Raw genomic sequence first — 141,634 nt, forward strand, 5'->3', positions numbered from 1 at the left:
TGGCTGGAGGGGGTCATATGCTCTTTTTTTTTTTCTTTTTTTTGAGACGGAGTCTTACTCTGTCTCCCAGGCTAGAGTGCAGTGGCTCGATCTCAGCTTACTGCAAGCTCCGCCTCCCGGGTTTACGCCATTCTCCTGCCTCAGCCTCCCGAGTAGCTGGGAAATTTTTTTGTTTGTTTGTTTTTAAGTAGAGACGGAGTTTCACCATGTTAGCCAGGATGGTCTGGATCTCCTGACCTTGTGATCTGCCCGCCTCAGCCTCCCAAAGTGCTGGGATTACAGGTGTGACTCATGCTGTTTTAAAATTATTATTATTACTGTTTTTTTTTTTTTTTTTTTTGAGATGGAGTCTCGCTCTGTTGCCCAGGCTGGAGTGCACAGGTACAGTGTTGGCTCACTGCAACGTCTACCTCCTAGGTTCAAGAGATTCTCCTGCCTCAGCCTCCCGAGTACCTGGGATCACAGGCACGCACCACCACACCCAGCTAATTTTTGTATTTTCAGTAGAGATGGAGTGTTGCCATGTTGGCCAGGCTGGTCCTGAACTCCTTTTGTGTGTGTGTGTTTGTGTGTGTGTGTGTGTGTGTGCGTGTGTGTGTGACGGAGTCTCGCTCTGCCGCCCAGGCTGGAGTGCGGTGGCGCAATCTCGGCTCACTGCAATCTCCGCCTCCTGGGTTCACGCCATTCTCCTGCCTCAACCTCCCAAATAGCTGGGTTTTGCAGGTGCCCGCCACCATGCCTGGCTAATTTTTTATATTTGTAGCAGAGATGGGGTTTCATTGTGTTAGCCAGGATGGTTTTGATCTCCTGACCTCATGATCCACCCGCCTCGACCTCCCAAAGTGCTGGGATTACAGGTGTGAGCCACCGTGCACGGCCAATTATTATTATTATTATTTAATTTTTGTGCTGAGTCTGTGTCTTGCTCTGTTGCCCGGGCTGGTCTTGAACTCTTGGGTTTAAGTGATCTTCCTGCCTCAGCCACCCAAAGTGTGGGGATTAAGGGCGTGAGAGCCACCACATCCAGCCTCAAGTGCTCTTTTAACTGGGAAGCACCCCTAAGCTGCTGGCCATGGCTGCCCACCTGACCAGTCTGGGTTCAACATTCCTAAACCACCTGGCACCTGGAAAGTCAGAATGCCCACTCAGGCCCGCCCAGCCCAGGGCAGTCGGTTGAGTCTCCGTATTCCTATTCTGAGTTCAAACAAAGCTAAACTAAACTGATTTTCAGCACCGTAAGATGGGAGACATCAAACTTTGTAATCTCACAGTTCAGTTGGGTTCCAAGCTCTGGATAGCTGGCCTCGGGCCAGGCACTGTTTCCTCTTTACAGTGAGGGTGATACTAGTCCCCCCTTCACTGTATTGGGTTATGGTAAAGACCCAATAACTACGGTAGCCCCACTATTTGTTTCGACTTCCCCAGAAAGGCTAACTCCTCACCGTTTTCAATGGACACTACACAGCGAGGGGTGGGGAATGCAAGACAATTTTGCTCTCCAAACAATAATGTCTTTAAAATCTTCCCAGTCCCAAGTGACTGCTCTGTTCGGGGAAGGGGCAGGAAAATTCCTTGGACGAGCTAGAGCCACAGGACAAGTCCTCAGAGGCTGGGACCTGTTCAGGGAGCAGCCCTGCGGATGCCAGGTGCCCGCGCCCTCAGGGTCTCGAGGTCCGAGGCCCCCGTCCCCGTGGACACCGAAACGTGCGGGGCTGAAACAGCGCTGCAGGAGGCTCCCTGGACCCCCTGGCGGCCGCCCACCCGTCCCCGCTGGGCACTTCAGAGGAACCCGGCGAGGCCTTGCTCGGGATTACTGGGACAACCCCACTCTCCGCGAAGATTTCTCCTTCTCGTAAGACCCCCGCCCCCACTCCAGCCTCCCGCGGCTGCAACCCAGGCCCTGCGCCACGCGTTTCCCAAAGACGCCTCCGGAGGGACCAGAGCTTCGGGCTGGCAACACCAAGGCGGTGACTCGGGAGAGGGCGGCGGACTAAGGGGACGAAGGGGGCGGCAGAGCGAGCGTCGGGCTTACGCGCCCCGCGCCCCGCGCCCCCGGCCTTCCATGCAGTGCTGAGTGGTCTGTGCGCCCGAGGCCGGGGGCGGGGCGGGGCGGGGCGGGGCGGGGCAGGGACAGGGGACGGCCCCACCCACCGGCGCTTTTCTCTTTTTTTCACTTTAAAGCCGTCGGTTGATTTTCTCCTCCGCACAGAAGTCGCGCTCGGGCAGCCTGCGCGCTCGCAGCAGGAACCAGGCTCCAGGCGCCGGCGCCGGGGCCGCGGGGAGGAGGCGACTTCGCTCCCTGCGGCGGGCGCGGCCCGGGCGCCCGAGCCTCCTCGGCCTTGGAGAGCAGCGGCGGCGGCGGCGGCACCCCGGGCGCGGTAGGCGGCGCGGGGCACCTGGGACCCGAAGGGTGGGCGTCCGGCCCGGGCGGGGGGCGCGGGGGCCCGGGCGGGGGCGGACGCGGGGATCGCGGCGCTGGGGGACCGAGTGGGGGGCGCGGGGCCGGGCGCGGGGGAGCGGGTGGGGTACGGGATGGGGACTCGGGGCGCGGCTCCTCCCGCGGTGGCTTCGGGGGCGCCTCCCTCTCCGCGGATCCAGGGAAAGGGGCCCGGGCCCGCTCCTCGCTGCCGCCGCTGCAGGGCAGGGGTCCCGGGGCAAGGCCCGGCGGCGGTCTCAGGGCGCGGGGACCGTCGCGACGAGTTGCGGTCCCGAGGAGGGGCCGGGGCGCTCCGGGGCCGTTGACCCGTCCCCTCCTTAACCCGGGGGCAGCGGGACCCCGCTGGGCTGAGTTAGTTTCGCTTTTCCCGCCAGTCCGAGTCGGGATTGGCGGCGCGGCCCGGTCTCCCGTCAGGGTGCCCCCACCCTCCCGCAGCACCTCCCCCAGGGAGCCTGCCGGGGACACCCGAGCGCCGCCCTCCCCGCCGCCCCGGAGCCGCCGCAGCTTCTCCCAGCAGCGGAGGGAGAGCCGGAGAGTTGTCAGGAAATCGATTAAATCAGAAAAACAAGGGCGGCCTGGGCCCGCGGGAGGACTCGCGGATGGGTCACCGTCCCCGGGCGTGTGCGGGGCTCGTGGCGTCCAGGTTCCGGTGAGGGGTGAGGACGGGACGGGACGGCCCCCAGGGGAGGGTGCGGGTCTGCAGGAAGAGCGGGTGTCTCTGAGAGTGCATCTGCGTGTGTGTTTGTGCGTGTCCTTGTGAATATGTACCTGCGTATGAGTGTATTTGTGTGTTCATGTGTGTATGTCGCTAAGTGCATCTGTGTATGTATGTGTCTTTGAGTGTGTGTCAGAGTGAGTCTTTGTGTCTGTCAATGTGTGCCTGAGACTCTGAGTGACTGTGTGTGTGTCTCTGTGTATTTGTGTGTGCCTCTGTATGTCTGTGTGTGTCTTGAGTGTGTGTGTGTGAGTTGTGTATATGTGTTTGGCTGTGTGTCTCTGCAAGTTTGTGTCTCTGAGTGTGTGTCTGTGTGTCTTTGCAAATGTGTGTCTCTGTGTCTTTGTGTGTGTGTGTCGTTGTGTGTCTTTGTGTGTGTCTCTGTGTGTCTTTGTCCGCACGTGTGTCTCTGTGAGTGTCTCTGTGTCTGTGTCTCTGAGTGTGTCTGTGTATGTGTGGGTGTCCGAGTGTGTGTCTGTGTGTCTTTGTGAGTGTGTCTGTGTGTGTGTGTGTCTCTGTGAGTGTGTGTGGGGACCATGCCGGAGGGCCTCTGGTTCCAAGGTGCTGCTTCTCGTGGTGATTTCTTTGCTTGGTTTTGGATAGCTGGGCGTGCTGGGCCACAGACACCTCACTAGGCAAGCCCTGCTGGTGCCCCCGAGGAGAGCGCAGGCTCTTCCTCCCTCCATTTCTCTGAAAATGAACTACACAGTTTGGGGGTGAGTTGGCAGGGGCTGCTTCCTGAGTGAGTAATATTTAATTAAACACTCCAGTCTGTAGCATCAGAAACTGGTCATGAGTTGAGTTTTAACAGGTGTTCATGGTAAAAGCGCCATCCCTGGTGACTAAGGTTTGGTGTCCTTGGAAGAATTTTCTTGTTGCGGGGGGCTGGGCCCACAACTTCATTTCTCATTGTGGGGTGTGAGGAAAACAGCAAGCAAGGAAGGGGATGAGGGCCTCTCCCTTCTGCCCTGCCCCCTCCTCAGACCCCCCTCCCAGTGGTGGAAAGCCCTGGGCTAAGCATGAGCGGCACAGGTGGTGGTCTCTCCCCACTGAGGAATTTTGGAGTCAGAGAAGCCTTGTCTTACTGTCTAGGCCAACCTGTCCTTTCCCAGCAGAGGCCCAGAGAGGGTGGTTCACTTACCCAGATTGCACAGCCAGGGCTATGGACCAAGACTCCCCAGTCCTGAAACTGTTGCTGTTGGTTACTGTCCCCAGCACTGAGGTCATGGGCCAGGCACTTCATGTCTCCCCAGCTGTGAAGTGATGGGCTGGATTAGATCATTTAAAGCACTCCTGCTCTCTTACAGCTGCTTTTCTTCTGCAGGGAGCACTTTACCCAGTAGATGGAGTGTGTGTGTGTATGTGTGTGTGTGTGTGTGTGTGTGTGTTTGTGGGTGGGGAGGTGTGGAGTGGACTAAGGCAATCACTTTACAAGTCTTCCTTTTCCAGCCTGGCTACCACCGTAGCAGCAGAGAAAACAAAAGCAGTAGCACATTGGCCCCAGTGGCTCAGACAGCCCCGAGCAGGGAGCAAACCCGGTGCCATGCCGGCTTCAGGGAGGCCAGGCCCTGGGAAGAATCAGTGGGTTTCAGGGCCCTTAGGAAGGAGTGGTCCTGCCTGGGGCCCCGGTGATGTCACTTTGGAGCTGGGTGAGGCCGTTTCTTGGGCTGCTCCAGTAAGGCTGGATCCGCCCTTCAGTGGGTTCCTCTGGGCTGCTGCAAAAAACTCACCCCCTTGGAATCATCACAGATGTTTAATTTCTCCACCAGAGATGGGGAATGGGGTGGGGTCCCAGTTCGTGGAAGCCAGCGTTGCCCTCCCACCCCCATGGTGTGTGCCGTGCTCCCTTCCTGCACCTGCCCCTCCTCCTGGGTGGATGGAAACTTGCCTGCAGACGCATTTTCAAATTTAGCAAAACCTCTGATTCTCATGGTGTTCATGAGTTCATCTGGGCATTTTGCATCAGTTCTTCTCAAGAAATAGGTTGTGGCTGGTGTGCATGATTCAGTTTATCTTTTTGTTCTGAAAAATTTTATCAGACGAAAGCACAAGGTCAGGTACAGGTGTGCCTCAGTCTGCCCAGGGGTGTGTTACCTTCTCCCCAACCCCCAACACTCGATCAATGAAATTCAGACTCTAAGGCACTTTGATTTTGGACTTTCAGTGAGTGCTCTGCTCTCCCCTCCCCCAGTTATCTGATAACATCTCCCCCAGTCTAAAGTTCCACTGGCAGCCAGGTGCCAGGCTCTGTGCTACAGAGTGCTTTATGGACGTGACTTTGAGTCCTAAGCATAATAATAGTGGGAAATGGTTTCATGGTTTCACAGTGCATGTGAGTGCTGGCTCTGACCTGAGTCCTTGACACGTTGACTCATGGGCTTCCTAAGGACCCTGGGAAGTGGATTCTGCCTCCATGTCCATTCTCCTGAGGCTTGGAATGGGCAGGTAACTTGTCTAAGGTCTCGCTGCAAGGGAATGGTGGAGCCAAAACTCGAATCCAGATTTGGCACCCAAGTCCTTTGCCAGTGCAGTTTGTCACTTCCACCACCTGTGCCTTTTCTTCAAGAAGTATGTGCTCATTTTTTAAATGAAATGTTTTGTTATTATGGAAAATATCAAAAATACCAAAGTTAGAAGCAGAGTATGATGAGCCCCCAGGTTTCCTCACCTTGCATGCACACACATACTCACATATGCACGTACATACTTATGCTCGCAGAAGACGCGCACATATGTACGCACACATACACAAACATATGCATGCACACTTACATATGTACACACATACATGCACACATACACACACACGCTGGATTATTTTGAAGCGCGTACAAGATGTCAGGTCATCCGTAGCTTCTTCCTAAGAAGCATTTAAAGGAAGCATCAAGTCTCAAAGAGGTTGACTGTTACTTTATGCAGGGCAAGAGTCAGGAGATGTACATCCATTCTGACTTGGACTTGAGGCTCCTTCCTTGCTTGGACAAAGGGAGGATGGCAAAACCCAACAGCTCATTGGGGGATCTGTCCTGCTGCCAGCCCCCTGGAACCTTTGGGAAGCTGCCTGTTTGCTTTGTGTTTTAAAAGTTCTGTTCATTGCCCAACGTTAAAAATAAATGAGTCCAGTGGTCATGAGACAGACCACATCAACAACAGGCTTAGGCTCTCGGGGCCTTTCTTGGAGATGGGGAAGAGAATCCGCCAAGGCACAGCCCAGCCTTGCCCGCCATTGAGGTCCAGACCTTGTGCAATGCAGGCATGGGATTTGTGGCAGGGCTGGCTGTCAGGAGATGTGACTGTGAGAATGGTTTGTCAACAACCTCTGCATCTGGTCTGAAACTGAGCCTGCCCCTCTTGAATTTACTGCGTAGGCGATGGGTGGAGGAGTCCAAGAGTCTCTGCCACCTTTGGGCGTCTCTTGGAAAACTAGGAAGGCACTGGGTGATTTGAGCGCAAGATGAAGAAAGTATTAGGATGCAAACCCCACCCTTGAGAAATGACTGCTGAGTAGGAATATAGGATTCCAGGGTTGGAAAAACCTACCTGTGACAAGGGCTTGACAGGTGCCCCAGTTGTGAACACCCCTTGCCAGACAGTCTGAGTGTGGCCGATCTGGTCACACCCTTTCCAAGGTCAGAGTGAGGAGCTGCACTCCACTCCAAGAGAACCACTTGAGTTTTCTAACTGATACAAGCAGACACCAAGGGAGCGTGTGTGGGAGTGGATATCAGGATGTGGAACCAACATAAAGTTGGATCCGGCTGAATTTATGGATATGGGCCCACTAAGCAGAGATTCTGCACTTAATGTTGTAGCTCAGGGAGTTAAGAAGAGATCCATTTGGTTGGTTGACTGGAACATGGATCAAAGGATGACCTGCTGTGAGTGAGTTCAAGTTGCTGGGTCTCCTTTGGTTTAATGTAGAGGTAGGGATTCATAGGCTTAGGTTTCATGTAGAGTTAGGGATTCAAAGGCTTAAGGACATTGGAATGCTGGAGTGGATCTGTCACTTAAAAGCTACTCGCCCACACTGGGAAGATTCAGAAGACAGATCTTTCACCAATACGTTGAGAGAGAGATTTGTGAGGGGCCCCCGCATCCCTGAAGAGCTCCGTGATCCAGCCCTTACAGTACAGTCACTCAAATGGAAAATTTAAATGCAACGGGAGTAATTGCATTTGGAGTGCAGGGGCCAAGTGGCAGTACTCAGCCATCCAAGGCAAGGTCAGTGTGGTTACCTAATGGACTGCAGAGGCAAAGCTGCAATCAGAATAGTCTGACTTGTGTGGATCTATGGCATTGGATAGTTAATCGTGGTGTTCTTAGAAGTGAAATAGACAGGAAACCTATGAAATTCTTACTTGATCTTATAAGTTACTTGATTCTTTGAAGTTTTCTATATAAGCAGAAACTTACAGATCAAATGAAAAAGAAGTCTTGGGCCGGGCGCGGTGGCTCACGCCTGTAATCCCAGCACTTTGGGAGGCCGAGACGGGCGAATCACGAGGTCAGGAGATCGAGACCATCCTGGCTAACACGGTGAAACCCCGTCTCTACTAAAAAATTCAAAAAACTAGCCGGGCAAGGTGGCAGGCGCCTGTAGTCCCAGCTACTCGGGAGGCTGAGGCAGGAGAATGGCGTGAACCGGGGAGGCGGAGCTTGCAGTGAGCCACTGCACTCCAGCCTGGGGGACAGAGCGAGACTCTGTCTCGGAAAAAAAAAAAAAAGAAAAAAGAAAAGAAGTCTTAACTTGAATAATTGAAACAGAAAAATAATTAAAACAGAAAATCACAGCCCTCAATCAGCTTCCCAGGCTTGAGCCAGTTTACACGATTAAGCCCCCATGAATGAATGAATGAATGAATGAGTGAGTGAATGAATGAATGAATGAATGAATAAATGAATGAATTGGAGGCTGGGTCCCTTTGAAGAAGGACCTCAGTACACTACAACAAGTTTATGCTATTAGTCTTCCTCCTAGCCTTCCCCCAAAGGGACCTGTGGCCTTTTACCAGGGTGAATATGCATTGAGGAAAGGGAAATAATTAGACTTTTCAGGGATAACTGGACGCTGAACTGATACTGATTCCAGGAAACCGAAAACATCACTGTGGTCTGCCAGTCAGAGAAGGGGCTTATGGAGGTCAGGTGATCAATGGAGTTTTTAGCTTCGGTCCAACTTGTGGTGGCTCCAGTGGATCCCTGAACCCATCCTGGGGTTATTTCCTGGTTCCAGGTTTGTAACTGACATACGTAGCACCTAGTAGAATCCCCACACTGGTTCCGTAACTTGTGCAGTGAGGGCTATTATGGTGGGAAAGGTCAAAGGGAAACCATGAGCGTTGCCTCTGCCTAGGAAAATAGTACATCAAAAGCAACATTGCGTCCCTAGTGGAGCTGTAGAGATTAACGCCACCATCAAGGACTTGGAGGATGAGGGGGGTGGTGACCCCCACTACACCCCCATTCAGCTCTCCAATTGGGCCGGCGCAGAAGACAGATGGACTTTGGAAACTGATAGTGGATTATCGTAAACTTAACCAAGTGGTGACTCCAAAAATTCATACATCTCTGGTCCCTGGTACTGCATGCAGCTGTTGATCTGGCAAATGCCTTTCTCTTTATACCTGTCCATAAGGCCCACCAGAAGTATTTTGCTTCCAGCTGATCAGGCCAGCAGTGCCCCTTGATGGTCTTGGCTCATGGGTATATCAGCTCTCCAGCCCTGTGTCACAGTTTACTTCACAGTCATCTTGATCACCTTTCCTTTCCACAGATATGCTAGGGCTGGACGCAGTGGCTCACTCCTGTAATCCTAGCACTTCTAGCACTTCAGGAGGCCGAGGCAGGAGGATCGCTTGAGCTCAGGAGTTTGAGACCAGCCTGGGCAACATAGTGAGACATCATCTCTATAATTTTTTAATTTTTTTTAATTTTTTATTTTAGACAGAGTCTCACTTGATCTTGGTTCACTGCATCCTCTGCCTCCTGGGCTTAAGTGATTATCTTGCTTCAGCCTCTCGAATAGCTGGGACTACAAGTATGCACCACCACTCCCAGTCAATTTTTTTTTTTTTAAAGTAGAGATGGGGTTTCACCATCCCTGCAAAAAAAACTGTTTAAAAAATTACCCAGACATGATGGTGCATGCCTGTGGTCCCAGCTACTTGGGTGGCTGAGATGGGAGGATCGCTTGAGCCTAGGAGGTCAAGACTTGCAGTGAGCAGTGATTGTGCTACTTTACTCCAACCTGGGCAACAGAGTGAGACCCTGTCTCAAAAAAAAAAAAAAAAAAAAAAAGGTATCTTGCTGGTTCATTGCATTGATGTCATTATGCTTGATTGGACCTAGTGAGCAAGAAGTAGCAACCACTCTGGACTGATTGGTAGGACATGTACATGTCAAGTGATGGGAAAGAAATTCGACAGAAAAATGGGGGCCTTCTCCCTTAGTGAAATTTCTCGGGGGCCAGTGGTGTCAGGCCTGTGAAGGTATCCCCTCTAAGGTGAAGAATAAGTTGTTACAGCTTTCCTCCTACAACCAAGAAAGAGGCACAATGCCTAGTGGGCCTATTTGGGTTTTGGAGGCAACACATTCCTCATTTGGGTGTGTTACTCCAGCCCATTTGCTAAGTCACTCTAACGTGTCTAGTTTTGAACGGGGCCCGTCGCAGAAGACTGCAACAGGTCCAGGCTGCTGTGCAGCCTGCTTTGCCACTTGGACCACCAGCGGATCCAGTGGTACTTGAGGTCAGTGGCAGACAGGGAGGCTGCTTAAAGCCTTTGGCAGGCCCCTGTAGATGAATCGCAGTACAGGCCTTGGGATTTTAGAGCAAGGCCCTGCCGTCATCTGCAAATAACTTCATGCCTTTTGAGAGACAGCTCTTGGCCTAATACTGGGCCCTAGTAGAAACTTAACGTTTGACCATCAGCCACGAAGTTGCCATGTGACCTGAGCTGCCCATCATGAAATGGGTGTTGTCTATGATCTGACCCACCAAACCGTACATTGGGCATGTACGGCAGAACGCTCCCGTCAGGTGGAAGTGGTATATATGGGATCAGGTCTCAGCAGGTCCTGAAGGCACAAGTAAGTGACATAAGTAAGTGACATAAGGAAGTGTTCCAAAGGCCCATGGTTCTTACTTTGCCCACTGCCTTCTCTCTCCAGCCTGTACCTATGGTCTCCTGGGGAGTTCCCTATGATCAGTTGACAGTGGAAGTGAAGACTCAGCCTGGTTTACAGATGGCTACAGATGACTCTTACTATTTGCAGGCACCACCCAAAAGTGGACAGCTGCAGCACTGTAGCCCCTTGCTGGGACGTCTCTGAAGGACAGGGGTGAAGGGAAATCCTCCCGGGCAGAGATTCAGGCAGTGCACCTGCTTGTACACCTTGCTTGGAAGGAGAGATGGCCAGATGAGTGATTATATACTGATTCATGGGCTGTGCCTGATGATTTGGCTGGATGGTCAGGGACTTGGGGACTTGGAAAGAATATGATTGGAAGATTGGTGACAAAGAAATCTGGGGGCCTGACATAGTGGCTTACACCTGTAATCCCAGCACTTTGGCAGGCCAAGGTGGGAGGATTGCTTGAGCCCAAGGAATTCGAGACCAGCCTGGACAACATAGTGAGACTCCCCGTCCCCCATCTCTAAAAAAAATTTAAAAATTAACTGGGCATGGTAGCTCATGCCTGCAGTCCCAGCTACTTGGGAGGCTGAGGTGGGAGGATCACTTGAGCCTAGGAGGTTGAGGCTGCAGTGAGCTGTGATTGCTCCAGCCTAGGCAACAGAATGAGACCCTGTATCGAAAAACCCAACCAAACAAAAAAGAAATTGGGGGAATATGTATGTGGATAGACCTCCTGAGTGGGCAGAGGACATGAGGTATGTGGGTAGGATGACCTAAGTGGATTCTAGTCAACCTCTTTCCTTAGCCACCCCTGTCATCGCCTGATGGGCTCAGGGACAAAGTGGTCATGGTGGCAGAGATGGAGGTGATGCGTGGGCTCAGCAACATGGACTGCCCACTCACCAAAGCCGACCTGGCTGTGGCTACCACTGGGTGCCAGTCTGCCAGCAGCGGAGACTAACACTGAGCTCCAATATGGCTCCATTCGCCAGGATGATCACTGCACCTGGTCGAAGGCACATTGGACCACTTCTATTTTGGAAGGGGCAGCATTTTGTCCTTACTGGAACAGGCACTTATTCTGGATACAGATTCGTCTTCCCTGCACATAGTGCTTCTGCCAAAGTCACCATCCATTGATCCACAGAACACCATACCCACTGTCATGCTGTCCACATAGCACTGTTTCCAAGGAACTCACTTCACAACCAAAGAAGTGTGGCAGTGGGCTCATGTGCATGGAATTGGCGGGTGAGCACGAGCCCACTGGTTTCACCTATCACGCTAAGTGGAACTATGACCTTGTTATTGCCTTTATTTGGAAATTAAGTATGACTTAAGATGCCAGTGGGTGCCTATGGGTGCCAGTTGATAAGGGGTAGACCTGTGATGATTGATTTTGGATGTCAACTTGACTAGATTAAGGAACACCCAGATAGATGGTAAAGCATTGATTATTCTCTATGCTTCAGTACACACTGAGCCTGTCCCTTTTCTGCTGACAGGGAAACCCAGTGGTTTGACATTATGTAGAATGATCGGGCTGCCCCAGATGTGTCTGTGAGGGTTTTTTTGGAGGACACTGGCAATTAAGTCACTCAACTGGGTGGAGAGGATCTGCCCTCCATGTGGGCAGGCACCATCCAGTCAGCAGGGGGCCTGGATGAAACAAAAGGCTGGAGGAAGGGCGAATCCCGGCTCTCTGTCCCAGAGCTGGGACGCTCTCCTGCGCTTGGATGTCAGAACTCCAGGTTTTCTGGCCTAGACTCTGGGACTTGTACAGGTGGTCCCCGGAGTCTTTGACCTGGGACTGGGAATGACCGTGTTTCCCACCATCCTGAAGCAGCTGACTTGAAAGAAGGGCAGTAGAGTCTTTCGAAGTTGCAATTACAACGCCAGCTAGGTGACAGTACTTTGTAGGGCTAGGGCAGGGGTCTTCAAAAGGCTGTATGTACTCTGTATCAGCATCCAATATATGGTGCTGGTTTCTACCATAGCCAGGATTCACGGGTCCAGGAATCAAGGGGAGGAAGTGGGAGTGGCACCGTGCATCATATCCCCTAGGGACCCACTAGCGAAATTTTTACTTCCTGTTCCTGTGACTTTATGCTCTGCTGGCTTGGAGGTCTTCGTTCCAGAGGGAGGAATGCTCCTCCCAGGAGACACAACAGTGATTCCATTGAACTGGGGGTAAGGCTGCCACCTGGCCACTTTCGGCTCCATGTGCCTCTGGGTCAGCAGGCTGAGAGGGGAGTGATAGTGTTGGCTGTGGAAATTGATCTGGACTACCAAGGGGAAATTAATCTGGACCGCTCCACAATGGAGGTAAGGAAGTGTGTGTCTGGAGTACAGGATACTCCCTAGGGCATCTCTTAGTATTACCATGCCCCGTGATTAAGTCAATGGGAAATTACAAGGATACAATCCAGGCAGGACTGTGAATGACTCAGACCCTTCAGGAATGAATGTTTGGGTCACTCTGCCACTTAAAGAACCACAGCCAGCTGAGGTGCTTGTTGTAGACGAAAGGAACACAGAACAGGACAGAGGGAGGTAATTAAAATAAATACCAGCTGCAACCACGTGACCAGTTACAGAAACAAGGGCAGAATTGCCGGGAGTACTTCCTCCCTATTTTGTTCAGAATACGGTTGTATGCATTTACTTGTATATTAGGCAAATATCAGTTTTCTTTCCTCTCTTTCTCCTTATTCTTAGAACATGTGTTGAGTCTATAGCAGTATTTAGGTATTAATTTTACATCATAGTATTTAAGTTATTGAGTATCAGAGGAGAGAGGAGTGAATGGCACTCAGGACTGTACCCCCTCTCTGGAGAAGGGGTTGATGTGTCTTTGGTATGTAGCATAGTAGTGTCATGATAGGTGGAACTATGACCTTGATATTGTCCTTGGAGATTAAGTATGGTTTAAGGAGATGCCAATGGGTGCCAGTTGATAAGGGGTGAACCTGTGATGACTGATTTCCGATATCAGCTTGACTAGATTAAGGAATACCCGGATAGATGGTAAAGCATTGATTATTCTCAATGCTTCAGTATACACTGAGCCAATCCCTTTTCTGCGGAAAGGGAAACCCAGTGGTTTGGCATTGTGTAGAATGATCGGGCTGCCCCAGGTGTGTCTGTGAGGGTGTTTTCGGCATTTGAGTCACTCGGCTGGGCAGGGAGGATCTGCCCTCCATGGGGGCAGGCACCGTCCAATCAGCTGGTGGCCTGGATGGAATGAAAAGCTGGAAGAAGGGCGAATCCTGGCTCTCTGTCCCAGAGGTGGGACGTCCTTCTTCTCTTGCAGTCAGATGTCACAACCCTGGATTCTCTGGCCTTTAGACTCTGGGACTCATACCAGTGGTCCCCAGGGTCTTTGGCCTGGGGCTGAGAATGACCCCACTGGCTTCCCTGGTTCCGAGGCCTTCAGACTTGGCTGAGCCACACTCCTGGCTCCCCTGGGTCTCCAGCTTACAGATGGCCTGTAGTGGGACTCAGCCTCCATAACCGAGCAAGCCAGTTCCCCTAACCCATCCCTTCTCATCTATCTCTCCCTCTCGATCCTATGGGTTTTGTGTCTCCGGAGAATCCTGGCTAATGCAGTTATGGGCGCCTTAAGAATCTGGTGGAGAGGAGGCTGGAGCTAGAAGGCCAGAGAGATGGCGGTTCATATCCCTGACCTGCCAGTTGGGATGGACGCTGGTGGCATCTCCAAGGTGGCGTGGGTAGGCTTCGGTAACTAGTTGAATGTGGGGTGTAGAGAAGGGTGAAGAACTGCAGGTGCCTCAGGTTCCCAGCTAGTTTGGGAGTCATCGTGAGTGATGACCTACAGGCTAGGGGAGTAGGTCCATGGAGGTGCTTTGAACCTGTCCCAAGTCGAAGTGGTCCGAGTGGACATGTCTGGCAACTGGGCTCAACGCTCAAGCAATCCTCCCACCTCAGCCCCCCTAGTAGCTGGGACTATCGGAGCACACCACCACCTCCAGCTAATTTTTAAATTTCTCACAGAGACAGGATCTCTCTATGTTGTCCAGACTGGTCTCAAACTCCTGGGCTCAAGCAATCCTCCCAAAGTGCTAGGATTATGGGCATGAGCCACATGAGCTCACCCTCTGCCGCTTGGGTGCCACTGCCCTATCCTGGCTTAGAAAGCTCTGGCCATTCCCTAGGCTGCACCTGCCTCCTGCGCCCAGACCCATCTGGCATTGTCTTCCCTACAGGGGCCTCTCCCACCTCTCCCTCTCGCCCTTGTGGCCCATATGCCCCCTCAGGAGAGTCCCTCTCTGCCCTTGTAGCCTCAGTCACTGTCACCTGTATTCTGCTGACCCCGTTTCACACTCTTCATGCTGCCTGGTCCCGCCTCGGCTGGCCTGTTCCCACCGGCTGGCCCACACCCCTCTCGCTTCACTTTCTAAAACCGGGTCCCCTCACACCTCCCCTCTTCCCAAAGGTGTCCCCTTCAGCAGGTAGCCCTGCCGTCCGTGGTCCACCCTGTCACACAGACACATGCACCCTCAGCCATGCCAGGGACAGCTGCTGCTGTGGGCAGCCCAGTGACCTGTGTGCTCCAGGAGGGCAGGACCCGGCCACGTGGCCGTTGTTCACTGCTGAGTCCCCAGTAGTTAGGTCCACAGTAGCTTCTTGGATACCTGTTGGATGAAGGAGTAACGGGAAGACCGGTGGCATATTGGATCCTAGCAGGGTCTGGGAGAGCTTGATGTGGGCCCGGGGTATGGGTTCTGGGGGTGGGGACTTCCCGTCACGGAGCTGGACTGCCAGGTGTTCTGTTCTCAGACGAGACTTCCTTCCATGCCCCCGTGGGAGGTCAGGAACTCTGAACAAGCCTCCATTCTCAGGAGTGGTTAGTGGACCACTTGTCATTCTTGCTTTCGTTCAGACATTTGCCGAGCACCTACTGTATGCAGCCAGTCTGCTGGGGCCGAGGATAAAAAGAATGAGGAAGCTTTCATTGTCTAGTGGGTGAGACAGGCCCATCTCTGCTGATGATAGTGCTCAGGGCATCAGAGGACACTGGTGGCGGGGGTGGCCAGGTTGGAAAGGCAGGAAGGGTGCTGGTGTGTGGCCGAAATGAGCGCAGAGAGGCAGGAGGGCCCACAGACCTGGGGACATTTGTGCAACTGCAAGTAACGTGGGAGAGGGGTTCGTGCTTTAGGGAACGAAGACGTGTTGGGGACACAGCAGTGGTTTTTGAGAATCAGTCAGCAGGCTGGGTCCCAGCTGTGCTCCTACAGCGGGAGGGACCAAGACGTGGGGGCTCCTAGAAGGTGAGCCTTGCCCTTGATCCCTCAGGGCAGGGACTGAGGGCACCTCGGACGATTGCCTGTTGCTATCAACCACCTTCATTGTTTTGGATGTGTCGAGGGATGGCCAAGCCCGGGGCCTTCCTATTCGTGTCCTGCAGCAGTCGACTTTTTCACTCTACGGTTTCCGCCACGGAGAGCCTTTGGAGCACAGCAGAGCTGGGGTGGGAGGGATACCAGTTTTCCTTTGTGATGCCCAGCCTGGAGGAGGTGGAGACGGATGGAGTGGAGGGGGCTGTGGGAGGTACATGGGCTGGGGTCCGTCTATAGTGGGGTTAGTGACAACAACCACCAACCGGATGTGGCATATCTGAGCACGCTTCCAGGTGCTGTGCATGCATGAAGTCATTCATTCGTCATAGCGTCAGTGATACCTATAGGGTAGGTACTACCCATTTTACAGATTAAAAATCTAGGATGGCTCCGGGCCTCCCAGCCACCCAGGGGAAGAGCTGGGAGCTGAGCCCCAGCAACCTGGCTCCCAGTCTTACTCTTCACCACCATTCCCTGCCACAAAGAAGGAGCGAGGAAGAAATGAGCGATCCGAGAGACAGGTCAACAGAGCGGATGTCACTGTGGCTGGGTGAATAGGATGCAAGGGCTGCTGAGAGTCGGAGGTGGTCCCAGGTACATGGGGATGGGTGTCTGAGCTAAATGGAGAGAAAGTCGAGTCAGCTACAAGATGTCCTGGATATGCAGATGTGCTCTGTGATATTGGCTAATTAGGGTGTCTTTTTTCTTTTTCTTTCTTATTTTCTTTGAGATGGAATCTCGCCCTGTCATTCAGGCTAGGGTGCAGTGGCACAGTCTCAGCTCACTGCAGCCTCCATCTCCCGGGTTCCAGTGATTCTCCCACCCTAGCCTCCTCGGTAGCTGGGATTACAGGCATGTGCCACCACGCCTGGCTAATTTTTGTATTTTTAGTAGAGACAGGGTTTCACTGTGTTGGCCAGGCCGGCCTCGAACTCCTGAGGTGATCTGCCCACCTCGGCCTCCCAAAGTCCTGGGACTACAGGCGTGAGCCACTGTGCCCAGCCGTCTTTTTTCAGTTGAGGTGAAATTCACATCGTATAAAACGAGCCATTTTAAAGTGAACAGTTCAGTGGCGTTTCGTACATTCGCAGTGTTGTGCAACTATCCCCTCTGTCTAGTTCCAAAACATCTTCATCCCCCCAGAGGGAAACCCCATCCACATCAGGCGTCACCTCCCATCCTCCCTCCCCAGCCCCTGGGAACCGATCTGTATTCTGACTCAACGGGTTTGACTCTGTGCTGGACAGTTCATATAAACAGAACCATACATTGCGTGGCCTTCTGCATCTGACTTGTGGCTAATTAAGTTTTGCACAGAAGATTGAAGCGTTTCCTAAGTGGAAGCTGGATTTCCCGTCCTGGCTTAGTCATAGAGGCCACGTGAAGGTGGGATGGAAGAGTTGGATCCAAACAGCTTGTCTAAGAGGTTGGCTGGGAAACACGACCACCTGTCTTTTTCTCCATATCCCTCGTCACCAGAGACTCAGCCACTATCCTCTTGGCAGCCAGTGATCTTGTTACTTATTTATATTTTTCCTCATTGATCTATTAAAAATGCCACCAGTCGTCAGTTCCCTTCTGAAGCCCATCAGCCGTTCCCTTGCTCTTACGGTGAACTTGCAAATCCGTGACGTGGTCTTTGGGTTGCGTGTGGCCCCTCCTAGGCTTACCCCGCGCCACTCCCTCCTTGCCGTGGTCCACCTCAACTGTGATGCCAGAGGTATCCCCATGGGGACTGATCCTGAGGCTGGGGATCTGCAACTCATGGCGCTCCTCCTCCTGGGGGCAGGAACTGTTTCCAGGATTAGTTGCTGACAGGGTTGCAATTTGCTGCCACTTCCAAATCCTGTTAACCTGTCTGGGACCAGAACTTCAGCTTTAGCAAGTTGCTTTCTTAATTCCTTTCCTTCCGGTTTTCCAATACATATCAGGCGCCGAAGGGGGTGGACTGTTTCATTTGACAAAGAGTGTGACAGAAGTGTGCTTAGGAGCTTCCTGCCTGTGCTCTTGGGGCAGTGATGCAGTTGCGCTGACTGGTGGCACCTAGCAAGGGGGCTGTTTGCCCTGGGCCCACCCTTGGCAGGGTCATGGGCATTCCAGCAGTAGGTTCTGCATAACCAGGGCCCCCTGGAGCCACGGTGCACTGACTGTGGGTTGGGGGACAGTTTGCAGAAAGGAGACGGGTGGGGTTGCCCCAGGCACGAGAGGAAACCTAAGCTGTCATCATCTGAGGGGCCTTCGACTCCCAACAACTTGTTCCTGCCTCTTCCCTCCCATGCTGGGGCTGGCGTTTAGTTTAGGGTGTCTCAGATCCCATCTGCTGTGAGTTTGATCCTGCCGGAGATAGCCTCCACATGTGTTGATTGAATGTGTGCCATGAGCCAGGCTCTATGCTTGCCACTATAGATGGGTTTTTAACCCCTAAACAGTCCTGTGAGTTAGATGTTACCTCCCAGTTTATAGGTGAGGAAGAAGGACTTTTCTTTAGAGAGGTGTTCTGCATCGAAGGAGGTGGCATGGCTCCCCGGATGCTGGAAGGTGGGCCTGTTTTTCTACTCTGACAGTGGAACGTGCCAGTCCTGTTGACTGGGCACCTGCTATTGCCAAGCACAGCTAGGGAGGTGTGTGATGCACCTCCGGGCCCCTGAGAGCCTGTGGCCCAGCAGGTGCATGCAGGAAACATGAGCTCCCTGCCAGGAGCTGCGCTGGCACCAGGTCTGCGTGGGTACAGAGGGCCTCCTGGGACTGTCAGGAGGGTTTGTTCTAGGCTGGGGGGTTTCATGGTAGGGGACCAGGAGACTGGCTGCCATGAGGAGGACCGGGAGAAGGCTGCAGAGCTGTGTAGCAGGGAGGGCATCGAATGCCAGGCCCAGGGGTCATCAGTGGGCATGGGGTGTCCTTGCACTTCCACACCATTCACCTCCAAAGTTGTTCCTGAGATGTGCAGATAAGCTAGACTCCCCCTTCAGTTCCTTTGTGCTCCCCTGCAGAGAGAGAGAGAGAGAGAGAGAGTGTGTGTGTGTGTGTGTGTGTGTGTGTGTGTGTGTGTGTGTGTGTCAGGTTCTCTCTCTGTCACCCAGGCTGGAGTGCAGTGGTGCAGTCACAGCTTAATGAAGCCTCGAACTCCTGAGCTCCAGCAATCTTCTCACCTCAGCATCCTGAGTAGCTGGGATTATAGGTACATGTCACAATACCTGGCTAATGTTTTAAAGTTTTTGTAGAGATTGGGTCTTACCATGCTGCCCAGGCTCTCCCTTGCATTTAAAACGTGGTAATCAGGCTGGGCACAGTGGCTCACACCTGTAATCCCAGTACTGTGGGAGGCCGAGACGGGTGGATCACCCAAGGTCAGGAGTTCCAGACCAGCCTGACCAACATGGTGAAACCCCGCCTCTACTAAAAATACAAAAATTAGCTGGGCATGGTGGTGCAGGCCTGTAATCCCACTACTTGGGAGGCTGAAGCAGGAGAATTGCTTGAACCCGGGAGATAGAGGTTGCAGTGAGCCAAGATCGTGTCATTGCACTCCAGCCTGGGCAACAGAGTGAGACTCTGTCTCAAATGAATAGGATAGGATAGGATAGGATGGGATAGAATAGAAGTAACTGGGGGCCCTGGCCAGTCTCCCTTGGGAGACCCAATTGAACTTCCTGGTCCTTTTGTTTGGCTGTTCCTGGGGCTCTTATCTGTCTTCTTGGGAGTTTGGCTGTAGGTCCTGGGCTTCTGGCTGGGGTAGTTTTGCCTGCTGCCCAGAAGCTCTCCTCAGGTGGGGGATGGTGAGGGGCCTGTGATGATGCCCCTGCACCTGCCCTGGGAAGGCCGCAGAGTCTAGGCCCATCTGTGATGATGCCTCTGCACCTGCCGTGGGAAGGTCACAGAGTCTAGGGACCATCTGTGATGATGCCTCTGCTCCTGCCGTGGGAAGGTCACAGAGTCTAGGGGCCATCTGTGATGATGCCTACGCACCTGCCGTGGGAAGGCCGCAGAGTCTAGGCCCATCTGTGATGATGCCTCTGCACCTGCCCTGGGAAGGTCACAGAATCTAGGGGCCATGCTGGTGGGACTTGCCTCTTGGGTTGATCCCAGGAAGCCTCATGCAAACTCAGGATTAAGCACAGGACTCAGACAACAGTGGTTTTTGTGAGGGGCAAGGCATCTCATGTGAGTTTCTTGGGGCGCCTTCCTGGATTTCTAAGGGATGAGCTCCTGGATAGATCAAGAAGACCTGAGAAGCTGGGCACAGTAGCTCATGCCTGTAGTTCCAGCACTTTGGGAGGCTGGGGCAAGCAGATCAGTTGAGGCCAGGAGTTCATGACCAGCCTGGGCAACATGGTGAAACCCTGTCTGTACTAAAAATACAGAAAAATTAGCTGGATGTGATGGTGCATGCCTGTGATCCCAGCTACTCTGGAGGCTGAGGCAGGAGGATCACTTGAGTTTGGGAGGTCAAGGCTGCAGTGAGTTGTGATCGTACCTCTGTACTCCAGCCTGGGCAATGGGAGTCAGACCTTGTCTTAAAAAAAAAAAAAAAAAAAAAAAGATCTGGGCAGCAGAACCTTGTCATCTCCTTCCTCTGCAGATGGGGGTCGGGGGAGATGGGTGTTTCTCCTGTCTGAGGGTCTTCTCATTTGGAGATTTGAAGAAAGCACTAATGGGAAAGGTCGCCTTACATTTGTGAAGCTTGGGGACGTCATCCTAAGGGGGCCACAGCATGCTTAATTTATTCTAATTCCATAATATATAAATTATATGTAAATGTCAGGGTTCTTCTAAAAGCAGTTCGCCATCTTTGGAAAAATGGAATGTTCAAAAAGATAAATATTTTTCCCCCTTCTTCTAGTTGCATCCTATCGGGCCAACTTTGAGCTGTTCGGTGTGAACAGACCCTTTCTTCCCCCACCTCTAGCCTCCCAGGCTCCCTGAAAGCCAAGTCCTTACCCCCACACCACTCTCAGGGGTGTCTAGACAGCGCGGGATAAAGGTTTTTTTTTTTTTAAATGCCTTCATCATTCAGCTGGTATTCCCTGAATGCCCGCTCTGTCCTGGCTGTCACAGTGCCTATGCCGAGAGAGCCATGCCCAGACAGGGCCGACCCAGGAGGCTGCGTCCGAGCCGAGTCCTGACCCATGACTAGGGCTTCTTTCTCCCCCTTGATGGGTCTCAGTGCAGCTGAGGTTTTGCTTTGCTGTCCGCATTTATGGAGATTTTTAGAATGGAAAATTTCAAACACAGGGCAGAGTAGAGCGACTGGCGTCCTGAACACCCACACCACCCAGCACCAATAATGTTCACTCGTCTCTTCACCACACACAGGACATCTTCCTTCTGGAAAGACCGATTGGGCTTAGAAATAGCATCAAAGTCCTGGAAAAGGGTCAGACTTGAACCAACCCTGGAGCCAGAGCAGTCTCACTCTTATCTCTTGGCTTTTTTTTTTTTTTTTTTTTTTTTTTTTTGTGAGGCAGAGGAGCACTCTGTAGAAGATTTAACTCCGCTGCTTCTGGAAAACGGCAGGAGTAGATTCGGGTCAGCACCCAGGATGTTTCTGCCAGGGTTTGCCGAGTGGTAGACGTGAAACGCGGCTTTATCCACCACGTTTTGTGTGTTTGGGATGGGACCTCTATTTTCTCCCTGGAAAGGTGGGTTTGGTGCATCCCTAGGGAGTATGAATTTTCTTGGTGGCACTGAGCCGTGTTTCATCCTCTGCCAGATGAAATAGCTATGCTCAGACAAAGCAAGAAAATGGGACTTTTTCTCTCCTTAAGCCAGTGGCTAAGTATTGAGATACAGGAGCCTTCACGCGGATGACGTTTTTGTCTTGATGTAACCGTTGGCCCTGCCTGCCTCTTGTCGCCCAGGCTGGAGTGCAGTGGCGTGATCATAGCTCACTGCCCCTCGAACTCCTCAAGTGATCCTCCCTCCTCAGCCTCCTGAGTAGCTGGGACCACAGACACACGCCACCATGCTCGGCTAATTTTTATTTTATTTTAATTAATTAATTTTTTTTTCGGGGCAGAATCTCACTCTGTCACCCAGGCTGCAGTGCAGTGGCGTGATCTCAGCTCACTGCAACCTCCGCCTCCCAGGTTCAAGCGATTCTCCTATTTTATTTTTTAGAGCCGAGGTCTCACTGTGTTGCTCAGGTTGGTCTCGAACCCTTCCTGGACTCGAGCAGTCTTCCCAACTTGGCCTTCCAAAGCTCTGGGATTACAGGCACAAGCCACTGTGCCCGGTCTCTCTGGTTTTTTATGAGACAAAGCAGGGAGTCCCTGACCTTCCTGAATGTTGTAGGCAGTAAGCGCTAACACAAGGTTCTTTCATAACAGCCCTGTGGAGGAATTATGCACACGCCATGCAGTTCACCTGTTGTAAGTGTACACATTGATGATTATTAGTGCACACATATGGTCAGGCAGCCATGGACGCCGTCCTAGAATTCATTTCTTCTTCCTACCTCAGCATGCTCTGCGGGCGGAGACTGGGGGAGGGCCGCATTCTCCCAAGTTTCCTGAGTGCTGCTGGTAACACAGTCAGGTGCCAGCTCAGAGTTTTGCTGGACGAGCAGCTCATGAGCTGAATTTTGCAATGATCAGATGATCGTGCATGGACTCATCTCATTAAATTGGCGCGGTTTTGGTTTTCTTTGGGTTTCATTATTATTATTGTTAATTGATTTTTTCAACCTGGTCAGTCTTATGGCAAGAGGGTCGCAGTTTTGGAAGGCGCCTAGGGAAGGCTGCCTGGTTGGAGTTTGGAACTGTGTGGAAGGAGTGGAGGTGAGGTGGCCAGAGGCAGTGCGTGCCGATTGTCCAAAGCCAGGCCCAAGGCCATATGTCCCTCACAGACACACCTTTTCCCACCGGCTTTAGAACAAGACCAGTTTGCTTGATGTTTACTGAGGGCTTGCTCTGTGCCTGGCACTGGTCTGGGCACTTCCCACACATTAACTTACCGACTGCTGCACAGAACCCTGTGTAATGGGGATTACTGTGCCCATTTTACAGATAGGAAAACCAAAATTTAAAAAAGTCAAGGCTGGGCACTGTGGCTCACGCCTGTAATCCCAGCACTTTGGGAGGCTGAGGCGGGTGGATCACCTGAAGTCAGGAGTTCGGGACCAGCCTGACCAACATGATGAAACCCTGTCTCTACTAAAAAAATACAAAAATTTAGCCAGACGTAATCCCAGCTACTTGGGAGACTGAGGCAGGAGAATCGCTTGGCTCTGGGAGGCAGAGGCTGCAGTGAGCCAAGGTTGCACCACTGCACTCCAGCCTGGGCAACAAGAGCAAAACCCCATCTATAAAATAAAACAAAACAAAATGAAATAAAATAAAATAATAAAATAAAATAAAATAAACTTGCCCAGGGCTGCACAGCCAAGAACTCAAGCTGGACGTAGACCCAGGCAATCTGTGCTCCGAACCGCTGCCCACATGGCCTCTGAGTGGGAACAGGCTCCTGATCTGGGGTGGAAGGGTTCTGGGATGTAAGTTCTGGGAGGGGTGGGTCCGGGCTACTGGGGGAGAAATTTCTGATGGAGAGAAGCCTTAGCCAGGCAAAGGAGAGGGCATGGGAGGGTACCCTGGGGGAGGGGTCAAGTGAGCATAGGCAGAGAGGTAAGATTGAACATTCACAGGAAGCTGCAGCAGGGGCCAAGGCCTGGCCGGTCCAGCCTGCCCACTGTGCTTCAGTGGCCGGCCCTTAGCAGGTACTCAGTGAAGGCTGAATGAATGGAGGAGTGTTATTGGAGAGGCAAGATGGCTGGGGATCTCGAATCTCCTGCTTTTCCCTGTAGGAGTGAACAAGACAACTGGCCGAGTGCGGTGGCTCATGCCTGTAATCCCAACATTTTGGGAGGCCTAGGTGGGCGGATCACTTGAGGTCAGGAGCTTGAGACCAGCCTGGCCAACATGGTGAAATCCCTTTTCCACTAAAAATACAAAAATTAGCCAGGTGTGGTGGCGGGCACTTGTTATCCCAGCTACCTGGGAGGCTGAGGCAGGAGAATTGCTTGAACCTGGGAGGCGGAGGTTGCAGTGAACTGAGATCCCACCACTGCACTCCAACCTGGGCGACAGATTGAGACTCCATCTCAAAAAAAAAAAAAAAAAGTGAACAAGACAACTGGAAAATACCCCCAAATGCCCACCTGACATTTTCAGCGTCTCTGCTGGGCAGGGAGTAGATCTGGCCATGCCCCACTAAATCCTTCCTCCCTCCCACCCCCAAGTATACAAGGCAACTGTCTGGCTTGGAAAGCTGGAGGACTGCCTGTTCGGCAGTCATCTATCCTGGTACGTTCCTGATGGGAAGACGGGCACCGGGCTGCCTGCTTGTGGACATCTAGACCCCGACTGCCCACACACCTTCTGCAGACCCAAAGGGCTGAGATCTACACAACGAGGCCGTTCATCACCAAATGGAGAGAGAGGCAGGTTAGCGAAAGGAAGAGCAAGACCCCAAATATTTGCCTCTGCTCTTCGTCTAGTAAATCACACGAAGAATTGCAGAAAGTAGCAGCCTCATCCCTGACTTTCCCTGGGCCAGACTGGGGCATAGGTCTTTTTACATCGTCTTGTTTTTCTCCAGGAAAAATCAGCCTTGAGTGTCAGACTTGAATTACTTATTCCCAAGGGACACTTCCTGTGGCCATTTCTAGTGGCAAGTGTCTGAGATTGTGCCCCTAAATAAAAGTAGGGTTTTAAATTGGGTCACAAACTCACATGCCCCCAGGGGTCGGGAAGGAGGCACAAATGAGGGAGGCAGCCAGCAGGAGACTCCAGGGCAGGGAGAGGACTGCGGCAAAGGGGAACGGCATGTCCTGCACACAGGAGTGGCCTCTCTTACCTGGGGGAGTGGAGTCCTTGGCTCTGTAGTATCCCCTTTGAAGTCAAGAATCCAGACTTTTTAAAATGTTGGCAGATAATGCAGTGGAATTTTTGTTTGTTTGTTTTTAAAGACACAGCATTGCACTGGTTTAAAATACAACATCTGTGGGATGAATCTCCCCTCTCTGTCGAGGTGAGGAGGGCGAGGCTGAGAAGCTCAATGGTGCTGGGACAAGAGCTGTAGCTGCCAGCACCTGGCCTGGCCCTCTGCCTGCCTCCCCATGCCGCATCACGGGCAAAGCAGTAGGGCTGGGAACCAACTCAGCAGATTCCACTGTGACAAGAGACCCCATACTAGCTCCAAGGGACACAGCCCTGTGCCAGTCTCACCCGCCCACCTTTGCTCTCCCGCAGGAGGGCATCTCAGCAGCAGCCAGGACTTTGTGGCTGTCTTTTGGGTGCCAGGCACAAAGCATCTTGTGTCATTGTCTCTTGCAGTCTTTACAGCACAATACACACACCTTGTGGTTTCTGCTCTCCCCGTTTTACAGATGAGGAAACCGAGACCTGGAGAGGCCCGAGTCACATGACGGGGTGGGAGTTGAATGTGAATGTGACTCCTGAGCTACAGCTTCTAACCATCGAGTGATGCACACTCTGAGGCCCACGGGGAGATGTGCATGGCACCCTCGGCCTGATGCCAGTGACCTTGCCCTCCACCTGTGGGATGCAGCCTCGTTTCGACCCTCTACCAGGGCATCACGTGCAGCGAAGAACACTGAGTTGGGGGTTGGTGGGGGGCCTCAGGAGCACAGGCAGCCCCACCTACGGAGGGACCGCACTGCTCACAAGGTTGCTGACTAATTCTCTTTGCAAACGGTTCAGTTTCACATGCTTGAGTTTCCAGTAACTATGTGGGTGGATTTGTTTCATTTAAGGGGAAAACAAAACAAAACAAAACATGGAGTTTTCTTTCCCAAGAAGAGGGCTCGCCAATTACGGGTTTCACGCGTGCGGCTCCGGGCATCCTGGTGCAGTTCTGCAGCCAGCGGGGCCTCTTGGCAGACGGGCTCGGAGGTGGAAATTGCTTAGTCATTTGCAAGCCGGGACCAGGTGCCCAAGGTCAGGGAGGTGGTGGGGACGTAGCGGCACAGTGGTCTCCGGGTCCTGCTGAGGGAACCACGGTGGTCCTGTGTTCTTCCTGACTCAGCCTTGCCCTGGGCTGGCAGGGGGCGGCGACCTGGGCGAAGAGGAAGGTGCTAGGTCACACAGCCGGCCTCCCTGACCCTGGGGCTCCGGCACCCCCAAGAGACCTGGCCTGGGAAGGAGACCCTCCCTGTGGGCGAGTCTCCTGCTTCGGGTGAGTTGGAGATGGGGGTGTCCTTTGGCATGCTAGACTGTGCTAGGGCAGAGGTAAGAGACAGCCCCTGGGGGACAAGGGAGGGGCATGTGTGCACTTGTATTTATGTGTGTGCATATGTGCTTGTGTGTGTGTCTGTGTGTGTGTCCCCACACGGGCTCAACCAGGTGGTACCGGTACTCACCAAGCAGAGCAGACTTTGATGGGCACAAGGGCAGGGTCCTAGGGGGCTGCTGCTGGGCCAGGCATCACCCCTTGAGGTGCTAGATGGTGAGGAGGTGGGGGCTGATCAAAGCGGGTTCAGGGGCTGCCATTTACGAAAGGCTGGTAGCGTTTTGCTACCTTGGAGCCCACCTGTTCCCGCCACCTCGGGGCACAGGCGCAGGCGGTCAGCCGTGACTCCCGGATTCCTGTGGGGTGGCACGGGCCTTTGTCAGGACCGTGGCTGCTTCTCCAGAGGAGACCGCCCCAGAAGCGGCATTGGGTCTAGGTCCGGGGGCCGAAGCAGCTTCGAGCCCAGCTTGAGAGGTGGCTGGCCTTCCGCCTCGGTACTCCCTGTTCCTATTACCTGGCCGGGCCATGTGACCTCTCTGAGCTTCGGTTTCCATCTGTGAAATGGGGCTATAAGAGTGCCCCCGGGTGGAGGGAGCTGCCTTATGCTGTCTTTCTGGTCGCAGAGATCCCAGGCCTGTGGCAGGGCCCGGCCTCACCTCGGATGCACCTTCCTCCTTCCAAGTGGAAACACACTGGAATTTAGAATCCTTAACCTGGCCTGTGAGGGTTTGCTTCCTGTGCTCTTGGGAAGGAAAGAGAGAACTCTCAAATAATATATTATTCTAGGCAGAGGGTGATAAAGGTGATCAGAGGCCGGCAACGTTCTGGCCTTGGGGATCAGGGTTTACTCTCAGCAGGTGAATCTGGGAAGGCTTCCTGGAGGAGGTGATGCTGAAACTGGGCCTTAGGATGTAGAAGCACTGGAGAGGGAGGAGGAAGGGAGGAAGGGAGTAAATGTCACTGGTGGAAGGTGGCACGTGTGTGCAAAACCACTGGGAGTTTTGATGATAGCCGGTATATAGTAAGTGCTTGATAAAAGTCATCGCCAGAATCGATCCGACTCCAGGATTTGGTTTAGGTATCTGGGAGAAGGGGTGTGGGGCGTGTGGTAGAGATTTTCAGACCACCAGGTGAGAACAGACAGGTTTTTTGTTTGTTTTTGAGACAGGGTCTTGCTTTGTCACCCAGGCTGGAGACAAAGCTCACTGCAGCTTCTGCCTCCCAGGCTGGGGATCCTCACACCTCAGCCTCTTGAGTAGCTGGGACCACAGGTACGCACTACCATGTCTATATATATATATATATACACACACACACACACACGCACATATATATATATATATATTTATATTTTGTATTTTGTATTTTTTGTAGAGTTGGGGTTTCACCATGTTGCCAGGCTGGTCTCAAACTCCTGAGCTCAAGCAGTCCACCCTCCTTGGCCTCCCAAAGTGCTGGGATTACAGGTGTGAGTCACCAAGCCTGGCCAGAAAAGACAGTTTCAGAGCCTTATGTAGGTGATTTCCGGTGGTGAGGGAATCAAATTTTTTTTTTTTTTTTTTTGAGCCCCTTAGATTGGCTGGTTGCTTCGGTGGGAGTTTCTTGCTTCCTTGGCCCCCCATTCGCTCCTCAAGTTTGTTAAGGGCCCCTGTGTGCCAGGCTCAGCCCGAGCATCTGTGGAGCCAGAGGAAGCTGGGTGGACAGTCACAGGTTTGGTGACGCACCAGGTGGGGAGAGGAAGCAGCTGCGCTCATTCCCCTTTCCGGGCAGGTTGGGGAAACCTAGCGATTGTTTTGGGAAGCTGCAGCTTGGGGAGAGATGACGTTTCCTGTGGCCCAGTGAGGGTGGGGCCCTGGGGTCTGGGCTGACAGTGGGCAGTGGGGGAAGGTGGGTGTGGGCACCTGGAGGCCCATGATGCCCCCAGATCCTCCACCAGGGATGCAGCCGGCAGCAGAACAGTGACAGGTCCTCCGCCCGCTTGGGTCTCTGCCCACCCACGCCTCCCTTGCTGGTTGTCCTCTCCGGCCTCTGCTTCCTTGCTTTCTTGGCTGACAGTGTAGGCCCCTGCCTGAGGCACAGCATTTCCAGGCTGCCTTGGGGACAGACAGGGAATGGGGACAGCGTCCTGTCCTATCGCCCATGAAGCCCCCCTGCCACGTTCCTCTTTGTTCCCAAGGCCACCCTCCTTCCTCCACTCCCACGTTTCCAGCATCCAGGGAAGACCCTGAGTTTGGAATCTGGCTTCCAACCCAGATCCTGGACAAGTTACTCAGCCTCTTTGAGCCTTGGTTTCCACATCTGTAAGAACGGGCGTGAGACTTACCTTGCGGAATCGTGCAGATTGACCAAAGCTAGACTGTGTGGCCAGTGCCTCAGTGGCAGCTGTTTCCGCCATTTAGAGGATTGTTCTTCTATCCATTCAGCAATTCGGGCAGCTCACTCAGATCAGGGCCTCTGTCAGGCTCTGGACATACAGCAGGACAGGGGTCCCTGTCTCCAAGGACTCACTGCATGTAGTGGGGGACAGTCACATGAGCTGGTGATTGTAACACAGGGTGACAAAAGAGGAATCCAGCCTGGGGTGTCCTGCAGTGAGTCCTAAAGACGAGGTAGGGCCGAGTGCAGTGGCTCACACCTGTAATCCCAGTACTTTGGGAGGCTGAGGCGGGCACATCACCTGAGGTCAGGAGTTCAAGACCAGCCTGGGCAACATGGCAAAACCTGTCTTTACTAAAAATACAAAAAAATTAGCCAGGCGTGGTGGCGCACACCTGTAATCCCAGCTACTCCAGAGGCTGAGGCGGGAGAATCGCTTGAACCTGGGAGGAGGCAGAGGTTGCAGTGAGCCAAGATCATACCACTACACTCTAGCCTGGGCAACAGAGTGAGACTCCATCTCAAAAAAAAAAAAAAAAAAAAAACCAAAACAACAGCAACAACAACAAAAGAGGAGGTAGGACCTGGGAAGTGGGGGGACCAGGGGGGTGGCACAGGGAGGGCACCAAGGCAGGCAGCATTGTGGGCTGCAGGTCAGTGTGTGGACACGTGTGCGCTGCCTTGGCTGTGGCATATTACTCACCAAGGTGGGGAACACACCCAGCCCTTGAGGATCAGGTGCTTTGCTTCTCCTCCCTCCTCCGTCCTCCCTCCTCCCTCCTCCTCCCTCCTGTAGGATCTCGAAGTACAAGGGTGGGAGGAGGCCCCGAGGCCCTGCTGTCCCCGTGCCCTCCTTGTGGGACTCCTGGGCCCTGTGCTCCCTGCTGAAGTTGAGTGGAGGAGGCGGGGAGCGCTTAGGTCAGGCCCTCTGGCCTGCGTGTGCCGTGTCTCATGGTGGCTGATGTTCTGTACCAGGCTGCTATTCCGTTCTGGCTGATGCAGAGGATGCTGCGGGAGGCCAAGCCTGCTCATCTGGCCTGGCCAGATCTGCAATGCAGAGCAGCCCCCAAAGGTCCGCTCCAGTGAAGGGAGGGGCTACAGGGAAGTTGGCCTGGGGTGGCGGGTGACTGGTTCCATGAGTCTTTGAGTGAGCCCTCACATCCACACCTGCTGTTTCTGTGGCCGCTGGAGCTGCTGGCCCAGCCACTCTCCACCTGGCTTCAGGTGGGAGGCAGCCTCCCCGCCTATCCAGCCCCAGACCTCCTGGGAGGACCATAGCTGGCTCCTGAGCTGGCCACCTGCAGGCCTGATCCCCGGGGTCAGAGGCAGGACCCTCAGCTTCTCAGAGGGGTAGAGGGGAGTCTGTACTTCGAACTCACTGGGCCAGGTGTGTGTGCAGCTACACTCACCTGCTCAGGGCAGGCTGCCAGGGACCCCAGGTGCCCAGGCTTCTGCGTCTCACCGGCCCCACCACCCACTGGAGTTTCTATTTGTCGTCCTCCTAAATTTGCATGGCAGAAACTTCCTTCTACAAATATTTGCGGAGCACCCACTGTGTGCCAAGCATTGTTCTAGGCAGGGGGTTGAGGCTCGACCAAGACAGACTGGAGGGCGACCAAGACAGACTGCAGGGCGGTCATCAGCCATTATTGCCTCTTGGACCAGGACTGTCCTCTGTGTCTGTGTCACCTCCCCCACCCCAGCCAGATGGCTGAAAGCTCCTGGGGACTTTGCTTCTTTCACCTTTCCTCCCCCTGCCCTGCCCCAGGTGTGTGCAGATAGGGGGTGGCCCCATCTCCCCCATTTGATTGGGAGGCCTCTCGAGGGCTGGGAGAAGCCATTTCCCTTGGCGTTCCACAGCACGCTGCTACTGGGATGTTTTGTATATAGTGGCCTCGATCCGTGCATCTAAGTTATTCCTTGATAGACAGAGGAAGCATGCAGCCCTCTCTTCCATTTTACGAGTATTTGGAGCAATGGAGCGGGAGAAACTGACTTGCCCCAAATCTCTGATCCTTTTCTAGACGTTGCCCTATCCCGGTGACTTAGGGTCGTGACCGCACCCTGGGCTCACCTCTCTCGGCTCTGACTGGCCACGACCTTCCTTTTGAAGGTACCTGGAGGGTGGCTCCGTGTTTCTTGCTTCCTGGTGGGGGATTTTTATTTTATGTCACTGGTGGTTTGGAAGCCACAATGTCCTGTACCAGGTTTAGCAGGATGGAGTTAGAGTGAGCTCTGGCCATGAAACGCTGGCCTGATGGGGAGGGGCCAACCCCCCCCCCCCCCCCCCAGGCCCCAGTGGAAGGCCCCCCTCCCCTGCTTAAAATGCTCCTGAGTCCCTGGCTGCCACTCTTCAGGCCAAGGCAGTGGGAGTTGCTCTGCGGGGGATTCTGGCTGGAAAAGGCAGCCGTGTAATTACAGGTACTGGAAATAGTCCTGTTTCCCTTTCAGCCTTTTCCTCCTTCCCCTCCCCCAAAAAGAAAACAACAACCAAAAAATCCCCCAAAAACACAAAGCTGGAAAAAGCTCTTAAACCTTCTTAGTTTAGTCTGCAGAGGCGTCTCAGGCGGTGGGCCTTAAACATTTACATTCTTTGGGCTTAGCTGACTCTTTCAAGCGTCGAGTTTCTGGGTTGATGGCACATCCAGGATGAAGCAAGAACTCCTTACGGAGAAAGCACGTGTGTGTGGTGGAGCTCTAGACGGCCCGATGGCAGGGGGTGGGCGCCGAGCTCCAGGGCCCATTCTTGGGAGAGAGCGGATCCTGTGTGATTTTACGAAACTTGTCCTGACCTGTTATTCATCACCTTGGTGCCTGATAGAGAAGTGTCTCCGCAGTTCTGTTCTCCAGACCTTTACTGAACACTTACTCTGTGCCAGGGATTCCGCTCAGAACACGGAAGAGGGCGTGTGAGAGGCTGATGAGTCAGTGAGGGAGACAGATGCATGGGCAACTTGCTAATGCTCTATTTCATCACATCTGAGACCTGTCGACCGTGAGCTTCACCTTTAAAAAAAAAAAAGAAAATAGTGCTGATTGTCACTGTAATGTGCCCTTGACTCCAGGACCAGGCTGATGGCAGAGATCTTAAGATGTGAATCACATGACTCTGAGTCGGTGGGAGAGGAGGACTCTGAGAGGCTGGGAGACTGGCCGGGGCACTGCAGAGCTCACAGGAGAGGCTCTTCAGTGGCACAAGTATCTCGGGTGGTGCGTTATGGGCAGAGTGGGGCTGGGGAATGTGACAGCAGCAAGATTCATACCCGTAGGTGCCGTTGAGGAGTGATCCTGCTCTGGGCTCTCCAGTCACCTATAACCCTGCAGGGGACAACCACAATGTCTGTTTTACAGATGGACCACAACCATCCCCAGGTGGTGTGTACCTGGGAATCGCACTGGGCAGGTGATGTAAATATGTGTGCTCCTGAGCACCCATCCCGTAAGGGGCTTGAATAGTTCTTTATTAACGACCCACATTCCCGGGACTTAGCTCCTGGTGATCGAGGCTGGCTCCCTCTTTGTCTTGGACTCATCTCTGTGGCTTCTCTTTAATCAGCACTTAAAAATGCAGCAGGCTGAGTAGTGTACCGGCATCGTCTCCTCTAATCCCCACATCATCCCAGTGAGACAGGGCTATTAACCTCGGTTCGCAGGTGGGGAAACAGAGGTTCAGAAAGTCTCTCAGGTTATAGCTGGGTCAGGGCAGAGCTGGGGTTAGAACCCAGGGTTGTCAGCTCCAAAGTCCGTGCCTAGCTCTCATTTTTGCATGTTTCAGCAGATTCTCTTCGGTTATTCCTGTCCCGAAAGGCGCCTGCTCACCTGCACGATCTGTCACCTACTGGGCTCTTGGCCAGAGGCATTTAAAGCCCTAATCTGATGGTTAATTGAGGAGGGATGGCAATCATGATGAGGGCTCAAGGTTCGTAGCTGATGAGTTTTCTTTCAAGCCCCTGAGAAGTGGCATCGTTGCGGACAGAGGTGGGAGGTGGGCTGGGGAGAAATCTTGGGCCAGATTCTGGGGAGACCGGGACCACCTGCAGATTCCACTGTGACTGGAATATTCTGGAGGCTGAGGAGAGCCAGCACCCAAGGTGGCAGGTGTCAGAGAGGGACAGTGACTCGGAGGTTGGGTCTTGCTCTGGCAGGTCTGATGGTCAGCGGGGGCAGGCAGCCCTGACGTGGAGGGAAGCGCCGTTAGGTCACCAGACACCTCGAGCCCGCACCCACCCCACCCGCCCGGACACTCTTCTCAGCCCCTTTCTTTTGTTGTCTGGCTGCGTCAGACGTCTGGGCTCGCAAGGAGGTTCCTGAATGGGCCTTGGAAATAGGTCACTCCCTTCCCGTGCCGCCAGCACTGACCCAGATGTGACCTTCCCCACAGTGACAGTGTCTGGCTGTCACTCTTTGATGCCAGTGGTGGACAGGCCAGGCGGCCGCCCCTCCCCAGCTCCGGCCTTCGAGGACTTTGCCACCTCTGCAACCGCCTGCCGGACACTCCTTCCCGCTGCCATGTTGGAGAGGGGTATCCACAGGGCCTCTGTCCCGGCACTCAGCCTTTTCGCTCTCATGAAGTACCCTGGCTGGGCTGGTGGCTTTGAGTGTCTGGATGAAACATTCTAGTTCCCGCTCAGCCGAGGGGGGCTGTGGCTCCACTGGGCCCCTCTCTGGCCCCAGCCCCTTGGCGGGGAACTCAGCAGTGGATGTGCCCTCTGTGGAGTCGCTGGGGACTTTCCACATCTCCCCCTGGCTGGCTGTGGAGCCTCCCTCGGGGCCCGTTGGCAGAGATCTCAGGGGATCTCAGAGGGTGCTCAGCCTGGCGCTGGGTACCAAGGCTGACCTTGAAGGTCAGAAGTCAGTGGTGGACTGTGCTGCCCTCATGGAGGCCCGGAGCCCTGTCCACAGGCAGGGACTTCATTGAAGCTCAGTGTTTAATCTTTGTGGAATCCAGATGTGAACGAAGCGGAGAAGGGAGAATGGCAGACGCGCCTCCCTGCATGGAGATGGTCTCGCACACATGGCTGCCCGTGCATCTCCAGGCACCGAGAGTCCATGTTGGGCAGATTCTGGGGATTTGGCCTTTGGAGGTCCTCCAGGTGGCTGGTCCTCCAGGCCTCAGTGAGACAGTGCCATTTTGCTGCCAGTTTCCAGGGTGATGAGGAATACATTTCTTCTGCTGTTGCCCATGGACGGCAGGGGCTGCGCCATGTGGTACCTTGGAACCAGGGCCTTCTCCCATCCCTTCCTCTTGGATCCGCCCTGTGGCCCATGGGAAATTCAGGGGGTCTTTTCCTGCAGGAAGGAGAGCCAGGGTGCAGACCCAGAGGAGGTGGGCCGCTTGCGGGTGACTACCCAAAGCTCTCCTTCACAGCCCAAACTCGGGCTGCGGAACCCTCCTCAGGCCAGCCTGGTTGCTCTGAGCCTGATTGCTCCGTCATGGCCCCACCTTTTTTCCTAGGTTTTTCGGTCCGCATCTTTTTTGTGTGTGCCAAAGTGGGGAACCATATTTCTGGTAGATAATCTCTTATTTTTCTCCTCCGGCAAGTGGGCGCCTCTGACGTGGCTGGAATGGGCCCTGGCGGGAGGGACTTTGTCTTTATCACCATGTGGAGCCGGCACGTAGTGGGACTCACAGCTCTTCATGGTATGGATGAATCGTGCTCCGATTAGCCGTTGATGGTGTGCCATCTGCAGCTCTGCTCCGGTGAGTTCCGCTGCCGTCCTGTGGTTCAGCACATGGTAGGTCCTCAATGAGGCTGTGATGAGCGTGGGGACGTCTGGTGCCTGGGTGCACGTCCCTGGCTGTCCTCCATGGTGTCTGTCTGTGCCCAGCCTCTGGAGGGTCGGCTCGGAGGGCCGTGGGCCCAGGACTTGGTGTGTCTGACGAGGAAACCAGCTTGGGTGGGGAGGGGAAGTCAAGACAAAAGCCTGGTTGTGCCCTCGGCGAAAACCCAAACCTGGGTTTCCCTGAGGCTGAAACTGCCAGTGGCCGGCCTGTCTTGTTCCTATAAAGGGCACTTTGTGTGTGGCTCCTGGCAGGAGGCAGCGGCCAGCCAGCGTCTCCTGGAGCCCAGACTCTCTCTGGGAAGGAGTGCGGCCACCTCCGAGCCACGGCTCACTCTGACAAAAAAGCTTGTGGCCCTGGACTTCTTAGAGCCGCCACCGGGCCAGACAGTCGTGTTTGGGACAAGTCTGTTCGCCTGGCCGTGGAGCCAGCATGGTCTTGTCGGATCCAGACCAGACACATGCTTTCTTGGAAAACCGAGTGGAGTGGGGGAGCAGGGACACCCGGCCTGGCGGGCTGGTGGATCGGAGGCGCCTGTGAGCAGGTCTGTACTGGGTCTTGCTGCCGCTGCCTCCTGAACGGACAGCTGGTGCGGATGCAGTGGCCGCACTTGGTGGAAGCTGGGACTCCAGAGCTCAGCACGTGGAGTTGGATGAAGCTTCCTCTGCTCTCACTGCAGACCGGGCTTCCCCCAGCCGGGGCGCTGGGCATCCAAGAAGACCTGTACTCTGCCTCCATCAGTGCAGACGGAGAGCTGTCCCCGCTCCCTGGGTCCTCACCAGCCCTGCACGCTAGGGACAGTCTGGGCTGTGTAAGATTGAGCTCTTGCCACCTTTCGGGAGTGAGTTCTCAAGGAATGAGGGGCCTGGAGGGCAGACCTGGGGCAGGAGAGCTTTGGATCCATTGGGGAAGGTTCCATAGCAGGTCGGGGACAGAGAGATGGATGCCTGCCCGCCTCTTTGGGAAGGTGGTGTGGGAAACCCTAGGCCCTGCTTCTATGGGAATGGCATTTCTGCAGCGTATGGTGGTGTGGGCAGGTGGCACCGTGGAACAGTCAGTCACTCAGCAGGCATGTATTGAGCGCTTACTCTGTGCCAGGCACTGTGCCAGGCCCTGAGGCACAGTGTGAGCAAGACTGAGTTCCAGCCCCTGTGTTCTCACAGGGGGACAGGTCTTGAGCAGATAACCAAGTGAACGCCATTGTGAAGTTCCATGGGGAAGCTCAGAGCGTGGCACGGGGGCAGAGAACGTTTGCCGTTTGGGCAGGATGGCTGAGAAAGGCCTCGGTGACGTGGTGACCTCAGAGCAGAGCCATGAGGGAAGTGGGGGAACGGCCACCTGGGGCCTCAGGCCCAATGTGCCCAGAGCCAGGCAGAGGACTTGGGAAGTCAGAGATCCTGAGGCAGGAGCTTGTCAGGCGCCAGGAACAGCCAGAAGACCAGTGGGGCAGGCGGGAGAGAATGGGGAAGGAGGTGACAGAGTGTCCTGGGTCCTGGCCAGGAGGAGTGTGGGCTCCACGAGGTCACAGTGACCTGTCCCACTCCACCCCTGCATGTCCCTTAGTCCATCTGTCCCCAGGAGGGTGGCTGGGCCGGCCGCCGTGTGGGAAGGTCAGGTGGAATGCTCTCGGTGACGCTGAATTTAGTCTTCCCTGCCTTTCTTTGGTTGGGCTTTGGCGCTCGTGAGAAGACTTCTTGAAGAACAAAGAACCGTCCCCTGGGACTCTTGGAAAGCTCAGCACCACCCCGAGGCCTGGGCAGGTTACTTTTCTGATCCTCACTCTCCCTGTGCACTGGAGGCAGAGACACCCAGGGGCCACTCAGACTGGGCCCCATGGAAGCTCTTGGAGTCTCTGCAGGGGCGACAGAAAAGTCAGTGGGTGGTGTTGGAGGGGTCACCTCACACTGCCTGGGCACAGTGGCTAAAGGCGTGACCGGAGGGAATGGGGGGGCAGGAGGTTCACCTCGAGACCGCCAGGGTCACGTCTGCATGTGGCCGAATGTTCCCCCTGGTGGACTGGTCAGGGAGGGTTGGGTGGGCTCCGAGTGGGACGTGGGGTGTGAGTCTGAGAGCGCCAAGAAGCTGGGGGACCAGAGGCCTTGCTGTGGCTCCTGTGCCACCTTCCAGAAGGAAGCCACTGAGGCTGAGCCACCCTTGGTCAGCTGCCTCCAGAGAAAAACAGCAGCCTGACCATCTGCCGTCTTCCCTCCCCCTGGCCGAGCAGAAATGGCAAGCCCGCCGCTGCTGAGGGGCCTTCCTCATTCCTGCAGTTTAGTCTGTGTTGGTTTAATCGGAAAGGCTTATTGCCTCTGAGTCAAAACACAAAAATCCCCGTGGATGCAGCAGGGTGTTTGCTGCCAAGGGAGCAGCTGGCGCCTTTTTTAGGTGGAGGGGGGGACCCTAACCCCTTCTTTCCTGCTTGCCACCCTTTTCCAGTCTTCCAGATTGGAAAGGCACCTGGGTCCCGAGAACCCCAGCCTCCTTGCACCTGGGGGTCTTGGCTTAGGGGCAGGTGCTCGGGGCAGGGCATTGGGATGGTTCCTCATTCTTAGATGCGTCTGCTGTCATTTCCTGGGGAAGAGACTAGCACAACCCCCAATGCCCATGGGCAGCACGTCCTAGGGGGTCCCAGGATGGTCCTCTAAGCCCACGGCCTCCGGAGCGGCCACTCACAGGATGATCCACCCAAGTGTGGGCAGCTATTTTTATCTCATCCAGTTTCATTTCTATTTTGGGGATGTGTGTTTTGTAACGTATATAATCTATTGATACAGAAGCATGTGAGTATCATGTATGCGTGAGTATCACGTATGCATGGGTATGTATGTCTTTGGCGGGTACACACTTAAAAGTCAATCGCCAGGCAAGTGCATAACTGAAGCGGGATAGTAGCTTCTGGAAATGAGGTTCTGGGATGTAAAGGGAAGGGGGTGTCACCAGGGGCCCAGGAAAGGCTGCGCCATGGGGAATGCACCTTACGAGGCAGAGCGGGCAGACCGGGAGGGTAGGGTTGGGCATGAGCTGGGCAGATGGCAGGATCTGAGTGCTTGTCTGTGCTTGGGGAGCAGCTGGCCACCCCAGTGCACCAGGATGCAGGCACCTGAGCCAGTAGGACAGAGTCTTGGGGGAGTTTGGGGGAGAGATTTGACCCGTTTCTTCACCATTTCCTAAGGCCTCAACCAAGGGTCAGCAGAAGGGCCAGATGGTAACGATTTAGGCTTTGTAGACCATATGGTGTCTGCCGCAACTACTCAAGTCTATTTGTAGCGTGAAAGCAGCCACAGACAACACGTAAGCCCGGCCGTGTGCCAGTCAAAGCTTCACTTCCAGAAGTAGACGGTGGGCCACATTTGGCCCCTGGGCATCATTTGCCCAACTCTGGTCTAGATTTAAGAGGACGGGCCCTAACGGGGCCCAGGACCAGCCTCAGTTTCTCACCAGAGTGCAAGCCCCTGACCTGGGATTGGTGAATGGGGGGCTCCAGTCACACTTGCTCTTTGGGAGGATTTGGGAGCCGTGGCGTGGATGTTTCAGAGTTCGCTTAGCTGGAGCAGGTGATGAACAGCCCCATACCTCACACCGGAAACATCTCAGCTCTGCCGTGCACCTTCGCGCCCCCTCCTTTAGAGCCAGACAAACGTGGCTGTCTGAAGGATTCAGTACAGGGGCTGAGGGAGGAGGCAGGGCCGGCCCATCAATAGAATCTCGAAGCAGCTGAGCCCAAAGACATCCAGAGGTCCTCCAAACTGTCATCCTTCATGATGTTGTGCAAAGATGTACTCTGGGAAGAATGTCCCATTTCTTCAAGTTTGGAAACTGCTAGAGTTCAACAGAACCCTTGCGTTTCTGTGCTGCAGGACTTCTCAGGGCCTTTTAGATGCTGATGGGTTTAGGACTCTTTAGGAGGGATGTAATGTTTTCCCAGCTCAGATATGATTTCAGGTGCCTTAAGAATCCGTCAAGGCCACTTCGGGGAAGAGCTGGTTTCTTTCAGTGCTCCATTTTATAAACAGGGACTCTAAGGCCCGAGAGGTAAACGTCTCATTCGGGGTAACCCAGAGGCTGATGAGCGCGTTGGGATGAGCACCGAGCTCCAGCTCACTACCTCCCTTCTGGCCTGGGAGAGCTGTGGAGCTGACACAGGGCCACAGGTGTCGGGTCCTAGGTGGTGCTTCTGGGCATGTGAAGTTGGTTTTGTCCCAGGAATACCCTGCATCTTTTCAGCTGAAGCTTGCTCTGCATCAGGGCTTCCCAACATGGCACTGTTGACACAGGGCAGGGGAATTGTAGATGTGAGGCCTGTCGGCATTGCTGGGCGTTTAGCAACATCCCTGGCCCCCACCCACCAGACGCCACCCCAACTTGTGATCCCCACGTGTGTCTCCAGACATTGCCAAATCCCCTGGGGTACACTGGGGTAAGGGAGGCAGGGTAGTAAAATCACCCCGGTTGAAAACCACTGCTCTGCCCTAAGAGGGGCGGACCCTGCATTTGCTGGAGTTTGCCAGTAAAGGGCAGAAAGACTTGCCAGAGCTCTGGCAGATGTGTGGGAGTTCGCTTGGGGGACAGGGTGGCGGGGACGGCCTCCCAAGTGGGAGACTTGAAGATACCTAAGGGCAGTTGTATGAAGCAGCGTGAGGAGCACTGCAGGTGGTTCAGTCTGCACGGGGCCTGAGCGCAGCTGGTTGAGGGGTTTGTGGCTGGGGGGAGATGCAGCTGCAGAGGGAGGAAAGGCGAGATCCTGGATGGGTGGACGGGTGGACAGGTGGACCGGTGGACAGATGGATGGGTGGACGGGCGGACGGGTGGATGGGTGGACAGGTGGATGGGCGGACGGGTAGACAGATGGACGGGTGGACAGGTGGACGGGTGGACAGGTGGACGGGTGGACGGGTGGATTGGTGGACAGGTGGATGGGTGGACAGATGGATGGGTGGACAGATGGATGAGTGGACGGGTGGACAGGTGGATGGGTGGATGGGTGGACAGGTGGACAGGTGGATGGGTGGACGGGTGGACGGGTGGACAGGTGGATGGGTGGACGGGTGGACAGATGGATGGGTGGACGGGTGGGCGGGTGGACGGGTGGACGGGTGGATGGGTGGACGGGTGGACAGATGGATGGGTGGACGGGTGGATGGGTGGACAGGTGGATGGGGGGACGGGTGGACAGGTGGATGGGTGGACGGGTGGACAGGTGTGGGTGTCTCGCTCCAGGAACTTCATGCTGAGGGCTGGAGGGCAGTGATGGAGAGGTCAGGGGAAGTGACACACGGTGGTGGGTAGGTCAGGTGAGAGGATCGAGGAAGGGAGTAGGGGAGAGCATTTGGGAAGATGGGCTTGGCCACCCTTCAGAAGTTAGTGCTGGACAGCCTGGCCAACATGGTGAAACCCTGTCTCTACAAAAAAAAAATGCAAAACTTAGGCGTGGTGGCAGGTGCCTGTAGTCCCAGCTACTCAGGAGGTTGAGGCAGGAGAATCCCTTGAACCAGGATGGGGAGGTTGCAGTGAGCTGAGATCACACCACTGCACTCCAGCCTGGGTGACAGAGTGAGACCTCGTCCCAAAAACAACAACAACGACAACAACAAAGAGAAAAGAAAGAAAAAAAGAAAGAAAGAAGTTAGTGCTGGAGTCCAGGAGACCTCCCAGATCTCGTCGTCGGACAGATGGCGGTGGGGCCATGGGGATGGTGGGCTTGGGTGTGGAGGTAGAAGAGAACATTCTGTGGGTAGTGTGACTCTGCAGACCTTTCTTCTCAAAACTTGGATACTATGAGGCCTTTGGAATCTTTTCTGGGACTGATTCCTAGAGTCCAGGGAGAAAATTGCTGTGGATGACAGGACAGCGGGTTCAGAGTGGCCCAGGAGCAGGTGATTGCACGTTTTTGCAAAGAGGAAAAGGGAAACCTGACCATCTGCTGGGTCTCTTCCCTCCATTTTGAGGACACAAGGCGTCTCTTCTCACTGTAGTTTGTCCGAGATCAGTGGCGTAAATAATTCCTAGGTGATTGCTCATCTAGAAGAATCTGAATGACCCCGATACGTACACATAAAGGTGTACCAGTCTGGGCACAGTGGCTCACGCCTGTAATCCCAGCACTTTGGGAGAGTGAGGTGGGCAATCACCTGAGGTCAGGAGTTCGAGAGCAGCCTGGGCAACATGGTGAAACCCCGTCTCTACTAAAAATCCAAAATTAGTCGGGCATGGTGGTGAATGCCCATAATCTCTGCTACTCGGGAGGCTGAAGCAGGAGAATCGTTTGAACCCGGGAGGCGAATGTTGCAGTGAGCCAAGGTTGCGCTACTGTGCTTCAGCCTGGGCAACAAGAGTGAAACTCCATCTCAAAAAAAAAAAAAATATATATATATATATATATAATAATAAAGATTTGCCAGTCTCCTCACTCCTACCACCCCAAGGAAACCACAGTAACGTCCTGCCAGCCAACCTTGTCACGCGGACACACGTATGCCTAACTTCACCTGACACGTTCGGGGGAGTATTTTGGGTTTGCCTTTCTCTTCCCTTCCTCCCCTCCTTTCTCTCTCCCTTCCCAAACTGATGTTAGACTGGAGCATGTCCTTCTGAACTGTTTTTTTTAATCGTGGTAAACTATACAAAAACCTAAAATTTACCATCTTAACCATTTAAGACGTGCAGTTCAGTAGTGTGGAGTACATCACTGGATCGTGCAATCATCATTCTGAGTTTTTTGTATGCAGTGGCTACGCCATTTTTCATTTCCATCCATGATACACAAGGGTTCCAGTTTCTCCACATCCTTGCCAACACTTGTAATTTTCTGTGTCTTTTTTTTTACATACTTAAAAAAACCCCATAAATCTTTTATTGAAGGATGATACACCCAGAATAGTTCCATACCTCCCTGCCTGCACTGACCTGTATGTCTGTATCTTTGGGGATGCCACTGTTTTATTAGAATGGGCTCTCCTTTCATATTCTTTCATGATCTTCCTGCTGAATGCTTGTGGAAGTGTCTCCAGGCTCACTGATGTGGTTCTACCTCGTCTTTTTTATTGCTGCATAACGACAGTTCATGCTGTAGACATATCAGAGCGGCCTGCCTGAGTGACCTTTGTCAATGACCGTGCACTCGATTTGGAGTGGCAGGAAGTGGCCGCACCTCTGTCATAAACACCTGTTTATGGATCTCCTTCTGTACTGGTGCTCTTGTTTTTTTGTTTGTTTGTTTGTTTTTGTTTGTTTGTTTTTTGAGACGGAGTCTCGCTCTGTCCCCCAGGCTGGAGTGCGGTGGCGCGATCTCGGCTCACTGCAAACACTGCCTCCCAGGTTCATGCCATTCTCCTGCCTCAGCCTCCCGAGTAGCTGGGACTATAGGCACCCACCACCACGCCCGGCTAATTTTTTGTATTTTTATAGAGACGGGGTTTCACTGTGTTAGCCAGGATGGTCTCGATCTCCTGACCTTGCGATCCACCCGCCTCAGGCTCCCAAAGTGCTGGGATTACAGGCGTGAGCCACCGCACCTGGCCTTTTTTTTGTTTTTTTTTTTTTGAGACGGACTTTCGCTCTTGTTGCCCAGGCTGGAGTACAGTGGTACGATCTCGGCTCACTGCAACCTCTGCCTCCCAGGTTCAAGCGATTCTCTGGCCTGTGTCTCCCGAGTAGCTGGGATTACAGGTGTGCGCCACCATGCCTGGCTAATTTTTTGTATTTTTAGTAGAAACGGGGTTTCATCATGTTGGCCAGGCTGGTCTCGAACTCTTGACCTCAGGTGATCCACTGCCTTGGCCTCCCAAACTGCTGGGATTACAGGCGTGAGTCACCGTGGCCAACCGGCACTCTTGTTCTTATGGGTTCATGCACCAGGGGTGGAATTGTTGGATCAGTTGCCCGTTCATTTCCCCGAAGATACTGGATTCAGATCCCACCAGCCACATTGGTACTTGCTTTCCGCTTCCTGTAGACAGGAGGCACCATCTCTGTATTGACTCTGCAGCAATCTGGAGGGTGCAACATGCGATCTCATTACTGCTTTTCTTTTATGTCCCTTTGTCTCCTTGGGAGGTTGAGCTTCTTTTCCTGCAAGTTTACTTACTGTTTGCATTTACTTTTTCTCTGTATTGTCTGTTCCAGTCCTCTGGCTATTTGACTATTGTGTAATAAAAGGACCGAAAACAAATGTGCCAAACTGTTGACAGTTTGTTTTGAGTGTTGAAAATATGTGACTCTTTTGTACATCTTTGAATTACAGATTTTCAAAATTTAAAAAAGCCTTGGCCAGGCGAGGTGGCTGATGCCTATAAATCCCAGCACTTTGGGAGGCCAAGGCGGGAGGATTGCTTGAGGCCAGAAGTTTGAGAATAGCCTGGGCAACATAGTGAGACCCCATCTCTACCCGCCCCCCGCCAAAAAAAAAGTCTCAATGGGAGCGTTTTAGGAAGATCTGTTTGAGTGGGCTGAGATCTAAGGGACTTGGAGACTCTTGCAGTGGCCTTGCAAGCGATGACTTAAGCCGTGAGAGTGAAGGTGGGAGTGAGCAATTATGGGGGGAGCAATTTACAACGTTCGGTGCTAATGTGGAACGCCAAGAAGAGGAGGAATCGAGGGAGATGAGGGGTTTGAATCTGGGTGAACTGGAGGTTGATGATAGAAATTGGCAGCATTGTAGAGGCCAGGAGGGGGCCATTTGAGTCTACAGGGATGTATGAGTGGAGGCAGGGTCACCGCTATTTGGGAGCGGTATTTGGTGGACATGTCAAGTTCACAAGCAGACACTCCCTGGCGCATGAGAGCAAAGGATCCCACGGAGGGAGGCCCTGTGGAGGGACAGACCCTCCAAAACATCTGTGTGTAAATAGCAGGAAGAATAGGCAGAGGAGCTGGGACAGAACCTTAGAGAGTGACTCACATACTGTCACAAAGCTAGGAGCATTTCAGGCCAAGGGCATGGTGGTACCTTCAGATACAGTTGAGAGGTAGAGAGAGGATGCTTGTTTTTTAGGCCCATTCAATTTATTGATTAGGAGGTCATGATTTTGCAAGAGCATTTTCCCTGCAGAGTCTAGGCGTGAGGTCAACTTGCTGCTTCTGCAGCCTGAATGCATGGAGGGTGACGGAGACCACAGGAAGTGTGGTGGCAGCAGGAGAGGGCATCGGCCGCGGGTGGTCCTGGCCTGGGCCCCATCTTGGGGTCCGTGGCTGAGACTTGGTTTCAGTGCTATCCACCAACAAGTGCTGACTGAGCTCCTGCCCTCATGGGCTGCGTCAGGCACAGCAAACACCCAGGGTCCAAGAATCAGCCTCCCGGGTGCATATTCCACAGAAAAATGGCCAGAAACATGGAACCCACCTTCTTCGGTGAGAACCTTGGTCTGCCCCGTTCAGTGTCTGCTCCCAGAGGGACCAGCACAGCCATGTGTCACTTTCTGGACAGCAGCCCGTCCCCAATTCTTAGCCATCTAGGGCCTGGTCTTATATGCATTTATCTCCTTTTTCAAGTCCACTTCTACTTCCTGCCAATTCTGTCTTCTTGTCAGCTTCTTTTTTTTTTTAAGGCAGAGTCTCACTCTGTCACCCAGGCTGGAGTGCAGTGGTGTGATCTCGGCTCACTGCAACCTCCACCTCCCGGGTTTAGGCGATTCTCCTGCCTCAGCCTCCCAAGTAGCTGGGATTACAGGTGCATGCCGCCATGCCCAGCTAATTTTTATATTTTTAGTAGAGACGTGGTTTGGCCATGTTGGGTAGGCTGGTCTTGAACTCTTGACCTCAGGTGATCCGCCCACCTCTGCCTCCCAAAGTGCTGGGATTACAGGCGTGAGCCACAATACCCAGCCCTCCTTGCCAGCTTCCTGAAGTGCCTGCAGTGTGAGCCTGCTGTGAACAGCCTCATCCAGTATAGGCTGACCCCCAAAGCGGCCCGGGGAAGAGCACAGTCCTTTTTTTTTTTATTCCAACGGAAAGGAGAAGAGGTTGCCAAAGAGGCCCAAGGAGCCCATGAGCCAAATAAATAGCAACATTCTCCCTCTGCCCAGCTGGTTTTCCTTTCCAGCGTGGCTCCTGGGAAAACAGCTGAAGGTAGAGACGACCTGGCTGTTGACTGGCGTAGAGGCAGGTGGGGCCTGGCCAGGGATGCTCGGCCACATTCCTTCACACTTTTTCGCTTTTGTCCCAGTGGCATCAGGACAGAGGGACTCCTTTCATCACCTAATCTCCATATCTCAGGTTTCTGTTTATTTTTATATAAAACAAAGCATTTTTCAATTGTAGCAAATACATGTAACATAAAATTAACAGTTTATTTTATTTATTTTTTGAGACAGAGTCTGTCTCCCAGGCTGGAGTGCAGTGGTGCGATCTTGGCTCATTGCAACTTCCGCCTCCTGGGCTCAAGCAATTCTCCTGCCTCAGCCTCCCGAGTAGCTGGGATTACAGGCACCCGCCACCATGCCTGGCTAATTTTTGTATTTTTAATAGATACAGGGTTGCACCATGTTGGCCAGGCTGGTCTCGAACTCTTGACCTCAGGTGATCCGCCCACCTCAGCCTTCCAAAGTGCTGAGATTACAGGCATGAGCCACCGTGCCTGGCCAATTTTTGTAATTTTAGTAGAGACAGGGTTTCGCCTTGTTGATCAGGCTGGTCTCGAACTTCTGGCCTCAAGTGATCCACCTGTCTCAGCCTCCCAAAGTGCTGGGATTACAGGCGTGAGCCACCATGCCTGGCCAAATTTACCATTTTAAAACCATTTTTAAGAATTCAGTGGCCGGGCGCGGTGGCTCAAGCCTGTAATCCCAGCACTTTGGGAGGCCGAGATGGGCGGATCACGAGGTCAGGAGATCGAGACCATCCTGGCTAACACGGTGAAACCCCGTCTCAACTAAAAATACATGAAAATTAGCCGGGCGAGGTGGTGGGCGCCTGTAGTCCCAGCTACTTGGGAGGCTGAGGCAGGAGAATGGCGTGAACCCGGGGGGGGGGGGCGGAGCTTGCAGTGAGCCGAGATCGCGCCACTGCACTCCAGCCTGGGGCACAGAGCAAGACTCCGTCTCAAAAAAAAAAAAAAAAAAAAAGAATTCAGTGGCATTAGGTACCTTCATATTGTTGTACAACCATCAGCATTGTCCATCTCCAGAACTTTCTTATCTTCCCCAATGGAAACTCTGTGCCCATTAGTCACTGACCCCCCATTCCTGCTCCCCGGAGTCCCTGGCAACCGCCATTCAACGTTCTGTCTCTATGGATCCGCTTGTCTTAGGTACCTCGTCTAAGTGCAGTCATACAGTATTTGTCTTTTTGTGACTGGCTTACTTTACTTCCTATACCGTGTTCAGGAGTCACTCATATAGCATGTATCAAAATGTCTTTCCGTTTTAAGGCTGAGTAATATTTCATCGTGGGGATGGGCCCCATTTTGCTTTTCCGTTCATCTGTCCATGGACACAGGTCGCTTCCACCTTTCAGCCTTTGTGAACAATGCTGCTATGAAGATGGGTGTACAAATACCTGTTCAAGGCCCTGCTTTGCATTTATTTGAGTGAACACCCCGAAGTGGATTTTCTGGGTCATATGGTAATTCTATTTTGAGTTTTTTGAGGAATTGCCATATTGATTTCTACGGGGCCTGTAGAAATTACAATTATAGGCTCACGCCTGTAATCCCAGCACTTCGGGAGGCCAAGGTGGGAGGGTTACTTAGTTCAGGAGTTCAAGACCAGCCTGAGCGAGATCCCATCTCTGCAAAAACTCAAAAACTAGCTGAGCGTGGTGGTGCGTACCTGTAGTCCCAGGTACTTGGGAGGCTGAGGCGGGAAGATCGCTTGAGCCCAGAAGGTTGAGGCTGCAGTGAGCCATGATTGTGCCCCTGCACTCCAGCCTGGGCAACAGGGCAGGACCCTGTCCGTGGAAAAAACAAAGAAAGAATGTTGTCGCTCTCTAGTCCCTTGGTCAGTGGCTGGAAGATGATCTTTGGAGTTTCTACCCTCCGAATGTCATGTGCACACAATAGCCACCACCTAATCCATGAATACATATCAAGTACAAGGTACTCAGGGGTGCCCCATGCCGAGCTGTGTAAGCATCTGGCACTGTTTGAGGACCTATTGTGTGCTGGGAACTGTTAGACTCTTCGTGTCTGTTCATTTTCTTCTCTGAGGCTCTCTGCAGTCTTCCAGGGTAGGCATTTATTGTTCTCATCTCTGTAGGTGAAAAATGAGCAGCGCTCTCTCATGCTGTTGATTTGAAATGTTGTTTCTTGGGTTGTTAACTCACTTTGAATTTTCTGTTTACTGAAAACCAATTTTCTAATTTTTCCTCCTGGTTCTTTACTACTTCCCGCAAAGCAAAAGAAAGAGGAGTGGGGGATCATCTGCCTGTGTGCATTCAAGGAAGAGTCTGGGGCTGGGGCAGGGGCCGGAGGCCACTGCCTGGGTTTACCCGTAGTGCTGGGCTAGTGAGGACGCAACTCCTGGCCGGCTCAGGCAGGTCCCTCACTCTGAGACAATAAAAGGGCATCGGTTGCTGCATTCAGGGAACCACTGCCCTTCGTTGTCTTATCATTAGGTGGTGGAACTGCACTGCTCCCCGGAAAGAGGGGGACACTAGCCCTCCATCTCCATTTATACTTCTTTCTATAGTCTCTGTCCAGAGACCCAGGGGGGTGCGGGTGAGTTTGGGGAAGGAGCCTTCTGACCTGCCACCTCTCCTTCTGGTGCCTGCTGGTCCCCACTGAGGGGCTGCTCTGCAGCGCTGGGGCCTGACTCCCTATCGTGGCACTCAAGGCCCTTGGCATCTGGCTGCAGACCATGTTTCTAGCTCTCCCTGGCATCATTGCCCCAAATGCTCTGGCATTCTAAGAAACTCTTCCATCAGTTCTGCTTGTCCCAGTGGAAAGAGATGACGAGGGGCCTACACGAGAGGGGAAGGGGTGCTTTCTGGTCGTTTCCATCTGGTTATCCTAGAAACGGTCCATTTATGGTATCAGCACATCGAAGTCAGGATCTGAGCCCCTAATCCCCGGTATTAGCTCCAACTCAACGGCCTCCCCCTCTGAGGTGGCGTGGAGGGCAGGAGTTGGCTCTGAAGACCCTCTAAGAGGTCAAGGCCGGGGGCTTAGCGGGGGGAAGAGGAGAGGGCTCCTGACACTCAAGGGAGGAGTGTGGCCAGGGCGGGCACCTCACGCCTGGCCAGCCACCTGCCCACCTAGCCAGTGAGACTGTTCACTCGTTTTAACTTTAAGGCCTCCGTGGTTTGGAGACAGGAAGCCCTCTTTGGGGGGATGGGAGAACAGGGCAAGGCTGGGGGTAGGGGAGAGGTGCACCCTAATCTCACACCCCAGCCCTCTGCGGGCTTTTCTCCCCTTCAGCTGTGAGTGCTGTGCCTCCAGCCTTGCGGAGGTGGGGTCCCCACTTAGGTACCTTTCCGGGGGTGGCACCCACTCAGAGCCTCAGGCCACCCTCCTGATGGGGACACCCTGGCCACTGGGGCCCTGAGCCAACATCCGTGGAGGCTGCAGAGCCACTGGAAAGGATGAACCTCCCTTCTCCCTGCCTCCCTTCATTCTCCTCATGCTCCCCTACTCTGTCTCTGTCTCTCTCCTGGGAGGAGGCCCCATGAAGCCAGGGCAGCTGCTCTAGCCAGAGACAAGCACGGGGAAAAACGTATCTAAGAGTGCCTTTAGGGGCGGGAGGGGTAACTTAAGAGAGTGACCTGGTGTCTCTTCCTGCGCGGAAGGGCTATGGATCTGCTGCTAACACTCTGGCCAAGGTCAGCAACCTGTCTCTGAAAAAAGGCAGGGATGGAGATGCTCCCACCTCCTCAGCTGGGGTGCAGGGCAGAGAGAGCATGGCTTGAATTGGTTCCTGGAAGACATTGAGTGCTCAGATGGGGGAGGGGCCAACATCTCTCCCTGCAGGTCCCCTGTCCCCTCCCTCCTCCCACAAGACCTGGAGACAGGGAGGTTGGGAGGGGGGTATCGCTCAGCTCTCCCCTACCCCGTTTCTTCAGGCCTCTGCTCATGGAGACCTGGGACATAGCCAAGGCCCTGGCTGTGGGCTCCCTAGGACCCCTTTGTGGGGTGCCCCTGCCCAGGGGAAGACCCTGTCCCCAGGGAGGAGGTTCGTGACTGTCTGGGGGCTCTGAGTGTGCTGTGACAGGAGGCAGTTGGGGATCCATGCCCAGGCTATCCTGGCTGCACCTAAGGCCCCTCCACGACAGCACTTGTGGGGGTCACTGCACCTAAGGCCCCCCAGGACAGCACTTGCTGGGGAGGGCAGGGGGCACAGCCAGATGCTGCCCTGGCCACTCTCCTGCCAGCCCCAGCCTCTCCCAGGAGGAAGTGTACTTTCTCTTTTGCTTGTGAGTTTCTGTTCATTTCAGGACAAGTTGCCTGGGAACCAGAGAGTTGGCCACGGCTGGAAAAGGGTCTGGGAAGGGAATTGTACCGGCTTCACCTTTGAATCTGGCCCTGCAGGCAGGGCTGGGGTCTTCAGTGCTGCCTTTTGAGGTCTGAGGGGGGCGTCACTTCCCCCATGTGACTTCATGGCTGTGAAACGTGGGTGGCACGGGCCACAATTCTGCCTTCGCCCCGACTTCCTGGGGGGCACCCGCCTTGCTCTGCTGTGCTTTCCTGAATGGGATGAAGGGGTCTCCGGGTCTTGGGGAGGGTGCAGCAGCCGCAGGACAGGAGTGTGGACACCCTGGCCCCATTCTGGAGAACTCTGGAAAACCTGGCCGATTACCTTGTAATTGTTCCCAGCAGTGAGGAGCGAGTCTGGGCCCGGGAGCGGCCTCCAGTGTTTGTTTTGCCTTCTGGTTCTCCAGGCCAGTGGTAACCAAGGGCCGCTTCCCCTTGGAGACGGTGGAGCTTGCTTGGGCCAGGGCTGACCCAGCCCAGGCAAGGCAGGCCTGGGGACACAGCAGGGAGGCCCCCTACTGCGGGGGCTCCGGAGGTGCTGCCCTCACCCCTCTTCTGTCATTTTTCCCCCAGTGGTGAGGACCTGTGGGGCTTTTCTCCTGGGTCTTTTCCCAGGCACTTGCCTGGAACATTCGAGAACTCCAGATCCCCCGGTAGGTATCTGGGACACCATGAGAACGCTCACTGGCCAGCCACATGTGGGTGGTCTCGGGTGGGGCGTGGACTTCAACTAGGACTCAGGGCCGTGACTGACAGCCAGGCCAGGTTCTGGCAGGACCCAGGGTCCTGAGATAATTCCGGGGCGAGTTTGGAGCCGAAGGAGAGGTGCTCTGAGACGGCGGCAGTGGAGGCCAACCAGGGAAGGCTCCATGGAGGAGGGGGCACTGGAAGATCCCACACAGATGGGATTCCTGTCAGGTGGGGTTGTTTGAAGTGAAAAGCACGTCATTATAACTCATGTGGTTCTTAAGAACTAGCAGGGCTGGTGTGGCCACTCGTGTCTAAGGGACCGTTGGAGAAGCTGAGAGGGCCTGTCAGGGGCTTGGAGGGTGGAGAGCGGGGAGCCTGTGAGGAGGGGAGGGGCCTCCAGCAGGATTGCCCTGACCTCTGTCTTCCCAGACCCCGAGTGATTGACAGCTTCTACAGGGTCTGGGCAAGGGGATCGCAGCCTGTTTATGTGCCCCGCCCCCCATTCTTGTGGACCTGGCGGCAGGACAGGGGATGCTGCCTGCTCCTTCCGTGGCACAGGTCGGCCTCTAGATGTGGCTGGTTCAGGTCAGTTGTATTTTAGGATTGACTTGGAGAAGGATGGAAGCCCCTCCGCCTTTTGCTTCTCATGTGTGTTTCCTCCAGCCCCCCACCTCGGGAGGACCCCCACCGACAGCGCTGAACCAGCTGGGCACGCGGGTCACCCGGAGGTCTGGGGCCAGTGCCATTCAGGGGTGGTAGCCCGAGACTCTGCATTTCCAGCAAGCTCCTGGCTGACAGTCTGTGGGCTGCCCTAGGGTCCCCGGGTGCAGGGCACACAGCGTGACTGGTTCCCTCGCCCCTACAGGAACTGTTCTCAAGAAAGGAGACAGAGTCTCCTTGGGCAGGCTCTCACTCCTGTCTGGTTTTCCATTTGGGGGCCTAGAGAAGGGGTGCTGTCAATCAGCAGAGGAGGGGCCTGGTGGGGAGGGCAGGGACACTGGTGTTTGGGGACTGGCCCAAGCCCCGCGGTCTAACTTTCACACGGATTCCTGCCACCGGCCCAGCTGCCGATACAATTAAACCTCAGTGATTCACTGTAGTGCATTTCAAGGCAAGGCGTTGTGTTATGAAAACGTGGGTCCCAGCGGCTTGTTTTGTTGGCAGGTCTTGCTGCCTCAGCAGAAAAGAGGCGCTTTTGATATGGGAACGGAAACTTGGGACCATGTTAGAAATAGTTAGTGTGTTCGGCGGAGAGGACGTTGGTCCTCCTCCAGCTGTGGAAACTCCACGCCTGGCGGGAAGACGGCAACCTGTGGGGCTGGGGAGGGTCCCCACAGCACCTGGGTCTGTGGTCTGAGCCGCCTGTGCTGTGATGTGGCTGGCCTTCCCTGCCACTGAGGGGCGTGGGACGCAACCGTCCCCTGCTCGCCCCTCTGCCTGCAAAGGTAACATGCTGCTGTTTTTTATTTTATGGAAAGTCCAGCTCGCAGAGGAAATACCTTTCTCAAGGCACCCTGTCTGATGTTGCGGAGCAGCTCTGCCCAGCAAGGCAAGCACATGAAATGCACATTTGTAGTCCTCGTGTGTACCTGGCTGCGGTGCGGGGAGGCAGAGCAGGAACGGGAGAAGACTGTCTAGCTCAAAAGGCCAGTCCTGGGCTTCAGTTTCCAACACTGGGCTGACTCTGCCGGGACAAGCAAGTGCCTCTGTTCTTGTCTCTTCCTCTTCCGGCCCTGATTGCTGTCCTGGACTAGCCCATTCAATGGATATTGGGCCAATTTCCCTTTTTTCCAGTTCCCCTTTTTTCCCCTTGTGTTTTCAAAATGTGATAAATGGAATAGGCACACCCCAGATCCAAGTTACTTTTCTGAGAAACTTCCCGCAGTGCTTAGGTCCTGGCCCTCTGGCGTCAGAACAGAGAAGCAGGGCGCACAAACCCCTCCCCACCAGTACACTGCAGACCTATGCCCAAGCTGCCACCGCTTCCCAAGGGCATGGGGGAGGCACTGGGGGAGAGTTCGGAGATGCGGGCAGAACCACTGCCAGCAGCCCCTTCCCCTGAAGCTTTTGCACTCATTGTTCAAATGATTGGATGTTGCCTGCCTCCCCCCACTAGACAGTAAGCTCCCTGAGGGCAGCAAGTTCTGCCTGTTCTGTGTATCCAGTAGGTGCTTAATACTTTTGGAATGAATTCCAGCCCTGAGGCACATTATTTGGACTTGGGTGTTTTCCCACTGTTCACCAGCTGAACATTGCCAGACCATCTCTCGGGTTGGGTCACTTCTGCCGGTGACATCTTGTCCATGTTGTTTGTTCCTTCCAGTTTCCCCTTGGGGAAGATGTTTTCTAGCAGTTCAGGGGAAGGCCTCTTCTCCCTTCCTGAACACTAACCACGTTGGCCTGTGTTTTTGTTTTTGTTTTTGTTTTTGTTTGAGACAGAGTTTCCTTCTTGTTGCCCAGGCTGGAGTGCAATGGTGCAATCTCAGCTCACTGCAACCTCCACCTCCCGGGTTCAAGTGATTCTCCTGCCTCAGCCTCCCAAGTAACTGGAATTACAGGTGTCCGCCACCACGTCCAGCCAATTTTGTATTTTTAGTAGAGATGGGGTTTCTCCATGTTGGTCAGGCTGGTCTCAAACTCCCGACCTCAGGTGATCCACCCACCTCAGCCTCCCAAAGTGCTGGAATTACAGGTGTGAGCCACCGTGCCCAGCCTAGTTGGCCTGTGTTTTTGAATTGGCCACCTTGTTGAGGCACTTAGGGACTGAGAAACAAAGCAAGGTCTTGAGAAGCTCATTCTAACCTGTCTTAAGGGCTTAACAGGTATTTGTGGGATGGATGAGCAAGCAACTCAGCGCACAGGCCTCGGATGGTCGAGTTCTCAGCCGGCTTCCCATGTTCCGTGTGAGCTAGCCTGGCCAGGAGAGGATCCGTGGGCACGGCTGTGCCAGGCCTGTGAGTGATGATCCCTCCACCTGAGAATGAAGAAATGCAGCCCATGAGAAGAGGTTTGCATAGCGACAAGTCCAGAGACCCTGTGATCAGCCTGGGGCACCCCTAGCTGTGGGCAGACACTCCATGGTACAGCTGATAGTGGCGGTCAGGCTCCAGCATCATCCGTGGGAGAGCACGGAGGATCCCGGTGGCTGGGTGATTCCCTGATAGCAGAAGGTAGGGCCTTTGCCAGTTTGGAGCTGCCTCAGGGTGTCGACCTGCTCAGTGAGAAAGTAGGCGCCTAGGAATCCAAACGTTCCTCTCCTGCCTCATTCTGCCTTGTGCCCAGGGTAGGGATCACCCTGACATCGGTTCTCCCATGTCCTCATCCCCCGCCAGCCCGCAAGGTCATCCCCTCCCCAGACCACAGTTTGGGCCCAGGGGTGGAGATGCAGGCACACATCCCGAACTCCGGAGAAACTCGGTCTACAGGTGCTGTCTCGGGGCAGCAAGGGCTGCCAAACCACGGCACTGCACTTTTTCCTTTGGAGAACAGAAAGGGGAGGGGCAGAGGCCTGGCCTGCAGCAATTCTGCTCTCAAAGGCTCTTTACTCCCCACATCTGAGCGTCGTTAACGGTGTCCTTTTGTGTAACTCTGGGCTAACAAGCCCAGTCCAACCAGCCAGGTTGTGCCTCTCTCTGCCCTGCACCCCCATCCACACCCACCCCCTGTCCATGTGGATCTTGGAGAGGTGGACATTTTTCATCCATTTATTTATTTATTTATTTTTTATTGAGGTGAAATTCACCTAACATTCATCTTTTTCAGAGTATAATTCGGTGGCATTCAGTCCATTCACAATATGGTATATTACCACCTCTGTCTTGTCCCAAAACAGTCTGATCACCCCTAAAAGAGGCTCGAGTCCCAAAACAGTTTCATCACCCCTAAAAGAGACCTCTGCCACTTCCCGTCCCCCTGCTTCCTGGCCCCAGGCAAGCACCAGTCTGCTTTCTGTTTCTATGGATTTGCCTATCCTGGTCATTTCATCGAAAGGGAATCATACAATGTGTGGCCTTTTATATCTGGCTTCCTTCACATTAATCTAAAGTTTTTGGGGTTCATTCACACTGTAGCATGCACTAGTACTTTTATGGCTGAATAATATTCCACTGAATGTGTATACCACAATTTGTTTATCCATGCGTCCATCGATGGACATTCGGGCTCATCCATTTGTGTTTTTGCAACAGTAACAAAACAACAGTAAAGAAATTTAAAAGGGAGGGAACTCATAAGCTCACCACTCTAAACACAGCGACATTTTCATTTCTCCAGGCTCCTTTCTACCTCTCTCCTGAGTATGCCAATACAGTTTTTTCTAGGTTTTAGTCTCAGGGCAGATGCAGTTATGACCCTTTTTTCACTTGACATAGGAAACCTTTTCCCTTGCCCTCTTGTACAGAGATCCTTCCCATTAGCAGGTTTTTTGTTTTTTGTTTTTTTGAGACAGAGTCTCACTTTGTTGCCTAGGCTGGAGTGCAGTGGCGCAGTCTTGGCTCACTGCAGCCTCAACCTTCTGGACTCAAGCAATCCTCCTACCTCAGCCTCCCAAGTAGCTGAGACTATAGGCATGTACCACTACACCCAGCTAATTTTTGTATTTTTTGTAGAGACAAGGTTTCCCTGTGTTATCCAGGCTGGTCTTGAACTCCTGGGCTCAAGAGATCTGTCCACCCCAGCCTCCCAAAGTGCTGGGATTATAGGTGTGAGCCACCACACCCAGCCCCCATTAGCATTTTTGGTGGGTAATACTCCACTCGCTAGCTGGGGAGGCACTTCCACACTCCTTGCCTTATCCTATATGTGACGAGCTGGTGCCATGCCATTCTGGCCCCCAGGCCTTTCTACTTGCCTGGGAAGTTGAGGATGAATTTATTCACTGCCTTTGAACTTGCTGGGACCCTCCCCTCTTGAGTATTGACCCGTGTGTTCCAGGTTGATGGAATTGGAGGAGGGAGACCTCTGGCATGTAAGAGGAAGTGCCCGAAGGTTACTGTGGCCTGAAAAGTATGTTGAAGTCCTTTTTTTATTCACCACCTGCCTGGGAGGCCCCGGGATTTACCCCTCCCTTGGCATCCTGCTCAGTTCCGTGAAATCCCACACGGGAAATGGCGATTGGGTTGCACAAGGAGGCGCACAGCCTAAGTCCTTTTACAGTCCTCTCAGGTTCATTGGCCGAGATCCAGTCGAGGTCCAGTTGAGAAACCTCCAGTCCAGCTATCTCCACAGACACTCCCCACCACCCTGGGCTTGCCTCAGTCAGTTGCAAAGATCAGGAATCTGGAGGTGGGTTACTTGGACACTTGATTTTCTTCTAAAAGTAGATGGTGGGGCGGATGGTCCCGAGGTCCAAGATTTTGAGAGCGGTAAGAGGAGAGGTGGCTGTGAACTAAATTAAAAGAAGCTGCTCTAAGGCCATCCTGTTATGGAGAAATAATTAACTCCCCACACATGACCGTGATTACAGCAAACAGCCTAGATGTCCATCTAGGAGGGAATGTCACCAAAATTATAATAGCACATAATGGGATATTATGCAGCCACTAACATAAATTTCATGGAGGAGCTAATATATTACGATGGAAAAAGCAAACTGTGGATTCGTATCTGCAGTGTGATCTTTTGCTGTAAATAGACTATTCTCATATGCACCAGAATGTTCTAGAAGGACACACCTCTGTGCTTCCCTGGGCAGTGGGTGAGAGGAAACACTTTATGCTTTTTACATTTCTGTATTGAGATTTCTTATGAGAATGTCTAACATTTGAAATATTTCATATCAAGATAATTTTTTTAAATTCTGGTACAAGTGTAATCCTGATAGTTTTCATATAATAGAGATCTGAGATTCTAAACTGTTGAGGCATCATTCCTTGAAACCAGTGGTTCTCAATCTCTGGCCTCATCATAGTGCCCTGGAAGGCTCTAGAATTCAGGCCACCCCACGGAGTTTCTGATCCAGAAAGTCTAACGGGGTCAGGAATTTGCATCTCTGAGTTCCCAGGTGATGCTGACTGATGTTGCGGGTTGAGACCCCACTTTGAGAACCACTCCTGTAAAACAGGGCCTTTCCTGTTTTCCTCACTGCCAGATAGAGGGAGGCCTGTGGGTCTGGTGACGGGGCCAAGCAACTTGGGTCACGACCCCTGTGAGCTGTAGGACCAGCACCTGCCATGGCATTCCCCGGCTGAGTGCTCTCCTACACTTGGCATTCAAGATTCCAAGCTATCAGGTGTCCCCCGATAGCCTCAGGTGTTGAGAGGCGGCAAGGGGAGGGCAGGGAGCGGCATGTATGAAGCTCCTACTTTGTGCCTGGAGCTTTAGTTAGGCGATTCTGTGGTGAAATCATGAACATTGCCCTTCCTATTCCCCCAGGTGGTTTGAGGGCAGCCGCCTGGGCCTCAGGGGGGAACGCGTGGATACCCGGCCCCCTGACTCTCATGTAGGCTGGGTGATGACCCCTGAAATCTCTCTGGGTTGATGCTTCCTGAGTCCTCAGATCCTCTCCCCAGCCCCTTCCTGGTTACCCTCCTGCTTATTATCCCTGGAGGGACATGAGGGTGACCCAAGGACCACTCCCAGAGGTGACCTTTGCCAGCTGGCACATCCCACAGAGAGAGATCAGTGTGTCACCGCCTCCCATTCAGGCCTTGGCACCCTGAAAGCCTGGGTTTGGTTGGATCCCCTGTGTCCAGGAGACTGCCTTGTTGGGGGGAAGTGGCAGACTTTGGATGCACTCCAGCCTCCTCCTCTCAACCAGGCAACCCTGAGCTCTGGAGTCCCTCGGGAGGCTAGGCTGGAGCAAGGCCCTTCCAGAGAACCAGCTTCTCTGCAGAGCCTCCTCCTGGGAGTCACTGGGCCCACCGGATCTACCCTGCCTCGAGCTCCCGTCTCCTGCCTTCTGGGGAGCTGCCGGGGATCAGAGGGCGAGGAGGACCAGGTCTCTGAGCCTGTCCCGTGGGTATCCTGTTGGTGACTCTTTTCTTGGAGATGGCCGCGGGGCTGCTGTTGGCCCTGGCTTTCTGCCTCTACTCTTTGGGGCGCCCCACCGCCTGTGTGAACCAGGTGGACCCAGTGTGTGACCCCCGAGGCCAGGCAGTGTTGGTGGTCCATAGTCTCCATTTTATTCCCATTGCCGTGGGACAGCATGTCTGCTGCTATCTGGGTCACCTTTCGGGAAGGTTGCTGTCCCTGGGGTCCCTCCAAGAACTGGCTTCTCGTCTGCACCAGGCACAGTTCGTTGTCCTCGTCACCCTGCTTAGGCTACAGCTGCGATTTATTGTAATTTTCAGTCTCTATATGAATATCATGCTGGTTTCCCAGGCCGTGGCTCCACTGATTCGAGCCCTCTGAAAGTGCTGTGAGTCATCTGGGCCCTTCCATAGGCGTTTACAGCAGGTGCATTTTGGGTCTTTTGAGGTCAGCGGCTAGAGCTCTGGACCGTGTGGGATTTTCTCTCCAAAATCACTTGTCAGAACTTTCCAGAAGGATCCTGTTGATTCTAGGGGCACAGACTTATTTTTATATCCCTGTTTGAGGGGTCCCTCCTCAAGTTGGCGGTTGGTAGGGTGAGGGGTGGAGGGTGGTAACCACGTGTCACAAGCCCTGCTGGCGGTGGCCCCTTTGCCAGGGGCTCCATGGCCCAGCCAGCACGGAGCATTCCCTGAGCCCTTCCACCACCAAGAGTGTCCCTGCCACTCATGTTCAGGATGCTGGAGGGAGCACAGGAGCCCAGTGAGCAGGCAGAGCCCAGGCGGCGGCTGAGCCAGGCTGCAGAGGTTCATTCTGATAAAATAGCAGATCGCTCGGGGCATGTTTCTCTTGCAGAATCCTGGGCTGCCACCACTGGTGTGTGAGACGGGCGGCAGAGGGAGGGAAGTTACGTGATCTTCAGGTGAAAGGAGGCTTTATAAATAGGTCACCTTGTTCCACATCCTGAATTTCATTCTTTCCCCATCTTGGGGCAAAACAATGGTCTCACTGTTCTGGGGTTAGTCAGACACTGGGGGGGAACCGGGCGTAAGGAGGAGCGTGAGTGTCTGCCACTCCCTGGTGACCGACCCACCCCTGTGCATCCCTTACCTGCCCTTTCTGACCGTTTGTCCCCAGTCGCATTGGCTACATCCCCAAAAGAGGGTGTAGCCGCTCCTTCAACAGACCTCTTCCTAAACACCACCACGAACAGGTAATTTTTAGTGGAAGCGAGGCTCCGGGACAATTGATCTGAAAGCATTTTGGGGGAAGGTGGGGCCTGCAGGGTTGTGGCTTTAATTGAAATGCCACTGGGGGGTTGCAGGCAGGTGCTGTGCAGTCTGGCCTGTCTCAGCCTCTCCCAGGGTCTGCTCTCAGAGCCTCATTCCTCCTCCCCTCCCCTTCCCTGGAGTGGGTCTGGCGGGGCCGGAACAGCCACCGGTGTTTCTGATGGGGCCGCCTCACCTGGCCTTTGCCACGTGCACAGCCGCTGTGCAGCTGCCACCTGGCTGGGTATGGGGACGGACCAGCTGTTCTCTTCTTGTGTTCTGGGTCAGTAGAGAGAGATAGCTGCCCCATTTTTACTGGGCTAATCAAAATCTGTAATTTTGAAGCAGTATAACCAGAAGTCTTGGGATAGATCGCTGTAGACATAATGTCCCTCTTTGGCATGGCCTCAAAGCTTCCCCAGGATTCTCATCCTTTATTTAAATACCCTTCTGCCAGGCTGGGCATGGTGGCTCACACCTGTTATCTGAGCACTTTGGGTGGCCAAGGCAGGAGAATTGCTTGAGCCTGGTAGTTACATAGCGAGACCCTGTCTCTTTAAAAGGAAAAAAAGCATTTTAAATGCCCTTCTGCCAGTTATGGATCCTTAACACGTACCTTCATGGAAAAAACATTCAGGACAATAGTGCCTACACATTACACTGTGCTTGCTTTATAAAAGCAACACAGGTGCAGAACCTGTAGGAATTGCTTTGGGGATAACTTGTTCTTGCAAACATAGTGTGTGAAATCATTGTTTCTCAGCCTTTGATTCTCTTTTGTGTGCTTAACCATCATTTTAGTTTCAAAAGGAATACATGCATTTTAAAAAATTCAATTCAAAGCGTTTTTTTCCCTCCCACCCACCAGCATTAACCGTTGTGAAAGGTTTGATGTTTATCCTTCTAGACCTTTCTCTGTACCTACAGATAAATGTGCACAGAGAGAATCTTTTTAAATTCTGTTTTTTCAGAAATGGCATCATGATCTGCGTATTGTTCTGTGATTTGCTTTTAAAAATGTGACAGCATCGCGTTACATTTTCTGTTGCGTCACCCCTTTGGAGGGGCTGCATGGAGCTCCATGATGGGGACGAGGTGGGACTCATGCTGTCCCCAGCATCTTCATCCTCATGCCCCTGTGCAGGCCTGTAGGGTTTGGTAGACAAGAGCCATGGGTGATTGTTGGGCGTTTTGCACATGGACACCTAGAAGGCTGTCCCAGTTCAGGGTCTGTCCCCCTTCAACACACACCCATGCTGTGTAGGAATGTCCTTTCCCCACATCCTTTGCAGCCCCTGCAACTTTTTTTTTTTTTTTTTTTTTAACAGAATCTCGCTCTGTCGCCCAGGTTCAAGTGCAGTGGCACAATCTCGGCTCACTGCAACCTCCGCCTCCTGGGTTCAAGCGATTCTCCTGCCTCAGTCTCCCGAGTAGCTGGGATTACAGGCACCCACCACTATGCCCAGTTCATTTTTGTATTTTTTAGTAGAGATGGGGTTTCACCACGTTGGCCAGACTGGTCTCAAACTCCTGACCTCAGGTGATTCACCCACCTCGGCCTCCCACCGTGCTGGGATGACAGGCATGAGCCACCACGGCAACTGTTTTTAACCCTGTGCATGCCACAGCACTGTCTCGCCCCTGTCTCGGTGGTAGTGCTGTGTCTAGCAACACATTCCTCTCTGCCTTGCATAATGAAAGCAAACTGTGGCTGTATCCAGAAGGCACTCTCCGACCACAGGGGCCTGCCTTGCCTCTCCTACCACTCCAGGCTCCCTCGGCCTTCAGAGAGAATGGCTTCCCTAGATCATTAAAGGCTGAAGACAGGTGCCCTTCACCTGTCCCGGGTCTAGGACTCCCAGACAGTGCACTTCGGGGATGCTTTTGACTCCTCTCCACCTGCTGGGGATCAGCATTCATTTCCAGGCTTTCTTCCCTGTGGATCTGCAGACCTGGCTGCCCCCGCGTGGAGGAGCCCAGGAAACTGGAGGCTTTGCGAGGTTCTTTTCTTCCTTCCTACTAAGATCTGGGGCCCCCAGCAAATCCAAAGATGGCCTCTTCCCTGGACCCAGACAACCTTAAATGGCTGTTCAAAGCTGGCCAAGGGAGTAGGGGCTTTCGGAAGCTCATCTGCTTAGAGCCCAGGCTGCCACCAGGAAATCCAGTACAGACATACAACTCTGGTGGGTGTTTGGGACCCCAACCCACCCCCGTCCCATGGCTGCTCTGGAGACACTGGGTTGAGGGCTTTTGCCCTCAAAGGGTGTAAGGGACATCCCCTTTCACTCATGCAAGAATTTATGTGTGTGTGTGTGTGTGTGTGTGTGTGTGTGTGTGTGTGTAGTGGTGGGGTATTCCTCCTGCTGGGGGAAGAAGTTCACTGAAGCCAAACCCCAGGGCTTCGTGTCATCTGCTGTCCCTGCAGGTAGCCCCTCCCCCTCCTCCAGAGCTTTTAGTGGCCTTCACTGTGTTGTAGGAAAGGCAGAATCTCCTCCAGGCTGTGTATCCCTCTACAGGGGAAGCCAAGGTGACTCCAGGGCCGGTGGCTGCTCTCTGGCTCTGAGGGTCCGGGCGGTGGTTCCTGCCTCCATCCCGTTTTGCACTCCTCTCTGCTTCCCCCAGCCGAGCCCTCTCATGCATGAGACAGACGCTCCCGCCATGTGCTTGACTTTGATATTGGTGACGTGTCCTCTTCCTTTATCCCCCCATCTGCTTGTGGCACGATGGGGCCTGAGCTGTGCCGGGCCAGGACTCGGGGTAGGTGAGTGTGGGGTCAGGGGGTTGTCCCAGCTGAGCTCAACCAGCAAGGCTGAGGGACATGGAGCATGAGAGGCTGAGGCCTTGGTGCCAGCGCCATAGATGCTCGTCAGATTTGACAGCTGATCTCTGACACGAGGCGTGCAGGAGCGTGGGTGTGTGGACGGCTCGCCTGCCTTCCTCCGGAGGAAGCTCTCCACGGGACATGTCCTGAGCAAGTGTCAGGGAACTCACGTCACACACAATCCGCCACCAGCATCGGCTCTTCGACCCAGATGAGATGCAGCTGTTCTCCGTGACTCACGGCCTCTGGGCCAGTTGTGTGAGGAAGGTCCTTTCGGGAGCTCCCAAGCCACTGTTTTATGGCTGTTTTTCTCTCTTGACCCTTCTTGATCTTTACTTTAATCGGATCTTATGGGAAAATGTTGCTAGGAGTTCCTGACCCAGAGTGACTGGTGAGCTCCCTGCTGCCCATGAGGAGGAGGGTCTTGCAGTTAGAGCTCCTGCACACACAGATGTATACACACAGACACACTCCACACACGCAGACACATGAAGACACACGACATACATGTACATACACGCACACACATATACATGCATGCATGCACGCACAGCACACACATATGTACACATGAATACATACCACACACATATACACACATCCAGACACACCACACACACAGATACATACACACCTCACATATCTACACACACACATGCATACCGCACATACATGCACACACATACACATACACACTCTTTCTCCTGGTTGAAATACCCTCACGGCATTCATGCCTGTGATGAGGTAACAGCCTGGTCTTCAGGAAGCACCAGACACTGGACCCCTGCGTGCGACAGCTGACCCTTGCAGCCTGAGGGCTGCGTGCAGTGAGAACTGTCATTATTTAGAGTGAGTAGAGTTTGGTGGGGCAGGAGGGGTACAGGCCGGGAACTGGTTTGTTGTGGGGCTTGGCTGAGACAGTTGTGCAGAGGAGGAGGCAGGTGCGGTCCTGGGGACATGGTGGCTAATGCAAGAATGTGCTTTTGGGGATAAAAACTTTCACTAAGGGAGTGGAGAGCAGGCGCCGCCAGCCAGGGCACTGCCTGGACTGTGACGCCTCTGTTAGTCTCAGCTGCTGCCCTTACTGTCAGTGTGCAGGCACACAGAGTACACGTGTGTGTATGGGTGTACACACGTGTGTGCATGTAGGCATGGGTGCTTGCATGTGTGTGGGGGGTGGTGGTGGCAGCAGCAAGGCCACATCTATCCTCTGCTCTCCTGTTCCAGCCCTGCAGGGCAGTACAAGCCACGCCCTTTGTGGCTTGTACTTTGCTCCTCCTGGGTGGGGATGAAGGCTGAGTCCTCCCACCTCCTGGAAACTCACCAACTGCTCAGCAATGCCAGGCCCCGAAGCTTCTCTGGTGCTGCTGGGCCCCACAAGGCCTAGGCATCTGCATTTGCTTCTCAGAGCAGCAGTAAGTGGAGGTGTTCCCAGAGCGGGGGCCTGTACTGTTCTCCCAGCTCCTGCCTGAAGTGTGGTGCCCAGTGCTGGATGCCCTCCAGGCCCAGGGATGTCCGTCTCGGTCCAGTGTTAACAGGAGCCATCCAGGCACCTGTGAATGTCACTCGGCACCTGTGGGTGGTACACACCCCCCATCCTGAGCACCATGTCCAGGAATTATGGTGATCGTATTAGCAATTTTCCATGGGTTTACAACAGGGGTCGGCAAACTACAGCTCCTGGGCCAAATCTGGCCTGCTGTCTATTTTTGTAAATAAAGTTTTATTGAAACACACCTATGCCCATTCATTTACATATTGTCCGGAGGGCCTTAAATGGTTACTATCTGGCCCCTTATGGAAGAAGTTTGCTGACCCTTGGTTTAGAAGGGATCTTAAACTTGGTCTGCCCTAACCCAGCCTTCCAAGTCCTTGGGTCTTGGCCCAAAGGCAGCGTCCCTCTGTCGGGCCAGATGTGGTGACCAGGAAGACGGGAGAACAGTGATCTTTGTTCAGTGAATGGAGCACAGGCTAGGAAATAAATGAAAGTGGAAATGCAGTGACGCCAGCGCCCTCAGGGTGGATCTTGGTGGCTGGAGCTACTGTCTCGGCACATGAGCTTGGAATCTTCAGGAAACAGGGCTGGGGAAGCGCCCGCCGGACTGCAGTTCCGGGGGAGGTGGCGAGTCCAGCTCCTGGGGACCCACAGGAAGGGTGGATCTGTGCGGCCACATTTTAAAATAGAAGGAGGAGGACAGATGGATGGTTTCAGTGTTCCTGCACAGCAAGGAGGTGGCTAGGTGTGGACAACAGGAAGGTGGGAAGGCACTGTCATCTTTAACCATAGCCTGGACACAGGGCGGGTGACAGATGAGTCAAGAGTAGCCCCAGGGCCACCACAGTGATTGACCGCCTGGGTGGTGACTCAGATGGCAGAAGTGGCCGGGTGGGTGGGCCACATTCCCTAGGGTGCCCTTGTGAGGGAGTCACCCCACAGTGCTGCAGGCCCTTTACCTGCCTGCCCTGCCCAGGGAAAACGCCCCACCCTCTTTCCCCAGCCTCCCTCCTCCCAGGCCCTCCCTCCCACAGACCCCCACCCCTCACAGCCATGTGATCCAAGGCCTGGGCTGGGGTGAGGGGGTAGGGGGAAGGTGGGTGGAGGTGGAGGGGTGGCGGTTCGGGTTAGGTTTAGGGAGCTCAGCCCAGCATTGGTGTTGAGGACTTGCTGGGCCACCTGAGGTGATGGCATCTCAAAACTAGGAGAGCTTGTGGAACCGACCTGGACAGACAGACAGTGGATGTCCCACGTCGGGGTGAAGCCACCTTTTTCTGGTGGCTCTTTCTGGGATGAGGCTGGCCCAGCCTCCAGGGACCCCCCCCCCCCCCCGCCCCCCCCCCCCCCCACACCACCATCCGGCTAATGCCTGCCCCAGCCCCACAGGGCTATGTCTTAAGTGGAGTCGACGCAGGGCCCCGTCTTAAGCTCTGGCTGGCGGACCCCAGGCCGGCCTGTCCTTATAAATAAAGTTTTCTGGAACTCAGCCACACGCGTTTATTTATGTCCCGTCTGTGGCTGCTTTTGCGCGACAACAGCAGAGACTGTCTGGCCCTCAAAGCCAGGCATTTACTATCTCGCCCATTTCAGAAAAAACTGATCTCCGGTCTCGCTGAGACAGGCATTCTGTGTGTTCAGGCCTGGGTTTATTAGCCTGAGAGCTCCCTCCCCTCCCTCCGCTCCCTCCCCGTCCTTCCCGTCTCACCCCACTTCACCCTTTCTCCCCCTCTGAGGTGTTGCTCTCCTCACCTCTTCCCCCCTCAACCTCCCTGTTATGGTCCCTCCTAGCATTTTCAGTTACCTGCTAGAGGACCCCTCCCCGCCACCTTTCTCTCCCACTCTCCCCTCCCTCCCCCAGCCTCCTCCCCACTCTTCCCACCTGCTCCCGCACCCACGTGGAGAGAGGGCGGATCTTCCATGACAGACGAGATCCCAGGAGAAAGGTCCTCCCTGCTGCGACAGTTGAGCGGCAGGGGGGCTGTGGAGGGGCTACGCTGCAGGAAGCATGACATGAACTAGCTCTCTTAGAAAGGAATTCGCGCCCCGTCCTCCCAGAGAGCTGACCTCTGTGCCCACAAGACCCTGCGGAATTGAGAATATGGAGAGGTTCCTGGGCACCAAGCTGGAGGGGGTGTCCAGACAGAGATGGGGGTTGTCCTCTTCGCCCCTACTCCTTGCAGCTCTGACCTCCAGAGCCGCCTCGGCCCGGCCTTCCTACAGCTCAGAAAATGCTCCAGTGGAGGTTGGGGAAGAGGGGAATTCAGGGAAGGCCACACTGGCGCCACATCAGACCTAACTCTCTCCCGCTCCCGCAGCTTGAGGCGCAGGCCCCAAAGCCACGGGGTGCCCCTCTGCAGCAGCATAGAGGGAGTCCTAGAGGTTTCAGTGGCTCCCAGGAGAGGAGATGGAACTGAAAGCTTGAAAATGGGATTTTCCTGGGAGATCATGGATGTGAGGTCACAGTATTCACAGAACTTTCTGGAACCAGGGCGGCCCTCCAGGCTGCAGAGGGTACACCTCCGCTCTAATGGTTTTGCAGACACTGGACACAAGGAGTCCTACCCTGTCTCTGAAGAGATGACCGTGCCCCTGAGATCAAAACCCTCTGTCTGTGGCTGGGCGTGGTGGCTCACGCCTGTCATCCCAGCACTTTGGGAGGCCGAGGTGGGTGAATCACCTGAGCTCAGGAGTTCGAGAGCAGCCTGGACAACATGGTGAAACCTGACCTCTACTAAATAGAAAAAATTAGCTGGGTGCGGTGGTGGGCGCCTGTGATCCCAGCTACTTGGGAGGCAGAGGCAGGAGAATCACTTGAACCCAGGAAGCGGAGGTTGCAGTGAGATGAGATCGCGCCATTGCACTCCAGCCTGGGCAACAAGAGCAAAACTCCATCTCAAAAAAAAAAAAAAAGAACCCTCTGTCTCACATCAGAAAGGGGAGGGCAAGAAGCATGACCTGGCCCCTGAGATAAGGGGGTCGGGGCACCAAGGGTTCCCACATGGGAAGGTTCTGCCAGGACCAAACTTCCTGGAGGCCTGGCCGCCCCGGGGACAGGGTCTCGTGGGGCCTCTTCCCAGCTGAGAGGGAGCTGGAGGCCAGCCCCACTGCAGAGCCTGGCCTGGCTGGCCCCACACTGAACGGGGAGGTCAGCCCTTGGAGATTCCTGGATTTCCCTGTGTCTGGGAGCCCACGGCCTCCCCCACCCTGGGTTCCTTTGGATTCTCTTTGTCTCCTTTACTTGGGCACCCTAGTAACAAGCGACCCAGCATGACTCTCTCCCGGCAGCCAAGGCTCCAATGGCCTACCGCCCAGGCACCCCCTGCAGGCTCCTTTAGTACCGTTTCTTCAGCCAGGAGCCTGCCTTGCCCCTAGCCTGGTGGATCCTAGGAGCCTGACCTCAAACCAGGCTGCTCTCCCTGGCCTCTCTGGTCCCTTCCAGAGACCAAGGAGGTTCTTGATGGCAGAAAGAAACTTCTCTCTTGAACGAGGCTCAAATCTTCTGCTGCCTTCTCCTCCTTGGATAGAACTCTTCCTGACCAGCACTTTGGGAGGCCAGGCCAGGTGGACCACTTGAAGTCAGGGAGTTCAAGACCAGCCTGGCCAACATGGTGAAACCCCGTCTCTACTAAAAGTACAAAAATTAACCAGGCATGGTGGTGGGTGCCTGTAATCGTAGCTACTCCGGAGGCTGAGGCAGGAGAATCACTTGAACTCAGGAGGTGGAGGTTGCAGTGAGCCGAGATCACACCACTGCACTCCAGCCTGGGTGACAGAGCAAGACTCTGTCTCAAAAAATAAAAAGAATTCTTCCCGGGCTGCCAGTGGAGAGGATGGGGTAGATGATGCAGTGAGATCTCTCCCCCATCCCGGAGTCCCTGTTCTCCCTCCTGAAGGACCCAGGGAATGGTGAGGCCAGAGAGGGAACGAGGCATCTTAGCGTTGGACTCTCCTCCCTAGACGTGCTGTTGAGACCCAGAGGGCGAAACCCTGGCTTCTAGTTGAAGGGTGTGGGCAGGAAAAAGAGGTGGGCAGTCATCTAAGAACTCCTGGGGGTCGGGGGATGAGCCCCCCATGCTGTCTGAATCGAGGCCTGCCCTTGAGAAGAATGTTGCTGGCGGAGGAGGCTCCTGGGGCCCTTCCCGCCAAGCGTACACAGATGCCTGAGTTGAACCGTCCGACTGCACCAGAGAGCCCTTCTCTGGGGTGAATTGGTGGTGCGTCCGCTGGAGGTGGCTGTGACAGAGACAGAGACAGGGAGGAGGAGCTGGGATTGGCATCCTCACAGCCTCTGCTGCTACCTGGGGCTCCACTTCCCCTCTGAACAGCAAGGCAAGGGCCAACCACCTCCCTCTGTTTTGACCAAGCAGATGCCCACTGTCGTGGCTGAGTCCTGGTTCTGTGACACCATGGCCTGCCGTCCTGTGGAACCCTGATGAGGTATTTGGTGGGCATCAGCCGTATGCCTGCACCCAACACAGATGAGGGTGACACGCAGCCCCCAAGCCCACCTCTCCATGCAGTCTGCCGGGTGGACGGACAGCCCCTTTCCTTTGTGACAAACTAGCCAGGGAACGGGGGATTTCATTCCACGCCAAGACTCCAGCCTGTCCATGTCAGGCGTGACGGAGCCCAGGTGCAGGCTGCCGGGACGTGCTGATGTGGTCGCCTCGACCTCCGGGTTAACTTTCCCCTTCATCCCGCAGCCCCGCTCACCGGTTGTTTGTCTTTCCGTCCATTAGGCAATACTGAACGCTGTGCAGCTTGCAGAGGTCTCCTGGCAGCCCGCCTTAGGAATTCTGTCTGGCCCCAATCAGAATACTGGAGACAAGACCACGAGATTGATGAGTTTGCCTTGGGAGTCGGTGAGAAGGTGAAACCAGGGCGAACATGGGTCAGAAGGTCACTGGAGGGATCAAGACTGTAGACATGAGGGACCCCACGTACCGGCCCCTGAAGCAGGAGCTCCAGGGTCTGGATTACTGCAAGCCCACCCGGCTGGATCTGCTACTGGACATGCCCCCTGTGTCCTACGACGTCCAGCTGCTGCATTCGTGGAACAACAACGACCGGTCGCTCAACGTCTTCGTGAAGGAAGACGACAAACTCATCTTTCACCGGCATCCGGTGGCCCAGAGCACAGACGCTATCAGGGGCAAAGTCGGGTATACCCGTGGGCTGCACGTGTGGCAGATCACATGGGCTATGAGACAGCGGGGCACACACGCCGTGGTGGGGGTGGCGACGGCAGACGCCCCCCTGCACTCGGTCGGGTACACTACCCTCGTGGGGAATAATCACGAGTCCTGGGGCTGGGATTTGGGGCGCAACCGGCTCTACCATGATGGCAAGAACCAGCCAAGCAAAACATACCCAGCCTTTCTGGAACCAGATGAGACATTCATTGTCCCTGACTCCTTCCTGGTAGCCCTGGACATGGACGATGGGACGCTGAGCTTCATTGTGGATGGACAGTACATGGGAGTGGCTTTTCGGGGACTCAAGGGCAAAAAACTGTATCCTGTAGTGAGTGCCGTCTGGGGCCACTGTGAGATCCGAATGCGCTACTTGAACGGACTCGATCGTAAGTGTCCCCTCTGCTGTCAGAGGCAATGCCCTCTCTCTGTCCCCATGGTCCTGGCTGGGCTTAGGCCAAAAGTTGATACAGTCATTGGAACTAAGGTGTTTTAAAGTTGATATTCCAGTGTATTCAGACCCTCAGAGGCAACTTTTGCATCTGGTTAAGTGAGGAATTCTACCCAGAGTCTGCTAGATTACCTAACGGTGCCTCATGAATGAATGGACAGATGGATGGATGATGGATGATGAATGAATAGGTGGATGAATGATTGGTTGGATGGATGGATGATGAATGGATGGATAGATGAGTGAATAATGGATGGATGAGTGGATAATGAATTGATAGATTAACAGATTAATGTTTGGATTGATAGATAAGTGGTTGAACAAAAGGATGGACGGATGGGTGGATGGGTAGGTAGGTGGGTGGATGAGTGTTTAGATTGATGGATGGATGAGTGGATGAAAAAGTGGATGGATGAATGAGTGGATGGATAAATGAATAGATGGATGGGTGGGTGGGTGGGTGGATGGATGGATGAAATGAACAGATGGATGAGTGGGTGGATGGATGGATGGATAAGTGGGTGGATAGGGATGAGTGAGTGGATGGATGGATGGATGGATAAATGAATGGGTGGATGAGTGGGTGGATGGATGAGTGAACAGATGGATGGATGAGTGGTGGATGGATGGATGGATGGGTGGATGGATGGATGGATGGATGGATGGATGTTTGGTTGGATGGATGGATGGATGGATAAATGAATGGGTGGATGAGTGGTGGGTGGATGGATGGATGAGTGGGTGGATGGATGAGTGGGTGGATGGATGGATGGATGGATGGATGGTTGGATGGATGGATGGATAAATGAATGGGTGGATGAGTGGGTGGGTGGGTGGATGGATGGATGGATGGATGGATGGATGGTTGGATGGATGGATGGATAAATGAATGGGTGGATGAGTGGGTGGATGGATGGATGGGATAGGTGGGTGGATGGATGAGTGAACAGATGGATGGATGAGTGATGGATGGATGGATGAATGAGTGGATGGATAGATGGATGGATAAATAAATGAACAGGTGGATGGGTTGGTGGATGGATGGATGGATGAGTGAACGGATGGATGAGTGGATGGAAAGCAGATAGACTAATGAATTGATGGATAAATGGATAGATGGATGAATTAATGAGTAGGTGGTCTTTGTTTCTCTGGGTGACCTGCCTCCAGGTTTGATCCTCAGTTGACCAAATTCTAGCCCAGTTGCCAGCATATTATCAAGCTGGGGTTGGTAACCTTGGGGATACTAGGGCCTCTCCGGTAAATGAACGCTAGTGACCTCTCTCACTCATTACACAGGCTTAGAGTCTCTCAGAAGCCTGCTGGAGGCTTCTGAGTGGGCTCCTTTGAGATACAGTCCCGAGGGACTTGTTCAGTCACGAATTTGGGGAGGAGCACGCAGATCAGAAACAGGCTGAGTCAACAGCGAACTCCACCTGTCCCTTTGGGAAGGGGAGTGGACTTTCTCAGACTGTGTAAATGCAGCCCATGTGCAGGAACACGGTGCTGGTGTGGGAATGGAGGCTCCATGGCTGCCCAGCTGGGAGCCCATGGTAGCAGGAGGGCCTGGCATTGCAGAACAGCTCACCCCATGCATGGCCCTCTCTCAGAGCTCCTTGCCTGCATGAGTCCCTTCTACCGCCTGCAAGTCCCACATCGGGAAGCAAGGGGGCTGGAAAACTCCATCCGCCCATGGGCTGACTGTCCTTAAAGGGCAGTTTTGGCTCAGCACCCTGAGTTCTAACCCCACCCTGCAGGCCAGGCAAGAGGCGGAGGGGGGTGAGGCCCCCCACCAGAGGTCAGGAATACAGATGCTGACTCTGTGTTCAAGTCTCCAAGCCTGCAGTTTCTCCTGGAGAAGGAGGTCCTCCTCCTGTTCCTCCTCCCCCACCTCAACCTTTGAAAGATACTGGGGAAAGTGTTGGGGTGGTCAAGCATGTGCAAATGCTTACATATTTCTCTTTGGAAGCCTCCCCACCTCTCTTTTTCTTGGTCCTCTGCTGTGACTTTGATTGTGATGGCAGCGAGTTGACAGCCACACACGACGTCTGTGGTGCAGGCTCCCAGGGCTGCTTGGTCCTCGTCCATGCAGCCTGGTGCCCCTAGGTCATGGGACTCCTGGAAGAGGTGGGTGGCCGGGTCTGCAGCCAGCAGGTAACCTCCCTGGGGAAGTAGTCACCTCGGAACTGAATGAGGGAACCAGCAGAGTGAGTTCTGTGTTTGTCTCCCCAGATGTCAGAAATGAGTGGCACCACATCCACAGCCAATTTGCCTCAAGCTGGGATGGGTGTGGATTGGGAGCCCTGCCGAGGACCTAGGATCTTGAGGAGCCCTGGCCCTCAGCCCTGCCTCCCTCCTCCCAGCCAAGGGGTGGTCACGGAGCCAGGGAGGTTAATGTTCATTCTTTGCAGACAGACAGATGAGGAGACTGCCAGGCCTGCTCTTGTTGCCTGGCCACTGAGACCGTGGGGGATCCATGAAGATTTCCAGCCCTGTGTCTTTCAGGAAATGCCCCCGATACTGTCATGAGCTCTGGGTTTGCACAGCTTCATGGTTATATATCCCAGCTCCAATACAGTACACAGACCCCCGGAGTGGCCGGGAGGGCACTGGAGCCTATTTGAACAGAGAGTTCCGCCCACCCACTCCTGGAGGTGCAGACGCGTGTCCTGTGAATAGGTGATTTCCCGCTTAGTTAGCTCTGCGTGAGACGGAAGGTTGGATGCGTTCGTAAGTTTCCTTGTTTGGAAAATCCTAAAGGTGTTGGGTGAGCAGGGGATACAAGATTGGGAATCAGTATTTGGGAACCGCATCTGTGAACTGGAATCTGGATGGCCACTCAGAGCATCACAGCAGGGCACTATTAGTCAATGATGAGGATGTTTTTTCCTCTCCACCAGAATCAGATGCCCAGCAAGTCCTGCTCAGACATGAACGGGCCCTGGGCCACGTGGTCAGTTGACTTTAGAGGCTCCAGATTGGAAGATAGATGTGGTCGTTCTTGGGACACTGAGCAAAACGTTGGAGGGTGGGGCACTGTCACAGCTCCGCTGCAGTGTGGCGATAGCGGGAGGTGCGGGAGTTAGCGCTGCCAGCCTCAACCCGCTTAACCCAACACCTCCGGGCGCTTATTGAGGCAGCATCTTGTGTTTTAGAAGTGTCTTTCTGCGGCTGGGCCTGGTGGTTCACACCTGTAATCCCAGCAGTTTGGGAGGCCGAGGCAGGTGGATCACGAGGTCAGTAGTTTGAGAGCAGCCTGCCAACATGGTGAAACCCCGTTTCTACTAAAAATGCAAAAATTAGCCGGGTGTGGTAGTGGATGCCTGTAATCCCAGCTACTCGGGAGGCTGAGGCAGGAGAATTGCTTGAACCCAGGAGGTGGAGGTTGCAGTGAGCCAAGATTGCACCACTGCACTCCAGCCTGGGCAACAGAGCAAGACCCCATCTCTGGGGAAAAAAAGAAAAAAAGTATCATTCTGGCTGCTTTATAGAAATGGACGGCAGGGGCAAGAGTGGCCTCTGAGAGGCCAGGCCAGGGAGGAGCCAGGCTTGTCCTGGTAAGAGGTGATGGGTGCTTGGGCCAGGATGGAAGCCGCGGAGGTGGGGCAGGGCCGCCCAGTTCCGGGACTCTTTGGAATGGGCTCATCCATGGACTTGATGTGACGAGAAAGGGAAGCACCAAGGTGACTCGAGGTGTTTGGGTTGAGCAGTTGGAAGGTGGGGGCTGCTGACCCGAGATGGGAAGGCCCGAAGGAGGAGGAGATGTTACATTTGAGACGCTTCTTCGACACATCCAGGGGGCCTTGTGAGCCCAGTCTTGGAAAGCGGTCAGTGGGGGAGTTGTCTGCATATAGGCGGTTTCAGAGCTGCCACCCTGGGCGAGGTCTGGGGCTTTGCTGTCTCTGTCTTGGAGGTGGAGGTAGTTCCAACTCCCTGGGACATGTGGAGAGTCATCAGTGTCCCTGCCACACCTGGGTTCGATGTTAGCGAGGGGCAGCTGTTTGCAGGGCCGCTCAGGCAGTTACCCTGCGTGTGTGCCTGCCCGGGGATCTCCCAGCCCACTGCCCCCTGTGGCCTCTTTCCTGCATGCCAGGCAGACCCCGCCCCCCACAGCAGAGTCCCTGCTTCCACACTGAGGCCATGGCCGGGCAGAAGCAGGGGCACTGAGTTCTTGACGTTTCCCCGTGCGGTCTCCCCACTGCCCAGCCAGCTGGGGCCACAGGCCCCATGCTCTGATTCCTCCTCAAGGCTTGAGGCACAAGGCCTTGTTGTGCTGAGGATGCAGCCAGAGAGGCTGCTGTGTCATCCTCCTTCTGTTTCCTGGGGGGCAGGAGTGGAGATGGCCATTGCTAAGTGGGGAGACACAGGGCCTGGCCTGTCCCCAGGCCTGCCCGCCACCCTCCCTGTAGATGTGGAAAGGCCTGTTTGCAAGCAGCAGGCTGGCAGCAGTCCAGGGAGAGCCCCTGACCTCGCGGGTTCTCTGGCTCCACCCGCACTGCTTTGAAGACTCCCACTGAGGAGGCATCTTCCGTGCAGTTCCGCATTTTCGAATTTTCTTTAATGGCTCCCACATGGGTTTGCTGTGGTTTGTCGTGGTTGAAGGTTCAGGGAAGGTCAGCTCGTCTCCTCAAGATCAGCGCCTCCTCCCGGGTGCCTCCTTCCTGCCCTCCACTCCAGCCGGGCTCTGTGGGGAGCTACTCCTCAGGAGACTGATACCCCCGCCACCAGGGCTGGCTGGCCTGCCGGCCTGCGCGCCCGCCCTCCCTCCCTCCCTTCCTTCCATGTTGGGGAGGGGTCGTTCCAGACCCTATTCCCCACGGCCTCCAGAAGGTCTGGTCATATGAGGACCACAGGCTGTCAGAGGTCAGGGGGGATAGGGGACTGAGGGTGTCTGATCACCTAGATGAATCTCAGGCGTCCTTCCCCAGTTGACAAGGACAAAGGCTCCACGTTGTGTTTGGCTGTGCTCTTTTGTAAGAACTGCTTAGTGTAGAGGAAAACACACACACAATCTATGACGGCCACCCCACCCGTGACATTCTAGGATCCATGTCCTGGAGCATGGTCCCCACAAGCTGCTTGCAGGGCCAGCCCCAGGAGCCATGACAGCCCTCAGTGAGGACAATGCAGAAGCCGGGGCATTCTCTGATACGGAGCGTTTTTCTTTGACCTCACCGTTCCGCAGCTCATTCATTCAGCCCATGAACTGGGCACAGCGCCACACTCTTGATGCTTGAATTGGGTTGAAATCTCTCAGGGAACGGCGAGACAGTCGTGGGCTCTGGGGCTGTGCATGTTCACGTTGGCCACCAGGTAGCCGTTTCTCACAGAAATGTGGAAGCTGGTGCACCGTCTCTTCCAGTTCCTCAGCCTTCTGCTCCCAGAAATAGCTCCTGATTGACTTCCTGATTTCTTTGCTGCTCTTTCAGCATTGCACTCTCTCATTCAAAGAAACTATTTAAATGAATGAGCGCCTAAGCTTCCCGAGGATGGGCATAGCAGCCAGAGGCCCCAGGCCACAGGACAGGTGCCCACCCCCTCGGTGGATTTCAGCAGGCACCTGGGTTTGTGGCTGGAGCTGGGTGCAAAGCTGGCAGCCCCCAGTCAAGAGTGTGGAGGTTGGGGAGAACTCCCTGGTCCTGGTAGTGACCAGCTGGAATGGGGGCTGGGCATTTTTTCACGGCACGAAGCCCACGTCTGTTTCTGTGGCCGTGCATTCTTGGTCTCTGCCCAGCCTTTGGAAAGCAGTCAGACCGGGCCCTATGCGCCATCAGTTTCCTCCTGCAAGATCAAGGAGGCGTGACCTGTTTATGTACTTGAGGCCCCAGAGAATAGACCCATTCACAGGATGCCTGGGTGACTCTGGTCCTATTTTCAGCTCATAACGCATCACTGCAGCCATTCACTGTCGCTTCTGTAGCCCATCTTGGTGGATCCCATGACCTGTCCCTAACTGGTTTATTCAGTAGGATCCAGAGATGGCCAGGCTGTGGCAAGTCCTCCACCCCACACAGCTGCATTCACAGGGGATGGATTGCGCCAGCTGGAGGGCCTCATCCCTTTGGAGTCCATGGCTCTCAGACCTTGGACCCCTAACTCTCACCTCTCCAAGCCCATTTCCCCATCTGTAGGTTGGGGTCACAGTCCCCGCCAGGCACACGACTGGTACCCCACAAGCCATGACTGGGGCTGGGGCTGCAGTGTCAGCCACTCAAGGTGCTGGATGGAGCTGGGGGTTCGGGGCCTCTGCAGTTTAGAAACTTTTTTTTTTCTTTTCTTTTTTTGGAGATGGAGTCTCATTCTGTCGCCCAGGCTGTAGTGCAGTGGCGCGATCTCAGCTCACTGCAACCTGCGCCTCCCAGGTTCAAGCAATCCTCCTACCTCAAACTCCCAAGTAGCTGGGACTACAGCCTTGTACCACCATACCCGGCTAATTTTTGTATTTTTAGTAGAGATGAGGTTTTGCCACGTTGGCCAGGCTAGTCTCAAACTCCTGACCTTAGGTGATTGCCCACCTCGGCCTCCCAAAGTGCTGGGATTACAGGCATGAGCCACCGCACCCGTCCTAGAAACACCAAGGGGGTGGGCACCTGTCCTGTGGCCTGGGGCCTCTGGCTGCTATGCCCATCCCCGGGAAGCTTAGGTGCTCATTCATTTAAATAGGTTGATTCGAAACCCATTACACCAAGAGGGTAGCGACAGAACTCCCTTTCAGCCCTCACTGCTGCAGCCTGGCAGAGCTCTTGGGCCACATTCAGTGACTCTTGAAGCTTTCTCAGGTGCCTTCCAGCCACCACGGAGAACCCCTCCACCTTCCAGTGGGGGTGAGCCACATCCTCCCAGGAGGGGGCTCAGGGCAGCCCAGGCCCCTTGGCCCCGATGAAGGCCAGATGCAGGCGTGCGTCCAAGCAGAGAAGAGAACACACCTCCAAATTCCCCACTTCTCTATGGGAAGACGCACTCCCCACCGCCAAGCCAGGCCAGGCCGAGGGCTGCGATAAGCACTTCTGGCCTTCAGAATCTTGGCTGCATGGGGCTTTGGGGAGAATCTGGTCTGGATTCCATGTCTTACAGATGAGGAAACAAGTCCAGGCAGACGGAGGGATCTGCTCCAGGTCAGGGTCTGGAGTCACCAGGCTGGTGCTTCACCCGAGAGAAACCCAACCCTGTGAACCGCTGGGTGGGGGAACCCAGTCCCGCCCCATCCACAAGGGATCTGTGGGCTCCTGGACCTTAAAGGACCTGAGGTTATTTCGTTCCTCCTTTCATCTCCAAGCAGAGCTCCTCTTAATCATCCTAAGCTGGCCACGAAAGGCCCCTTTCAAAATTCTCCATTAAAAACACTGAACGTTTCAGTTCCTTGTCAGCAGCTGTGGCTGTGACCGTCCATGGAGGATGAAGAGCAGTGGTCCCTCTTCTTTTGTTTGTTTGTTTATTTTTTCAGTTTGGATTTTTGTTGGTGTTGGTGGTGGTGGTGGTGGTGGTGGTGGTGGTGGTTTTTCTGAGACGGAGTCTTGCTCTGTCACCCAGACTGGAGTGCAGTGGTATGATCTCGGGTCACTGCAACCTCTACCTCCCAGGTTCAAGCAATTCTCCTGCCTCAGCCTCCCGAGTAGCTGGGATTACAGGCCCAGGCCACCATGCCTTGCTCATTTTTATATACTAATTTTGGTAGAGACGAGGTTTCACTATGTTGGCCAGGCTGGTCTCAAACTCCTGACCTCAGGTAATCCGCTCACCTTGGCCTCCCAAAGTGCTGGGATTACAGGCGTGAGCGACCACACCTGGCCTCTTTTCATTTTTGAGACAAGGTCTCTGTTGCCCAGGCTGGAATACAGTGGCGCGATCGAAGCTTACTGTAGCCTTGACCTTCTGGGCTCAACTGATCCTCTCGCCTCAGTCTCCCAAGTCCTGGCTCATTTTTATTTTCTGTAGCGATGAGGTCTCCCTATGTTGTTCAGGCTGGTCTCAAACTCCTGGGCTCAAGCAGTCTTTCGTCCTTCGCCTCCCAAAGTGCTGGGATTACAGGTCTGAGCCGCTGTGCCTGACCTGGTCCCTCTTCTTTTAAAGCTTGGGGTTTAGTAAATGCATTATCAAGCCTAAGCTTCATTCTTTTATTTTGTAACAGCTTTACTGAGCTATAAATCACATACCGTACAATTCACCCATTAAAGTATCCAGTTCAGTGGCCTCTCGTGTGGTGAGACCTGGGAAATAATTTTAGAACATTTTCATCACCCCAGAAAGAAAGCCTGTGCCCATAGGCAGCCTCTCTCCATTCTGCCATGCCCCACCCATAGTGTTCGGTCTTCAGTAATTGATTTTCATATTTTTGAGACACATTGGTGAATACTGAAGAACTTTAATCCACTTTTTACTGGTAGGATGGAGTTTTGTGGGTTCTTTTAGTTTTGGGGGCTGACTTTATTTTGCTCACAAAGGAGTCTCAAAGTCAAGGGGAGACCCTGGATGAAGCCTCAGATCCATTGGTTTCAGGGCTTTCCATCTGCAGAACAGCATGGGCGGTCCCGTGAAGGTCCAGGTGTGCTTACTCGTACCTGGTTTCAGGAAAGAGAGCAGAGAGGAGTCTGCTCTGGCGAAGCCAGTGAGCAGGGCCGCGCAGGCTTGCGAGCTCAGGAACCTTGGAAGGCATGAGTTTCAGACTCCCGAGATCTGAAGCTGACGGCTCATCTGAGGTGCAGCTGAATGAACACAGCCTCCTTTGTAGGAAGGCAAGGCTGGGCGCCCTGGGAACGCAGGACGGAGGTGCCCAGGAGGCTGCAGCTGCAAGCGCTCTGTAACCCTGGGGCTTTAGGCAGCTCTGCCCAAGTTCCCCTGGCTGTGAGAGGGCCCCATGTGCCTGGGGCAATTGTGGGGAGAAGGCCGAGGCAGCTCTGGGGGATCAGCTGAAGCTGGGCTGGCATTTCCAGTTCCTGAGGCCTGAGCTTGGCCTGGACCCTCGGCCTCACTGTCAGACAGAAACACAGACCCCGGGGTTTCTCTGGCTCCGTGTGGCACAGAAATGATGCCTTCAGTCCATGGGGCCAGCCAGGCCTGTCACGTGTGATTCAACACAGGGTTTGCCATGTCTTCATTTGCAGCACGGTTAGTGGCTAAGGGCATGGACACTGGGCCCAGGCTGCCTGGATTCAGATCCCAGCTCTTAACCCTTGGCACACTGGGTGTCCTCTCTGTGCCTGTGTGTCCTCAGTTCTTTTTTCTTTTTTTGGACAGAGTCTCGCTCTGTCACCCAGTTTAGAGTGCAGTGGTGCGATCTCAGCCCACTGCAACCTCCGCCTCCAGGTTCAAGCGATTCTCCTGTCTCAGCCTCCTGAGTAGCTGGGGTTACAGGCGCATACCACCACGCCCAGCTAATTTTTGTATTTTCAGTAGAGACGGGGCTTCACCATATTGGCCAGGCTGGTCTCGAACTCCTGGCCTCAAGTGATCCACCCACCTCGGCCTCCCAAAGTGCTGGGATTGCAGGCATGAGCTACCATGCCCAGCTGGTCTTCAGCTTTAAAATAGAGGTGAGAACAGTATCTGAGAGCAGCTGGTAACAGAAAATGATTCCCTTCCTGAAGCCTGCGTGGGGTCCAGTGCTGGGGCTGTGTGCCGGGAAGAGCTGGCTCCCATGTGCTCCGACCCACAGGCTCCAACGGCAGCTGCTGGCCTGGACAGGCAGAGTCACCAGTGGGGAAGAGCAGGGATGGCCTGGGTTCGAAACCTAGCTCCATCTCCTGCCAGCAGGGCGACCCCTGGCAAGTCATTTAGACTGTGTCCCTCAGTTTCCTCATCTGCAAAATGGGGATGAAGGTAATGGTGTCTGTGACTATTAAGCCATTCATAAGAAACCACTGGGAGGATTAAATGAGTGTTAGCAGAGGGCTTGCCCAGGTGCCCAGCCCAGGGTGGGCTCCTGTTGGTAGCTATTCACATGCTAAATTTAAAATGAAAATCAAAGCATTACATTTTTAATTGTTTCTTTACTGATTTGAATGAATACTAATCAGTGATAATATTGCTGCCATGGTTAGCGTTGTTTGCTGAACACCCACCCAAGCTGCGCTGACCTGCAGTTTCTCTGTCTCCCTAGCCGAGCCGCTGCCGCTCATGGATTTGTGCCGCCGCTCGGTGCGCCTGGCCCTGGGGAAGGAGCGCCTGGGGGAGATCCACACGCTGCCGCTGCCGGCTTCCCTCAAGGCCTACCTCCTCTACCAGTGATGTTCGCCATCGGACCGCCAGCACGACAGCCACCTGGTGCCACCTCACTGAGCCACCCGCCGCTGGGGCCGCCATACCCTGCGCCTTGGACCGGCATCCACAGCCATGGACAGAGGTCCCTGGTCTTCCCTCATCCTCCGTGGCTGCCTCCATGGGACAAGGACCGATTCCAACACAGGCTCCTCTTTCCCCCTTCCCGACATCAGCAGAAGGCAGCGTCCCTGCATGCCGTCCATATACAACCCCTCTTTGAGAAAAGACACAGAGAATAAACTCCTACGAAAGCCCTATGTTGAGCTCCAATCTGCTCTCGGGGTGGGATGGGTGCTCCCCACATCTCTGGGAGAAGGCTGCAGCCACCTGGGGTCCCAGGGTGGTGGGGGTGGCAGGTGGTGCCACAGCTCTGAGAGCAGATACCAGGGGTACTAAGAGGTGCTTAGACAAGGGCTGGTGCCCCGCCATGGGTGCCCAGCCCAGTAGGGCCATGCCATGACAGATAAAGCTCAGGACGTCAGAAACTCACCATGGACACCAAAGCAGAAACCAAGGACCGTCCGCAGGCAAATAAGCACCCAGCATCCCTCCCGGCTGTTGGTGCCCCATACCCTGTATTTATTCTTTTAACAATAACAAAAGCCATTTATTTATTCCATCTAGAAAGGAAACCTTGTTTCAGTCCCCTCTCTCTGGCTGTTCTGTTACTTTCCTCCCACCTGTGCCCTCCCTGGGATGTGTATGCCTTGCCCGCCCTCCCTGGGCACATGTGCACACGTGCCCAGGCACAAGTGTGTCTTTGGGTCCCTTGCCCTGCAGTTTCCAGAGGGCTCTGCTCCAAGTTCCCTAGCGGGCCCTTCAGGGAGGAAGAGCCTCACGTGCAGTCTGGGTGTCTTCGGGGGCCCATCTGGAGGGGCTGCAGCAATTCCCCTGGGTCTCCAGGTAGCCAGTTAACTCTTGGGCTCAGGCATCCTTGCACATGGTTGCATTTCTTTAGTCTTCTGTGGGTCTTTTGGTGTGAGTTTGATTTTGCTTTTGCTTTTCTAGCTGAGTTTTCCCAAGTACATCCTCAGAAGCTCTGAGTGTGCCAGAGGACCCCCGGAACTAAGAAGGGAGGGCGAGTGGGTCTCCATTCCCTGAGAAGCTAGGGGCAGAGTCAAGCCTCACAGAAGCCAGCATGGGTCTCTGCTCAGCACCCCAGCTGGGGCTCCGGGCCCAGGGAAACAGCCCCAGTTCATCCCAACCCCTCTCAGAGCCTCAAGAGGGGTGGCTCGGCTGCCAGCAAGAGAGGGGTGCTCTGTCCCTGGCAACCCCTCCACGTTGCATACCCCAGCACCTGCCACCGCCTTTGCCATTTCTTTGAGCTTGAAGTTAACTCTCTTAAGAGTCTAACTTTGGTTCATTTCTGCACAGGTACAATAGATGACTTTATTTGTTTAAAATGTTTAATATATATACATACATATATATATATTTGTCTGTAAGAATTATGTTTTAAACAGCTGCTGTAGAGTACCTTTTTTTAAGTAAATCTTCCAGTGGAGTATATTTTTTAAAGCACAAAATTGGTGCCAAGACTGGGTGAGAAATGTACATTACCCCCTTATTATTTTGAGGTTTTTGGGTTTTTTTCCGGGGCAGGGGACCTTATCTGTAAGACTTTCAAAGATTTTCCTCCCTCCTGTTTCAGGTGGGTCACATTCTGGTGAATGTTTCCCTTGTACAGATACCAGCTTATGGCCTTGACTCAGCCGTCCCCACGGATGCTGGGTGACCCTCTAGCTCTCTCTGCATCTCCCACCCCCTGACGCCCTGGGACCCTCGACCCCACCCTTCTTTCCTACCAGCCCAGAGCCTTGTGGCTTGTACAGTTTTGAAACTCCCGTTCTATTTTATGATGGTTGATAATAGTCAGTAACCTAATAAAGGAACGTTTGTTAAAATATCAAACCATTTTTGAGTTCCTTGTTTGTGCCTCGGGGGAGGGGAAGAGACACGGCTGACCCCTCCTGGGTCCAGCCAGCTCCACGGCCCACAGTTTTCAGCAGATGATGGGCCGACTCCCTACCACCCCTTGGCAGAGGGTGAGATGCCAGGTGAAGCCCCAGAGAAGGAGGAGGAGAGTCCTGGAGATAGGACCCCAGAACAGCCTCATCCCCATTTCAGAAGTTCCTCAGCTTGGCAGCCCAAGCTGCGGAAACTTGCTGAGCCTAACAGAAAGTGATTCTGTGCCTTCGTGGGCACAGCAGGTTGGTTTGTGGGGCTGTAGAACTTGAGTTGACTGAGGGCTTTTTAGGAGCAGAGTGTGAGCCATTGTGGGCGTCCTCAGAGTCTAGGGTCTAGGGGAAGGAGCAGGTCCTTCATTCATCTTTGTGTCCCCTGAGGCCGAGTGCACGGTGAGGTTTGCTGAACAGTTGCAGAGTGAACTTGTTTTGCTAGCCACGTGGGCAGAGCCCCCAACAGAAAGGACAGGAAACTCTGGCTTATTTAGGGGATCAATGGCTGATAAAATGACAGTCAATAAATTTACTAAGATGTGATCCCATGTCACGGCTAGTTTCCAAAGAATTAGCAAAAGCACATTCAGCTTGCGGTGGGGACGCTTCATTCTCAAGGCGTGCTGGGTCCTGATAGTGCCGTGAAAAGTGCCTGACCTGAGGGCCTAAGATTCCTGGGCCCAAAGACCCATGTTCCTTTCTCTAAGAGCCTCCTGACCAGCTGTCTTCAGACCACACACATCAGCAGCATCTGGGAGGGGATTGAGAAAATGCAGATTCCAGGGTCCCACCTGAGATGTACCAAGTCAACACTTCTAGGGCCAGGCCCAGGAATATGCATTTCCTGAACTCCCTAGGTGACCGTGCCTAAGAGAGTTTGGACACCACTATTTGTGACAGTGTCAGCTGTTTTGCAAAGTTGCTGGGTAGAGGGAAATTATTCCATGGTGTCGGTGGGTTGGCCCAATGAGGAGCGTATGAGCTCCTGAGTCAGACCTGGATTCAAATAACTGGCTTTGTGGCCTTGGATGAGCCTCTGGAAAACAGCAGTCACTGTAGTGTTGTAGCACTATAGTGTAGTACCTGTCTCACAGGAAGATAGCAAGGGTAAGATGAGGCTCTCTGAACAGGACCTGGTGTCTTAGCAAGTGTGCAAACGAATGCTTTAAAAGCTCCTGCATTTCTGGAAAATGGCAGTTTCTGGGTTGCGACTTTGTCTTTAAGAATGGACCAGATGTTTGGGCATGGTGGCTCATGCCTGTAATCCCAGCACTTTTGGGAGGCCAAGGCGGGCGGATCATGAGGTCAAGAGATGGAGACCATCCTGGCCAACATGGTGAAACCCCGTCTCTACTAAAAATACAAAAATTAGCCGGGCGTGGTGGCGCGTGCCTGTAGTCCCAGCTGCTCAGGAGGCTAAGGCAGGAAAATGGCATGAACCCGGGAGGCGGAGGCTCCAGTGAGCCGAGATCACACCACTGCACTCCAGCCTGAGCGACACAGTGAGACTCTGTCCCCTCCAAAAAAAGAATGGACCAGACATTCCTAAACCAACTTCCTGATAATGATCTTTCTTCCCAGGTAAAGTCTCCAAAGGTCAAGGTAGGTATTGGGAAGAGGGACCCCTAGATGCGTTTCCCAGATGCGGTTGGAGGAAAGGGTGGTCTAAAATGATTTTCAGGTTGGAGTTCATGTCTGGGTTGCAGTTGGAACTCCGCTTCCTTTGAAGGGGGCGGCAGGGGAGGAGTGGGGTTGGGGTCAGGCACTGGGGGCGGGGGAGGCACAGGGAAAATCAGGGCCCTCGTGCTGCCAGGAGACTTCTCGGGGAGCAGCGTTTTGTGCCGAAGGGAGTGGGATTAATAAAACCATCTGTGCAGACTTGGCCCATGTGGTTGTAATTAATCCCCTGCCTTCAAGCAGGTAGCAGACTCTCAGGGCTTGGCCATAGATGGGAAGAGTCCTCCCGTCCCCACCCTTCAGCACGCAGCTTCCCTCCCGCCTTCTCCACTCCTCAACGAGATGAGGAATGTGGAATTTACTGAACCATAAACTATGCCGGGGGAGCTGGGGAGGGGGCCGAAGACAGAGCAATTAGTTCATGCTCCAGTCCAGACACCCAAACATGGTTGGATTCCAGCTGCAAGGAATATTTGAAATAAATGAGCTGCCCAGGGCCAGGAGTTTGCTGTGTTTTCTGTACGGGGCCATGGCAACCAGGGAGGAAATCGTGAGCTAGGGACTGGGCTCTAGAGTCAACAAATGATGTCCTGGCCCAGCAAACGCAGAGGAAGCCGCTCATGGCTCTCCTCGGGTTTCTCAGGATTCAGCTGCTGGCAGGCAGGACTCGGGCTGACCATCTCCCTGGTGCACTCAGACCGTGGTGTTCTCTCCTGGGTTCTGATTTTTTTTTTTTTTTCTGGTAAGAAAAGAGAAAACGAACTCTTCTCTGGAACCTTTCTTCCTGGGCCAGAGAACAGCTGCTGTTGTTGCTGCCGGGCTGATAATGATTTTCCTGGGTAGAGGAATATGCTCCGTGGGAAAGCTCAGGCTGAGGCAGCTAGCTAGACAGAGGTGGCACTGACCTTGTGCAGGGTTGTCTTCCCACCCCACCCCAATCGCAGCCTCTACTGGGTCTGCTTTATAGGCAGGAGAGGCAAAGGTCTCCTCCAGCTCCCTTTCCTGGTGGCGTTTGGAGGTGAACCTTGGAGCTGTCCCCAAGGATGTGTCTTACAAATGCATGTGAGTACCAGGACCTAATTGGGGATTTCACCCTGAAGTTCACAGATGCTCCCTGCATCTGAATCACCCGGGGGAACCTGGGCGGGGGGGTGGGGGGGAAGCAAAATCCTGGTAAGCTTGATATGCAGTAGGATGGGCCTGAGAATAGGCATCTTTGAACACCCATAGATGAATCAGATAACATTGCTCTGAAGGTTTCTGGGGTCCCAGCGTTACGTGCAGCGTTGCATCCATGCAGAGTTGCATGCAGAGCTGCACCTATGCAGACCTCTCTGCTGTATCCTCATGGTCCTTCAGGGTCCTGCCAGGGGCTGAGACCCACAGACGCTTGGAGACCACGGGTATAGAAGATTCTGTTCGAGTGGCCCTCCCAGCTCTCTCTGCTCTGTGTCTCAGAGCACAGGCACTCCGAGAGCTACAGATCAATGCATCAATGCCAGGCACAAAAACTTCTCACCCAGGCACAAAAGTGCTCGTCTTAGGAATGAACAAAGTAGATCCAAGGGAGAAATACTGGAGTCCAGGTAGGGAAACCTTGAGCTCTAGCCTTTAGCCTCAGTTTCCCCAAGGAAATTAGACTCTGGAAAGCTGAACCAGGAGCTTGGAGACAACATTCGGGTCTACAAGCCACGGCCCACACAAGACCCTTCCAGCAGGGCCATCCCCACGGGAACTGCTCAGGGGTATTTCCCACAACCTCAGCACAGCGTGTAGGGACAAGGGCCTCGTCAACCCACGTATGTGCCTCTCGGAGTATGTCTTCCTCTCGCTTTACAGCCTAAGAAGCAAACATTTTAATCCTGGGCCCTACTTTTCGCAAGATGTTCAGCTTTGCCAATGATTTCTGTTAAGCAAAGTGGGGCCGCCAGGGTTTCTGATGCCTACAGGTGGAATCAACTCCAGTGGAAAAGGAACCCCACCTTCCAGGCTGGCCATGTGTGGAGACTGAGTGACTGGGGAGAAGGGGCCTGGCTTCAGGACTGACGCCCGGCTTCCTCCTTCCTGCCCAGGATGCTGACTTGAAAGCCTGGAGCCTTGGCGTCTCCATCTGTGAAATGGGAACAGTACTTTCCTCCCAGCAGGGCCATTGAGACCCATATGCTTAGGGCTGGGCACATCAGGGCCTGAGCCCAGGGTATTCCTATCTCACCCTTTGATTTGTAATTAAGGTGAAATTCACATACTATCAAATTCACTGTTTTGAAGTGCGCACATCAGTGTGGCGTGTAGTACATTCGCAATGTTGCGCAACTGTCACCTCTATCTAGTTCAAAACATTATCATCACCCCCAATGGGTACCTCACACCCATTAGGCAGCCATTCCTCATTCCGCTCCCCCAGCCCCTGGCAACCACTAATCTACTTTCTGTCTCGATTTGCCTATTCTGGACATTTCTTATCAATGGTATCAAACAATAGGTGACCCTCTGGGTCTGGCGTCTTTCACTGCCAATTGGCTTTTTAAGGAGCTGCTCCCTGGCCCCTCCCCCGTGACTTCCCTGTGTCTTCGTTTCCTTATTTCATCAAATGGGAGAACATTTCCTCTTCTTAGGGTTGTGAGAATTAAGCGAGCCATGTATGTAAAGTGCTTAGAACGCTGGTCACTGGTCACAGGAAGTAATCAATAAAAATAGCTAGCATAATTACTCCTCCATCCCCAGGGCACCCAGAGACCCTTGTGTATGCTCCTAAACTCACTGAAGTCGCCTAGTCCATGAATGACCCTTTCCTAGAGTACGCCTTGCAGGGAAATCGCCTGGGCCCAGGGGCCTCAGTTTATCAGATCCGGTTTTCTAAAAACCAGTCTGGTCACCAGGGCTAGCAGAGTTGGGTGGTTAAGAGCTCTGTGGCCTCGTGCGGCTCCTCTGATCCCTAGTTTCCAAACTCTATTCATTTCCTGGGGCTGCTATAACCAAGTACCACACACTGGGTGACTTAAAACAATGCACGTTTATTCTCTCCCCACTATGGAGGCCAGAAGTCCAAAATCAAGGTGTGGGCAGGGCTGCACTCCCTCCAAAAGTTCTAGCAGGAGATCTGGCCTATGGCCGGGCACAGTGGCTCACATCTGTAATCCCAGCACTTTGGGAGGCCGAGCTGGGTGGACCACTTGAGGCCGGGAGCTCGAGACCAGCCTGGCCAACATGGCAAAACCTCGTCTCTATTAAAAATACAAAAACTTAACTAAAAATACAAAAAATTAGCTGAGTGTGGTGGTGTGCGCACACACACTGGTGTAATCCCAGCCACTCGGGAGGCTGAGGCACAAGAATCACTTGAACCTGGGAGGCAGAGGTTTCAGTGAGCTGAGATTGTGCCAGTGCATCTCAGCCTGGGCAACAGAGTGAGATTGTGTCTCAAAATAATAATAATAAACGTGATTAAAAAAGAAAAAAGGCCGGGCGCGGTGGCTCAAGCCTGTAATCCCAGCACTTTGGGAGGCCGAGACGGGTGGATCACGAGGTCAGGAGATCGAGACCATCCTGGCTAACACGGTGAAACCCCGTCTCTACTAAGAAATACAAAAAAGTAGCCGGGCGAGGTGGCGGGCGCCTGTAGTCCCAGCTACTCGGGAGGCTGAGGCCGGAGAATGGCGTGAACCCAGGAGGCGGAGCTTGCAGTGAGCTGAGATCCGGCCACTGCACTCTAGCCTGGGCGACAGAGCGAGACTCCGTCTCAAAAAAAAAAAAAAAGAAAAAAAAAAAAAGAAAAAAGAAGATCCGTCCTGGTCTCTTCCAGTTTCTGGCGGCTTTAGACTGTATGGCCTGTGGCTTGTGGCTGCATGGCTCCAATCTCTGCCTCTATCTTCTCATGGCCTCCTCCCCTCTGTGCCTCTGTCTGTCTTGTAAGAACACTTGTCACTGGATTTAGGGCCCACCCAGATAATCTGGGATGATCTCATCTCAAGATCCTTAAATCAATGACATCTGCTAAAACCCTTTCTCCAAATAAGGTCACCTTCACAGTTTTCAGGATTAGGACAAGACATACCTGTGGGGTCCTAATTAGGGAAAAGGAGTCAGGCTGGCGGGACCAAGGGGAAGGAAAATGAGAAAGCAGATAAGCTGTAAATCTGTCTTTCTTCATGGTCCAGGACACAGCGCCCTCCTGCGCAAATAACTCTCAATCTTCCTGTGCCCAGCTATCACCAGACCCTCAACTGATAGGAAAATACAGGTTAGCTCACTGCAACCTTGGCATTTAAGTACTACACAAAGCCGTCTTCAGCACATGGCACAAGCACCATCCTGTAAAATCCCAGCAAGCCTTTGTCTCATTTGTCTCATTGCAATCAGCTCCTCTCTTGCTGATCTGCCCATTGCAACCTTGCAACATATTGCCATATTTTCTCTAATAAATTTGCCTTTCTTTACCTACAATTGTCTTGGTAAATTCTTTTTTTTTTTTTTTTTTTTTTGAGACAGAGTCTCACTTTTTCGCCCAGGCTGGACTGCAGCGGTACTATCTCGGCTCACTGCAAGCTCCGCCTCCCAGGTTCACGCCATTCTCCTGCCTCAGCCTCCCGAGTAGCTGGGACTACAGGCACTGCCACCATGCCTGGCTAATTTTTTGTATTTTTTAGTAGAGACGGGGTTTCACCGTGTTAGCCAGGATGGTCTCGATCTCCTGACCTCATGATCTACCCACCTCGGCCTCCCAAAGTGCTGGGATTACAGGCGTGAGCCACCGCGCCCGGCCCCAGTAAATTCTTCTTAACCTCACACCACTGACGTGGGGAGCCACCATGCATCCCTCCACACACACCTTCAGAGCAGAGTGCATAATGGTACCCACTCCTGGAGTGGCCATGAAGACCGATGAAACCATGCAGGTAGAAAAGAGCCCAGCACCAGGCCGATGGTGGGTGCTGCCCAACAGGCAATGACTCCCATCCTTATTCGTGACATGCCATCTGCCTCCTGCCCTGGCCTCTTGCAGCCAGTCTCCTGAGACCAGATTTGCTCTAGAATTAATTGGTTGATGTTCTAAGAGATGAGTACCAAGGGCTTGCTTAGAAGCCACAGGACCAGGCTCGGACCAGAAACTTGTTCGACAGAGGACTTGGACTCTTCTCTTGATCTCTCCTTGACAGGCTACAATGAGTGGGTTTTGGGCCCTGCGAAGAGTGGGCATTGCCCAGGAGTCACTGGAAATAGGGGCTAAGCTCAAGACATCATGCCCCAAGTGCCAAGCATCGCCTCCCCCCCGTCTTTCACTGAGATAGACAGATGAAGCTTGCATCCCTGCAGCTTCTGCAGCCAGGCCTGCTCTGAATTCATCGTACAAGGAAATGGAATGTGAGCCCCAGGCTATTTAAAGAGCCAGGGAGACTGGGGGCTCGGCGGGGGCCCAGCCAAGCCAGGGTGCCTCGGATCGGCACAGGGCTCCTCTATGCACATGGTTTGATTTACAGGAGGGCTGCGAGTGACTCCAACTTCAGACAGAGAACTATTTGAAGCAGCTGCCAGATGTTGTGTCTGAAATGGGTTTTTACAACTTGCTTACTGGTTAGCAGCCTGCCTCCCGCCAGAGTTCAGCTTGCCCCGGCGGGTTCAGGGTCCTGGCACTGGCCCACAGGCCTTTGCTCAGCAGCCTGATCCCTCCTGTTCAGCCCGAGTCTGTTCTGCCTCGAGTGCACTGGGGGTGGGTGCCTGGTTTCTGAAGCATCCCACCTTCCTGGGGTGGTGTTGGGACCCCGATTTCGGTACATCCTTCAGGCACCCTAAGAATGCTCTGGAATGTTCTGTCTGAGCTCACTGCAGGATCCTCTGGGAGAGGCAGAAATTTCACAAACAGCTTTCAATGAGGCACCCCTTGGAGCAGATAGATCTTCCACAGCAAGACTGTCCCCAACCCCTTGAGCATGGCCTGGGAGGTGTGGCACGGACTGGCAGGTCCTGTTCTTCCATCCCAGTCCCTCCCACTCATTTCACTTTGGCTGATGCCAGCCTCTTTAACTGGACCATGGAAGGTCACAGGGGACCAGGGCTGGGACCCCAGTTCAGCTAGGGACTTCTGGATGGATCCCAATCCTCTGGAAATCCCAGTGAACCAGGGAAGCTCCAGCAGGCACCAGTGGAACCAACCTGTGGGTGGAGGCCACTGTGTCCAGGCCAGACCCACCCCGTCAGGGTCGGTGGGATTTCTCCGAGCGAGACTACGGGAGTTCACTTGGAGTCAGAGGGTGTTTCTCAGCCCCTCCCCACTCTGGGGAGACCTGTGGCAAGAGGCACATGACTCAGTGTTCACTTCCTGAGGCCACTTGGAATGGACGTCTCAAAAGGTTTGCTCGGGAGTAAGGCGGGTAACCAGGGAAGCGGGTGGGGCGGGAGGTGGGGCGGGCGAGGCCCAGGACGGAGGAGGTTGTGTAATTAATCTTGTTGCATGTGAAACACACTTGTGTCCGTCCAGGAATCCTGCAAGTGCCAAAGTGGACAGAGTGTTCAGTCCCCTCCCGAAAGCGCCAGAAATGTTTTGTCCACTGGGAAGGAAAACATCCTCTGCTTATGCACTCAAATTTGGCTCTCCCTCACAGGAGACACCTCGGAGGGCCCCGATCTGAGCAGCGGGCCGGTGGCTGCAGGGCAGGGTGTAGGGGGCGTGCAGCCAGCCTCGAGCACCCTGCCTCCCTTTGGGACAAAAGCAGACCCCTCCAGCCTGTGTTTTTGGCAGCCCTAAGGAACTCTTTCTGCACCACCCAGACCCAGCCCCTGCTCCCTTTTTTTGCTTCTGAATCCTGAGAATCAGAAAGAGAGGAGATCGTGAGCAGGACACCCTCTCCCAAGAGCCCAGAAATGGTGGTGGAAATTAGCAAGTTCCCGGGCTGGCCTGCTGCAGGGGTGAAGGCTGCAGGAGTGCACAGAAGTGCAGACCAGGACCCAGGTGGTCTGGGATTTGGACTCAGAACACCAGCCGCCGCTGATCCCAGGACCCTGGACTAGTCACCATCTTAGGAAGCCTCAATTTCCTCTGCCTTCAAGTGGGAATAATGGGGAATAATGACACCTTCCAGCCAAGCCTGTGGCGTCGTGAAGATCAAATGAGGTCTGTGTGTGGGGCCATGCCTTGGGAGGTTTCAAAGCCCACACTCCCCAAGGGTTGTTTTTTTTTTTTTTGGACATAATTTCACTCTGTCACCCAGGCTGGAGTGCAGTGGTGCAATCTCGGCTCACTGCAAACTCTGCCTCCTGGGTTCAAGTAATTCTCGTGCCTCATCCTCCTGAGTAGCTGGAATTAAAGGCGCCCGCCACCACTCCCGGCTAGTATTTGTACTATTAGTAGAGATGGGGTTTTGCCATGTTGGCTAGGCTGGTCTCAGACTCCTGACCTCAAGCAATCCGCCTGCCTTGGCCTCCCGAAGTGCTGGGATTACAGGTGTGAGCCACTGCACCTGGCCCCAAGGTCTTAATCTAATAAAATTTGCTTATGGGAAAGAGAGAAAGAAAAGCATCCCTAGGAATGTCTACGCCTTCTGAAGAAATCCCTCCTTCTGGCCCAGCGGCTTCTCCTCCTGGGTCTCCTGCAGTCATCCCTGGACGCTGGGGGCCCTTCCGAGCAACCCCACCCCTAGCTTGCTGGAAGGATGAGCTGGAGATGCCATTTCCCCCGAGGGGAGCCCTGAGGCTGAGGCAGCAGCCCAGCCCAGACACTACTTCGGAGGACAGCCCTTGAGGACGTCCTGGCCACTTAGGAGCCAGCAAGCGCCTTTCCCTTTCAGGGCCTAGCCCCCAAGTCCAAGAGATCCTGTCAGGGTGGGGCATATAGGTGCTGCTGCAGACCCACAGTCTCCATTGTCCCATTTGGCAAATATATCATGACTCTTTTGTCCGTGCTGGATACATGTGGACATCAAGATTCAGACTCAGGGCCAGGCGCGGTGGCTTATGCCTGTAATCCCAGCACTTTGGGAGGCCGAGGCAGGCGGATCACCTGAGGCTGGGAGTTCAAGACCAGCCTGACCAACATGGCAAAACCCTGTCTCTCCTAAAAATACAAAACTTAGCCGGGCCTGGTGGCGTGTGCCTGTGATCCCAGCTACTTGGGAGGCTGAGGCAAGAGAATCGCTTGAACCCAAGAGGCAGAGGTTGCAGTGAGCTGAGATAGCACCACTGCACTCCAGCCTAGGCCACAGAGTGAGACTTCGTCTCAAAAATATATATATAAAACATAAATAAGTAAAAAATAAGATTCAGATTCGGAAAACCAGGATTCTGAGCAAGGAGTCCAGTGCGGGGCACAGAGCAGGAAACACGGGAGAAGGGGTCTCAAGCGACGCAGAGGACGGAGCAATAAACTTTGCCAGGCAATTAGGACAGGGATGTGCTAGCAAGGTTTTGAAGGATGAGTAGGAGTTTGCCAGGGGAGGAAAGTGAGTTCATTTGTTAGGTTCCTCTGTAAAGTGGGGACCTTGCTGGGTGGTTTTTTGTAAGGTACTGAGAACAGGGCCTGGCACATGGTGCCATTTAAGTGTTGGGTGGATACAGTGACGATGATAGCAGTAATAACATGCTATCTATGCTTACAGCTTCTCTGCCTCCTACGGGCAGCACCTTGAAGGTGCCTGAAACCCAGAACTTCAGGTCTCCAGGGCCGTTTATTCTATTTAAGTTCAGAGGTTCTTCTGCCTCCAGGCAGCTCCTGGTCTGGGCCCTGACTCTGAATTCCCACTGGGTGCTCCCGTTGTGAAAGCCACTAGCAGTCTATATCCCAAGTGTTTTCCCTGGAGAGGCCGGCCCCAGCCTCTCACAGGAAGAACCTGGGCTGGGCGCGGTGGCTCAAGCCTGTAATCACTGCACTTTGGGAGGCCGAGGCATGCAAATCGCTTGAGCTCAGGAGTTCGAGGCCAGCCTGAGCACCACGGTGAAACCCTGTCTCTACCAAAAAACAAAAACTTACCTGGGTGTGGTTGTGCACGCCTGTGGTCCCAGCTACTCAGGAGGCTGAGGCAGGAGGATTGCTTGAGTCTGGGAGGCGGAGCTTGCAGTGAACCAAGATTGTGCCATTGCACTCCCGCCTGGGTAACACAGTGAGACCCTGTCTCAAAAAAGAAAAAAAAGAAAGAAAGAAGGAAGTCGGAGTTCTTGGAGGCGTGCTGACAAAGACAGATTAAAACCTTTTTCTTTTTAAAATAAATAAATAAAATGTAAAAAAGAAGCAGCCAGGCGTGTTGGCTCACACCTGTAATCCCAGCATTTTGGGAGACCAAGGCAGGTGGATCACCTGAGGTTAGGAGTTCAAGACCAGCCTGGCCAACATGGTGAAACCCCGTCTCTACTAAAATACAAAAATTAGCTGGGCGTAGTGGCGTGCGCCTATAACCCCAGCTACTCAGGAGGTTGAGGTAGAAGAATCGCTTGAACCGGGGAGGCAGAGGTTGCAGTAAGCGGAGATTGCACCACTGTACTCCAGCCTGGGCGACAGGGCAAGACTACATCTGAAAAAAAAAATTAAAAAGAAAGAAAGAAGAAGAAGAACGTGGGCCTCTATGGGTGGCTCCCTGAGCCCTGCCCTTTGGTGTTTCATTTTTCTGGGAGTAGCCACAGTGACTGCTTGGAGCCCACTCAGTGCCATGTGGGGTGGCTAGCCTCAGAGTGTCCTGGATCCTAGACCTCCTGTGTGCCTGGAGATCAGCCCCTCGGGCACTCTGAGTGTGCGGTGGGCCAGCCCGGAGATGCTGTACAATGGAGCATTGCTGTGGATGGGAGCAGGACTCAGCACCTCCCAGGCTCCAGAACCGCCAAGAGCAAACCCAGACTGCCATCCTCCTAAATTCATTTCCTGGGAAGGATCCCAGGAGGAGCTGGAGTTTGCTCCTCCCAAGGGTAGTAAGTTCAGAAAAAGAGATCCAGGTAGAAGACCTGGGACTCGGGTGGAAGACAGGGCTACAGTTCTGCTACTCGTTTGTGGGCCTCACCTCTCTCAGCCTCCGTACCTGCCCTCCCAAACAGGCATGATTATAATATTCACATCTTGCCAATAACATAATTCTGAGAACTCGCCCTGTCTAGGAAAAGCAATTTGCATGTATTAATGCATGTAATCCCTTACCAGCTCTCCATGGCAGGTGCTGCTGTGACCCCACAGGCTCAGAAAGGTTCATTCGCTTGCTCAAGGTCACACAGCTGGAACTGAAAACCAGGCTTCACTGGCATCAAACCCTGAGGTCTTGACCCTATGCTACGCCACCTCCCTCAGCAGATCCCAGGCAGCTTGCAGGCAGTCAAGGGCTTCCTGAGACCCAGAAGTCTTGCTCTTATTCCTTCAGCGCTCACTCACCCTTGCTCTGTGCAGGACAGTGTATTGGGTTCTAAGTGTGGACCCTAGAGACAGAGTGAACTCTGCCCTGGGGCTTTCCTGCCACAGGAATGGGAGGGGTGGTGCTGTGTCCTCTGGTCCCTTGCTTGATCCTGGCACACAGTAGGTGTTCAACAAATGCACATGGGCTGGGCTCGGTGGCTCATGCCTGTAATCCCAGCAGATTGGGAGGCCAAGGCAGGTGGATCACTTGAGGTCAGGAGTTTGAGACCAGCCTGGCCAACATAGCAAAACCCTGTTTCTACTAAAAATACAAAAAAAAAAAAAAAAAATTAGCTGGCCCTGGTGGCAAACACCTGTAATCCCAGCTATTCAGGAGGCTAAGGTGGGAGAATTGCTTGAACCTGGGAGGTGGAGGTTGCAGTGAGCTGAGATCACACCACTGCACTCCAGCCTGGGTGACAGAGCAAGACTCTGTCTCAAAAAAAAAAAAAAAAAAAGTGTGTTGGATAAATAAGAAAAGAGGATGGGACAGGAGCAGCTCAGCTGAATGGAGAAAGGCAGGGCTGCAAACTTGCTCTAGAGGACCTCAGAAAAGAACCCTGGGCCTTGGGCCAGGTGCAGTGGCTCACGCCTGTAATCCCAGCACCTTGGGAGGCTGAGGTGGGCGGATCACCTGAACTCAGGAGTTCGAGACCAGCCTGGCCAACATGGTGAAACCCCATCTCTACTAAAATTACAAAAAATTAGCCAGGCGTGGTGGTGGGCGCCTGTAATCCCAGCTACTTGGGAGGCTGAAACAGGAGAATAGCTTGAACCGGGGAGACAGAGGCTGCAGTGAGCCAACATTGCACTATTGCATTCTAGCCTGGGCAACAAGAGCTAAACTCCATCTCAAAAAAACCCTGGGCTTTATCAAAGATGAAGGCTGAGGAGGCCCAGGCCGAGGGAGGAGGCTGGAGGGCAGGTGGGGAGGGAGGACTCCACACTGAGAGCCCGGGTGGCCTTCAGGGCGATGCAGAATGAACTGGCACCTCCAGCCAGGGCCAGGGTAAGGATGGGGACAGGACATGCACCGGGTACCAGGAAGGACGACATTCCTCTCTCCCCCGGCACAAAGGAGGGGCTGTCTTTGAGTGCTGGGCTCGCCATGCCTGCAGAGTTCACCCAGCATGGGCTCTGCTGCTGGTCTGTCTGCTTGTTCTCAGGAGAAGCCAGGACTCAGGCATTCAGACCGCAGCCAGCGCTCCCTGGACACTAGGCACACTCCACCCCAGGCAAGCCTCGGGACCTTGCAGGGGAGCTGCTGCTGTAACTGTTTCTCAGAAGCAGAAACACAGGCTCGGAGGGGCGCCGTGACTTTCTGCTGAAGGGCAGAGCTGCAGCCCAGCGTTCCCTTCCGCTATGCTGGTTCCTGGAGGAAGCGCTGTCTCCCGACCAGGTCTGGGCCCCTCTTCGTGCTGCCCAGGCGGTGTCCACACAAAAGCCTTCACTGCAGCTGTTGGCCCCTTGGGAAGGGCTGGGTCAAGGCCACCATTGCTGCCTTCTCTTCCTTCTCTTTCACAGGAATTGACTTTTCTGTTTGGAGCTGAGAAATGGGTCCCCTGAGGATGCCAGCAGCGAGGGGATCTTCCCAGCCGACCTCCTCCTGTCGCGTTACTCATGCAGGCGAGAACTGTTTTGCTCATTCCCCGTGGGTCACCCTCCGAGTCAGGCTCTGAAGGTAGGAGGCAGCGCGACGGAGGGAAAGGCAGGGTCACAGTGGCTGGCATCGGTGATGTCCTTGTGTGTGTTAGCACTGTCTAACTTCCTTTAGCCCCTCATCCCTGCAGTCCTCACCCTGAGGCGGAGGGTCTGCGCTCATCTCCACTTTATAGATGAAGACACCGGGGCTCAGGGCAGCTAAATGCACAGCGAGGCCACAGGTCAAGCCCAACCAAGCCCATTGTGCTCAGCCCCACAACCCCTGCCTCCCGGGAGCTCCAGGAAAGGGAGGGAGACAGAGTCATCACAGCCCGTGGGCTTCCAGGACCCCAGCCTGGGATGCCAGCTGCCAGGGCTTCCCCGAGGGGGGACTCTGGGATGGATTTCCCAGGGGGGACTGAGGGTACCCTGTGCAGAGCAGATGGAGCGGGGGCTCCAAGGAGGGTAAGATGGCCCCGGGGAGGGAGGAATGTCATCTCCAGGCTCGGGGATGCAGACCAGGGAGGTAGGAACTGGCAAGGGGAAAGGCTGACAGCAAGGAAGCCTGAGCCCCGGGGTCCTCCCTTCTTTCACAGGCACTGGGCAGCTCTTTCACTAAGAGAGTGTAGCCTGGGCAACATAGGGAGACCCTGTCTCAAAAAAAAAAAAAAATCAGGCCAGGCACAGTGGCTCACACCTGTAATCCCAGCACTTTGGGAGGCCAAGGCAGGAGGATCACTTGAGCCCAGGGACTCAAGACCAGCCTGAGCAACATGGTGAAACCCCATCTCTACTAAAAATACAAAAATTAGCTGGGCATGGTGGTGGTGCGTGCCTGTAGTCCCAGCTACTCGAGAAGCTGAGGCTCACTTGAGCTGGGGAGGCAGAGGTTTCAGCGAGCCAAGATCGCACCACTCCGCTCCAGCCTGAGCGACAGAGTGAGGCTTTGTCTCCAGAACAATAAAGATAAAAGAAAAAAAAAGAACTAAGACAGTGACGCTCAGATTTGGGCATTTCCGGTATTTCTCACTGGGACTCTCCCGCCTTTTTTTTTTTTTTTTTTTTTTCTGAGACAGGGTCTCACTCTGTCCCCAGGCTGGAGTGCAGTGGTACAACTGTGGCTCACTGCAGCCTTGCAGCCTCTGCCTCCCAGGCTCAAGCGATCCTCCCGCTCAGCCTCCCAAAGGGCTGGGGTCACAGGTGTGAGCCACCACACCAGGCCAGTCTGTGTTTTCATGTCCCTCTTCCCCATGTCTGTCTGGAAGCCTCTGCCTGGCGCCTTGTAAGTAAGCACTCAGTACACATTTGTAATTCACTGGGCCAAAAAATGAGCAAGTGGATGGATACATGAACGAAGTAGTAAGTTGACTAGGACATGGGACTCCTTGATCAATCCCCAGGGTCCAGCTCCCCCATGGAGCCCAGATCACTGGGGTAGCCAGGAATGGCCCCTGTGCCAAGGGCAGGAGCCCAGGGAGAGGGCGGCAGCTGCTCGTCCTGGCTTCCAGGCCAGTGGAGACGGAGCTTCCCATTGAGGCTAAGCTGTTCTGGATGGCCTGTCCCAGGCAAGGTGGCCCCTCCGTCCCACCCTCCTCCTCCTCTCCCATGTGTGTCTCTGTGGAGGGGGCACCAGCAGGACTGTGACCAGCAGGACTGTGCTGGCTTTCCCAGGGCCACATCTCTCCTTGTTTTCTCTGAAAACATTCCCCCGTCCAAAACGAATGAGGACAATTGACCTAGCCAAGGTTACCTTGGTCTTCCTGGCCCAGTGTCGGTTCCCAGCGTATTTTTACGAGCTGTTTAATCTGCACACTGTCCTCTGTTCTCAATAAATGGGGCTGCGCATTCCAGGATGGCCTCGAATGATAACACCAGCCGTCTAGACGGAGACCAGCCCACTGACACTATCATAAATAAAAATAGCTTTGTATTCCAGTCTCTTGCCAGAGCCTGGGAGGGGCCAGCACATTCCCTGCAGGCTGGCTGTGCCAGAGCTCACCCAGTCTCCCTGCCTGGCTCTGCCCTGCACCCCATGCCCGGGGGAGCCTGACAGAGCCCGCACCGCCTGTGGGCAGGAGGGAGGAGGCAGATGTTCCTGGAGTGGCCTGCTGGGACCGCATTGGTGAAGCTTCCGTACGATGTCTCCTTGATGCCCCTCACTGCACGTGGCCTGAGGAAGCTGCATGGGCAATGGATACCCAGGCGGTCATCTGGGGCTTTACTTTGTTTTTGTTTTTGTGTTTTTAAGGCAGAATCTCACTCCGTTGCCCAGGCTGGAGTGCTGAGGCGTGATCTCGGCTCACTGCAGCCTCCGCCTCCCAGGTTCAAGCGACTCTCTTGCCTCAGTCTCCCAAGTAGCTGGGACTACAGGTGCGCACCACCATGCCCAGCTAATTTTCTGTATTTTTAGTAGAGATGGGGTTTTGCCATGTTGCCTAGGCTGGTCTCGAACCCCTGGCCTCAAGTGATCCACCCGCTTCAGCCTCCCAAAGTGCTGGGATTACAGGCGTGAGCCACCGCACCTGGCCTTGGGGCTTTAACTTTGAACTCCAAAGTCAGAGCTCTACCCACTGTTCCCTGGGCCCAGGCCTGCCCTGGGACAGGCTGCAGGACCCAGACCCGGGACTGCCTGGGATTACACCCAAGACAAAAGGTGCTCAGCCCAAGAAATGAAGGCCTGAAAATGTAGGGATTTGCAGTTGCTCGCCCCTCCTCTCATGGTCCTCGCTCCCTCCGTTGCTCGCTCACTGACTGCTCCTTCACTTGCTCCTTGAACAGTGAATGCCTGTCCTTGAGGAGCCGGGATAGGGTGGGCTCAGATCTCAGGGCAGCAGACAGGCGGAGGCAGCCGGGGTCCTGAGCTCAGTGGCCACGGCGCTGCTGCACACATTATGTGGGTGTGCCAGGGTGTGCAGGGTGTACTGGCATCTCCCTGTGTGTCCAGGCTAGTGTGGAGCTTCCTACTCCAGGCCACAGGCACAGGCCCAAGTCTCCACACTCACCCACATGCTCTCAATCGATTAGTTTACATCTACACTGAGAATGGCGGCCTGGTGGGTGACATACCCTACTGCAGTACACAACCTGAATACCTGTACAAGGCAGCCCTGCGCCACTTTCCCTCCCTTCCCCATTCGGATCAAGTCTCGGGAACAAAAATCCTAGCTGCTCTTTGGGTCTGTAGAGTCTTCATTTTGGCCTCTCATGTGGGTGTGGTGAGCCATGGGGGACAGTGGGTGAGCAGAAGAAGGAGAGTTACACAGAACGAAGAGGATTCTGTAAGATGGAACTGGCTGAAGGTGGGGAATAGGGCCGTGGGCTGGATATGACCCAGCACACCATATGTGCCCTATAGATGGGGTAGAGCTTCTGTTTTCATTACGAGTGACCGGGGGACCAGGTCCCTGCCGTGCAGGCTCCTAATCCAGTGCTCTGGCCCATCCTGGAGGGGAGGCTTCCCGAGTGGGAACTAGTAACACCACACTGACTTCCTGTTCCACAGCCCTGAGGCTCTCCAAACCCTGCCCCTCCATCCACAGAGAGCGGGGCCCTCAAGAGCCAAGCCAGAGGAAAATGGGGGCCATGGGCTGACCCTCGGAGGGACAATGCCAGCACAGCGCATCCCGAGAAGCACTTGAGGCCCTCCCCCACTCAACAACAGCCAGGAGGACGCGCGGGTCCTTCTGTTGGGATCCCTGCTGACCTTCTTTATCTAAACGGCTTGTTTATTTATGTATTTATTTATTTTGAGACGGAGTCTCGCTCTGTTGCCCAGACTGGAGTGGCGCAATCTCAGCTCACTGCAACCTTCACCTCCTGGGTTCAAGCGATTGTGCCATCTCAGCCTCCCGAGTAGCTGGGACTACAGGGGTGCGCCACCACACCTGGCTAGTTTTTGTATTTTTAGTAGAGTCAAGGTTTCACCATGTAAGCCAGGCTTGTTTTGAACTCCTAACCTCAGGTGATCCACCCGTCTCAGCCTCCCAAAGTGCTGGGATTACAGGTGTGAGCCACTGCACCCGGCCTAAATGGAATCTGTAGACCTAAACATTCAGTAAGGAATTTCCAGAATCATGCCAAGCAGATCTGTGATGGGGAGGGGCCATCCCGCCAGTCCCCAGCTCAGGACAGGGCTCTCCAGAGGGAGGGGTGCCTGCAGGCCTTCATGAAAGGGGCTTCACACACTGGAGGCTTTTCTGCTTCCCCTCGCTCTCTCCCCTTCCACCAACAGTGCACAAAGCGAGAAGAAAATGCCTCTCTGCCCAAGTACTCAATAGTAACGATGTTGGAAGAGGAGCGAGTGAGAGCCTCCTGTGGCCTCAGCTTCTACCTACGTCATGACACAGAGACTGACCACCAGGCCAGGTGTCCCCTCACCTGCGGGGGCCATGGAACCGGCTTTGCTGCGCCCCCAACTTCCTGCCCCACTACGTGTCTCCCCGTCCCAGCTGCAAGGAAGAGAATCAGAGAAAATACTGGGAGACGCAAGGGGGTAACAGAACAAGGAACGGCGAAGAAAAGAAGGGAAGACCAGCCGCTCATCCCTTCTCCCCAGGGACAGGAGTGGAGGGAAGAACGGAGGTGAAGATGGCCCCTCTAGAAAGGACTAGGACCAGGGCAGGACCAAACCGGCAGGTCTCTTGACTTGTCACCAACCTTCCCTTCTCCAGCACACAGGAGGAGCTAAATCAGAAGCAGAAGGGAAGAATGAAGAAGAGACCAGAGCATTTCAATGCACAGGCCTGAGCATTTTACATTTGAAATTGATGGGACTGGGCACAGTGGCTCATGCCTGTAATCCCAGCATTTTGGGAGGCCGAGGCAGGTGGATCACTTAAGGTCAGGAGTTTGAGACCAGCCTGGCCAACATGGGGAAACCCTGTCTCTACTAAAAATACAAAAAAAAAAAAAAAAAAAATTAGCTGGGTGTGGTGGCACACACCTGTAATCCTAGCTACTTGGGAGGCTGAGGCACAAGAATCTCTTGAACCCAAGAGACAGAGGTTGCAGTGAGCCGAGATTACACCACTGCACTCCAGCCTGGGTGACAGAGAGAGACTCTGACTCAAAAAAAAAAAGAAAGAAAGAAATTGAAAATGATAGGAAAATCTGTGAGTCAAAGAATAGGGAAAAGTAGTTTGACCTTGCACAGCTGGCAGACAGGAACTGGAGGAACAATCAAAAGACTCCAGGCTATTCCATAAACCAGCTCCGAAAGCCCCATGCAAAGCCCCCCAGAACATTCCACCACATTTAATGCTGGCAGCACTCCTATGAGACTGCAGTTCTGTCCTCTTTCTACAGAGGGGGAAACTGAGGCACAAAAGGGGAAAGCCTTGACCAAAGTGTGACTCACAGCTGGCAGGAGGCAGGGCCAGAGTTCAGACAGAGACTGCTCTGACTCCAAGCCGCGCCTTGTCCCCCTCGGCCTCTCTGTGCCCCGCACCGCCTGGCACTGTGTTAGCTCAAGACGTGTTTATTCAATGCACGATCTGGAATAAACAAAGCCCTCCCATCTCGCACATCAGCCACTCAAACAAGCATTTGTTGAGGATGTTGAGGGTGACAAAGGCAGCATTCGGCCAGCGGCCCTGACAGCCTCCAGGCTGGCCAGGCACAAGCTGATCTAAGAGGAGACAAAAGGGAGACATCCACAGACAGGATAATTGACGAGTGCCCCGCTCTGCTGCACCCCTGGGGAAGCTCAGAGGCTGGGGTTTCAGATTTGGGCATGGCACTTGCTGAATATCTCCTAAGACCTGGGTAATCTGCTCACATCCAAAGTCCCACTAGAGCCTCTCAAGAAAGGCGAGCAGGCCCCCTTTTTACAGCAGGAGAAGCTGAGGCCCAGAAGGTTCAAGGGCGGTCCAGGTTCACATAGCCTGATTACGGTAGGCAGGGCTCCTCCAGAGCCACAGTGCCTGAGGCTGGAAGGGCACACTTTGAAGTAGCAGTTTGGCCAGCCGGGATGGAGCTGAGTCATCCGTCCCTGGGGAGGGTTTATGGTGTTGAAGTCCTTGGGACCAGGTCGGGGGTGAGGACGGTGAGGACTAAACTCTGACCTTTTTTCTCTCTTGCCCAAATTCATATCTAAGGGGCCTAGGGAGTGTGAAAGGAAAATAAATCTTGGGATCCCAAAATCACTAAGCTAAAGGGAAAAGTCAAGCTGGGAACTGCTTAGGGCAAACCTGCCTCCCACTCTAGTCCTCAAAAAAAGAGCTACTAAGATTTAAAAAAAAAAAAAAAAAAGCTACATGGCTGGGCACAGTGGCTCACGCCTGTAATCCCAGCACTTTGGGAGGCCGAGTCAGATGGATCACAAGGTCAGGAGATCGAGACCATCCTGGCTAACATGGTGGAACCCCATCTCTACTAAAAATACAAAAAATTAGCCCGGCGCAGTGGCGGGCACCTTGTAGTCCCAGCTACTCGGGAGGCTGAGGCAGGAGAATGGCGTGAACCCGGGAGGCAGAGCTTGCAGAGAGCCGAGATTGCGCCAATGCACTCCAGCCTGGGCGACAGAGTGAGACTCCACCTCAAAAAAAAAAACAAAAACAAAAACAAGAAAAACTACATACCTCCCTCACAATTTGTCCGCAAGGAAATTCCTTGTGGACAAAGGACAGACCGAACTCAGTCATCCTTTGCTCACTGAGATCAATGCATATCTGATTGCTTCCTTTGGAAAGGCTAATCAGAAACTCAAAATAATGCAACCATTTGTCTGTTCATCTACCTGTGACCTGCAAGCCCCTTCCCCACTTCGAATTGTCCCACCTTTCCAGACCAAGCCAATGGACATCTTACATATATTGACTGATGTCTCATGTCTCCCTGAAGTGTATAAAACCAAGCTATGCCCCGACCACCGTGTATAATTCACACGTCGTCAGGACCTCCTGAAACTGTGTCACAGGCATGTCCTAACCTTGGCAAAAGAAACCTCCTAAATGAAGACTTGTCTCAGATACTCTTGGGTTTATAGGAGTCACACCCTAGAAACCGTAGAATCTCATCAGATGGGTTTTAGTTAATCTGATATAACGTGGCTTACTTTTCAACCTGACTCCAACATAACATCACATGACAGATAAAGAAACAGATAAAGAAGGAAGTAATCTCAACACTTTGGGAGGCTGAGGCAAGAGGATCGCTTGAGCCCAGGAGTTCGAGACCAGCCTGGGCAGCATGGTGAAATCCTGTCTCAACAAAAAATAAAATAAATAGCCAACATGGTGGTCCCAGCATGTCTGTAATCCCAGCTGCTCGGGGAGGCTGAGGTAGGAGGATGGCTTGAGCCTGGGAGGTGGAGGCTGCAGTGAGCCCTAATCACCCACTGCACTCCAGCCTGAGTGAAGGCAAATTTGCATCTGTAAAGAATCTCTATTAACATAACTAAATTTTTACCCCCTTCCAGGCCCTCCCAATCCTGAAGAGATGAACTGAGAGTCTTGCACCTTTTAAGGGTCTGAGTAGGAAACAATTGCCATCTGCTGTCTCTAAGGGTGCTCACCCAGGAGACTTCATAAGAAGCTTGGTCTCCACAACCCCTTATCTTAACCCAAACACTCCTTTCTACTGATTCCAGGCTTTTAGATAATATAACTCTTTCAACCAATTGCCAAGCAGAAAATCTTTGAATTCACCTACAACCTGTAAGCCACACTCCCACTGCCCCACGCCTCCACCCTTTAAGTTGTCCCAACTTTCTGGACTGAACCAATGCATTCCTCACGTGTGTTGCTGATGCCTTAGGTCTCCCTAAAATACATAAAACCAAGCTGTCACCCAAACACGTTGGGCACATGTTCTCAGGACCTCCTGGGCTATGTCTTGGTCATGGTCCTCACATTTGGCTCAGAATAAAATGTCTTCAAATATTTTACAAAGTTCGGTTTTTTCAACAGGGGAACGATTCCCATGTGGCACCCTGTGTCTTCTCCATCCAACACAAAACATCCAGGTGCTTGCATGTCCCTCCCCAAACAGCTTCTGACTGTCCCCTTACCCCTCCTCAGCCTGGGAGGACTCCTGCTGAAACCGCCTTTGCAAAATTATGACTGAGAAAGTGCAAGAGATCTAACTTAACCAACTCCATCTTGCTTCTAGCCTCCAAGCTGTCCTTGTTCATTCCTGGGCGTAGGCTGAACTAACGTTGGGAGAAACTTAGTTTATAGTTTAAACATAGACGGTCACAGCCCTTTCCTAAAGCAGACTTCCTTCTAGAATGGGGACTAGATTGTCTTTATAGGATTAACTTTAGCCACAAGAATAGAAATGATGGTTTAGGAGTCATGTAGCTGGAGTCTACAAGATTCTGACCCTTCCTCAACTGCTCTGAAGGTCAGTGCTTGAGCTCGGCGTCGTGGCTCATGCCTATAGTCCTAGCACTTCGGGAGGCTGAGGTGGGTGGATCACCTGAAGTCAGGAGTTCAAGACCAGCCTGGCCAGCATGGCGAAACCTCTTCTTTACTAAAAATACAAAAATTAGCCCAGCGTGGTGGGGGGCACCTGTAATCCCAGCTATTAGGGAGGCTGAGGCAGGAGAGTCTCTTGAACCTGGGAGTTGGAGGTTGCAGTGAGCCAAGATCTTGCCACTGCACTCCAGCCTGGGCAACATAGCAAGACTCTGTCTCAAAAAGATAAAAATAAAAATAAATCATCAATGCTTGAAACATTTTGCAGACCCCGCACCTGATGGATCAGCTGGCCCCACCCAGATCGATAAACTGGCTCATCTGATCTTATGGCCCCCACCCAGGAACTGACTCAGTGCAAGAGGACAGCCTTGACTCCCTGTGATTTCATCTCTGGCCAATCAGCACTCCCGACTCACTGGCTTCCCCCACCCACCAAGTTATCCTTAAAAACTCTGCTCCCTGAATGCTCAGGGAGACTGATCTGAGTAATATTAAAACTCTGGGTCAGCATAACTGGCTCCGAGTGAATTACCCTTTCTCTATTGCAATCCCCTGTCTTGATGAATCAGCTCTGTCTAGGCAGCGGGCGAGGTGAACCCCTTGAACAGTGACACTGCGACATGGAAGAAGAAGCCCCACTCCCACGTCTGCTCTCCCCCTTCCCCTCAGCTCTATCTCTTTCCCTGGCACACTAGAGCTCTGGAGCCCAGTCGGCACCTGTTCTTCCCAGAAGCCTCAGAGGTACCCTGATCGCCCTCTGGGAAACCACCTTTCAGGCGTGTGACCCAGTCCACCAGTGTCTTCCCTGAGACCTTCACAGGCACTGTGGGGAAAGCAGCTCTCTTTCTGCTGAGACTGGAGTTGGTAGGATGAGGGTCTGGAGACCCCGGGAGGCATCGTAGCCCTGCTGCTGAAGAAGGAACCAGTTCCCGGCAGAGACAAGGCATTGAGATGGGGGCTGCACCTATTCCAGGCCGGCACGTGCACACCTGAATCCAGAGGTGCCTCAGGCCAGGCCACCCCCAGGACCTTGAGGCACAGGAGCCAATACATTCTCTCTTTTGCTGACGCCAGTTGGAGCTGGATTTCTCTCACCTACAGCAACCACGCAGTCAGGCCCCCCTCTTCCCGAAGAACCCAAAGAACCCCTCCCAGAGGCAAAACTGGCTTTCCTGGGACCCTGAGAGGGAGGACATTGCCCATGACATTGAAGCCCCATGGTCAAGAGCATGAGTCTTGAGGCCAACTTTGGCCCTATCTTAGCTGCAAGGCCTCGGGCAAGCACTTTGGCCTCCTGGGGCCTCTGTCCCTTCATTTCAAATGGGAATGACAGTAATTGTGGGGATGGAAGGAGACGGAGTTGGTGCTCTATGCCAGTCACTGTACCCATCAGTGTCCCAGCAGGAAATGACAGCAGCTTCAGGATAATTCTAGGAGAGCTTACTTACAAGGCGGGGCCCTAGGGGAGCCCCACAAGAGAAGTGGCAAATGAAGGAGCCCAGGGCTGGCGATGGCAGCACTGTCTCCACTCCTAGGCCCAAAAGGACAATGGTGGGGAGCAATTACCCGAACCAGAATGCAAGCCAGGCATAGTGGGACACCCTCAGGGGAGCAGTGCCCTTCAGTCAAGGGACACTGCCAGTCCAAGGAGACCTTGCGTCGGGTTGACGCATATCCTCAAAGATTCACACCCACCCAGAACCTCAGAATCGAACCTTGCTTGAAAATAGGTTCTTTGCTGAGGTAACCAGTTAAGGATCTAGAGATGAAGTCATCCTGGTTTTAGGGGGTTCCCTAAATCCAGTGGCGGGTGTCCCTATAAGAAGAGGAGAGGGCCGGGTGCAGTGGCTCATGCCTGAGCACTTTGGGAGGCCGAGGCGGGTCGATCACTTGAGGTCAGCAGTTGGAGATCAGCCTGGCCAACATGGGGAAACCCCGTCTCTACTAATAATATAAAAATTAGCCAGGCGTGGTGGTGCCTGCCTTTAGCCCCAGCTATTTGGGAGGCTGAGGCACGAGAATAGCTCAGATCTGGGAGGCAGAGGTTGTAGTGAGTAGTGAGCCAAGACTGCACCACTGCACTCCAGCCTGAGCGACAGAGTAAAACTGTCTTATAAAAAAAAGAAGAGGAGAGGACACAGAGAGAGAGGGTGGAAGGTAGAGCTAGGATCTGGAGGGACAAGAGAAAGGTAAAAGAGAAGAGTTATTGTTGCAGTGACATCCCACCCAGATGTCTACAGGACGTCTGTGGCTCTTCTGTTCCTACTGCATCCACAGAGACCCTGATGGCCCCTTGTCTGGCAACTTGGCTGTCATGCTGCTGTTGCTGAGAACATGGGCATCTTGGTCTATTTCCTCTCTGCTGGTTATCACATGTGCATCCACGAAATTTCTCCAGAGACCCACCCTTGCTTTCTTCTCCCATGCCCACATGCTGTTCTAGACCATCTTGGAACAAAACATCAGAAAACAGGGTCTCCATTGGCCCGAGAGAGAACCGAGGTAGGTGTTCACCGGGAAGGGGCAAAGTGAAGAGAGTTGCAACAGTTTTGTTTCAATCATCTTTTGCTAGCTCCTCTACCAAATACCAAACTTCGAGCCCCTCAACCACCCCCTGCCAGGGTCCCGGAGAGCAGCGAACACACCCCCCACTGGTTTCGTGATCGCCAGCTCCAGTGGCTCCCACTGAGTGCCAGGAACTGAGTTCTGCACACGTTTCCTGATTACAAATTGCCAGGAAAAGGCTAAACGTGTCCAACGACTCTCTGGCCTCCAAAATTGCAGTTCTCCATTTTTTCCCATGCCGTAGACATAACAGATGGAAGACATTCACACAAGAAGCACACTCCGATTTTAATGGACGTTCCCAAAATAAAATTGTTCAGAGAGCAGTACAATAATTCATAATTACCCCCAACAAACAGTAAATGGCAGTAACTGACATAAAGGTGGGCTGAGGGTCCCACACAGTGGCCGGAACTCCACCCTCTCTCCCACCTGAGAATAGGAATGGATGGAAGTGACATTTGGGTAGGGCTTTGGGGATTGCAAGTAACAGAATCCCACCTCAAACGGGATTAAGCAAAACAGGAGCGTTAGTGTTTTGTGTATCAGAAAAGCTTAAGATCAGTTTGATTGAAGCTTGACTAGGGTGACCAGGGAGCACCCACCCTGTCATCTCTCTCGGCTCAGGGTCCCTGGTTTTCCTGCATGGGGTCCATCTAGAGGTGGGCTCTCCCACCACAGTGCCAAGGCAGCTGCCAGCCCCTCTGGGCTTACACTGATCCTCAGCCACCTCTGAGGGAGGAGTGATTTTCTCTTCCCCACAGTGTCTGTAAATGGCCCCAAACAGAGCCCTGTCAACTCAAGGCCGCCTGCACTGTGACCAGGGAGATGCCCTCTACTGATTAATTTTCTGTCACATGCACCGAGGAGCCGGGGCATGATGGGCCAGCTCTACCCAAACCCAGGACTGAGAGTAGGGAGTGGAGTTTCCCAAAAGAAGGTCCAGGAGCTGTCACCAGGAGAAGAGGAACCAATACCCAGCAGGGCAGGCAAGACCACGGGTGGCCCCTGTGAGGTTCTTGAGGCTGCTGTAGCACACAGTCACAAATCAATGCTTAAAACAACATAAATGTATTAACGTACAGTTCTGGAGTCCAGAAGTGCTGGAAGCAATGTGTCAGCTGGACTTGTCCCTTCTGGAAGCTTTAAGGGAGAATCTGTTTCCTTGAACTTTCCAGCTTCTAAAGGCCACCTGCATTCCTTGGCTCTTGGCCCCATCCTCCCTCTTCAAAGCCAGCAGAACATGACATCTTCCGGTCTCTATTCCTTTCTGTCTCTGTCTGTCTCTGACCCTGTTTCTATATGTGTGTGTGTCTCTCTCTCATCTGTCTCTTCCTTTCTCTCCCTCTCTCTTTCTGATCCTCCTGCCCCTAGCTTATAAGGACCCTTGGCATTACATTAGGACCACTTGGGTAATCCCATCTCAAGGTCTTTAATTGAATCATGGCTGCAAAATCCCTTTTGCTGTGTAAACATCTTCACAGGGCCATTATTCTATCCACCATGTCCCAGTGAGAATTAGCCTCACCTCCATCTCCATATGCTTATGGCAAAGCCCTAACTCTCACCCACTGCAAGTTATTCGTCCCTGCCTCGGAGGGCTGTCTGATAGGTCAGACCCCTGCAGTGGAGAAGCCTACCCCTGACCTTTGACCTACACACGCAGGGTCCAGCACTTGGTCTGGTGGCAGACAGAGAACCTTCCCCAGAAAGCCCCAGGGGTTGCAGGGTCAGAGGCCCAGTGACCAGACCCAAGGGGAACTGTGTCCTTTCAGGTCACTGTCCCAGCTCTCCAGGAAGTCACAGGAAAGTAAAATCATGGAGAAGAATCCCTGGGCAGAGGAGAGAACTCCACTTGCCTCCTCACCTCCACTTGCATGGGGTCTTGGGGCAGAATTCCAGGTCCCATACAGAGCCTTAAGATTTATTTTTAGGCCGGGTGTGGTGGCTCACACCTGTAATCTCAACACTTTGGGAAGCCAAGGCAGGCGGATCATTTGAGGTCAGGAGTTCAAGACCAGCCTGACCGACATGGTAAAACCCCGTCTGTACTAAAAATACAAGAATTAGCCGGGCGTGGTGGCACGCACTTGTAATCCCAGCTACTCAGGAGGCTGAGGCAGGAGAATCACTTGAACCCGGGAGGCGGAGGTTGCAGTGAGCTGAGATTGTGCCCTTGCTCTCCAGCCTGGGCAACAGAGCAAGACTCTGACTCAAGGAAAAAAAAAAAATTTATTTTTTGGTTGGGCGCAGTGGCTCACACCTGTAATCCCAACACTACGGAAGGATGAGGCAGAAGGATCACTTGAGCCAAGAAGTTCAAAAGCAGCCTGGGGACTGGGCATGGTGGCTCATGCCTGTAATCCCAGCACTTTGGGAGGCTGAGGGGGGCAGATCACAAGGTCAGGAGATGAGGCCATCCTGGCTAACATGGTGAAACCCCGTCTCTACTAAAAATACAAAAAACTAGGTGGGCATGGTGGCGGGCGTCTGTAGTCCCAGCTACTCGGGAGGCTGAGGCAGGAGAATGGCATGAACCTGGGAGGTGGAGCTTGCAGTGAGCTGAGATCTGGCCACTGCACTCCAGCCTGGGTGACAGAGTGAGACTCCATTTCAAAAAAAAAAAAAAATTAACAAAACAAAAAACAGCAGCCTGGGCAACATAGGGAGACATCGTCTCTACCAAAAAAAAAAAAAGATGTATTGTTTTTAAAAAGGTAAATTATTTCTAATATGAAAGGAATGGTGAATCCTGACTCAGGTCACCCTTCCTAGAGTTGACATCAACAGGAGTGACTCCCTCTCCCCATTCCAAGAAACGTGGGATCGTGGGGTCAGCAGGATTCTGGCTTCCCACCCCTGGACAGTTTGGGCCTTGGCAAAGGTGCTATTGACAAGGGGCTGGGCCCTGCCAAACATGTCCCGGGATGGTCTCAGCTACCCTCAGGAAGAGGAGAGGAAAGAAAATGCTGCCCAAAGACAGTGCCCACCAGGCACACTGCCCCCAGCCCAGCCGCCATGCTGCCAACCCCATAAAAGCCCAGGGCCTCGCTGAGTCCTGGTAAACTGGACTCCACGGGAACTGAGGCCTCACACAAGCTGAGTCCCCAGGCTTGGGCATGGCTCTTGCCCCTCCCCTCCCCTCCCCTCCTTCTCCCCTCCCCTCCTTCTCCCCTCCCCTCCCCTCCTCCTCCCCTCTTTTTTTCTTCCTTCTTTCTTCTCTCTCTCTCTCTCTCTCTCTCTGTCTCTCTCTCTCTCTCTCTCTTTCCCTCTTTATTTCTGACAGGGTCTCACTCAGTCACCCAGGCTGGAGTACAATTATGCAATCATAGCTCACTGCAGCCTCAACCTCCCAGGCTCAGGCGATCACCCTGCCTCAGCCTCCCGAGTAGCTGGGACCGCAGGCACGCACCGCCTCACCCAGCTAATTTTTTATTTTTTATTTTTTTGTAGAGACAGGGTTTCACTATGTTGCCCAGGCTGGTCTCAAACCCCTGGACGCAAGCCATCCTCCCACCTCGGCCTCCCAAAGTGTTGGGATTACAGGTGTGAGCCACTGCACCTGGCCTGGCCCTTGCTGTTTCTTTCCTCCAGGAGGAACAAGGGCCTTACGGGACTGGGGGCTTCCACTTCCCCAAGTGGAAACCTCAGCCCGGGCTTGGTCAGAGCTGGCTTACGAGCTGCAATCAGCCCAGTCCACCTGGCCGGAGACTTCGACAGCCCAGGCCATGCCAGCCTCGGGGGACCTGAAGGGAAAAGTTCAGCTCTGATACCTCTGGCTCCTGGAAGAGGAGGTGGGCTCCTGCAGATCTGTGCCCTGGGATGGATTCTAGAGCCCAGGGTCCCCTGTCCAGGCCTGGATGAGATTTTAAAATATTTTTCAATTAAGTCAGTGAGAGAGCTCAGAAGCCACCCCTGTGCGTGGCGTACAAGTCCGGGCCCTGCAGCAGCAGCTCAGTTGGCAGGGGCCTCTCGCTGGGCCCGCCAGCCACACCCTTGGACAGGCCAGGTTTTTCCTGAGTGGAAGCAGGGTTCAGGCCCTCTGTGCCCTGCAGGACTGAGGAGTCCAGCAGGCTATCCGGGTCCCATAGAAAAGGTGGGGAATTCTGGCCAGCAGCCGGGGAGGGGACAAAAGAGGATGCTGAGAAGCTTTCAGGCATTTCTCCACCCTCCTGAGTCACACGGGAATGTCTGAGACCAGGAGGCAGGTCGGGGGACTGGGCGGGGGCGTGCTTTTTTGTAGCCTCTGCCAGGATCCCAGTGGGGGCAGGAGGAGAGACAGGCCCAGAGCTGGGCGAGGAGAGCTGGAGAGAGGCTGAGGAGGATACAGCTGCAGCCTCAAGCCCAGACACCACTTCCTCTCTCCCAGCCCTCCCTCCTTTCCAGTGATGTGGTCCACCAAAGACCTCATCCTCGGAAAGCACAGCCAGGTCCCACCCACGAGGGCAGGGGCCTGGGGCTCCCCATCCCCAGCTGAGCTCAGGGCAGCACGAGGCCTGGCCTCACCTCCCTCTGCTCTCCCACCCGTGGGGGCTGCTGCTCTCACCCGTGGCTTCTAGATGATAGCCTCCCCCTTCATCCTATCCTCAACACTTCGCACAAGCTGGGCATACAGCTGTGGCTTAATAAATGCCAGTTTCCCCTCCTCTACTGCACCACACAGAGATGATCCAGGTCCTCACTTTGCCTGGTAGGCTCATTGCAGGACATGGACAAATTAGAAACTATTTTATTTGTTTGTTTATTTTTATATTTATTTATTTTTGAGACAGAGTCTTGTTCGGTCACCCAGGCGGGAGTGCAGTGGCGCCACTTGGCTCACTGCAACCTCTGCCTCCCAGGTTCAAGCGATTCTCCTGCCACAGCCTAAAGGGATTACAAGTAGCTGGTATTACAGGCACCCACCACCACACTTGGCTAATTTTTGTATTTTTAGTAGAGTGGGGTTTCTCCATGTTGGCCAGGTTGGTCTTGAACTCCTGAGCTCAGGTGATCTGCCCACCTCGGCCTACCAAAGTGCTGAGATTACAGGTATGAGCCACTGTGCCCAACTTGTTTATTTATTTATTTATAGTTTATTTATTTATTTATTTATAGACAGTGTCCCACTCTGTCACCCAGGCTGGAGTGCAGCGGTGCAATCCCAGCTCACTGCAACATCCGCCTCCTGGGGTCAAGTGATTCTGCTGCCTCAGCCTCCCAAGTAGCTGGGATTACAGGTGCCTGCCACCACACCCAGCTAATTTTTGTATTTTTAGTAGAGACGAGGTTTCACCACGTTGGTCAGGTTGGTCTTGAACTCCTGACCTCAAGTGATCCACCTGCCTCGGCCTCCCAAAGTGCTGGGATTACAGGTGTGAGCCACCACACCCGGCCCAAATTAGGAACTAAATCATCAGCAAAAGCTGAGTCGTTCGCCCCTGGAAGAGGCAGCTGAGGACCAGCTGGGGCCACTTGACGTTGAGGGGGGTCCCTGCCCTGCTCCGCCCCAGGGAGGTGCTGCTGCAGACCCTGCCTGTGCTGCAGCCTGAGGCCGCCCTCAAACCGCCACTTCCAGCAGGACCCCCGCTGTCACTGAGATCCAGACCTTCCACTGCTTCCACATCATCCTTGTTTGCTATTTGGTGCTTTGGGCAAGCAGAGCTGTGTTTTGCCAGCTGCCGGCTGGCAGCTCAGCCCATCCTGCAGCTGGAGGCCCGGGCAGGGGGCCCAGGGAGCCCTTTGAAGTCCCTGTCTCAGTTGACAGCCCTTCCCTCTTGCCTCCCACCAGGGAATCCCACTGCCTCTGGTATGGACAAACACTCGCAAAGCTCAGAAAAGTGTAGCCACCTTTCCTGAATATTCAGCCCGGCCCAGCGCTGCTGGAAGCCACTGCACACGGTTCCTGGGACTGAGACCATGGCTTTCTGCAAACTGACGTGGCCTTTGGGTGCTGCAATGGAGCCAGAAGACATCAGGGTGGCCTCAACCTAGAAGCCAGGTCCCGGCCACCTCTCACACAGGCTGGGCTAAGGGGAGGCCGCAGAGGAAGTTCAGTGGCAGCTGCTCCCTCTGCACCGGGGACTAGAGGTTGGACAGCTGGGATTAGTCAGAGGTTCCGAGTTGTGTCCTCCGCCAGCCCAACCATGGGGACCTTCTCCAAGTGGAAACCTCGGCCTGGGCTTAGCCAGAGCTGGCTTACGAGCTGGAATCAGCCCAACCCACCTGGCCGGAGACTTTGACGGCCCAGGCCACGCCAGCCTCATGGGGTCTGCAAGGAAAAGAAGTTCAGCTCAGATATCTCTGGCTCCTGGAGAAGGAGGTAGGCGCCCTCCTGCCAGAGCCAGGTGATTTTAATTCAGCTGCCCAGCAAACCTCCCTGCTCCCTGCTCTGTGCCAAACCCAGGGCAGGTGCCAAGATACAGAGAGAGACAAAACTCAATCCCTACCCTAGAGGAATTCGCAGTCAGGTAAAATAATGGCCACACAGTGTGTCTGCGCCCATGTGGCAGAGGCCCAGAGAAGCAGCCTGGGACTGAGCTGAGCTGATTGGCTTTGCAGGAAGTGGTGAAAGTGCTGTAGAGGCCTGGGAGGCGGGGGACCAGGTCTCTGGCAGTGGGGGTTCTTTCTTTAGCAGTCTCCTTCTAGCACCCACAGAGTGCCAGGCCCTGGGAGGGTCAGCTCTGCTCCCCAAAGCTGCTAAGTCTGTGGTCCAAGAGGCGGGTGGCCACAGCTGCACCTGCCCGTCCCTCAGCCAGGGGAAGTGACTCGCCTCGGAGGCTCCTGCAGGCTGCCTCCCGGGGGAGTGTGCAGGAAAGAGTTTGCAGGTTTTATGGCCAGTGAGGTCCGGCTTAGGCCTGAGGAGGGTGCAGGCCAAGCCAACCGGTTCTAATTAGGGGACTGGGCTCCTTGCAGCAGCCCAGGGGCCTGTGGGCTTTGCCAGTTTGTAGAGCAGCCAGAACTGTTTTGCACAGCATCTCCCGGCAACGGGGGCCACTCCAATGGGGAGCAGGGTACCCTGGGAGCTATTGTGGGCAGCAGCCAGCCACTCAGCCTGGGTTCACACATGCGGTCCCCTCCAGGTACTTGCGTACTACCAGACGGACCTCGGGGGACACAGATCCCTGCTAGAGCATGGGGCAAACTGCCCTCTCCCAGCCCGGGTCAGTGCTGCCAGAACCCAAAGGGACTGGGAACAGAGGCTGGGTCTGTGCTTCCCCTCACCACCTCAGGTTGCCCTGAGTGAGCGTTCTAAAACAAAAGGAGGCTGGGCACGGTGGCTCCCGCCTGTAATCCCAACACTTTGGGAGGCCGAGGCAGGTGGATCACTTGAGGACAAGAGTTTGAGACCAGCCTGGCCAACATGGTGAAATCCCGTCTCTACTAAAAATACAAAAAATTAGCCGAGTGTGGTGGTGTACACCTGTAGTCCCGGCTACTCAGGAGGCTGAGAAACAATAATTGTTGAGGTGGAGGTTGACAAAGGGGGCGGAGGTTGCAGTGAGCCAAAATTGTGCCACTGCACTCCAGCCTGGGCGACAGAGCGAGACTCTGTTTCAAAATAAAATAAAATAAGCCAAGAATGAGTACCGACGCCTAGTGTCTAGACAATGCGTAGCACACAGGAGATGCTCAAAGAATGCAGAGCGAATAACCAAGCTCAGTTCTTGGAAACCTTGCTGGCACACAGTAGGCTCACAATCCATGTGCTGAACACAAGAAGGAATGAAGTTTGTCTTCAGCCCCATGGAGTGAGTTCTAGAAAGCAGGCAGCCTGCTGCATTCACCTTGTGTCTGCAATGCCTACTACAGGACCCAGGACTCCCCGGGCCTGGCAGGACCCGCCCCAGCCGAGGTTCCCGTCCGGGGGGGGGGGGGGGGGCGGAGGGGAGGGAGGGAGGCCGGCAGGCGGCTGGTCAGACAGTGTGAGTCTGGCCTTTGAATGCTATTCCCGGCAGTTCCTCTGATTCACAGCTGTCCCAGGAACAGTCATGGCTGTGTCAATAAATATTGGTGACTCTTAATGACCTCTCCGTCTCGCAGGGCTGTGTGGGCCTTCCTGCCCCTCCAAAGACCCCATCCAGGCTGTTGTTTTTCTAGCCAGCGTGTAGCGCTCCGTGCCAGTGAGAGGGCCTTGGGGACCGAATGGTCCCCGCAGGCTGATAACTCAGAAGGCATTTTCTGTCTCCTAGCTTCACATGCTCCTTTCACCAGAACTCCCCAGACCTCCTGGGAATGACCCTGAGTGCAGAAGGATGGGCGAAAGCAGAGGCCCTGACTCAGAAAGAGCCAGAAGGGAGCCGCCACCTTGGTCCCCCCTGCCCTTCCCCCTACAACTCTGCCTGGGTGTCTTGTCCCTTCTCCATGCTAGGAAAGGACGTCGCATCTCACGCCGACACAACATGCCAGGCAATGATAAGCTGCCTTTCCTCCTTCCACACTCACACTTTCCACGGTTTAGGCCGAGTGAGAGTTTGAATTAAAACTCAACTGCAGCACGGCCGGGCACAGTGTCTCATGCCTGTGATCCCAGCACTTTGGGAGGCTGAGACGGGTGGATCACCTGAGGTCAGGAGTTTGAGACCAGCCTGGCCAACATGGTAAAACTCCATCTACTAAAAATACAAAAATTAGCCAGGCGTGGTGATGCATGCTTGTAATCCCAGCTATTTGGGAGGCTGAAATGGGAGGACCGCTTGAACCTAGGAGGCGGAGGTTGCAGTGAACCGAGATGGGGCCACTACACTCCAGCCTGGGTGACAGAGCAAGACTCCATCTCAAAAAAAAAAAAAAAACCTCAACTGTAGCCCTCTTTACTGGACGACAGATTTTATCATGAAAGCAAAGAACGGTTATGAGCACACAGGATTTGTGTCATCTCCTCAATTCTACTTCAAAGAATATTTTATACATCAAGCACTCTGGGGCGGTGGGGAGGCCACGAAACCCAAGACAGATTTGATTCTGCTCTCAAGAGCTTGCAGTCCAGAGGGAAGGCAGGTGGTGCAGGAAGCCACTGTACACAGGGGACTGCGGGTCCTCAGCGAGGGGTGTGGGTGCTGCGGGGGGACTCACGGGGACTAAAGGGACGTGCGACCAAATGCAATGTGTGATTTTTTGGGGGGTTTTGGTTTTTTTTGTTTTTTTGGGCTTTTTTGAGACAGAGTCTCCCTCTGTCACCCAGGCTGGAGTGTAGTGGCACGATCTCAGCTCACTGCAACTGGTTCAAGTGATTCTCTTGCCTCAGCCTCCTGAGTAGCTGGCACTATAAGTGTGCACCACCATGCCTGGCTAATTCTTGTATTTTTTATTTTTTTAGACGGCGTTTCACTCTTGTTGCCCAGGCTGGAGTCCAATGGTGCGATCTCGGCTCACCGCAACCTCCGCCTCCAGGGTTCAAGCGATTCTCCTGCGCCAGCCTCCCTAGTAGCTAGAATTACAGGCATGTGCCACCACGCCCGGCTAATTTTGTATTTTTAGTAGAGACAGGGTTTCTCCATGTCGGTCAGGCTGGTCTCAAACTCCCGACCTCAGGTGATCTACCCACCTTGGCCGCCCAAGGTGCTGGGATTACAGGTGTGAGCCACTGTGCCCGGCCACTTTTTGTATTTTTAGTAGAGATGGGGTTTCACCATGTTGGCCAGGGTGGTCTCGAACTCCTGGCCTCAAGTGATCTGTCCACCTTGGCCTCCCAAAGTGCTGGCATTACAGGCGTGAGCCACCGTGCCTGGCCCCAGTGTATGATTCTTGACTGGAACTTGCATTAAAGCAAAAGCAGCAGCTGCTTTCAGGATGTTTTGGAGAATTTAATGATGGATTGCACGTTACATAATATCCCCTGCATCAAAGCTAAATTCCTGAGCATGGAAATGGACTTTTGGCCCTGCAGGAGACTGTCCTCGATTTTGGAAGGTACCTACTGAAATATTGAGAGGGCCGTGTCATTGTGTCTGTAACTGACTTTCGAATATTTCAGTGGTCTTCCAGAAGGCAGACTCCTGCGGGCTGAGTGGGAAGTAGCCTAGCAAAGCAGGGAGAAGAGTGTGCATAGGACCGAGGGTGGCCCAGCAGGGTCCCACACCCAGGAACCGCTGCTGGAGACGAGGTTGGGGACACAGCCAGGTCGTGGCAGGGAGCAATCAAGCGACAGGGAAGGCACGCTTGGACCCGGAGGGTGGCCATGGGCATGGAGGGAGTTGGGAGGGATTTGGGAGGTTGGACCTGCAGGAGCAGCCAGGATGTGGGGAGAGAGGGTATGGGATGGGAGAGAGCTCATGCTGTCTGGCAGCAGAACCAGGAGAAGGAAGGTGCCACTCACAGAGGTGGAAGACCCAGGGAGCAACAGGGTTGGAGCGGCAGAAGGTCAAGGGCTCAGTTCCAGACATGCCGGGGCTGTGGGGCATCTCCAGTGGGGTACCAGGAATTTGAAGGTGTATTTGCCCAAATAACCATGGAGCCAGTACTCTGTCCTCAGGCATGGGTGTTGAGGACGTCTTGTGGCCATGCCAGCCAGGCGTGGTGGATGCCGCAGAGGTGGGGCCAGGTGAGGACAGCCAGTTGTGCCTTGCTCATCCTGCATTTGTTTTGCAGGCTCCTCTCTGTCTGCCTTAGAGGAACGGATCAAGACTCTTCACCCCACAGGCCCTTGACATGAGTCAGGATTCAGAGCTGCCCCCTGTGGCCACCCACCTCCTGTCACAGGCTGGAAAGGAGCTGATTGTCCAGAACTCAGCTGAAAGGAGGCCACACATTTCAGCCTGGGTTTCTATGTCCCCTTGTGTCTTGTTTATTTATCACTGGGGCAATCTGGGTGGCTTGGTCCGTGGGAGTGGGATAGGCCACCCTCCTGAATGTTGGGCGTCTGGTCCCATACCAGCCCCTGCAGGCGAAGCCCGTTCTGCCATCGTGTAGCCATTCAGCACATAATTGTTGAGCTCCTGCTGTGTTCTAGGCATCGTTCTAGATGCTGGGAAGATAGCAGAAATAAAAGTCCAGTCTATAGGAATAATAACTTCTCATTGTCGTAAATAATTATTGTGTAAAGATGTATAACATACGTGATGATCATGCCTACCATTTATTGAGCTCTTAGTGTACACCAGACACTGTGCTGAGTGCCCCATTCCCCTGTAATCTTCATAACCACCTATGTTTAGTATTAATATTACCGTTTGACAGATGGGACAACAAGGGCTCAAGAAGGAAGGTAAGTGGCCACCCAAGATCACAGCTTATAAGTCAGGGTCAGGGTTTGAACTCAGACCTGGAGCCTGTACTTCCAAACTGTCAGCCTGCAACTTGCCAGGGCCCAGCTTGCCCTTTGGTGGGTGGGGGTGATTGAGTTGGAGGCCCCATCCTGTTCAGGTCCAGCTCTGAACCTCACAGGCCTGGCCTGACACCTCCACTACTCTGTGTCCTCCCCATCCTGGACTCCTCCTTGCATCTGGTTCTGACCCCAGATTCCTGCTTTCATGCTGAGCTCAGCCCACCCAGCCCCTCTCACTCAGCAGCTAACCCACCCAGGGGGATGGCTGGAGAGAGGGAACGCTGGCCAAGGGACCAGCTCTGGCAAGTGCTGGCAGTGTAGTTACCAGATGTTGTACAGGACATACACTAAGAAGTTGTTTGTGGGCTGGTTGCAGTGGCTCACGCCTGTAATCCCAGCACTTTGGGAGGCCAAGGTGGGCGGATCACTTGAAGTCAGGAGTCTGAGAAGAGCCAGACCAACATGGGGAAACCCCATTTCTACTAACAATACAAAAAATTAGCCGGGTGTAGTGGTGCATACTTGTAGTCCCAGCTACTCGGGAGGCTGAGGCAGGATAATTACTTGAACCCTGGAGGCAGGGGTTCCAGTGAGCTGAGATTGCGCCGCTGCACTCCAGCCTGGGAGACAGAAGGAGACTCTATCTCAAAAAAAAAAAAAAAAAGTTATTGATGGATTATCTGAAATTCAAATGTAACTGAGTGACCTGTCTACTTGCTAAATCTAGCTACCTAAGGGGTGGGGGTGCAGAACACTGTGAGGGGATTTCAGCTAGGAGGGGGCATAAGAAGGGGGTTTGGATGAAATGCTCCAGGAAAAGTGTCCTCAGATATTCAAGAAGAATCTTTCATTCCTCCCTTGTAGACATTCAGGTGTGAGCTTCCTGTCTCCCGATCATTCTCACTCAACCAACATGTGCTTATGTGCTTAACTAGAATGCTGCGCTTACAGTCGCTATTTACATATCTTCCTGATCAGGCCCGTCTGTTCCTGCACCTGCTGTCACCCAACAACCATCACCACCAACTCCAGCAGCCCTCTCAAGTTTCCAGGGCCTGTTTCTTTCGCCAAGAATATTCTTGCTCTCCACTCTGCCTTTCTCCTGGGAGCCCTCCCGCACCCCCAGCCCATCTGCTGCACCCTGAACTTCCTGTCATCACACTGATTACACTCTATGGTAGTTGTGTCTGGACTTTGGGAGGGTCCTAGCCTGGGAACCCCTTCCTGAGACACACACACAATCCCCACTGCAGAGGATTTACAGACACCCCTCTTCCAAGCCCATTCATAGACCCCAGGTCGATGTTGGAATTTCCTGGTTACTTCATTATCTCCCAGGAAACTATAAGCTCCACAAGAGCCTTGTTCACCACAGAGCAGGGCATGGAACATGGTAATCATCCATAACAATCCATTCCAATATCAATAAACTATCAGCAAAGGTAACAATAGTCTATATTAAGTATCAAGAAAGATAAATGGCAGGGCGTAGTGACTCACGCCTGTAATCCCAGCACTTTGGGAGGCCGAGGCATGTGGATCACCTGGGGTCAGGAGTTGGAGACCAGCCTGGCCAACATGGTGAAACCCTGTCTCTACGAAAAATACAAAAATTAGTGGTGCACACCTGTAGTCCCAGCTACTCAGGAGGCTGAGACAAGAGAATCGCTTGAACCGGGGAGGTAGAGGTTGCAGTGAGCCGAGATGGCACCACTGAACTCCAGCCTGGGCAACAGAGCAAGACACCATCTCAAAAAATAAAAATAAAAAATAACTGAGCTGTATGACCCAGCCCAGCGTTGGTACAGACCAGACGCTTCTTGAATGCTGTTTGAATGAATAAACAAATGACTCAGTGCAAATGACCCAGAGCTCAAAATTTTGTCTGCTGGGCTGGGCTCAGTCAGGGTATGCACCTCAAGGCCTCTCCCTGAACCCCAACCACAAGAAGTCACCAAGGCCCCAATCGTGCCCTTCCAACCTGTTCAGTCCAGGTTAACCTGCGGTTCCTGGACCAGCTCCCAAGACGGGTGAGCACTGGACCTGCCCAAACCAGGTGGCTCCCACCTGGAGTTCCCAGATACCTCACCTGTGCCCAGAACATGCCCATCCAAGGTGTCTTCATGGGAAGGGACAGTGGGACCTCCAGGCCATGATTACAAGAACTAGTTCTGGTCAGGGGTGGTGGCTCATGCCTGTAATCTCAGCACCATGGGAGGCTGAGGTGAGAGGATGGCTTGAGCCCAGGAGTTCAAGATCAGCCTGGGCAACGTAGCGAGACCGTGTCTCAAAATAAATAAACACGTAAATAAAAAGAGTAAAATAACTCAGCCAGGCACAGTGGTTCATGCCTGTAATCCCAGCACTTTGACAGGCCAAGGCAAGAGAATCACTTGAGCTCAGGAGTTCGAGACAAGCCTGGGCAACATGGTGAAACCCCGTCTCTACCAAAAATACAAAAATTAGCTAGGCATTGTGGTGCACATCGGTGGTCCCAGCTGCTTGAGAAGCTGAGGCAGGAGGATTGATTGAGTCCAAGTGGCAGAGGTTGCAGTGAGTTGAGATTGCCCCATGGCACTCCGGCCTGTGTGATAGAGTGACACTCCATCTCAAATAAATAAATAAAGTAAAAGAACTAGTTCCAGCTGGGCACAGTGGCTCACGTCTGTAATTCCAGCACTTTTGGAGGCCAAGGTAGGCGGATCACGAGGTCAGGAGTTCAAGACCAGCCTGGCCAATATGGTGAAACCCTGTCTCTACTAAAAATACAAAAATTAGCCAGGCGAGGTGGTGCGTGCCTGTAGTCCCAGCTACTCGACAGGCTGAGGCAGAAGAATTGCTTGAACTTGGGAGGAGGAGGTTGCAGTGAGCCGAGATTGTGCCACTGAACTTCAGCCTGGGCGACAGAGCGAGATTTTGTCTCAAAACAAAACAAAACAAAACAAAACTAGCTTCCACCTCGACTCAGACACACATGCCGCCTTTCCAAAGGGCTCCAGCCACAGGGCCATCACTGAGCTGACATCGTGGAGCCCCGTCTCTGTGGTAAGAATTTTCACATCCATGGCCACATTCTGTGCTGTGCTGGGTAAATGCTGAACAACCAGCTATCCGGAGGGCAGGGTGGGATGGGGGAGAGTACGCATACATATGTGAACATAGAGAGTATAAATCTTACCACAAATAAGTGCTTGATTACTACCCGGCCCAACAACCAACAAAAGAAATAGCTCATAGCATTTTTTTTTTTGAGATGGAGTCTTGCTATGTCACCCAGGCTGGAGTGCAGTGGCGCGATCTCAGCTCACTGCAACCTCCACCTCCTCCCGGGTTCAAGCGATTCTCCTGCCTCAGCCTCCTGAGTAGCTGTGATGACAGGCGCCCAACACCACACCCAGCTAATTTTTGTATTTTTAGTAGAGACGGGGTTTCACCATGTTGGTCAGGCTGGTCTCGAACTCCTGACCTCATGATCCACCCACCTCGGCTTCCCAAAGTTCTGGGATTACAGGTGTGAGCCACCGTGCCTGGCCCAGAAATAGCTCATAGTATTGATGAACGAGTGTGGTTCTAATATGAGGGTTGATTGGCATTTTCATTTATGTCAATGAGTAAGAAAGAGTGAAACAAAAAAGACATTCGGCAGGCGCTTTAAATCTGTGGATTTCACATTCATGGATTCAACCAACCATGCATCTAAAATATTCATTCAAAAAAAAAATGGATGGTTGCATCTGCACCAAACATGTGGAGATTTCTTATTTTTGTCATTATTTCCTAAACAATACAGTATAACAACTATTTACACAGCATTTACGTATTAGGTATTATAAGTAATGTAAAAATGATTTAAGATATATGAGAGGATATGTGTAGGTTATATGCAACTACTACACCAATTTATATAAGGGATTTGAGCATTCGTGGATTTTGGCACCCAAGGGAGGGTCCTGAAACTAATGGGTCCAGATGGGACAACAAGGGCTCAGAGAAGGAAGGTAAGCGACTGCCCAAGATTGAAGCTTATAAATGTCAGGATCTGAAGTCGGGAGTTCAAGACCAGCCTGACCAACATGGAGAAACCCCGTCTCTACTAAAAATACAAAATTAGCCAGGCGTGGTGGTGCGTGCCTGTAATCCCAGCTACTTGGGAGGCTGAGGCAAGAGAATTTCTTGAACCCAGGAGGCGGAGGTTGCAGTCAGCCTAGATCGTGCCACTGCACTTCAGCCTGGTGACAGAGTGAGACTCCGTCTCAAAAAAAATAAATAAATAAATGTCAGGGTGAGTGTTTGAACTCACACCTGGAGCCTGTGCTTCCTCTCTCGGCCTGCAGCTTGCCAGGGCCCAGCTTGCCCTTCGGTGGGTGAGAGGGATAGAGTTGGAGGCCCCATCCTATTCAGGTCCAGCTCTGAACCTCACAGGCCTGGCCTAACACCTCCAATGCTCTGTGTCCTCCCCATCCTGGGCTCCTTCTTCCACCCTGGGTGGCTGGGTCTGGTACACCAAGGGACAACTATGTATTGGAACTTTACCTTTTTTTTTTGCTAAATTGGACAACAGCTTTGAATACTGGGAGAATATTTCTGTACCATTCGCAATGTTATTGCTAGAAGTATAATTCACTTTCAAGTTTAATTTACAATATTAACTTTTTGTTTTGGAGTCTCACACTGTGGCCCAAGCTGCAGTGCAGTGGCGCAATCTTGGCTCAGTGCAACCTCCACCTCCTGAGTTCAAGTGATTCTCCTGCCTCAGCCTCCCAAGTAGCTGGGGTTACAGGTATGCGACACCAAGCCCAGCTAATTTTTGTATTTTTAGTAGAGACACGTTTTATCATGTTGGCCAGGCTGGTCTTGAACTCCTGACCTCAGGTGATCTGTCCACCTCAGCCTCCCAACTGCTGAGATTACAGGTATGAGCTCCCGTGCCCAGCCAATGTTAACATGTTCTCCATTGCTTTCTTCAATCTAGAAAATCAACAAACCAGTAAAGAAAGCCCTGACTGAAAGCGTTTGTCCATTTCTGTGGTAGAAATACTCCCAGCAGCTGATTTTGAGGTCCCAGTGTGACATTGTTGAATGTGGAGTTGGGAAGAGGTGTTCAGTAGCCACCACTACTAGTATTTCCACCAGGCAGAAACCATGGATATAAATAACCTCAGGGCACAGGTAAAATGTAGTAAAATAATTAGGAAGCCAGGAGTCTTGAGTCTTTAGAGCTTTGTTTTTAATATAATTTATTTAATCGTAAGTGTATAGAACTTAATTGTTAATGACGGCTGTATTTACAAACTGGCTCCAGCGATTTCTGAAAATCATCAATCAACCCTCCTGAGTCAGTACAAGTCGCTTGTACTGGGCAGCCGCTTACCTTCCTTCTCTGAGCCCTTGTTGTCCCATCTGGACCCATTAGTTTCAGGACCCTCCCTTGGCTACCACGCCAGTGAACTCATTTCCCTGCAACTCTACAGGAAAGGTCTTACTAACTCGATTTTCCAGTTCAGGAAGCTGAGGCTCAAAGGCCACACAGCAAGGCCTTGAGTGCAGGAGGGCTTAATGCTGAGATGACTGGAGTCCTGCACAAGTTACTGGAGTTGGGTAGGGTGAGCAGAAACTGAACCACAAGTGTGTTTAGGGATTTGTGGTGTCAGGAAACACTTAAGACACTTCTCCACCAGTCTGGTCTGGCCTCCAGATAGCACAGTCCCTGCATGTATAGTCCACCAGAATAAAGTTGCAACAGTCGAGTCCAGCAAAAGAAGATAACACAGTGGCAGAAATCCCTTTGACCAGGACATTACCACACCACCACAACACCACACTACAACAATACCACACTACTACACCACCACACCACACTACCACAACACACCACAACGCCACAACACAACACCACACACCGCCACACCACACTACCACACCACCACACCACACTACCACAACACACACCACACTACCACACCACCACACCACACCACACTACCACAACACCACACTACCACACCACCACCACCACCACACTACCACAACACACCACTACCACACCACACCACACCACACCACACTACCACAACACAACACCACACTACCACAACACCACAACACCACACCACCACACCACACCACCACACCACCACACCACCACACTACAACAATACCACACTACCACACCACCACACCACACTACACACCACCACACCACACTACCACAACACACCACAACACCACAACACACACCACAACACAACACCACCACACCACAGTACCACAACACAACACAACACCACACACTACCACAACACCACAACACCACAACACCACACTACCACAACACACCACCACACAACACTACCACACCACATTACCACAACACCACACCCACCACTCACCACACCACACCACCACAACACCACAACACCACACCACCTACCACCCACACCACCACACTACCACAACACAACACCACACTACCACAACACACTACCACAACACACTACCATACCACCACACCACCACACTACCACACTACAACACCACACTACCACACCACAACACCACACTACCACAACACCACAACACCACACTACCACCACACTACCACACCACACCACCACACCACACTCACCACACTACCACAATACCACAACACCACACTACCACACCACACTACCACAACACCACAACACCACACTACCACACCACACCACCACAACACCACACTACCACACCACACTACCACACCACCATTCACCACACAACACCACCACCACACTACCACACCACAACACTACACTACCACAACACCACACCACCACAACAGCACACTACTACACTACCACACCACCACAACACCACACTACCACACAATGTAGGAGAGACCTGTCCACCTCTCTCTTTCTTTTCTTTTCTTTTTTTTTTTCTTTGAGACAGAGTTTCGCTCTTGTCGCCCAGGCTGGAGTGCAATGGCATGATCTCAGCTCACTGCAACCTCCGCCTCCTGGGTTCAAGCGATTCTCCTGCCTCAGCCTCCCAAGTAGCTGGTATTATAGACATGCACCACCACACCCAGCTAATTTTGTATTTTTAGTAGAGACGGGGTTTCACCACGTTGGTCAGGCTGGTCTTGAACTCCCAACCTTAGGTGATATACCCGTCTTGGCCTCTCAAAGTTCTGAGATTACAAGTGTGAGCCACCGCACCCAGCCTTTTCTTTTCTTTTTGAGACAGGGTCTTCCCCTGTTGCCCAGGCTGGAGTACAGTGGTGCCATCTCAGCTCACTGCAATCTCTGCCTCCCAGGCTCAAGTGATCCTCCTACCTCACTTCCCAAGTAGCCTGGACAACAGGCAAACTACAGCTTGGCTCTGTGTCCCCACCCAAATCTCATCTTGTAACTCCTATGATTCCCGCGTGTTGTGGGAGAGACCCGGCGGGAGGTGATTGGATCATGGGGCAGGTCTTTCTCGTGCTATTCTCGCGATGGTGGATGGGTCTCATGAGATCTGATGGTTTTAAAAAGAGGAGTTCCCCTACACAAGTACTGTCTTTTTGCCTGCTGCCATCCATGTGAGATAAGACATGCTACTCCTTGCCTTCTGCCATGACTGTGAGGCCTCCCCAGCCACGTGGAACTATAAGTCCAATTAAACCTCTTTCTTCTGTAAATTGCCCAGTCTTGGGTATGTCTTTATCAGAAGCATGAAAATGGACTAATACAACTTCTAATATTAAACATTAAAATAGGCCAGGCACGGTGGCTCACGCCTGTAATCCCAGCACTTTGGAAGACCGAGGCGGGTGAATCACAAGGTCAGGAGTTCAAGACCAGCCTGGCCAACATGGTGAACCCTCATCTCTACTAAAAATACAAAAATTAGCCAGGTGTGGTGGTGCACGCCTGTAATCCCAGCTACTCAGGAGGCTGAGGCACGAGAATCACTTTAACCCAGGAGGTGGAGGTTTGAGTGAGCCAAGATGATGCCACTACACTCCAGCCTGGTTGACAGAGCAAAACTCTCAAAAAAAAAAAGGCAGGGTGGGAGGGGTGACTCAGGCCTTCACCTTGGCAAGCAGCCAGTTTGTGGGTTTAGCCATCGATTCTGGGGCACCTTGGTGTCTGAGACCTCCTTAAACCATTAACAATGGTTTTAAAAGTACCATCTCAACCTAAAATAAACGTCTAATGGATTCAAGGGGACATTGCTAAACAAGGTCATCTTACATTCCAACACACCAGCCCGGTCAGGAGACCAGGTCTGCAAAACGTTGTTCTCCTCCCCAGTGGGGCTGGGGCTTTAGACGTGAGAGAGACAGCAACAAAGTCTGGGGCGGCGGGTGAGGGATGGGGTGACCAAAAAAAGTACGTGTTCCGCACACAGTGGATGTTTAGCAGATGTTTTTCGGATAGACTTAAGTTTTTAGACAATGAAACAAAAATAATTCTTCCCATCAACACAAAATAAAAATGTGACCACATCCTTATGCCGCGTCCCCTTGGGGCTTGGGAAGAGCGTCTGTCCCATAAATCCTCCAATGGGCCTTTTGTGTGCCAGGCACCGTGTTGGGCACTGGAGCACACTTACAAGGGCAGCTCCTGGGCGCCTGCTCCTGCTCTGGTCCCCAGCCCAGCCCCGCACCAGCCCTGTCCTCACCCTGACCCAGCAGGGAGGGCCCTGCTGGCCTGACCTGTTTTGCCTTCTAAGTGGAAACAAGCCGCTGAGCTGCAAGGGAAAGTCAGCTCTGGGCAGAGCCCAGTGACTCTCGGCTCATACTCACCTCTGACCAAGAAAGAAACACAGCTGTGGTTATCAGAAAGCTGCTAGAGCTCAGGATGGTGGGGGTGGGGCGGAGGCTGGGAGGAGGAGGGTGGGTATAGGGGGAATAGAGAAGTTCTGAATCACAGAATCTTATTCATGGGGACAGATGTGGCCACAAGCTGGGACGGGACTGGGGTGGGGACAGGGAGTCTTATCCCCACAGTGTGCATGGCATTTCTTAGGAAGAGCAGAGAGCCCCTGAGCCTGGGAAGGGTGAGCTGGCCTGGCCTGTGGGGGTGAATGAGTCGCTAGCCCTGCAGGGTCACTTGAGTGCTGCCGACAGATTCCCAGGGGCCCAGGGCGGCCAGCTCTGGCAAAGCCTGGTGGCAAGTACCCCACCTGAGCAGGGCAAGACCGGGCAGGGCCCGGCAGGCCCCGGCCCCACCAAACCTCCGGGGCCAGATCTGCTGCTGATTGGCCAACCCATGGAACCGAAACGGAAAATCCCCCACCCGTGGCCAACAACTGCCAAAACCACTTGAAAGAGGCAAAAGTCTCCCACGGGTTAGAGGCTTCAGATGTTGCAAAGGTCAGGATTCATTCGCACATGGTAGCTCAGACGTCCCTGGAAAAGGAGGCAAGAGGCAGGACCAGGGCCCAGAGGCTGGACTGGAGAAGTTGGGCCTGGGATCAATGAGGGGCAGCGTCCTGCTGGAGGATGGTGAGGTGATGGGCTCACCCTGGCCCGAGATCCTGGGCAGGGAGCAGCTCTCACCCCACAGGCCTGGGCTAGCCGCCCAACGCTTCCCAGAGCTGCAGGGAACTTCCAGGGAACTGAGACCTCCAAGCCCAGAGAGAATGCCTCCAAAATTCCTTGGGATTTTTCTTCCCCAGTCAAAAGCCTATCTATTTATAGATGTGGAAATATGCGTGGAGAAAGGACTGGAAGGAAATACATGAAATGTTAACATGTTTTTCTTCTTCTCCTTATTCATATTGTTTTACAAAAAATAAACATGACTTTCAAGATAAGAAAAAAGATATTTTTAAAGTATAATTAATCTTGATATGTTATTCATGTTGTTAGAGAAAAGTGGAAAGTTGAACTTAACCATAGTGCTGTTAACCACGAACATTTGGCTGTCTTTTTTCTTTTCTTTATTTTTTCGAGACAGGGTCTCACTCTGTCACCCAGTCTGGAGTGCGGTGGTGCAGTCTTGGCTCACTGCAACCTCCTCCTCCTAGGCTCAAATGATCCACCTGCCTTGGCCTCCCAAAGTGTTGGGATAACATGTGTGAGTGACTTTGCCTGGCCTGCTGTGTTTTCTTTTGCTATTTCTCCTATGCAGACATTTGGGTGTAAGGTTGTTGTTCACACTGTATTTTTTTTTTTAATTTTTGAGACAGGGTCTCGCTTTGTCACCCAGGCTGGAGTGCAGTGCCACAATCACCCTCAAGCAATACTCCCACCTCAACCTCCTGAGTAGCTGGGACTACAAGCACATGCCACTACACCCAGCTGACTTTTGTATGTGAGACGGTGTCTCCCTATGTTGCCCAGGCTGATCTCGAACTCCTGGGCTCAAGCAATGCTCCAGCCTTGGCCTCTCCAAGTGCTGGAATTTATACGCATCAGCCACTGTGCTCAGCCTCATGCTATATTTTATATTATTTCAAAACTTTATATGTTACCAGAAGGGCATCATAACCATCTTTTAAAATATCTATCTAGGCCACGTGCGGTGGCTCACGCATGTAATTCCAACACTTTGGGAGGCCAAGGTGGGTGGATCACTTGAGGTCAGGAGTTTGAGACCAGCCTGGCCAACATGGTGAAACCCTGTCTCTACTGAAAATACAAAAAGTAGCCGGTTGTAGTGACACTTGCCTGTAATCCCAGCTACTTGGGAGGCTGAGGCATAAGAATCACTGGAACAAGGGAGGTGGAGGCTGCAGTGAGCCGAAATTGCAACACTGCACTCCAACCTGGGCAACAGAGACTCTGTTTAAAAAGAAAAAAAAGAACTCTAATATTTATTTAGTAGATAACACCATTATTCGTTTAGCCATTCTCCCATTTGAAGGTATACCTATAGGTAGATAGTTTCCAGTTCTTCGCTATTATAAATAATACTGTTGTGAACATCTTTATGTGGAACATTCTTTTTTTTTTTTTTTTTTTGAGATGGGGTCTCGCTCTGTTGCCCAGGCTGGACTGCAGTGGTGTGATCTCAGCTCACTGCAACCTCCACCTCCTGAGTTCAAGTGATTCTCCTGCCTCAGTCTCCCAAGTAGCTGGGATTACAGGCGCCTGCCACCTCGCCCTACTAATTTTTTTATTTTTAGTAGAGATAGGGTTTTGCCCTGTTGGCCAGGCTGGTCTTGAACTCCTTCCCTCAAGCGATCTGTCTGCCTTGGCCTCCCAAAGTGCTGGGATTACAGGCATGAGTCACTGTGCCCGGCCATTCTTTCATCTTTTGAGATGATTAGATTCTCTTAAGTCAAATTCTCATATTTCCAGATGTGGGATTACAGCATGAAAGGTTGTCACACACTAAGCAGGAGAGTGAACTTGAACCCAAGTTAGTCTAAGTCCAAAATCCCTATCTTTAATCCTGCCAAATGTTTTTGTTGGTGATGGTGGTAGTGGTGGGTTTTGTTGTTGTTTGTTTGTTTGTTTGTTTTTAAAACAGAATCTTGCTCTGTCACCCAGGCTGGAGTGCAGTGGCTCAATCTCAGCTCACTGCAACCTCTGCCTCCCAGATTCAAGCAATTTTCCTGCCTCAGCCTCGCAAGTAGCTGGGATTACAGGCGCCAGTCACCATGCTCACCTAATTTTGTATTTTTAGTAGAGACAGGGTTTCACCATGTTGGCCAGGCTGGTCTCAAACTCCTGTCCTTAGGTGATCCACCCGCCTCAACCTCCCAAAGTGCTGGGATTACAGGCGTGAGACACCGCGCCCAGCCCCAAGTGTTATTATATTTAAAGAAAAATAGGAATGAGGCTTCACTGAGGACAGGGTAGGGGGTGGGGTCTCTCCTGCCCCCAACGTCCCACCCACACACATGACTTTCACCATCAATGGTATTGACCTGGAGCCTAGCCTGGCCCCGTTGGACAGGAAGGTGAAGTCATGAGAGACTCCCCAGTATAGTTGAGAATCAAGATCTGTGCAAATGAACAGCTTGGACCAGGCAGGAGAAACACTGTGCATGGCTTCTCAAAGGAAGTGAGGTGTAAACCATGTCTTCAAAGATGCGCAGGGTTTTGACAAGCTGGGTGAGGGAAGGCATGGGCCAGGGCAGGGGACACGGTGTCCCGGCTTGGCAGCGAGGCCACATCCAGAGTAACCTGCAAGGCAGAAAGCAGTGAGACACAGGCTGAGGGTGGGTGGGGACAGTTCCAGAAGGGCACATGCTTAATATGTCCCCTGTGCATCCCCGGGGACATGAGACAAGATTCCCTCCCCCTTTATTGTTCAGTGATTTCAAAGTTTCTTGACCTTTCGTTCATCTCACCTCTTGGTTGCCCCGCGAGTCTCCGGGGTACCTCATCTTTCCCACACCCATTTCCCACCCCATGCTCCCTGCGGCTCCCTCAGCTACAGCCTCCTTCCCACGCCCTCTCCAGTTTCCACTTTCCCGCAGTGACTCCGTCATCTGTCCCAACCCCAGGAAGGCCGCCATGCCCCGAGCGCAAACCCCAGGACCGCTATGTGTCCTGGCTGGACCAGAGAGGGAGCAGAACTCCCCACTACACATGCACACTCACACATTCATACACACCACACACACTCACGCTCACACACACTCCTCCATCTTCACATGCTCACACTCACTCGCTCACATTCACACTCACTCCTCCAGTTGCTCAGAACAGCCATGCCCGTGCTGCCCTACACGGAGGAGCGGAGAAGGAGACACTCCTGGTCAACCCGGAGCAGCTGGTTGGCAAAGGGCTGAGGGCCTGGCCAGAGGGGTAGCCACTGCCCCACTTCTAGGGTGAGGGCCCCGGGCATCCACCTCTCCCTGCGGCTGCAGACCCTGCCGCAACTCTCGTCCCCTCCATGGGGGCAGGGTGGCTGCTTAGGAACATAATCTGAGAAGAAAGACCCGGGTCCAAATCCCGGTTCCACCCTCCACCACCTTCTCCCAGACCGGATTCTGAACCTCAGTGTCCCCCTATGCGGGTGTGGCGCCTCCATCACGGGAGTGCTAGACGACCACGTGACCTAATACATGCTAAGGGCTGGACATGCTAAGCACTGCGCAGGTCTCACAGATGTTAAACGCCTCACCACTGGAAGAGCTTCAGTAGCCTCATTATTGGAGACCCTCAGACGTCTCGCTTCAGCATCCAGAGGCCTGAACAAAGTCTCGCGGAGTTGATTCTTGTTCCAGAGTCGTCCATACAACAATTCCATTTACTAAGAAAAGTGCCCTTAGGGAAATAGCTGTCACCCTAGCTCTCCACCCAACCCCATCACCACCGGGACAGCCTCCGGGGCCCCGGGAACCCAGGAACCTGCAGCTGCCGTCTGTACCCTGCAGACATAGAAGCCCCAACCCAGTGGCCGAGGAGGTTCTGCTCCGCTTCCTGCCAGTCACAGACACACCCAGACACTCATCCCCAAACTGGGGCAGCTTCCTGGGACCCCCCGCCTCCCCCACCCCACCACCTACCAGCCTTGGTCGACTTCCTGCCGCCTGGGTCGTTTAATAACGTGTGTCACCTGGTGGTAACTCTCTTGCTCTGGCTTTTTGATGGAGTGACTTTGGTGCTTTTCCCTCTTCCCATCAGCATCTCTCTCCCCAGCCCTCAGGATCGCCTCTCCCACTAAGCCCACTCCCTTCAGTCTAGGAGCAGAGCCAGCCCCACCCTCCCTGGCACCCCTGTCTGTACAGTGTCTTCCTAGGACCTCTCCTCCAATGGTCCCCTGGCCCCCACCAGTCCACCTAATCAGACAAAACCAGTGCTCTGGGAATACAGCTAAAATCTCAGCCAAAGAGGGTCTTTTCCTGGAGTAGTCCCTTGGCAGGTAGAAAAGCAGAAAATTCCCACAGAATCTTCAGGATATCAGAAATGGGCACGACCAGAGTGACTCGGGCACAGGAGCCACACCTGTGCCCATCCTACAGGAGATCCAGATGGTGGTGTGATGTCTTTTTTTTTTTTTTTTTTTTTTTTGAGATAGAGTTTCGCTCTTGTTGCTCCAGGCTGGAGTACAGTGGCGCAATCTCGGCTCACCACAACCTCCGCCTCCTGGGTTCAAGCAATTCTCCTGCCTCAGCCTCTCAAGTAGCTAGGATTACAGGCATATACCACCATGCCCAGCTAATTTTGTATTTTTAGTAGACATGGGATTTCTCCATGTTGGTCAGGCTGGTCTTGAACTCCCGACCTCAGGTGATCCACCCACCTCAGTCTCACAAAGTGCTGGGATTACAGGCATGAGCCACCATGCCCAGCAGTGTGATGTCTTGATGGTCCTGCCTTCCTCTCTTTGGGGCCAGGCAGGCATCTGAGAAGTTCACATGGGCAGACTGGGCTGAGGCCCTGCCCTGGTCTGGCCCAGTGCTCTTGCCACACCGGGAGTAGTGCCTGTGGCCAAGGACATCACATACACCTGGCTGCCCCTGCAGAGCTGTGGGCTGGTCCCTAGGTGATGTGGTCCATGGCAGTTGGGCTGCCCAGCTCTGTTTCCCAGCTGTCTCCCAAGGGCTGAAGGGAGGACAGTATGAAGGGGGCATCTATGCAGTTAGCGGGAAACTCCACCCTGACCACGGTGCTCAAGTGCCCCTCCGCTGGCCCACAGGCGTTTAAAACTCTGCCTGCTGAGCACATCTTACTTGGAACTTGTGGCACAGATTTTTTTTTTTTTTTTTTTTTTTTTTTGAGATGGAGTCTCACTCCCGTCGTGCAGGCTGGAGCGCAGTGGCAGGATCTCAGCTCGCTGCAACCTCCACCCCCCGGGTTCAAGTGATTCTCCTTCCTCAGCCTCCTGAGTAGCTGGGATTACAGGCATGTACCACCACACTCTGCTGATTTTGTATTTTTAGTAGAGACAGGGTTTTGTTATGTTGGCCAGGCTGGTCTTGAACTCCTGACCTCAGGTGATCCACCCGCCTCAGCCTCCCAAAGTGCTAGGATTATAGGCATGAGCCACCACGCCCGGCTGGCACTGATTATTATGAATTCAGTGCCACTGGGTGAGAAAGATAAATGCAGTTCTCTCTGCTTTACATGCTATACAAGCAGGAAAATCAGGTTTGGGGCCAGATAGACCTGAGTTTGAGGCTCCGCAATGCCGCTTCTGAGCTGTGTGGTCCTGGGCAAGTAACTTGACTTCCCTGCACCTCATCTGCCTCATCTGTATGATGGGATTACCAGAAAACTCACCTCTAGAATTGGGACTTACCTCTAGAATTACCTCTAGAGCCCCTTTGAGCTCGTGCTCGTAAAGCCAGGCATGGGGTGGACGCTCCAGTGGTCTTAGAGGAAAGCAGCAGCTGCTCATGTCAATATTTCACAACTTCATTGAGAACTAAGTTGTCAGGAGAAGATGCCATGTTGTCCCGGGCACCCAGGCATGCCCGTAAGCAATTCTGGGGGAGGGGAAAAGTAGGCCAGGAGCCTCCAAACCCTGCACCAGAAAAGGTAGGAACTGAGGACTCAGCCTGAGGTAGACTGCCCACCCCCCACTCTGTTTTTTTGGGTTTTTTTGAGACAGAGTCTCACTCTGTCACCCAGGCTGGAGTGCAGTTGTGCGATCTCAACTCATTGCAACCTCCACCTCTCAGGTTCAAGCGATTCTCATGCCTTTCAAGTAGCTGAGACTATTCTCAGCCTTCCAAGTAGCTGAGACTACAGGCACGCACCACCACACTCGGCTAAGTTTTGTATTTTTCGTAGAGATAGGGTTTTGCCCATGGGGTTAGCCAGGCTGGTCTTGAACTCCTGACCTCAGGTGATCCACCCGCCTTGGCCTCCCAAAGTGCTGGGATTACAAGTGTGAGCCATCAGGCCTGGTCCTTTCCCCTTCTTTGTAACCTGCAGCCCACCCACTCCTCAGACCTCAAAGATAGAAAGGGAGAATGGATTAATGTCAGGTTAGTTTCATCACCTTCTCAAAGAAAGCCAGGCTGCAGCAACTTTGCTGGGCTGCCCCTTTTGCACAGTTCAGTATTGTTGCTCTTCGAGGCTGACTTCATTGGATGAAGGATATCGGTAACTCTGGCTGGTTTCCAAGGCTTGCAGGAGGAGTGACACCCGGCCTCACCTTGGGAAGATTCTGCTTCTCCCACTCCCAGGGGAGGTACTGCCTTCCTTCTTCATCTGTTTCTTCTCTAAGAAGTCCCAAGTGGCCGGCCGGGCGCGGTGGCTCACACCTGTAATCCCAGCACTTTGGGAGGCCGAGGCGGGTGGCTCACACCTGTAATCCCAGCACTTTGGGAGGCCGAGGCGGGTGGCTCACGAGTTCAGGAGATTGAGACCATCCTGGCTAACACGGTGAAACCCTGTCTCTGCTAAAAATTTTTAAAAAATTAGCCACGCATTGTGGCAGGTGCCTATAGTCCCAGCTACTCAGGAGGCTGAGGCAAGAGAATGGCATGAACCTGGGAGGCAGAGGTTGCAATGAGCTGAGATCGCACCACTGCACTCCAACCTGGGTGACAGAGCGAGACTCCATCTCAAAAACAACAACAACAACAACAACAAAAAACTCCTAGGTGGTAAGTTCGTGAGTGGTTAAAAATCTCAGTATACGTTGAAGCAGATATTGGTGGTTGATGTTGGTGGTACAACAGTTCTTCTATTTTCATTTTACTTTCCAACCTGGCCCTCTGTTTGGCGGAACTGATATAGAAAAATCCACACACTCCCCAATTTTTTTTTTATATTTTTAACAGCTTTATTGAGATATAATTTACTTACAGTAAGCTGCAGTAACGGAATGAGTACAACTCAGTGAATGTTACCAGTTGTATGTGCCTGGGAAACCACTGCAATCAAGATAAAGCCAGATCTATTAGATTGGCTTCCTTGAATGGGTGACCCATTTGTTTTATTCACAGCATTTTATTGGCAGGTGGCAGGAACTCAGCTCACACTACTTAGGCAAAGAAGAGGAGATACAGATTTTTGTAGTTGGAAAGTCCATGGATACACCAGCTTCAGGTATGGCTGGCTTCAGGGGTTCAGCAGACGTCATGCCCTTTCTACCCTTCTCTCAACCAAATTCTCTCCCTAGAGCTGGCAAGATGGCTGCTGGCAGCCCCCAACTAACATTCTATTTAGCGATGCCTAAGAAAAGGAGCAGTCTCCTCTGATGGCCCTGAGGAACTCCCATAGGGCAGCTTTGGGTCATGTGCCCAGCCCTGGATGGGGTAGAATCAGCACCGGGGATGTGCTTGTGAGCGCTGGGTGTGCTCATCTCTTCCTGAGTCCAAGGTCAGTGTAACGTCTCTGTGATGTTATGTTTGTAGCTTGAAGCTGGTAGTGGGGGAGTATTTACACCATGGAAACTGGCAAATGCTACAAATCAAGGTTTTTCTCCCTGTCCCCTCCGCCTGCCCCTGGCTGGCCATTGAACAGTTATGTACCCTACTGAGTCAGTCCTACCTAAATCTATGAAACAGGTTCTCCTGAGGAAAGAGCTGTTCTGTTAATAAAAGAGGAAACGGACCCTGATCAGACAGGAATAACCGAGGAACTTCACTCTGTTGAATTCAAAGCCACCTGCAGCAGACCTCAGGAAGGAGTCCTCCAGGATAACATCCCGCCCCAAACTCCCAAGGGGACCACACCAGGTTGAATCCACTGCAGAGATTGTTCAGCCAATATGGACCCTTCTAGAAGAATGGCCCAGGCTTTGCTCCTCTGACAGCTCACCTCCCTCCAGCTACCCCCAACCCCAACTCCCAACCACTGCCAGTCACATTCTTTGGAAAATTAAAGAACTTCCTAAGCCTGGCTGCTCTCTGCAAAGCCATTCCAGCAACCTAGACCCATGATTTTCAGCTTGTTCAGCTATTTTAAAACAACCCTCTCAAAGCAGCCCCAGAAATGGGGGCTGCGGCTTGATTTGAGGTTAAACAAATAAGTGCCATTTATCCACCAATGCTCTAGGAATGAAAGATTTCTTCAGGCAAATTCCCAAGCTGTGCGCTCCAGAAAAACTGCTGTCCCAAATTGCCGGGTGCCAACCCAGTGTTCTTCATTTCCAAAGATATTTGGGGAGTTTTCAGCCGTGCTCTGCACAGAGTGCTAGAACGGATGACAGTGTGGGCGGCCAGGCATGCCGCCTCAGCCTCTGCTCAGCCTCACCCCGGGTCTTCTTGGCTGTGTCAGCCTCTCATGCCGGGACCCACAGAACCCTTGGAGTTCCCGGGGCATTTCTTGGCCTGCTGGGAAATGGCGCTTCTCCATCTTAGGGGGCCTGGACCAGACTGCTGGCTGTTTGAGTCAGATAGCTTTTCTTCCCATGTTTTGAGGGTAGGCAAGATAAGAAAAAGTAAAAAAAAAAAAAAAAAAACATATTCTCAAACAAATAAAACTACACTCCACTGGCCAAGAAAGCTGAGCCTCTCTGGGATATAGGGAACAGGAGCCACTCCACACCGGAGTCTCCCATCCCTTTCTCTCTGGGGTTTTTGTGCCCAGACTGGAAATCTGAACCACGAGCTCTCACATCTCCCTACTCTTGGAAGTTTTCTGTGGCAGAAACAATAATGCTCACTACATAGGCCGTTGGCTCCCCTGCATTTCCCAGCTGTGCCATATGGCTAGCTTTGGCCGATGAAATTAAGCAGAAGTGATATGTGTCATTTCCAGGCTGAAGCAGTAAAAAGCTGGTGCGCCCTTCTCCAGGGTCTGTTTCCCAGCTGCCGCAGCCATGGAGGCCGTGTGTTCCAGATGGCGCCGCTACAGCTGATGGAACTTCTGTCAGCCTGGGTGCCTGAGTGAGTCTGTGGAGGAGAGCTGCAACTGCCTGCCGACCTGCTGGGACAAACAACGTAAGCAAGAAGTAAGCTTTTGTTGGGCTCAGCCACTGAGACCCAGGGACTGTTTGTTACTGCACCATTGCCTGGCACACCTGATTCAAGCTCCTGACACGCTCTGCAGACTTTGCCATGTTGTTCACTGGGAGGCACCAGCATGCATGAGATAGAAAACACTTCCTTCCACTCTGGCTAATAGGCGTCACCCAAAATAGTGCTGATGAGTTTACATCCAGCCCCAAAGATTTAAGGAACTTCTCTCTGAGCTTGGGCCCAGGTCTGCGCCTTCCTTTACACATGGTTGGCACTAGTATAAAAATGGCACTTTTCCACATGCCAAGGCATTTAACAGGCATGAAGCACATTTGCTGATGATCTCCCATGAGGTGAAGGAGATAGGCCTAATTCCCGTTTTAAAGCTAAGAGCATTGCAGCTCAGAAGGGTCACATTCAAGGTCACACAGCTAATTAAAGTACTTGAACCTAGGTCTGTGTCTCTTGCCCCAAAACCAGTATTTCTCAAAATGTAGTTCTGGCCAGGTACGGTGGCTCACACCTGTAATTCTAACACCTTGGGAGGCCGAGGCAGGCAGATCACTTGAGGCCAGAAGTTTGTCACCAGCCTGGCCAACATGACGAAATCCCCATCTCTACTAAAAATAGAAAAGTTAGCCAGGCGTGATAGTGCATACCTGTAGCCCCAGCTACATAGTAGGCTGAGGCACAAGAGTCGCTTGAAACTGGGAGGCAGAGGTTGCAGTGAGCTGGAGATCAAGCCACTGCACTCCAGCCTGGGTAACAGAATGAGACTCTGTCTCAAAAAAAAAAAAAAAAAAAAAAAAAAGTAGTTCAGAGACCGAAAGCCTGGACCTGGGAATGTGCATTTTTTAAGTTTCTCAGGCCATAATTATGCTGAGTTTGAGAATCCTTGCCCCACATTGCCTCCTCCCATCTGGTCAGCTTTCTACAGCGGGAGGGGAGCGGTGGGATTTTAGGGGTGAACCAAAGGATTACCTCCCTCACCAAAGCAACAAATGAAAAATGTGTCCCCTGCCAGACTGCTCTTTGTGCCCGAAATTATCCCAAAAGACTCATTTCTTTGGGTTAAAATGCAAACAGTCCTAGATCACTCGGGACCTTCTCATGAATGAACTCGGGTGATTCCCAGCCAGGAACAATGGCTTGTACGAAGTCACTCTGCAAGGTCAGCTTTTGCGGGGAAACATCAGTCAAGACCTTGATCTGAAATGGCAAATCCAGCTGGAGGTTGCAGGTGGTGAGATCCTGGACAGCAGGGAGACGCTGAGCATCAATGGGGTGGGGGTAGTATGGGGTGGGGATAGTATGGGGTAGGGAGGGGGGGTGAGAGTGGCAGTGGGGGTGAAGGTGAAGGACTCCCAGGAGAGAAAAAAAATGCAACTGGGGGAGGTAGTGAAGCCATACACACCAGAGTCAGAAAGAACTGAAGGCCAGGTGTAGTGGCTCATGCCTGTAATCCCAGTACTTTGGGAGGCCAAGGCAGGTGGATCGCCTGAGGTCAGTTCGAGACCAGCCTGGCCAACATGATGAAACGCCATCTCTACTAAAAATACAAAAATTAGCCAGGCATGGTGGTGCATGCCTGTAGTCCCAGCTACTCGGGAGACTGAGGCTGGAGAATTGCTTGAGCCTGGGAGGCAGAGGTTGCAGTGAGCCGAGATCGTGCCACTGCACTCCAGCCTGGTGACAGATGCCTCCAAAAAAAAAAAAAAAAGAACTGGAGTAAAGCCTCAGCCTTGCTACTTATCGGTGTGACCTTGCAAATACTACTTTACCTCCTGTGCCTAAGTTTTCTCATGTGTAAAACACAGCTAATAACAGAACCTACCTATGGGGGCATTGTAAGAATCAAACACATTCATGTGTGGAACAGTTAACATTTACTGACCCTTGTGCCAGTAGCCATGCTAAGTGCTTTGCATATATTATTAACTTATTTAACCTTCATAGACAACCAGTGGTGTGGTTATTATTTTACCCATTTTATAAAGGAAGAAAGTGAGGCACACAGAGGTGAAGTAACTTGCCCCAAGGTGGCACAGCTTCTGAGTGTCAGAGTCAACATTTGAACCTAGTCGGTCATATTTCAGGGGCAGGGGCCCTGATGGCTACGCTCAGCGGCAGATGCTTCATCTCACAGAGACGGCTGCAGTGGTGGGGGCCAGAGTGCAGCCTGCTGAAGGATGGACCTCTGGGCAGGGGTCCCTGTTGTTCAGGTCCAAATCAGACTGAACAGTAGCCTTAATCATTAAGATCACTACAGAGCTAAGGGGTGAGAGTGCACTCTGCCTGTTCTCCCTCCACCCCCAAGACACTCACCCTATTCCACACCCAGAGGAGGACATGGGGTGCTCCCTTCCAGAGCCTAGAGACCCTGGGATGGCTCCAGCCCCTTCTCCCAACATTCCCCCAGCGAAGAGCACCAGTCCCCCTGCTCTGCTGTCCACCGGGCAGTTGTCCCGGGATCAGTGTTTTTGGTTGTTCCTCGTTTTGTCTTGCTTCCCTTTGAGATTATCTCCTGAAATAAACAGGAGTGTTGCAAGGAGAAAAGGGAGCCCAGCCTCTCTGGAGCAGTTACGATGGGCAAACAATGAAATCCACGTGCGGTGTCTCACGGGGCCTTCACACCTTTGTGAAGTAAATATTATTGTCCTCATTCTGCGGATGAGGACGCCAGGCCCAGAGAGGCTAAATGACTTGCTCCAAGTCACAGAGCAAGTCGGCAGCACCTGGCCGCATCAAATGCTTGTCTACTGGAATCCAAAGCTGTTTATGGGATTTGGGGCTCTGCTGGGGCTTTTACACCCAACCCCCAAAGGTGAAGTTCTCTGTTCCTCATTCATTCCTTCATACGCTGAGTGTTTTGCAGCAGTGGCTCGATGCCAGGCATTGGAGTAGAGACCATAGCAACCTGGCCTCCGTTTCATTCCGTTCAGCAGGACTGGTGATCTTTCTAAACGGGATATTTGTAGAGGTTTTCACCGCCCCAGTTTCTGGAAGGCCTGTTCATCAGCCCAGGGGCTGCTCCTCGGGGATGGGAGTCGGGGTTCAGCTTCTTCGTGGGAGAATCCAGCTCTGGGTGTTTCAGGAAATTTCTGACCTGCCAGGTTTCCTGATCAGTCAGAGCTGGGGAGTGGGGGCCGAGAGAAGAGGTTTCCCGTCAGCCCAGCTTTTGTCTCTCACATGAGCGCGAGACAGACAAACCACAACCACAGACTCGACCAGCTGTGGAAGCGTCGAACAGGAAACCCGGAACATCTGGTGCTCCACTTCCTCTGAGGGCTGTGCACGTCTGGGGCGCCGGGTGTGTGTGTGCATGTCCGCCTGTGTGCACGACTGTTTTCTCTCCTGCCGTTGGTTAGTGGGACCTGGATGCAGACAGAGCTGGAAACCACAGGTCTTGTGGTGACAAGGAAGCCAGACACTGGCTCCCCAACCCTTACAGCACGGCGTCCCTCCTCAGACAGTAACCGGGGATCCGACCCAGTCTCGCAGGCCCTTGGCTAGCTTCAGGTCACCATGCATTTGAAGAAAGGGATTTCTTTTCCTTTCAGATTGTGATGGTTTAGAGACATTGTTTGGAGGTGAGGTGGGAGGGCTCTGCTTACATATAACTTGGCCTCAGCATACAGACCCACAAAAAGCAGCCTCTGGACAAAAGCTGCTTTTGTTTTTTGCTTTTTGTTTTTGAGACAGAGTCTTGCTCTGTCACCCAGGCTGGAGTGCAATGGCGAGATCTCGTCTCACTGCAACCTCTGCCTCCCAGGTTCAAGTGATTCTCCTGCCTCAGCCTCCCAAGTAGCTGGGATTACAGGCATGGGCCACCATGCCCGGCTAATTTTTTTGTATTTTTACTAGAGACAGGGTTTTGCCATGTTGGTCAGGCTGGTCTCAAACTCCTGATCTCAGGTGATCCACCCGCTTCGGCCTCCCAAGGTGCTGGAATTACAGGCATGAGCCACTGTGCCCAGTAGCCATGCTAAGTGCTTTGCATACATTATTAACTCATTTAATCTTCACAGACAAACAGCTTTAAAAAAAGCTGTTTTTAAAACAATTTGAGGAGCATCTGTGGATGAACGCTAAGGCCATGTGCTGGTCAGGAGGCAGTTTATTAGTGGTGGTGTTCTCTGCGTAAGGAGAAAACAGGGTTTTTAATTTTTCATTTTTCTGAAGGGAAGAATCATAAGGAAGTGGAAACAAAAGGCTCCCCAAACCATAGCATGAGGTTTAACTCTCATGATACGTGAAGGAAGTAGGCATTATTATGCCCATTTTTATGAATCATGAAATAGATGTGCAGGAGGGTTCAGAAGTCACTCCAGCTAATACAGCGCCTAACGAGCAGGGGCAGGGTTCAATTCAAACCGAATCCCAGCCTCATGCTAGATCTTAGTTCACACTTCATTCTTTCAATGAGCATTTATAAACTAAACTGTACCTAGCAAAGAGTTGGGACTTCAATGTTTCTTGAATTAATCACCTAAATGTGCCATGATGTCAGAGACAGATGTCATCCTCACTATAGCCCCCAGGCTCAGCACGGTATCCAGGAAAGAATAGGTGCTTGTAGTCCCAGCTAATTGGGAGGCTGAGGCAGGAGAATTGCTTGAACCCGGGAGGCAGAGGTTGCAGTGAGCCGAGATGGCGCCATTGCACTCCAGCCTGGGCGACAGAGCAAGACTCCATCTCATGAAAAAAAAAAAAAAAAAGAATGGGTGCTTAATCAATGTCAGCAAATGAATACGTAAAGGAATTCCAAGTTTTAGAACAGCGATACTTTATTTTTGCTTGTTGTTTGTTGTTTGTTTGTTTTTGTTTCTTTTGAGCCGGAGTCTCACTGTCAATCAGGTAGGAGTCTAGTGGTGCAAATTCGGCTCACTGCAACCTCCACCTCTAGGGTTCAAGCGATTCTCCTGCCTCAGCCTCCGCAGCAGCTGGGATTACAGGCGCGCACCACCACGCCCGGCTAATTTTTGTATTTTTAGTAGAGACAGGGTTTCACCATGTTGGCCAGGCTGGCCTCAAGTGATCCGCCCAACTCGGCCTCCCAAAGTGCTGGGTAACAGATGTGAGCCACCACGCCCGGCCGATACTTCGTTTTTCTGGAGGTCATTTACTTAGCAAGGCTAGCTGTTTGGATCCTGGCTAAAAATGTGAAAGAAGACAGAAAGAGTCACAAGCAGTCAACAAAAGTCACGGGTCCTAGCAGGTAAAATTTCAAGTACTTGATTCAAAGCCGAAATTCTCAGGTCCTCAGTCGTAGCCTGGTTACCCTTACAAACACCAGGGCTAAAGAGCACGGTTAATAATCTTTCCAGGACACAAGATTTGAAAGCATCTGTTTCGAAGGGAGATGGCCTGCTAGAGGAAGCTTGCAGGCAACAGCAAATTGGGAGTTGGACTAACACTTTCAGACTGGGATGCCACGAAGAACTCGCCAGCAGAGATAAGAGATGGGCAAGATGAAGAGAATGAACTGTGATTCTCAGATATCTGCCCGCAAGGTGGCTCCGAGAAAGCCAGCCGGAAACTGCAGCATCGCGGAGGATTTCTCCGGTTCAGGTTAAAGAGACAGCAGCCAGACGGTGCCGACCTCAAACCCAACTCCCGACAGCAACCTTGAGGCCACCCGAGGTGGCGCATGCGCAGTGTGCCAGGTCGTGCTCCTTTTCATACCTGCGGACCTGCGGAGTCTTCTTCCTGAGCAGGGCTTACGTCACGCAAGCGCCGCGGGTGTGGACGTCATCTGAGAGCGCCACGCGCGGTCCCGAAATCCTGAGCACCGTCTGGCTGAGGCGTTGCTGTAGAGACCGTGCGCCGAGTCCCGCCCCCGAGGCGGGATTGGAGGAGAACTGGTCAGCTGACAAGGGTGGTGTTTCGAAAGCGCGCGGTAGGCCGTGCTGGGACTCAGAGCCCGAAAACTGATTGGAGGGGCGTCTTGACCGAAGGTACTAAATATCACATGGCTCCGTTAAAGTAAAAATGCAAACTGCCCTAATGGGATTTCATATAAGGCCGGAGGGCTGGGAAGACTTAAATGTATCACTTCAGTAGCTTAGGGGTGGGAAGAAGAGTTTGGACCAGACTAGCTCCGGGATAACCTGACCTTTTTGAGCCTTAATTTCTTCTCGAAGGGATCTTTCCCATCAGCAGATAAACATGTGATTTCCCCGTTCCTGAGAACCCTGTCGTGGCTCCAGCTCCCATCCCATCCCCTCGCTTTCTGAATATCGTAACTCCTTGGAAGACTGTATATTCTTTGTCCAGCTCTCTCCTCCCACTTTGTTGAACTCCCTCCAGGCAAACTCGGTCTCTCCCCAGTCCTCCTCTTACCTGCTCTATCAGCAATTTTTGATACAGTTTATCACCCTCTCCTCCGCAAAACTTTCTTCCCTTGGCTTTTGGCAGTGCACACACTTGTTTTTTTCCTCCATCCCAGCCCCACCTTCTCTGTTTCTTTTACTAGCCTCTCCTCTTTTTCCTGACCTCTAAATGTAGCAGTGCCCCCAGCACTGGCTCCTTGGACTTCTCTTTCTTTTCACTTAATCCCTTGATGATTTCATCGGGTTTCATGGCTTTAAAGACTATGTGCTGATGACTCCCATCCGTATAGCTCCAGCCTAGAAAAATCCTTCTGGCTTCTCGGGCTGTAAACTTTGAGTTCTTCATCCCGTGTCAAATCTGTCAGCAGATCCTATTGGCTTTTCTTCTTTCCCCAGAATCCGGTCTCCACTGACACCATCTTAGACCAAGCCCCCATCTCTCACCTGGATTATTGTAATTGCCTAACTGGTCCCTCTTCTATCCCTACCCCGTCAGTCTATATTTACATAACAACCTCGGTAATGCTGTTAAAAGTCGTATCATGTGGCTCCTCTGTGCAAAAACTACCAGAGTAAAAGCCAAAGCTTTACCATGGCTAGAAATGTTCCACACGACCAGGCCTCTATTCTAGACCTTTCTTTCTTGTCTCCCTTGCTCACTTAACACCAGCCACATTGGCCATTTTGCCAGGCTTGCTTCTGCCTCTGGGATCCTGAACTTGCCTTTACCTCTGCCGGGAACTCGTCCTCACTTATCCCCAGGGCGCTCTCCCTTACCTCCTCCAAGACTTGGCTCAAATGTTCCTCACTGAGAAAGGCCTTCACCAACCTCCTGGTTTTACATTGCAAATCAGACTCCCCCAAGCCCGTATTCCCATTCCCTTCCCTTTTGCTCCATTGCATTTAATTTAATAAACCTTCTAATAAACCATTTAATTTAGTTCTTTATCTTATTTGATGTCCCTCTCCGCAGGAAGACAGGAATTTGTTTCATCATTGCTCCATCCCCAATTCCGAGACAGAGTGTGTGGCACATGACAGATGCTCAGTACAGGTC

General features: G+C 53.2%; 1 protein-coding gene, 1 long non-coding RNA gene and 1 pseudogene across 6 annotated transcripts in view; all 3 read left to right on the plus strand.

Annotated features, from left to right (window-relative positions):
* The first annotated feature begins 2,160 nt into the window (after positions 1-2,160).
* SPSB1 (splA/ryanodine receptor domain and SOCS box containing 1) lies at positions 2,161-77,847 on the plus strand. 2 transcript variants are annotated; one of them, XM_009188522.4, is made up of 3 exons: positions 2,161-2,378; positions 66,430-67,271; positions 77,430-77,847. In XM_009188522.4, the coding sequence occupies exons 2-3, from the start codon at positions 66,578-66,580 to the stop codon at positions 77,555-77,557; spliced, it is 822 nt and encodes a 273-aa protein (XP_009186786.1). In that variant the 5' UTR covers positions 2,161-2,378; positions 66,430-66,577; the 3' UTR covers positions 77,558-77,847. The 2 variants fall into 2 exon arrangements, with proteins under 2 accessions (XP_009186786.1, XP_009186741.1); XM_009188477.4 differs by lacking the exon at positions 2,161-2,378 and adding an exon at positions 25,766-25,837.
* On the plus strand, positions 77,614-79,504 carry LOC103878191 (annotated as a pseudogene). Its single transcript, XR_638241.1, has one exon. The product of XR_638241.1 is annotated as an uncharacterized LOC103878191 (transcript).
* A 60,594-nt stretch (positions 79,505-140,098) lies between these two features.
* The window catches only part of LOC103878268, a 10,559-nt gene continuing 9,023 nt past the window's right edge, over positions 140,099-141,634 (plus strand). For all 3 annotated transcript variants that reach the window (XR_004182673.1, XR_638406.4, XR_638427.4), the window contains exons 1-2: positions 140,099-140,202; positions 141,551-141,631. This is a non-coding gene — a long non-coding RNA (uncharacterized LOC103878268). The remainder of the gene's footprint in view (positions 140,203-141,550; positions 141,632-141,634) is intronic.

The sequence above is a fragment of the Papio anubis genome, chromosome 1 (genome assembly GCF_008728515.1).
Source record: "Papio anubis isolate 15944 chromosome 1, Panubis1.0, whole genome shotgun sequence".
NCBI lineage: Eukaryota > Metazoa > Chordata > Mammalia > Primates > Cercopithecidae > Papio > Papio anubis.

Excerpts from the sequence above, each read along its gene's own strand:
- SPSB1 (XM_009188522.4), top strand. The coding sequence starts at position 66,578 with ATGGGTCAGAAGGTCACTGGAGGGATCAAGACTGTAGACATGAGGGAC. Across the intron at positions 67,272-77,429 it reads CTACTTGAACGGACTCGATC|CCGAGCCGCTGCCGCTCATG; the intron begins GTAAGTGTCCCC and ends CTGTCTCCCTAG.